General features: G+C 44.9%; 4 protein-coding genes across 11 annotated transcripts; 3 read left to right on the top strand and 1 right to left on the bottom strand.

Annotated features, from left to right (window-relative positions):
- Window positions 1–2,224: 2,224 nt before the first annotated feature.
- nedd9 (neural precursor cell expressed, developmentally down-regulated 9) lies at window positions 2,225–23,622 on the top strand. Of its 3 annotated transcripts, none has more exons than XM_053492599.1 (8): window positions 2,225–2,315; window positions 2,446–2,575; window positions 13,881–14,267; window positions 19,055–19,153; window positions 19,253–19,387; window positions 20,878–21,906; window positions 22,189–22,278; window positions 22,656–23,622. In XM_053492599.1, the coding sequence occupies exons 3-8, from the start codon at window positions 13,887–13,889 to the stop codon at window positions 23,202–23,204; spliced, it is 2,283 nt and encodes a 760-aa protein (XP_053348574.1). In that variant the 5' UTR covers window positions 2,225–2,315; window positions 2,446–2,575; window positions 13,881–13,886; the 3' UTR covers window positions 23,205–23,622. The 3 variants fall into 3 exon arrangements, with proteins under 3 accessions (XP_053348574.1, XP_053348575.1, XP_053348573.1); XM_053492600.1 differs by having other exon boundaries at window positions 2,241–2,315; window positions 2,463–2,575; XM_053492598.1 differs by lacking the exons at window positions 2,225–2,315; window positions 2,446–2,575 and adding an exon at window positions 4,640–4,830.
- Window positions 23,623–29,324: 5,702 nt separating this feature from the next.
- Window positions 29,325–42,595, bottom strand: dync1li1 (dynein, cytoplasmic 1, light intermediate chain 1). Of its 5 annotated transcripts, XM_053491855.1 has the most exons (14): window positions 42,493–42,595; window positions 41,956–42,029; window positions 41,325–41,441; window positions 39,671–39,901; window positions 38,916–39,076; window positions 38,634–38,727; window positions 38,391–38,526; window positions 38,187–38,298; window positions 38,035–38,094; window positions 37,204–37,248; window positions 36,986–37,106; window positions 36,255–36,383; window positions 35,090–35,108; window positions 30,398–30,551 (listed from the first exon to the last, which is right to left on the bottom strand). In XM_053491855.1, exons 1-13 carry the CDS (start codon window positions 42,570–42,572, stop codon window positions 35,101–35,103), a joined length of 1,368 nt encoding a protein of 455 aa, XP_053347830.1. In that variant the 5' UTR covers window positions 42,573–42,595; the 3' UTR covers window positions 30,398–30,551; window positions 35,090–35,100. The 5 variants fall into 5 exon arrangements, with proteins under 5 accessions (XP_053347828.1, XP_053347829.1, XP_053347830.1 ...); XM_053491853.1 differs by lacking the exon at window positions 35,090–35,108 and having other exon boundaries at window positions 29,325–30,551; XM_053491854.1 differs by lacking the exon at window positions 35,090–35,108 and having other exon boundaries at window positions 29,325–30,551; window positions 37,016–37,106.
- A 1,247-nt stretch (window positions 42,596–43,842) lies between these two features.
- cpne4b (copine IVb) lies at window positions 43,843–99,058 on the top strand. 2 transcript variants are annotated; one of them, XM_053491849.1, is made up of 17 exons: window positions 43,843–43,922; window positions 49,028–49,092; window positions 50,646–50,822; window positions 52,472–52,651; window positions 54,186–54,257; window positions 54,381–54,455; window positions 54,716–54,799; window positions 54,925–55,014; window positions 74,562–74,660; window positions 82,129–82,215; window positions 82,432–82,491; window positions 82,896–83,029; window positions 83,229–83,283; window positions 85,177–85,228; window positions 87,360–87,493; window positions 87,871–88,107; window positions 98,901–99,058. In XM_053491849.1, the coding sequence occupies exons 3-17, from the start codon at window positions 50,652–50,654 to the stop codon at window positions 99,030–99,032; spliced, it is 1,662 nt and encodes a 553-aa protein (XP_053347824.1). In that variant the 5' UTR covers window positions 43,843–43,922; window positions 49,028–49,092; window positions 50,646–50,651; the 3' UTR covers window positions 99,033–99,058. The 2 variants fall into 2 exon arrangements, with proteins under 2 accessions (XP_053347824.1, XP_053347825.1); XM_053491850.1 differs by lacking the exon at window positions 49,028–49,092 and having other exon boundaries at window positions 43,868–43,922.
- Window positions 99,059–105,118: 6,060 nt separating this feature from the next.
- Window positions 105,119–112,099, top strand: mrpl3 (mitochondrial ribosomal protein L3). The gene is made up of 10 exons (XM_053491490.1): window positions 105,119–105,313; window positions 106,312–106,490; window positions 106,581–106,672; window positions 106,807–106,905; window positions 107,865–107,964; window positions 108,581–108,641; window positions 109,378–109,489; window positions 109,571–109,648; window positions 111,638–111,715; window positions 111,811–112,099. The coding sequence occupies exons 1-10, from the start codon at window positions 105,213–105,215 to the stop codon at window positions 111,952–111,954; spliced, it is 1,044 nt and encodes a 347-aa protein (XP_053347465.1). The 5' UTR covers window positions 105,119–105,212; the 3' UTR covers window positions 111,955–112,099.
- The last annotated feature ends 2,831 nt before the right edge of the window (window positions 112,100–114,930 follow it).

The raw sequence follows: 114,930 nt of genomic DNA, 5'->3' as shown, positions 1-114,930 counted from the left end.
TCACCTGTGAGAAGATCAGATCCCTCTCCTGTATGTGTAGAGCAGTTTTCAGATTCTGAGTCGTTCTGTGTTTTTATGAGCAGAAGCCATTCCTGGTCTCCTGAAACCCTGAACTGCATTGTGGAGCAACCACACATTCTCTGGCAAAAGAAAGGGTTGTTATGGAAGCAGCGGGGAGACAGTGTGCGCCGAACAACGATTGTAGGGTTTTTTTTTTTTTTCATTATTATTTTTACTACATGGTTACTCTGACTCGGCTTTTACACAGACATGTTCTTCTGATTCTCACATGATAAGTATGATGGTCCTGAGCCTGGGTTCCTGTCTGTGTAAAGGTTTAGATGATCTCCGTGTGGGTTTTCTCTGTACTTCCGCCTTGCACCATGGAGTCTCTCTTTTTCTCTCTTGTTGACCAGGATAAAGTGATCAGAGAAATGAAAGATTACACAAGCAGATGATTGTAGTTACTCACTGGTCTTGGAGGAGGAGCTCAAACCTTGGGAACGGGACGCAGAAGTAATTAGATGCATTTGATTGTTTTGAAGCTGAAAGTTACGCGTAGAGCGAGAGTAATTAGTGTGTTAAAAAACACACCCCCTGGGTCACAGTAGGCTTTTTAACGAACGCAGTGAGTGTGTCCCAGCCGTGCCTGGAGCCATGGTGAAGGCTTGTTTTCTTTTTGTCTCCACTCAGAAGGCATCAGTGTGTTCCTGAAACAAAGACAATCAGAGGCCTTGTGAGAGCATGTGTAAGAGCCAGGCGGAGATTAGGCGGTGTCAAGGCCTTTCCACTGATTTCTGTGCTGCTGTGTGACTCTGAGCAAAAGAACGTTCTTGCAGAGAACCGCTGACAGAGAAAAAGGAAATCAGTACACAGACTGTCATTATTTCATTATAAGTCACAGCTGAACAAGAATGAACTTAGGGTTAATACTCATCTGTGTCATGAGTGCAGCATTAGATCTCTAATCAACCAGTCTGAGGTGCTGGTGGCAGGAGCAAAGCTCACTGAGATAACATGAGGAAGAACTTCGAGAGGAACCAGACTCGACCCAAACACCTGATAGTGAGCGTCTCACTCTCGTACATGAGAATCATAAAAACAGTAACATCTTTATCACATGCAGGTCACTTATACAGCAAACATTACACTATATTGCATTTTAAACTTCCTATATATGACATGTACACGTACTTTTATGGACAAAAGTATGTGCACCCCTCAACATCACACCCATACAGTATATCACTGTTGAACGCCTCATTCCAGACTCTTCTCCCTGTGTGTTTGCTGTTATGATGAGCTCAACTCTTCTCTTCTGTGAAGGCTGTGTTTGTGTGTGTGTGTGTGTGTATGTGTGTGTGTGTGTGTGTGTGTGTGTGTGTGTGTGTATGTGTGTGTGTATTCACACACTCTACGGTAAACATTACTGAGCTCAGACGCTGATGTCGTGATGTCGAGGCTCCAGTTCATCCAGTTTGTTCCAGAGCCGATGGTTCAGTGGGGCTGAGTTCAGTCAGGGCTCTGTGCAGAACACTCGAGTCCTTACACTCCAACACACTCTTAACACACCTAGTCTTCATGGAGCTGACTTTGTGGGCGTTGTCATGCTGGATAAGGCTTCGGGTAGTTCCTCTTAGTTCCAGTGAAGGGGAACTGTATATTCTGAGACATTCTGAAGAAGCTCATATGGGTGTGATGGTCAGGGTGTCATGCAGTTATTTTTGTTCATGTAGTGTGTATACTGTATCTTAAGATGATGTTTTAGGGAGGGCTGTGTTTGTCGCTTTAGGAACCATGGAAACACACACAAACCCACACCCATACACTGAAGGAGTGAAGAGGTCAGAGGGTTAGTCCTTGTTGGCATGATTAGAAAATAACAGTGGAAGATACAATGGAAGATACAGTATACTGACGTACTGTAGTGGCATAAAACAGACCATCGTCCGTTTATAACGTGTTCATTTAAATGTACTGTAAAGTATGAAGTGTTTGGAGATCAGTATGTACAGTAGTAATGATGAAGGCAAATGTGATAAATTCTTTTTATTATGTAGAGAAGTTGCGCCTGAGTATTCTCTAATGGTATAGAAATACACAGATACATTCACACCTTGGTGTAGTGCAGATATTCTGCCTTCCTGCTTCTCACATGCCTGGGTGGTTCCTCACAGTTGAAGACACTGCTGTTTCCGTCCCTCATTCTCATTTTCATCTGCAGCAGCACCGTAGATCAGACCTGCAGGACTACCAGGACATCACAGAAGATTTAATGAATTATTAACAATGGATTTGTGAGCGTATTCATCCAGGTGAGTTTGCTTTTATCATAAACATTTAAGTAAACACGATTATGGCATTAATTAAACATAAACACCATTAACATACATACTTTTATAGGTATGATAAGTCATAAAGCGTTATGTTGTGATCTTACACCAGGCTACCCATCTTGCCAGATCTTCCCCATCTGCATCCTGTGTGAGTCAGAGGTTGCGGCGTTGTCGTTCCTCTGAGCTGACACCCCCACCGAGGCGACTAATATCTACAGCCGTAAAAAAAAACCTAGAAGGTAAATAATTTCAATCATATGAAAAATTTATGTTATGAAATTAACTTTCTAGAGAAGCATTTAATAATTGGTTTCATGAAGATGTTCAACCTTGTATAAGAAAACAACTCTTGTTACCTTTAGCTCTGTGTAAAGGCTGATATTATAAGATCAGTTCAGTCCTGAGCTTGGTTACTGTCTGTGGAGTGTGCATGGGTTCTCCAGTTTCCTCCCATCACACAGAACTATATGTGGACAATAAATGCCCCTAACCAATGCCCCTAGATGTTGATGAGTGTGTCGATGTGTGTGTTCATGGTGACCTCCAAGAGCTACCTTACATGTAGTAGCCTCATGAACCTAAGATGATTATTTATTCAAATCAGTTTAATTCAATTTTATTTATATAGCACTTTTAAAAGTGGTCATTGTCAAAATGAAAAGAAAACTATTGAAATGTATAAGTGAGAAAAATGAACTAAAACTAAACTAGTGACTGTGTTAATGTTGTCTACTGGACTTTTTACATGCGTGTACATACACACGCAGTTACTCACACATTATGTTAATGAACAGAGGAGCCTGAATGTACTACCAAACTCACCCCTGCTACATACTGTACAAAACTCTGACGACACACAGACCACACACAGAGGGTCTTCCTGACAGCACTTAACAGGGTGTTCTGCGTGTTCATGTGGACAAAGATATTTTTAAAACATTGGTCGTGTGGACAGAATTGTTTTTAAAAAATGAAGAAGAAAAATCATCGTTTGTAAAAATACCCAGCCACGTGTGGACATTCAGTTTATTACCAGGATGATTCAGACAGGTACAGAGGGCAGAGGAGGTCTGGATCACTGAGAGATTAGAAGCAGCGTGTGTAGCTCCAGACCATTATGAAGCAGAATCCGTTCATTCTATTAGCAGCACTAGATGAGAGTGTGCATTTAGACGTACTGGAGTATGAGATTATGGGATGAATTATGTGTATGCCAGATTAAAGAGAGCTAAATATAAAAACACTCTGCCCCCTTTTGTAGACATTGATATTCTGGGAACTACCAGAATTTTTTTGTCAGAAAGAGTTCTGTGATCTTAAGCGAGGCAGATTGTAATATATCAGAAGACTGGCTAGATACGTAGGACCTAAACCATTTAAAGCCTTGTACGTAAGTAATACTAGTTTGTAATTAATTCTAAACTGAGCCAATGCAGGGATGATAATATTGGGGCTATATAATTGTATTTTCTGGATCTAGTGGGAACCCTGGCGGCTGCATTTTGGACTAACTGAAGCTTGTTTATTGGGAATGCAGGACAACCACCTAGTAATAAATTACAATAGTCCAGTCTGGAGGTTAGCTATCTTTTCTGCATCAGATACGGATAAGATGCTCCTAAGCTTGGCAATATTTTTAAGGTGGAAAAAGGCTGTTTTTGTGATATAAGAAATATGATTTTCTAGGAAAAAAAATGTCATCTCTGTCTAATATTACGCCCAGGCCTTTCACTTTTCATTAGCTGGTAGTAATAGTACATCCTTCTAAAGCTGAAGTGTGAGAGCTTTTATTTAAATGCCACACTGATGGTCACCTCGGCAGAGAGCTGGTACATGGCGGTGCTGATGGACCGGTCCCAGGCCAGGAGAACATGGCAGTAACTGTATGAAGACTGAAGTGTGTATTATAGATAAGTGCATGAGACACATGGCAGCAGTGGTGTGGTGTGATTTCACACGCGTGAGCCTCATGCCAGACATTACTTCCCGCCATACCATTCATACTCAGTGGGTGTGAAGTCACTCTAAGCCTGTGAGTAAAGTCTGGTCTGCTTATTTATCCCTTTAACTCCAGAACTGTTGCGTTTAATCGTCATGGAAATTAGCTGACACGCCGCGCGCACATTCGCTCGCTTACGTCATGGCGCTCGGGTCAACCGGAGGGCGTGGTTTTATCCTACCCTGACCAATGCAGTGAGCGAGATTCAAATGAGTTCCGGAACCCGACCAATCGAATGCGCGGAATGTAAATGAGCGGAGCGGGTCGCAGCGTTCTTACCGTCAGTACTCAGAGAGCGCGCGGGGGGAGCGGACACATCAAAGCGACTGAGAGTTACATTGTAGCGTTACTGAGGACTACAGCAGCAGAACAATGAGTGTGTAGCGCTACAGCGGAGGGCATACACGTCTATACACCTTTATACACTTATATACTGGATATATTCATCCTCCGAGTGTCGAGATCAGGACCAGAGGAGACACCATGAAGTACAAAGTAAGTGTGAAGTGTGTGTTATTACTCTACCAGCAGAGCTCACTGTACTGGGGCAGATACACTGGGGCAGATACACTGGGGCAGATTACCGGCTGTACAGATACACTGGGTGTGAACGGATACACTGGGGCAGATTACTGGCTGTCCTGGGGCAGATACAATGGGGCAGATTATATACAGGATTACTGGCTGTCCTGGGGCAGATACACTGGGCAGAAGTGGGATTACTGCTTGTACTGGGGCATATACACTAGGGAAGATTACTGGCTGGACTGGGGCAGATACAATGGGGCAGATTATATACAGGATTACTGCTTGTACTGGGGCATATACACTAGGGAAGATTACTGGCTGGACTGGGACAGATTGCTGTCTGTATTGGGGCAGATGCAGGATCACTGGTGGTACTGGGGGACATACACTGGGGCACATGTGGGATTACTGGCTGTACTAATGATGTAATCAGAAGTCAAGTCAATTTTATTTGTGTAACGCTTTTAACAGCGGTCATTGTCACAACCGCTGAGAGAGAATCAAAAGAAAATGATGAAAGTTTGTATGAAATGTGAATGCGTGTGAATCAGAATGATCAGACCGTCCCTGATGAACAAGCCGAGGTCGATGGTGCTGAGGGAAAAACTTCATGAGATGGTAATAGGAAGAAACCTTGAGAGGAACCAGACACAACAGGGAACCCATTCTCATCTGGGTGATAACGGATAGCAGGGATTGATCTGCACTCATACTGTGTGTTAGGAGCATAACAGGAGATGTGTTTAAGTTAATATGGAGTCCAGTTTGTTATTGGAGTCTCAGGTAGACTGTAGGAAACTCCAGTCCTGAACTATCGAGCGACTGAAGTCACGAGTCCTCAGAGAAGAGCTGTCTCCATCGGCCGAGGACAGGACCGTCTTCATGGTAAAGTGAAACTGTCCCCAGTTACCACATGCATCCCAGACAGACCACACGGGGCATCACTGTGACAAGGTCACCAGGACAAGTCAGACAGGTCCTGAGGACAGAGAGGGACTGGATCACTGGCATCAGAAGATCGCAATTAGTCGCTCGTAGTAGAAAGAAGAGAAGAGAAGAGGTGACGTGAGAGACGTGGCAGATGCAGTGATTTCTGTGTTTCTGAAGCCCACAAGTCCTCTGCTCTCCCTCTATTAGGAGGATTTGTGAAAGTTCATTCTCATTATTATGTGTTGGTGTCTTAAGTGTACATGCTATAAATGCCCCAGCTGTGTAGACTGTGCTCTGTAATCAGACTCTCAGGCTCACTGTGTTTCAGCAGGCTGGAAGTAATGTGAGCTCTCTTTCAGCTCCTCTCCTGTTCCTCAGAGCTTCTGTACCACACAGGTCTATTTATCTCCACTTTCGCTTCCTTTCTGAGCCTGCATGTTCACACTGGTTGTGTGAAAGATGAGCAGCAGCACAATAGCGCTGTTTTGTGGATGTAAAAGCCCCTGTAAGCCCACCTCAGGCTCCACAGGTTGATTTTATTCATGATCTCATCACTAACCTGCTGCTACAAGTCTGTTCCTGCTGCGTCTAGACATCATCATCACCATCATCTAGTGTAAAGTCCCACAGGGGAGTGTGTATGGAGTACAGTTAAGCTAGTGCACAACAGGAGTATCTGTATTATTATTATTAATATTTGTTATTAATACTGTATGAAGCCCACACACTAATGTCACTTCCATCTGAAGTCTAAAACATGGACACACCACTGTCTGGAAGTGAGGAATGTGGCTCTAGATCTTCATGCTAGTAAGGGGGGGGGGGGGGGGTCATTCAGACCTTGGCCTCAAAGTGTAGTGTTCTCAGCATTTACATTTTCTACGGAGTGTATGGGAAGCTTCACTTCCTACTATGGTGCTGGTCCTGAGCCGCTAGTGAATGGAATGCTTTTGTCTGCTTCACACTATCTGGGGAATGCGGGGCGAGTGGCAGGGATGAAGAGCTGATTGTTTGGTTTCCGCTCCTGTTCAACGCTACGTCTCTCCTCACTCGCTCTCGCTCTGTCCGTCTTTGAGATTTGTTATTGGATGCATGTGCTTCAGCTCAGACTCTGTGTCATCAGACCATAAAAGGAAAGTGAACGCTCTCATAGCACTGTGCAAAAAAACACAACGTTACCTCGCTTTTTATTTACACAGTATGTTATTCCTTAGACTCGACTGCCCTTAAAGGCTGCTGCTTTAGTGGTGACTCCAGCCCTGGATGTTACTCAAAATTCTAGGGAACTATTAACCCACATGCATGTTACATTTGGGTTTTTTTTCGTTTTTTTTTTTTTCATTAAAAAATTAATTTGTTTACTCTCCTTCATCAGCAGTTTTATCCCGGTCAAGGTTGTAGATAGAGTTAAATTTTATTTGATGTAGAAATTTGACTTTTGTTTTTAGATAGTTTTCCTCATTCCTGATTCAGTAGGAAGCCACAGGTTAATGATACAGAAAGCTGAAGCTACGATGCCTAATAGGAGGAAACGGTTGTACTGGCTTCGCTTCAGGTCACCACACACCACCGCACTCTGAAGCTGTGAATGACTTCCGGCTCCATCACTTCTGCCCTTATAAAGTTCGGGAGTGCCTGAGTGAGGGCATGTGCTTGTCCTGCACAATACAGAGGAACACATCATTGAAGATTCCCCGCCTGGGCTGGATCTGAACAGTGGAATGTGAGGAATGGTGCAGTGACATGGGACTTAGACACGCTGGGCATCGCGCACGCCAGACCTCTAGCACTTGCTTTCTCCAGACTGTATTTCTTATTGAGTCTCACACTAGTGTATGCTCATGAGGTCTTATGCAGCACTAATGTAACGAATCACGTAAAAAAAAAAAAAAAATTAATATTAACTCGCTAACTCTGCACTCTCAAAGAAACCAGACCAACTTAATAAATGTATAACCAAGTATCAAATTAGCAAAACTTTCCTAGTTACTTAAATCAGATTAGATTAGACTTTGTTTATTCCAGTGTACTGAACCTATAGTAATGAAATAAAGTTTAATAGTACAATATAGTGTTTATACAACACTTAGTTCTGACCGACTGATCTAATTGGATGAGAGACGTTATTCCCCGAGTGCTGATAATAGACAATAACAGCACTGTAATGTGTAACTCTGTGTATGAGTGGGTGTGTCCCAGGTGTTGTCCAGTGGTTAATGACACTAACTGTGTGTCTCAGTGTGGGTGAGTGTAGGTCTGTACGGTCCGCAGTACTGAGGAGAGAGCAGCTGTCTGACAAAACCCACATTCACACCCAGTCACAGAAGCACTTTCAGTAAGAACACACATCTGATAACGTTATGTCGTCTTAAACAACACGCCGTCTCTGCACTAATCACTTCTAAGTCGTTCTGAATCGTCTCTGAACCGTCCGTGTCGTTCTGTTCACGGCTAACGCTTAGCTACAAAGCTAACTAGCTGCTTACACAAGGCTGAATCCCAAATCCCTCTCTAACCCCTCATCAAGGGCACTACTTGGTGTGTGGAACAAGGGAGTGTACACCCTACATAGTGCACTAGGTTTGCATTTAACACTATTGGGGATTCGACCCCAGAACCTGGAAGTTAACGGAGCTGATATTGTAATGTGTAATAAGTGTAAATATATAATGTAAATCTGGTGAGTTTCTCAGGTCTGTCCAACACCTCCACTTTCACCCTGTTAATTACAACTGTCACCCGCTAACTGTCGGTCATCAGCTCCGTCTGTTAGGTAATTCTGCCAGGCATGGAAGGATACGTGTGGGCGGAGCAAAACAACTGGTAAGATAAAGGAAAAAAATCATAATCTGTTTGTGGGACTGCTGTATAAAAGCAACATCACACTTGTTCGCATTGTGAATATCAGTGAATATCAGCACGGCTGTGATGTGGTTGTGGACCCGATGTTATCTTCTAACTCCATTACCAGGTGACTGAATGTGTGTGCTCATGGCTGAATCCAGGGACTTTTATCAGAAAATAGTAATAATAATAATAATGCATTTTATTTATATAGGCGGCTTTCTGGTCACCCAGGGTTGCCTTCCAAACACACATGAGGCCATCCAGAGGTTTACTTCATAATCGCTGGTTCATACTCGCTTCACACCCGGTACACGCGGAGGCCCTCACACTGTCGTACAGCCAGCCCAGAGTGTGTACGGACGCGGTACTGTGTGCTGCAACGTGACACAAGTTTTCCTTTCAGCAGAAGAAGGAAAGGAGGCCCCAGCATTTAGAGACACACACACACACACACACACACACACACACAGAATCACTCCCCCTCTGTTCCAGCCACTCACACCACCTCATTTCAGACTTGCATAACCGTGGCAGAAATAGCTTCCCGACCACAGCGAGGAGCGATTAGGTGAACCAGAGTTCTGAGATTCTTTTCCTCCTCCTTTGTCCCTCTCTCTCATTCTCTCTCTCTCTCGCTCTCTCTCTCTCTCTCTCTCTCTCTCTCTCTCTCTCTCACTCGCTCAGGACTCAGGTTGCATGCCTTGCTCTAAGCAGAGAGAGGTAAAGGAGGAAAATATTGTTCTGAATGCAGAGGCTTCAGGGCCACAGCGGGTGGGTGGGGTTTATGGAGAAAAAGAATTAAAGGGATAGTTTGGCTTTGGTAAACTCTTTGCCTAAATTAAAACCGAGCTGTGAGAACATTACCATCGGCCTCGCACCCGGAGCACGAGTACCATGTACTGTATGTAATGGGGTCAAATCACACAACCCACGTCCTGTGTTAGAGTGCATTCCAGAGACTCGAACAGAGCTCCTGCAGTCTCACTGAGACCTGTCCCGAGGCCATGCGGGGTTTTGGGGACCCTGTTACAGTGACGTGTTGAATCCTGTGAGCTCCTTTAGAGATCAGACTGGATGTGTGTGTGTGTGTGTGTGTGTGTGTGTGTGTGTGTGTTCTGGGTTCTGACCTCTAAAAGAAGAGTATTACCTCATTGTGAGTGAGGGGGGGTATAGTGAGATCAACAGCTATTCAAAGAGCAGGTTTCAACCAGTTATCTCACACACGCACACGCACACGCACACACACACACACATTTATGAGTAGTTCAACTATTTGAAATGTGTTACTGTGTGTGCTACTGTGTGTGTGTGTGTGTGTGTGTGCTACTGTGTGTGTGTGTGTGTGCTACTGTGTGTGTGTGTGTGTGCTACTGTGTGTGTGTGTGTTACTGTGTGTGTGTGTGTGCTATGTGTGTGTGCTATGTGTGTGTGCTACTGTGTGTGTGTGTGTGTGCTACTGTGTGCGTGTGTGCTACTGTGTGTGTGTGTGCTACTGTGTCTGTGTGTGTCTGTGTGTGTGTGTGTGTGTGTGTGTGTGTGTCTGCTACTGTGTGTGTGTGTGTGTGTGTGTGTGTGCTACTGTGTGTGTGTGTGTGTGTGTGTGTGTGCTACTGTGTGTGTGTGTGTGTGTGTGTGTGTGTGTGTGTGTGTGTCTGCTACTGTGTGTGATACCCAGTGAAGCGTGGAGATGCTGCTGTTATCTCAGTCCTGCTGCTTCAGTAAGATCTCTGAAAACTGTTGTGTAAATGTGTGTGTGTCATGATCATACACACTGTATAACCTCAGTGTATTATATTTGTGGTGTGATCATCTGTGTGCGTGTGTGTGTGTGTGTGTGTGTGTGTGTTTGTGTGTGTTTTTGTGTCAGGTGTAAGCACTGAGGCTGAGAGCGCTCCTCTGTGTCAGGGCGAGTGTAGCACACGGTTTCCGCTCGCTGCTCTGCCCTGTATCCGTGAGAGGGGCAGGTGTGTGAGTCAGTTGCCCCGTGGGGTAGTTTTCCATCGGGGTCAGGAAGCAGCTGCATGCAGGGATGATGATGAGTCTGACTTTCATCTGCTCGAGTCAGTGTGTGTGTCACATGTTTCACTCTCTCCACTCAGGTCTCTGAAACAGTGTGTGTGTGTGTGTGTGTGTGTGTGTGTGTGTGTGTGTGTGTGTGTGTGTGTGTGTGTGTGAGTTTGTATCTCACAGGCTTTAGCTGATGATATTCTATTGAACTGAGCAACGACTGATCGTTTACATCACGTGATTAATTACATCACACAGATCTAAACACACTGCACAAACAACATCTGGCTAACACACCACATGAGATAAACACATGGTCAGTCTGCTGAACAGCTGGCGCTGTGTGTGTGTGTGTGTGTGTGTGTGTGTGTGTGTGTGTTTGATAGAGAGAGCAGTGTGCTGATCAGAAGAAGAGAAGGCTTGGGCTTTAATCAGATGTTCTTCTGTAGCTCTTAGAGGAGCCATGCCATTGCTGAGTGTGTGTGTGTGTGTGTGTGTGTGTGTGTGTGTGTGTGTGAGAGTGTGCCTCTGACGCCTTTTCTTCACAACTTCAACTCTAACCCTCATCTTTCTCACCAGATGAGTGTTCAGGAAATCAACGCTTGTCCTGCTGGTCATGCGACTGGCGTGATCGTTCTGAAACTCGGCGGTCGAGGTGTCGGAGCTCAGCTTATCTGTTCGAGCTCCGAGTGCTGTGGTCTCGGCCTGCGGCTCGCCACACTCGCTGCACCTTGCACAAACTCAGGCTGGGTGCAGGGGATTTCACACACCATCAGGATGTTGACGATAAGCGTGTGTGGGCGGTCACCTGTTCGCACAGCAGAGGAACTGGGTGGAGTCACCACGCAGGCATAAGTTAAACACCCAGGCTGGTGTGTGTGTGGTGCCGCTGCACCATGAATGAACATCAGGAGCTCTCGCTTCCCCGCGTCTTAATGCTCACCGCGTAAGAGTTCATACAGGAAGTGTGAAGAAATGAAGCACAAAAGCACCGCGGTGTGTCAACATGGCCTGAGCCTCGTCTCTACCTGTAACATGTCCCGAGTCTCACCCACCTGTGTAACATGTCCCGAGTCTCACCCACCTGTGTAACATGTCCCGAGTCTCGCCCGCCTGTGTAACATGTCCCGAGTCTCGCCCGCCTGTGTAACATGTCCCGAGTCTCGCCCGCCTGTGTAACATGTCCCGAGTCTCGCCCGCCTGTGTAACATGTCCCGAGTCTCGCCCGCCTGTGTAACATGTCCCGAGTCTCGCCCGCCTGTGTAACATGTCCCGAGTCTCGCCCGCCTGTGTAACATGTCCCGAGTCTCGCCCGCCTGTGTAACATGTCCCGAGTCTCGCCCGCCTGTGTAACATGTCCCGAGTCTCGCCCGCCTGTGTAACATGTCCCGAGTCTCGCCCGCCTGTGTAACATGTCCCGAGTCTCGCCCGCCTGTGTAACATGTCCCGAGTCTCGCCCGCCTGTGTAACATGTCCCGAGTCTCGCCCGCCTGTGTAACATGTCCCGAGTCTCGCCCGCCTGTGTAACATGGACTGAGCCTTACCCGCCTCTGTCTCCCCCGTGCAGCAAGTGCGGAAGTGCAGACCTCAGCTGTGTTGAAACGAAGCTCAGCGTGATTGCAGGCCGAGCTCAGAAGCTTGCAAAAGATAGACTTCTTTATTTAGAATTAGACGAGTCATAAATTTCCTAAAAGCAAGACAGAGAAAGAGAACTTGAGAATTAAACACAGCTGCACGTCTATGCACATGCATGGCTTTCACACATCTGTACACATGTTAAACCTCCAAACTGACACCGGTACTCATGAAGTGATGCATGTGGCTGAGCGCACAGGGCTGGTGTGATGAAGGCGGAGTCACAGAAGAGATCTCGGTGTAGAGCGAGGGAGTGGAGCGTCCCGTCACCCTCAGTAACACCCCAGTAACAGAAAGCTATCTGTAATCAGCAGCAGGGTCTCCAGGCCAGGCTAAAACCGAACATGTGTGTTTCATGACACACACACACACACACATACTGATAAGCAAACAGAATGTGCTGTTCAAGGCATGCTTCAGATCCTGTGCTCACACACACACACACCTGCTCCAGGTCAAGTTCATGCAGGTTTCTATGCAGGTACTTAATGATGCTGCAGTAATGTCTTAAGATTACATACACACTGCAGACTCTTCTCTTACACTTCCCAGTGTGTTAGGAAGGAAGTTTGGGTGTCTGCCATGCCACGCCCCTGGGGGAACAGAAGGCTCCAGCAGTGGCAGCATGGCGGTGCTAGGTTTTGAACCCCAGACTCAGAACTTTAACCCCTGGGCCACCTCAGGTCACCCCAGGCCACCCCTGTCCCTTAGAGCGGGACATACACATTTAATCACATGCGTATGCGGGAATGTAGCAGCGACACACAGCTGATGAACAATGAAGTATGTGTGTGTTCAGTTTTAAAATAGAGTGTTCATGTAGTGTCCTTGGTCATTCCTATTCACACTCAGCCAGCTTAACTTGGGTTTTAGGGTCAAAGTTCAGCTTCTATTCATATCAGAATCGTAAAGTAGAAGAGCGCGGGCTAGGTCTAGGTTTATCTCGCGGTGTTAGACACACACACATTAACGCTCCTGCTGGTTGGTGTTGGTGTTGACCTCAGGGTCATGCTAAAACTCACACGTCTCTGAAAAAGAGGTTATTATGCAAAGCCATTGTGTGCAACCACAGCGACAGTCATGACACAATAGGCACGAGGTGGAGAGGCCTGGGCAGCGAGGTTCACGTGGGAACCGCTTCACTCCCTGTCTGAGAGGTTCAGTCCATCGGGAACAGAGACTATAGAGGGAATTTAGAGAGTTAGTTTTTTCTTGAGTGTTGTGTGTGGGGGGTGGGGTAAATATGTAAGTAGGGTAAATGACGAGGAGGTAACATGGGCAGCTTAGTGGCAGGATTAGTTAGGGCAGAAAATGTTGTTGTTGTGACGGCCCTGAGAGCGCTGTTTCGTCAGCAGCGAGATGTTATTGTCATGGTGTTTTTGCGGTGATCCAGTTCAGCCCGTTAACTGATCGTTATGTGTCCTGTTTTAAAATGAAGCTTAAAGCCCAGGTTCCAGCAGGTTCAGCATGCGACTCCCAATGCTGTGGGGAAGTTGATGAGACGGGAGGCGTGTTACTCTACCTCTTACTAAACAGACGAGACATTTATTCTAGTACAAATTGTACACTAATCCCATTCTGTTCCTTTCGCCCCGCAGAACCAGATGGCGAAGGCGCTGTATGATAACATGCCCGAGTCACCGGAGGAGCTGGCCTTCCGGAAAGGTGACATCCTGACCGTGATCGAGCAAAACACCGGGGGGCTGGAGGGCTGGTGGCTCTGCTCTCTGCATGGGCGCCAGGGCATCGCCCCAGGGAACCGCCTCAAGCTCCTCATTACGCCGCCGTTCGAGGGCACTGCAGCATCCACACCCTCACCCTCACCAAGCCTGTCCCAGCAGCAGCAGGGGCCTCGGACCCCCCAGGGCATGTACCCGCCCTCCCAGGGCTGCCAAGGGCAGGGCATCTACCAGGTCCCACCCTGCCAGGATGTGTACCAGGTCCCACAAAGGAGCGCACTGGCAGTTGACAAAATGCCAGGCAAGGTAAGAAGGATCTGAGTAAAGTAGTAAAGACAGTAGAGAGCATAATCAAACAAAAGCAGAATCAAACAATATGAGATAACTTGCACTCTGGTTGTCCCAACCTTCAGAAGGATTAGGCGAGTTCAAGGCAAAAAAAACAAACAAACTGTGTTTTACTGCGGAGACGCCGCTATATTTATGCCGGTCCTAATTAAAATGGGATTGAAACACACTCTGGCCGAAGCTGCTGTAGGACTCAGATAGTGGGGAGAGCCTGGGTGTGTCCCGCCCTGCCACAGGCCCACGCATGTTATGTTTAGCTCTCTTATTCCCGTCTCAGCACAATCTGTCTGCGCAGAAAACCACAAAAAGCCCAACAAATAGAAGCGTGTGTGTGTGTGTGTGTGTGTGTGTGTGTGTGGGAAGGGCCTGTGATGACCTCGCTGGAGTTAAAGTTTCAGTGGGACATCAGGACATTCTCTCTCTCGTTTTCTGAACAGTTTGTTAGATAATATACAGGAACACATCTCTGGAGCAGAGACGGACTGTTATTATTATGTTATTAGCGCACACCTTCACTTGACCAGCAGGGGGCTCTCATCTCCTCCCTAACCATCATCATCTCTACACTGGAGCATTCACACACAAAGCGTCCTCACACAGCCCAGAACACAATGCCTGAAGCCTGTGATTGTGCCTTGTTGGCACATCTGCTGCAGATGTTAGGAGGCTGGAGAGTAATTGGTCTGCGGAGTGGGCGGCGTCTCTGGCTCTAAATTCGGCTCCGCTCTGTAGTTACGTATTACGGCAGAAGCAGCACCTTTGTTCTGGTGGAGTTGGACAGAATGACACGAAACTCGTAAATGAAATTGTAGTGCTCGTGGGTTTTACTAAAACTTTGTAGAGCGTGTCTGAATGTCAGAGGTCCAGCGTGTTGTTTTTTGGTTCTGTTTTTTACTAGATGTGTTCTGAAGCACAGATTGCTATTTTTGCTGGATGCGGTGTTCAGGCAGCCGTTAAAGGGCAGCACGTATTTGCTGTTTTCCACTCGGCCTGCAGTTTACCAGCTGCTGCACACATGATGTCAGAGGGTGTGCCACCAGCTATAAGCCAGCTGTTTGTCAGTTCATCTAAAGGTGTTACGGAGGTGTGGGTTTGTGAAAGGTGCAGCTGAAATTAGGATTTCATAGAGATCGTCTCTCGTCCTGCTCGGAGATTAGCGCCAGTGGCGTAATAACTTGCCCTCGGCCACTAAAGCCTCCTGCAGATCCGTGTAGGGTTTTTCATCAACCTGTTGCATTCTGCTGTGATTAAACAAGGACCTCACACACTCCTGCATCCGCACTGCCTCCAACTCCAGACTCCAGACATGGGCTCCTCTAGAAGTGTTAGCCTAATCCGCTAAAGCTTAAACACTAAGCTCTCATCTGATGAGAAAAGTGCATTTTGGGGATCTCTCTCTCTCTCTCTCTCTCTCTCTCTCTCTCTCTCTCTCTCTCTCTCTCTTTTTCTCTAAAATCTCATCTGAAATTAATCTTTGCCAAACTAAATGTCACATCACCTTTTACACTTCCTGCCTTGACAACCATCACATACTCATGCACCTGAGCTTTATAATCATGAATGTACAGAAGAGGCGCTGTGCCCGGATCAGACTGGTTCTCCTGATCTGGTTAAAACAGCCTTGTTCATGATGACTAGAGCTGCGTCCTGAACGCTCACCGTCTTCCTCTGTGTGTCTTACACGCCACACACTGCTGAGCACAGCTACTCTAACGTTTCCTGTCTCGCTTAGAGGCAGCGCAGTCGCACCCAGATGTCCGGGGCAAAAGGGTAGACTTCCTATTCTTCAATATCTCACTGTCATTCTACTGTACGTGCACGCTACACACTCACTAACAGTTGGTGATCTAATGTCTGTGCTTCTCTGCGAGTCTTCTGGATTTCTTAGCTATGAATCATGGGTCAGAGGCACATGTGCTGAGCTCTGCCTGGGTCTCAGAGTATACACTCATACACTGCGTTATCTTAAAGACGCCTTGAGCGGAAAGATAAAGCTTACTGTGTAATAAAGCGCAGGTACTGAGTGACCACACCTTTCTGAGGAAAGTCACGTCTCCTGTCTCACGTGTCCAGGTTATAAACTGCAGTGAACCGGACCGTGCAGCACCGTAACTGGAATCACACACAATCACATCAGGACTGGAGAATAAGATGCACTTTAAAAGTACTTTACATTCATAAAAACTCAGCAATGACTCAAATGGGGTAAAAGGGTAAGAAGGGAGAGAGAGAGAGAGATGTTGGTGTGTAAGCTTTAGCGAACAAAGAATTCAAATCAAATGAGACAGCAGGGAAGGGGAGCGGGAGGGGGGAACGGGTGCGGGAGGGGGGGAACGGGCGCGGGAGGGGGGGAACGGGCGCGGGAGGGGGGGAACGGGCGCAGGAGGGGGGGAACGGGAGGGGTGAATGAGAAAGTAATTCATTCTTTTTAAAAAAGGGAACTGAACAGATAAAGAGTTTAATTTAAGTATTCCCCCACCCCAACACTTCCCTGTTCACACAGAGCTTTATGTCAGCAAGTGCTGTGTTCATGGAACAGGAAATGAGTTGTGTGTTTGGTTCCTGTGGTGCATGCAGCATGAAGACACACTCTGAGTTTATGGCTGAGGAATCCGAGGTCTCTGAAGATTCATCACTTAATTGCCTGCAGTAATGGGACTGGGGTATTAATAGAGCTGATCTGCCCCGACTGTTCTTTAAATAGAGCAGGGACGGGGATGGGGCCGGACCAACACGTCACACTGATGGCAACTGAAGCACAACAAGTGTGTGTGTTTGTGTGTGTGTGTGTAGCCAGTAATGACACAACATTTTCTTCATGCCTATGAGTGTGTAATGGTGTAGTTGTGGACAGATGTCGAACCCTCAAATTAAAACAAGACGTTTGAAGGTAGACCTGCTGGATCCGACCTCGGCCTCGGCGTGTACGTGAGCGTCGCCTTTATTCCCTCGGCCATGAGGTCAGTCCCTCATTCCCACAGGCAGGATAATAGCACAGTAATAAATGATGGTTTTATAGCTTCATATTCAGCTGATTGTGAGTGAAAGCGTGAGGGAAGTAAAGACAGATGACGAGTTTTATAGCGATCACGCTGCTCTTATCCTCAGGCATGTGTGTACTGAACTCTAGAGTAGAGTGAACAAGGACGCACCACTTCCTGTCTCAGCTCACTGGCTAAAAAGCACACACAGCCATAGTCATAGTTACAGTGTGTGTGTGTCTCCCGCTGGTTATGAGTGTGTGTGGCTGGGGTGAGAGTGGGGGTGAGAGTGATTTTTCTCACATTGTCCCAGTTTGATGTTATACTGGTATCCTGGTATATTCCACTGTTTTTATAGTTCCATGAATGGGAGCAAAAGTCGAGGCCGCCCTCTCAGACGCTGTGAGTTCACGTCTGCGTAATCGTCTCGGAGTAACAGTCAGTCTGGTCAATATTTACACTCCTGGATGATTAGCAGGTCCGAGTGACAAAGAGGTGCTAAGAGAGGGTAAACAGTGGAGCACTTCAACATGAGGGAAGGATTAGGGTGTGTGTGTGTGTGTGTGTGTGTGTGTGTGTGTGTGTGTGTGTGTGTGTGTGTGTGTGTGTGTGTGTGTGTAAGACATACAGCACAGTGAAACAGCAGAGCTGAGAATGACAGTGTGTTGCATTTTCACTCTGGAGGTGAAAGCAGTCCTTTGGTGTGTGCAGGGAGTTTGTCTCGTCCTGCTCGTCTCTTGTCTCGTCCTGCTCGTCTCTTGTCTCGTTCTGCTCCAGCTGCCAAACTAAAGGTGATTTAAGAGAAAAGAGTGTAAGGACAAGGTGCGAGACCACCGCGCTCCGCTCTGACCTCACCATTCCTCACCCATGATCAATCAGTAGGAATGCTATTGATGTGCGATGTGCACCTAAACACACACACACACACACACACACACACACAGTTAGAGAAAGTGTGTGACCATCATGGTTATTAGTACCATCTGGATGCTGTCTGCTCTGTGTGTGTGGTAGAGAGAGAGAGAGAGAGAGAGAGAGAGAAATGCACATCTGTGTGTCACTGTGTCATGGCTGTGGAAGTGTGTATTGTTCCTCCTTGTTTATGAGACTGCTACGGTTCCTCCGGCTCCTCTTCCCTCACACTCACACGTGGCTCAGATTCTTGAGTCCTTCAGATGAACTCAGCGTGGCGCTCTGTGTCACGCGGTGTGTTAGCGGAGAGACGTGGAGAGAGAGGATTCCGCGCATTCCTCCGTCTGTCTGATTGGCCGAGCGGTCAGATCCGAGTGCAGGGAGGAAACTGTGACATTCATCATCTCATAAATCGAGTTTACACTCCTCCTTTCAGGAAGAAGGGATAGAATTCCTATTCTCTCTACAACACATACATTTACATACAGAGGAACTTTACAGTAAAGTACACACTTCCATCACCCGAGCACCGTTCTCCTTGAATCTGTTTGAGTGATTTAATTGAATTTAGAAATAAACACTTGGACTTATTAAGTATATTAAACACAGTGAGTTTGAACTTTTTCCGCAGTTAAGGCATTTACATTGAGCTTAACCCTGTTTTTTTGCTAACATCACACTCGGTCTGCAGCTGGAGCTCTCTGCTTGTGTTCTTATTTCTAAGCTGAGGTGCTGGGCGGAGCAAAGGGGCGTGAGAAAAGCTGTTCATTCGCTTCACTGTCGTTAGTGATGTAAATCGACTGGCAGAATGTTAACCAAGCTGACGTTTTCTCTTCTCCGTGTGTTGCAAAGGTGACGACCCCAAAACGAGTTGGACAGACGTACACTTATAGCCCTGCACCCAGCAGCTCCCAAGACCTGTACGATGTGCCTCCCATCCGGTCTCAGGGGGTAGGTGTCTTTTAGATCTCTCACTAATGTCCTGTGTCTCATGAGCCCCCACTCTGAGTCTGGATCAGTCTGTATCATGGGTTTATCTTGTCTTTACAGGTGTATGACATTCCAGCTGCGAAAAAGAAAGGGAAGCATGGGAGTCCTCGAACCCAGGGTCTTTATGACGTTCCTCCGACTCAGGACACGAGGAGTCACGGAGTGTATGATGTCCCACCGCCACCATCACAAGGGGTATGGTGTACTTATGTGAACCCTGCACTCAGTAATGGATGTTGTTTTGGTTAAACTCTACGCAGTAGAAACGTCTGACTGGGCCACAGTACCCGATCTCAGCAGTGTGTTTTCTTCGTTCTCTATTTCTGTAACGAGAGCAATCTTTATCTTAAATTACAGAGCCAACAGTAGGAGAAAATAAATAATGCACATTTTATTAGTTTCCCTCGGTGGTTAAATGAAAGCCTCGGCTGCCGGCGGTGATGCTGTCACTCCCAGTGTGTGACAGCGAGAGACGCTCTACAGAGTGCAGTGCGTCCCTGTGCTATGAGTTTGTGTGCAATAAATTCAAATCTGCTGGAAACCTGTTATTTGCAGCCCCACGAATTAAGGGTTCTTGAAGACTGGAGTCGTTCTACAAAGCAGGTCTTAAGCCTGGCAGGAACGGCTTAGAGCCTTCATTCTGTTATTTCCTGATCTATGTCCTCATTGAATGGACATTTCACATAAATGTAAAAGGGAAAACCCAAACAAACACGTTTTGCTCTGGTGCAGCTCTGCTCAGCCCAGCGCACTTCCAACAACTCTCATTCGTTAAACAACCACAGATGTCTCACTGCACTTGCCCATATCCCTGTATCCACTCACCCCTACTTTCTGATTACAGCCAGCTAGCCAAACGCCCCCTTGCTAACCCTCTCCTCATTCCTGCCTATATGTACAGCACCGGGTGCCTTGTCCCCTCCACCAACGTCCTCAACCCTTTTGTCCAGTGTATCCGCAAAACAAAAGAGAGAGAGAGAGAGATTTCAAGAGAATGGAATAGTAGCCCTTGACCTAAGGCCAGGCCTTACGTCTATGATCTCCGGGGGTCCGACTTGTGTCAGAGAGAGGAATAGGAGGATATGGAAGGGATGCTTGTCCCTGAATACACCACAAGGTGATTCTCCACCCCTTCGATTTCCTCCTCCAACTTCACCTGCAACACAATGGCCACAACCTCCACAGTGTTTAGCCTGAGCACTTTTTAGCACTTTTATCACCAACTCAAACATAAATAAGAAAGCACTGCTGTGGTGCACGGGCCCACACTTTCTTTCCTGAGGTGCTCACTGGAGTCCCCATTCACCATTCAGCACACTCTTTCTTCTCAACTTCTTCTTCCATTCACAAACTGCACTCATCCACGCCTCTTATCTCATACAGGGCTTTTAATAACCAAAAAGTTTCCATATCTGTTTTGTGAGAAAGCAAAAATAGAAAAAGAAGTAGATAATCAACTTTTATCAAATAACTTTAGATACCAAGACGATGTTGTCTGATGTAAGGTGTTGTGAGATGTTGTGAGATGTTGTGAGGTGTTGTGAGGTGTTGTGAGGTGTTGTGAGGTGTTGTGAGGTGTTATGAGGTGTTGTGAGATTTGAGGTGTTGTAAGGTATTGTGTCTCTGGATTCTCTCTTGTTGTTCGTGCATTAATGGTGGACTTCATTTTGTTCCCATTCCCGCAGGTTTATTCTGTACCACCTTGTAAAAGCAACACCGATCAAGACGAGGGCAATTATGACTTTCCCCAGCCTCACAAAAAGAAGCCAGAGGGTGTATACGACGTTCCACCAATGTCCCTGTCCAAATCCTGCCAGTCCAACTATGACTTCCCCCCAGGTACCTGCAGCGGTTCCGTCTATGACATCCCTGCAAGCCAGCTTAACTCCGGAGCGTCCCAAGATTTATACGACGTCCCACGTGGGATTCAGCAGCAAACACAGTCCAGGGAACGCGATCGCAACAAGTGTGTCTACGATGTCCCGCCGCCCGACTCTCGTCTGCTGCCCGATGTGACAGAAGGCATGAACCGCTTATCGTTCTCTAGCACTGGGAGTAGCATGTCCACTTCTTCGTCTTCAGCAGGCTCTCCAGCAGAAGGACGTCTCCTGCTGGACCTCGATTCTGCCTTACAGAAGCTCAGTCACTTGCAGCAGGGCCTGGAGTCAGCCCTGAACTCGCTTCAGACTCTGGCATCCACGTCCAACTGGAGAACTTATAGTTTCATGGAGCGCTATGCTGATGAAGTCCGCTGCACTATGGAACGAGTTCGCGGCTCTCTTGCTGAATTCCTTGCTTTTGGTAAAGGTGCTGCAGCGAACGCGACCACGCTGTCGGACCCAGCACTGCACTCCAAACTTAGGAAGCAGTTGCAGAGACTGGAGGACTCACAGCAGATCCTGCAGCAGATCCTGGAAAATACCAGCTGGGCACTCGCGACTGGCAAGCAGCAGGGTAAAGGTGACGAACTGGACCGCTTTGTTATGGTGGCACACACTCTTCCTGATGATGCCAAGCAGTTGGTGTCCACAGTAGGGGGCAATGCAGAGCTACTGTTCCGCAGGGCACCAATAGAGGGTGTAGTTCACCCTTTTACCTGCAACACGATAGAAGAGGAGAGCTACAGCTGCCAGACTAAACCGTTCCCCGTGGTTCAAGAGAGTGAACTGTGTGTGAAAAGCTGGATGGAGGATTATGATTACGTCCATTTGCAGGTGAGAAAACAAACACATGCACTTCTGGGAAGCTTTGCATCCACTGCAGCTCTCTCTAACTGTCTGCCTAAACATATCACGTAATGTAGGAGTCATGATTAACAAGCACTTTATAATTTAGTGTTCCAGTTTCATGCACTCAGTCCTTGTACATTAGTAGCTTTTAAATTACAGGTAGACTCATGGCTACAGTCCAAATTGTCCCAATTGTTTAGGGTACAAAAGCTCTCTGCCTGCATGGAAACTGTACATTGTTATTAAACACGACCTCTTTTTTCACAGGGCAAAGAAGAATTTGAGCGTCAGCAGAAGGAGCTCTTAGAAAAGGAGAACATTATGAACCAGAGCAAGGTCAAACTGGGACAGGAACAGGTACGCTCCAGATCACGCAAGTCATTGAGGTAGAACAGGAGCTGTGACTGTAAAGTCCAATCTAAAGTTCAGCCATTTATTGATTTGTTTATTAGTTTGTAAGCATGAGGATGAAGACATCACAGCTGCAGGTTAATAAAAATGTGATTAATATATATTACCTGCTACATAAATCTTTTAAAGAGTGTTTATTAGTATTACAATGTCTTGTGAGCTGCTGTTGTAGACCTTATGGCCATGTATCGAGCCAGAACTTTTAACGCATCAGCAGGAAGATCAGTGTAAAGCTTTTTTAAATGACTAAAGCCCCTTTAACTTATTATCATATTCAATCCTCTTTTTCTCTCTCTCTCTCTCTCTCTCTCTCTCTCACACAGATGAATCAGTTTAAGCAGCTGGAGCAGGAGGTGATCAAACCTGTAGACAACGACATCACACGCTGGATATCGCACCAACACTCGACCGGCTCGTCCTCCCCGTCGTCCTCCTCCACTTGCTCCGCCGGAAGCGGCGCTCAGGTGTGTGGACGCGACCGACAGCTTCTGGCTTTCTACGGAGAGCAGTGTGAGCAGCACTTTGTGACTCTCCTGAATGCCGTGGACGCGTTCTTCAGCTGTGTGGCGGCCGGCCAGCCCCCGCGGATCTTTGTAGCTCATGCCAAGTTCGTCATCCTCAGCGCTCATAAGCTTGTGTTTATCGGAGACACTCTGTCGCGGCAGGCCATAGCGCCTGAAGTGGCCAACAGGGTGATGGACTCGAGCAACGTTCTGTGCGAGCTGCTAAAGACAGTGGTGGGCGCTACCAAGGTGGCGGCGCTGCATTACCCCAACACGCCAGCGGTGCAGGAGATGGTGGACCGAGTCACGGACCTCTCGCATCACGCACAGCAGTTTAAAGTGCAGCTCGTACACATGGCGACGTTGTGATCCGTCCTGTTTGTGTGTGTGTGTGTGTGTTGTAACACAGACTGGTGTTGTATAATTTAGTATTGTGTATTGTATGTCTTACGCACAGTGACGACCGCTGGCTTTGTACATAACGGTTCCAGTATCCTGTGTAAATATTCAGCTCTATTTTGTTTAGATTGTTTTATATAAGAAGAACAGTATAAGTATATATATATATATATATATATATATATATATATATATATATGAGTATAAAGCTGCTTTCTAAAGCTGTAATAATAACTCAGTTTGCTTTATTTTTTTAATGAGCACCTTATACATTTGCTCTTATGACCGGTAGATTAAAGCTCGCAGCTGCTACTGGAAAAGAAATCCTTCACAGTTGATGAAACTTGCTGCATTTTGTTTAAGTGTGAAAGTAAAGGCTCGTTTATCAGATTATGCTTCTTTTTATTGTTTTATAGTAATATGACGTGTACAGTACAGCCATTTATTCATGTGACTTCAGTCAGAGCAAATACTTTAACAGGTTGAACCCGTGTAACCCCTGTAACCCCGAGCAGGGGCAGATTTACCTCCTCACTCCTGTAACTACAGCGCCTGCATGTCTGAATATTTGTAGTTCTAAGAGAATAATATGTTTAATAATTAATAACTAAAAAACACAAGAGACGAGGCTTTTGTGGGTGAAGAAGGCTGAGGCCGGTCTGTGTGTGGACGTCATCACGCTTGCTCCGCAACTTCACAACGATACAAAAGACTTTATATTTGTGCTAATTGTTATTTTAATAAATAACTGTGATAAAAAATGGAAAAACACTGAGACATGCTAGTCTCCCTCTCTCTCTCTCACACACACACACACACTAACACACAGACATGGCTGCAGATCTCCAAACCGGTGTGTTCCACTCCTCTATTTCCTGTCAGTCATTAAAGGGTTTTGGAGGTCTATCAAACTGTTTTAGGTTCCCAGGACACAACGAGCGACAGATGCTCATGAGGAAGAAACGAGCTGATGGTAGACATGAGTTTGGATTATTAGGAAGCAAGAACCAAGCTGTGTTTTGAGGCTAGACATTATAGACTATGTGGATGAGAGCCAGCAGGACACACTGGGCAGGAGGTGGGTTCATCTGGGGTCCTTGTGGCTCCTCATCACACCAGGGCTGCAAAAATCCAATAAAACCATTTTCTCAGGCAAAACAGAAGGAATCCAGGACGAACTGTGGACCAGCCGCATGTGACACTGAGTCTTAAGAATAAATGACTAACCGTTACAACACTGTACAGAGCGCTCATGCAACACCTGGTGAACGCGCTCACTGTCTCAGTCTCAATCTGTGTATCTCAGTATGAAGAGGTGTGATGACGAATGCTTTACAGTCAAATAAAGAACAGAAACACGGCTGCAGACGCAGGCTTGAGGTCTGCACGCACTTCTCTGACACAGACTAGTGCACTGCAAACTGAGAGCTTCCTGTGTGAGATTCTTTATAGCACAAACACACTTGACAGCAAAGTGCTGACATGAGCGATGCAGATTACAACCAAAGACGCTTTAATATGACCTAGAAAGAGTTTCGACATGTAAGCCCAACACCTGATACACTGCAGGTCTACGAGGAAAGCTACAGAAGTGTCTCAGGAACGTCTCAGTTACTAAACAGCCCTGATGGCCAGGCGACTCAAACCTTCCCTTTTCCCTGCCACAGATTTATCACCGACCCTGTATACAGGTTACAGAATGGAAGGAGAGCCTCCTGAGCAACTGTTAGGTCAGCATACCTCTCCACCTTAATAACAGATAAACATAATGCCTGGCCTCACTGGAGCAAAGATAAGTAGGAATAAGGAACAGGCACACCATCAGCAATGTAACAGTGATGGAAAAATTTTAGGGGAAAAGGTGAACTTTGAATTAACTGCAAAGATAAGTATCTAACTGATCTTTCCATCACACACCTCCACACCTACAGAGCAGGTAACAGCGGAGAGTGAGGACCGCCCACTCGATGGTTTGATTATCTTTTTCTGTTGTGCTGTACCGGCTGGTATCATCGTGCTCCTCATCTCCATCACGTGTTTCAAGCTGCCCCAACCCTCGGTTCAACAAATAAATAAAGGAAAGATAAATATCAAGTGAGTATTAAGTAATTTGCTGCTTTAATCAGAGAAAAGCCTGATCACATGGCCCCATTCACTCGACCAGATCTGGTGCCTGATTTTCAGCGAGATCGGTCTCAAGACGCAAGCCTATAATAGTAGCCAAGAACTGCTTTACCTCCTTTTTGCCAATGTTGTAATAAACTTGCCCATAACTCCAGAGGAAGGCCAGATACTTACATATTCTAGCCGTGAGCCATGCCCATCTTAAAGATCTTAGGACAGCTCTGCTATAAATTATGAAATGATCTACCCAGGCAGCATCGTGTGCATTATAGGGATGAAGGGCTTTTCCAATGAGCAAAATGGCAGTGAGCCCTGATCAGCCTGAACACAAGGGTGATGCACTCATTTAAACCAAATGCATTGAAAAAGCTTTTTTTCCAGGACATGGCGAATCTGCTCATATCTCTTTGTGAGAGTTGGTGTTGGCCGCCATTTCCAACTCCAACCTCCTGAAAATTACCATCACCAGAGGCACAGAACCCTTCTCCGTCCACAGTTTTAGAAGATTAGGAGAAGGGCATCGGCCCATCTGTTTGCTTAACCTTGGAGTTGTGACCTCAAAGGGTCCCCGAGACTTCAGGTGAAATTTGACACTTAACGTGAGCGTATTAGGGCAGTGGAGAGTTGTTGAGTAGACATTAAGGTAGATTCCATTTACCGAGTGCTCCTGTCCTTCAGCCGGGACTGGTGCTCCTGTGCCTGGGGCAGATTCTCCTGTTATTTAACCCCAGGTGTGTTCTTTTGCTCCAGTCCCTCCGCCCAGTTTTCCCTGGTGATGTTTAGGACACATGCGGAGCTCAGTAACTCGGATGGGGAGAACGGGAATGCTGGTCTGTGACCTGGTGAACCAGCATCAGGAGGAATTTATTAAGAGAGTTTTAAGCATGAAATATGAATAAAACATTAGATTAAGCAGATTATATAACCTGTAATATTCCACTGTAACATCATCCTGTTTGATCTTTACCTAGTTTGACACACTGCTCATCGCTCCGCCCAAGGGTTTAAAAGATGAGAGCCGGGTGGGCGTGGCCAGTGTGAACATCCTAACTGTCTTCATGGCCAGGTATTAATGGTGGCTTTTACGCAGAATTCTTCAACTTAGGAGCCTAAGTCATAACTGGGACAACAGCGCCACCACTAGGCCACCATCACTGCCTTAGTTTTAACTCCTGACAAAGTGGGAACGTGCTGTAGTGTTCAAACTGAGGGGTTCAGCTGGGTTTAGCAGCTTTACTTCATTATCAAGTGCTAAAGGATCAGGTTTATTCTGTGTTGTGATTCTCAGTGTTTTTATAATGGAATTAAACAAGACTCACTGATTATATTATATTTATTCCTGTTCATGTGCTGGAAATAATTTAACTGAATCAATTACAGTAATGTAGCCAGAATGTAACTTTACAGTTTTTATTGTTGATCAGTTCTGCCTTTAAAATTTCATTCTTTCTTATAAAGACGTTTTTGTATTTGGCAGACGGGTTTTATCCACAGTGACTTACATTTTATTTCATTACACACCTGAGCAGTCGAGGGCCTGCCACCTGACGGTTAGGGGCCTCACTCAGGGGCCCAACAGGGACAACCTGGTGGTGCTGGGGTTTGAACCTGAGACCTTCTGATCAGCAGTCCAGCACCTTAACCACTGAACTATCCCCTGTAACACACAAAGCTTTCAAACTAAAGACCTGGGACCTGGGATGTACAGTGAGAGGAAATTAATATTAATAAGTAACTTAACACATAATGCCTTTTAGCATAATTTGCATAAGCAGATATATGTTTAAAAATGAGTACAGGGATTGGTGTGTACATGATTTAATTAAACCAGCTTCATTATCTATTTCAGTCTAAGATAAAAGTCATTTTTGGGGTGGAAATAATGTACTGTTTAATAAGGGTTTAGTATACTGTTCTTTAGGATTCCTGACCAAATGAAGATCAACCAGTAAAAATCAGTAAATTAAATATCATATTATTACACTCTAAATCTAATGAGGTCTAATTGATCATGCTGATCACTTCAATCAATCAGAGCTTTGCTCAGAGACCTTAGACTCAAAGTTATTATTACATAAAGCTTTTTTATGACACTGTTTCCTCTCTCTCAGGCCTGGAGTATATCTCGGGGTATCGGAGGGCAAGGCGAGGTACATCGTGGGTCACAGTGCCGATTCATCACAGGGCAAAGTTTGCATTCTATTTCATTTTACATTTTTACAGTATGAACAAATAAACAGTGGTCTATCATGCATTCTATCATGTATTCTATCTGCTATCCAGTAGATTCAGTGACACTCGCTTCTCCAACACTCACTTTGAGGACCGGACCGTGTCCTTCCTAGGTTTCCCTCTTCATGCCCTTAACACATTCTCAAGTTGCATTTCAGGCTGATTTCCTGGCTGCCTTCATTAAATGACACAGGAAGTCCCTGTCTCTGTTCTCAATAAAACTAACAGCAACCTGAAAGCTGCAAAAAATAAAAAAAATAAATAAATAAATGAATGAATACATACATACATTTCTTTGCTTCAATATTTGCTAAATAAAGTCACATGACGTTTTGCAAATGAAATGATTTTTTTGAGCCTTCAATTGCCTGTGTGTTTAACGATAAGGTCTCCATGGCAGTAAATACTAACTAATTATCTAAAGCTAAACTATTACAAAATGTCTAAATCCCTAAAGCTTTTACAAACATGTGCAATAATGAATCTGAAGTCTTTAAAAAACAAGGTATAACAATATTGATCCGTCCATCCAACTGCACAGACGTGCATTAGTAGAGACGACAGGGACAGTGTTTAAGGAATCACTGCACCAAACTGTTTTAGCTAAACTTCTTAACAGCGTGTGATCCAAGAGCTCCAACAGTTGTGGTAGAAGATTCCTCCAATGGTCAACCAGTTAATCATTTAGTCAATCTACTCTAGAGTATCCACAATCTGCTTAGCTCTTGTCCTCCTCGTTCCTCAGATGATCTCCAGAGTTCAGCTTTGGAATCTGTAAAATGTTTTTCCAAAACCCAGTTGGTCCTTTGGATCAGGATCCCGCAGTAATCATTTCTGTCTCTGCAAACATCTGAGGTCATGATGCCCTCAGTGAAGACGAGCCACAAAAACACCATCAGACCCTTCCGAGATTCACTGGATTGACCAAACAGCTTCTGAAGAACCATTCATCTTTCTTTGCAGATTTCTTTAACTTATAATGAATTAGTCCTGGTTCGAGGAGATAGTACTTCAGCTGTGTCTGCTAAACCTCACTCATGTATAACACGGGTCCAGTGCAAACATTTTTAATGCACATTTATACCTGGACGATTACTGTGATTTATTTTTGAAATCTTTGCTGATCTGGTAAACAAAGTGGTGATTTTTTTGTTGTTGTTGTAATTCCAAGATTCTTTATAGTTAGAACTTCACTGCTTTTACAAAAAAAGTTACTGTGTGAATTTAAATAAACAAACACTTAAGAGTCTTTAACTGTATAATTTAATGTGATTAACGCGTTTCAGCTGCAACATTTCTTGAACTCTAAGTGATGCTGTGAGGAGCTGTGAGGAACACACACACACACACACGTAAGAGAAGTCAAGGCCTGTGTTCTCACTGTGTTCCAGAAGAGTTAAATTATTGTCCTGCATCAAGCAAAGAGAACAGCTAAGGGGATTTTGACCAGGTGGGGTAGAGTCAAGTCCCTTCACTGTCACTCAGCTCCCCTAGTGGTGGAGTTCATCACTACTACAGAGTACCTGTGAGGAAAATAATCTGAATAATTACACTTATCTGGCCATTCATGCGCAACCAATTGTTTTTGTTTTGTTTTGTTTTTTTTAGACTTGAATTTTATATTTTTTATGCTAAGGTCTATCTCCCCCCTGTGATCTCCCAAAGCTATTACACCAGGCAGAATTAAACATTATACACACAGTATGTATTAAATAAACAGTAAATGCAAACTACATTTATAAATAAAGAGGCATCAACTGATCATTCCCAATAAATACAACTTTAATAGAATGCTTACAGACCTGCTCCAGAGAAATGTGACTACACCTTGTGAAATTACAGGACCTGTTTATTGTCAATGTATTTACCCCCACCACCCACCCGGGAGTCGGACATGACTGACTGTACATTCGAACAGGGTACGGGTGACTTCTGATCTCGCAAGCCCCGCCTCCTCTGCCTCTCCTCATGCCCTCGGGGTGACTCCAGTAACCTACTCTAGCTACAGACACCTCCACCTGTCTTACAACTAGACTACTGACCACCTCTTTCTTAACACACACACACACACACACACACACACTCAGGCAGGCGTAAGCTCCAGGGCTAGTGCGCGGACGCATGCGTGCAGGGGCTGTAGTGCATCTGCGGGGTTTGGGGGAAACCATGTGTAAACAGCCGTCATGTGAAGTGCAGCTCTGTGCAGTCAGTTTATTAAAGAGGAACTCTGTAGTGCTGAGAGGTTTTATTGTCTGCGTGTGTGTGTGTGTGTGTGTGTGTGTGTGTGTAGTGTGCACGTGAAGAGTCCAGAAGGACCCTGCAGCATGATGTCACAGAGCCGACGCTTCCCTAGCGATTCATTCTCTGAACTATCAATCTGTTTGTTTCTTAGAACTCAAAATACATTAAACAAGACAGGACACCTACACGAGACGACTTCCTGCGCAAAGGAAAAACAAAAAGAGAGAAAAATAAATAAATAAGCACCCTATCTGACATTCATAACCACACAGACATCCCGCAAGCTCTCCTCCACCACCATAGCTGCTGCCTTTCACCCTCTCCATGACCTCTCTGTTTGTATGTGTGTGTGTGTGTGTGTGTGTGATTAGAAACAGAAACAGTGTGGCATTGGGCTCTACATGCAACTGAGTCACCGGCCTCGCTGGAAACACAACACTCCTCAATCAGGAAGAGGAGGAGAGATGGATGAGGCAGAGGTCATAGGTCAAAGAGATAGATAGAGAGAGAGAGAGAGAGAGAGAGAGAGCTTCAGGAAGAGCAGGTGGAACGTGGAGGGAGGGGAGGGGGGGGCGTGACACCAAGTTGTCTCGTTTTGTTCTCAGGATTCGTCGTTTTCAGCAGCGGGCGTGGTCATGCTGGAGGCGGAGTGATCCGGGTCCGACTTGCTAGAAATTCGGTCAAGCTCCGCCTGCACGTCGGTCAAACCCAATTTCGAACCTGAAACACACAGCGTTCAAACACACACCATCAGGGGACAGGATTCTAACACACACACCCTAATTTTTCACCTAAAGGACTTGTTTTTATTATTTTTACATATTTCTGAGTATTATTATCACTGCTGCTCACACGGACATAGAGAGTATACACACACACACACACACACACGTACACACACGCACGCACACACACACATGCACACACACACGCACGCACGCACGCAGACACTGCACACACACACACACACACACACACACACACACACACACACACACACACACACACTGCACTGCAGGGGTAAGTGTATCTACCCCAGGGTGATATGTGACATCTTCAGACTAAATAATTAAAGCTATAATGTGGAAAGTGATGGAATCTGATCTACAATAAGAGCTGAACAAATGTAAATAAACAGGAAAGTGAAGTGTGTGAAATGGGAGGAGTGTGTGAACTAAGAGGGTCGAGAGCGTGCACTGACTTCAGCTCATTCGTGCAAAGGACAAACATGCAAACGGTAAGAAGTACACACACGGGAAACTGAGCAGCCGAGGCCGGTTGGGTGTGTGTGTGTGTGTGTGTGTGTGTGTGTGTGTGTGTGTGTGTGTGTGTGAACAATCAGGTGACCATATCACAGCCTGTGTTTCACACTGATGCTCAGACCCCAGGAGCGCTCATGCTGCACACTCGTGTCACACTGAGAGAAACGGTTTATTTTCAGACTTTCACTCTTCCTAGTTAAGCAGTGATCATTTTTCAAATCTAATCTTTGGTTCTGAGGGATGCACATACTTTTAAACGTTTCTTTTTATAAAGCAATGGGTCCCACTATAAACGTTTACTACTTTTAGTGGTCACATACACTGAACACAAAAAGGGTGCTCTTCTTATGGAAGATCAAAAGGTCTTGTTGACGTACGGGTTCATCAATCTCATCTCATCTATACCGCTTTATCAGGTCGTGGGGGGCGGAGCCTATCCCAGGAGACGCGGGGAACAAGGCGGGGAACCTGGACAGGTTGCCAATCCATCGAAGTGTTCAGTGCAGGGACCATCGGGCCTCGCTTACAAGCGCCCCGGGTGAGGCTGCGACTAATGACTATTAGGGATTACAAATCACACAATTACTCATTAGCTCTTATTTTATAAATCAGCTTTTAAATTTAACTTGAGGTTGTTTTGTGGATGTGGTAATTATGAAGATAATAAGATGTTATTATAAAATGTCTTTTAACAAACTTTCCTGATAAAACCAAATCTAAAACCTAAAAACGTAAAGCCAGCGGATGGTAATTAAATTGAAATGTATAAAAAAACTGAGGTTTAGGCCTGTAGTGAAGAGTGACACACACACCTGAGCAGAATATGGCTAATTAGTGTGTGTGTGTGTGTGTGTGTGTGTCTGTGTGCGCGTGTTGCTGTGAGCTAGAACAAAAAAGTGTAGGGCACAACAGCAAAAGAGAGAAAGAGAAAGTGTGTGCAGAACACAAAAAGCCAGCAACAAAGTGTGTGTGTGTTTGTGTGAGTGTGTGTGTTGCTTCATATAGTGTGTCACAGGCGTTATTAAACCTAATCGGAAGAAGTGATGAAAACATTTATAGAGTGATAAACGAGGTTCAGGGGTTCAACAGCTGGAGGATTAGGAACTGAACATCTGTCTAAAGCCAAATCACAAGACGATAAGGTTCTGTAAAGAGTCTGAAAATAAATCATCAATACTTTACTGTAAAGAACGTGAGGGAGAGAAAGCCGTGCTGGTGTCACACTGCAGGGCATCGAGCAGGACACACCTGGGGGCGGGGCACTCTGGGACAGCTGGGTCAGGTGGGGGTCAGGTGGGGGAACACTTGTATTTCTATACTTGTAGTGGTACGGTTCACTTTATACACATAAATGTAGAGTTTTATCTGAAGGACACACCCACAAAAGTTAAATGGATGTCCTTCACGCAGAGACTGTCTGCACTGATGTTTAGTCTGAAACGTGGATGTGGAACTGGAGCCCTCACTGTGTGTGTGTCTGCATGAGTACAGTAACACAAGTGTGTGGACAGGTTCATGCATGAGTGTATTCTCAGGCAAGGTCTGTATGCACATGAGATCTGCATGAACACACACCTTAACGTGGCCAACATCCCCTGGCTAACACACACACACACACACACACACACACACACACACACACACACACACACACACAATGAAAGACAATGTTAAACTGGTTACCAACATGGGTTAGTGAGAAAAGATTTCTCACACTCACACACACATCAGAGAGAGAGAGAGCGAGAGAGACAGTGATGTCATGGTGTGTTAAGTGCAGTGCAGTGTTTCCCACACATGGTGTATACTGTAACAGGACGCCGAGTATACCTGTCCTAAAAATCTGTCCGGGAGAACGACGGCACCCGCGATCGATTAACTACTAGCGGACAGTTCGCTCTCACGTCAGCGGAATAAACAGGTACAGGAGCGGTAGCGGGAGAGCTGGGCTCAAAAACTAATATTAATAAGATAAAACAGGGAAGAGAAAGTGTCCTCAAACAGCGTCATACTGGAGTGTATGTGAGTGTGTGTGTTAGTGAGCAGTGTGTTAGCCTTTATGTGTGTGTGTGTGTGTGTGTGTGTGTGTGTGTGTGTGTGTGTGTGTGTGAGTCAGTGAGCAGTGTGTTAGCTACAGTATGTGTGTGTGTGTGTATGTCAGTAAGCAGTGTGTTAGCCCTTGTGTGTGTGTGTGTGTGTGTGTGTGTGTGTGTGTGTGTGTGTGTGTTAGCTTCAGTTTGTCAGCTGTTACACAGAACAGTATTAAGGAGTTTGATTAATTCAAAGCAAAAACACAACCGTCATTCAGTCAGTGTTACTGCGGCGTGTGTGTGGTGTGGTGTTACTGCAGTGTGTGTGGTGTGGTGTTACTGCGGCGTGTGTGTGGTGTTACTGCGGCGTGTGTGTGGTGTGGTGTTACTGCAGTGTGTGTGGTGTGGTGTTACTGCGGCGTGTGTGTGGTGTTACTGCGGCGTGTGTGTGGTGTTACTGCGGCGTGTGTGTGGTGTTACTGCGGCGTGTGTGTGGTGTTACTGTGGCGTGTGTGTGGTGTTACTGCGGCGTGTGTGTGGTGTGGTGTTACTGCGGCGTGTGTGTGGTGTGGTGTTACTGCGGCGTGTGTGGTGTTACTGCGGCGTGTGTGTGGTGTTACTGCGGCGTGTGTGTGGTGTGGTGTTACTGCGGCGTGTGTGTGGTGTGGTGTTACTGCGGCGTGTGTGTGGTGTGGTGTTACTGCGGCGTGTGTGTGGTGTGGTGTTACTGCGGCGTGTGTGGTGTTACTGAGGCGTGTGTGTGGTGTTACTGCGGCGTGTGTGTGGTGTTACTGCGGCGTGTGTGTGGTGTTACTGCGGCGTGTGTGTGGTGTTACTGCGGCGTGTGTGTGGTGTTACTGCGGCGTGTGTGTGGTGTGGTGTTACTGCGGCGTGTGTGTGGTGTTACTGCGGCGTGTGTGTGGTGTTACTGCGGCGTGTGTGTGGTGTTACTGCGGCGTGTGTGTGGTGTTACTGCGGCGTGTGTGTGGTGTTACTGCGGCGTGTGTGTGGTGTTACTGCGGCGTGTGTGTGGTGTTACTGCGGCGTGTGTGTGGTGTTACTGCGGCGTGTGTGTGGTGTTACTGCGGCGTGTGTGTGGTGTTACTGTGGCGTGTGTGGTGTTACTGCGGCGTGTGTGGTGTTACTGCGGCGTGTGTGTGGTGTTACTGCGGCGTGTGTGTGGTGTTACTGCGGCGTGTGTGTGGTGTTACTGCGGCGTGTGTGTGGTGTTACTGCGGCGTGTGTGTGGTGTTACTGTGGCGTGTGTGGTGTTACTGTGGCGTGTGTGGTGTTACTGCGGCGTGTGTGTGGTGTTACTGCGGCGTGTGTGTGGTGTTACTGCGGCGTGTGTGTGGTGTTACTGCGGCGTGTGTGTGGTGTTACTGCGGCGTGTGTGTGGTGTTACTGCGGCGTGTGTGTGGTGTGGTGTGGTGTTACTGCGGCGTGTGTGTGGTGTTACTGTGGCGTGTGTGTGGTGTTACTGCGGCGTGTGTGTGGTGTTACTGCGGCGTGTGTGTGGTGTTACTGTGGCGTGTGTGGTGTTACTGTGGCGTGTGTGGTGTTACTGTGGCGTGTGTGGTGTTACTGCGGCGTGTGTGTGGTGTTACTGCGGCGTGTGTGTGGTGTTACTGCGGCGTGTGTGTGGTGTGGTGTTACTGCGGCGTGTGTGTGGTGTTACTGTGGCGTGTGTGTGGTGTTACTGCGGCGTGTGTGTGGTGTTACTGCGGCGTGTGTGTGGTGTTACTGCGGCGTGTGTGTGGTGTTACTGCGGCGTGTGTGTGGTGTTACTGCGGCGTGTGTGTGGTGTTACTGCGGCGTGTGTGTGGTGTTACTGCGGCGTGTGTGTGGTGTTACTGCGGTGTATGTGGTGTGTTGTTTGGACACAGGGGTTAGATGTTTCAGGTTAAACTGGTTAAGCTTTTTTCTTGATCTCAGAAACATGCTTTAGAGTTTGTTTTCTTTTTACCGTTGCTGATGTCAGAAGTCTGGGACGGGAGATGGGACGAGGAACACGAGAGGAACACGAGAGGGAGAGGAGAAGGTGAAAACACAATCATGGATGAACAACAGAGGGCAATAAACAATAAAGTAACATAAGAGCAAACTGAAAGCTGCACACAGGTGGGGTGGGGTGAGGGCGTGGCAGTCAGGTTACACCTGTCAGACCTCAGTCAGGCCAAGAACTTCAGCCAAAAATGATGAAACATCAACACGCTGTGCTTCTCTGCCCAGAACTACTTCAAGAAAACCTCAATACTCAGAAATCCACTGTGGAGAAGTTCTAGACTATTGTTTTAAACTTTCCAGGAGGTCTAGAGGGACCATTTTCACAAACATGTCTGTGACAGCAACTGTGAGCTGGGAATAACCGCAGGTGGGAGAGTTTATATTAGATTCCTTTTCTCTGTCTTCTCCTCCACTTACATTCATCTCAGGAAACTGATATGTTGTAAAAAAATTATCTAAGTCAATGAGGGATGCCAATGTGATTAATAACTAATCGATTAATAACCATTAACACTGAAATTGATTAAAGATGCATCAAACAGTATGATTTGTTTTGCACCATATTTTTCTGTAGCTCATAAGCCTATTAACCTGTACACCACAAGAGGGCGCACGTGCACTGCAGATGATGTGAAGTATTGGCTGCTGTATTTTTAACGGCCTCATTTCTGAACTATGTGCTTTTGAGCGGTGTGTGTTACAGCGCGGTTGTGTGTTACAGCGCGGGTGTGTGTTACAGCGCGGGTGTGTGAGCGCGGGTGTGTTTCTCATAACAAGCTGAACGTTCGAGCTTAAACTTTAGTACAGAATGATTTGTTGGGATCTTGCAGCTGTCTGTACAAAAGAAGCTCCATAATTTGATCATTTCATCATTTTTGGAAAATGTCTTGTCAATATAAATAAATTCTACCTAATTTAAAATTTTATAATTTAATAAAAACAAAATAATAAAACTATGAACAATTTTAGCTAAGAATCTTTATAAGAAAAAATGTATAAACATTTTATAAACACATGACTCAAACCTCAAACATTTAGTGTGATGTGTGTGTAGTGAAGGTGCTCGTGTTTGTGTGTGTGTGTGTGTGTGTGTGTGTGTGAGATCACAGGTGTGTGTCTCCTACCTGACTTGCGCACTGTTCCAGGTGTGTTGCTGCCCCCCCCTGTGGGCTGGCCCGGCCCTGGAGAACCCGCCTTCTTTGTCAGGAGGCTGTTGAAAAAATTGGCAAGCACGCCCTCGCTGGTCTGACCTCCTGTCACACACAGAACATCAGCTAAATCAGCACACACACACACACACCACACACACACCACACACACACCACACACACACCACACACACACCACACACACACACACCACACACACACCACACACACACCACACACACACCACACACACACCACACACCACACACACACCACACACACACCACACACACACCACACACACACCACACACACACACACACACACACACCACACACACACACACACACACTTTTACAGAGCAGAAACACTGAGCAGAAAGAGGACAGGGAGAAGGTTTAAATATAAAGGGGAGAGCTTCCTAATCAGCCGAACCCCAGGAACGCCTCCTGGTTTCCTCTCTGGACGACCCTGGGGTCTCCAGGCTCAAACTGAGGGGTGTTTAAAGGTTCGGAAAAAGATTTTAAAAACAATAGGAGCGGTGTGAGTCTCGGGAGCGTGGCCCAGACCGCGTGACGGTTAGGAAGCAGAGCGGGTGAGTGTGAGTGCAGGCGTGAGGAAAGTGCGAGGCCACGGGGAGAGAAAAGAAAAGAGAGAAAGACAGGACTAGAGAACATGCGTCCTGAAGGCGCGGCTCTCATACACACCTTTCATGTTGGGATCAATCTTCTTGGTACCTGATTGCATGGGCATGACGTTAGCCACGTTAGCGGCTGCCGAGCGATTGGTCGTCCTCGGGGAGCCGGTGGGAGCTCTGTTTGAGGTGTCCTAACACACACACACACACACACACACACATTATTGTCAGGCTAAAACACACACACACAGAATCAGGTACGCACACAACTGCAGGGGGCGCACTCACCACGGGCCTTCCTGCGGTTGCTGCAGGCTGTTTCGATATCAGAGTCTGCCGCACAGATCGGAGAAGTAGAAGAAGAAGAGGAGGAGATCAGCTCCAACGCATTGTTATAACTCAAATTCTTCTTCTTATTATTATTATTATTATTAACTCTTATACAGTTACATCCCGACAAACACAACGTTTCATCCGCCGCTGCTCTGAACCGAGACAAAATGAACCTTGTTTGTTTTCCTCACAAGGTCAGACACCCACGACTGGCTAGCGTCCCCATGATTGATGTGAGAGCACCACAATGGCACCCACCCCTCCCCCAGAAAGAGCTCAGCCAATCAGCACTCTCTAGGCTCCTCCCCACTGCTGGAGGTCACCACAGCATCACTTGAGATTCGAACCTGCTTTTGTTACTGTGTTGAAGGAGCAGGACGGGTGTTGGGTAGCGTAGGTATTAAGGTAGTATTAAGTCTGGAGCGGTACAGACTAGTTCACTCGTTAACTGGGTTACTACGGAAACACATGAGTACACAAACATGTAGCTGTCTGGGAAAGCGTCTGAAGGTTTCACGTCCACTGTACAGATTTATTAGACTAGAGTCTTAGTAGTGTTCTTCTCTCCACATGTCTTGTTATTTTGGATACATTTTTAGTTAGATCTATTAAATGGTTCGTCTAAGTACTCTTGTCTAGTCACTTTCAGTGATGATGATGATGCACCATGACCTCATCACAGACATTTCTGATCAGGAGCAGGTAACTCTCTACGATCTGGAACACACTTAGCCAGTGAGGATTCAGGTTTGTTCTCTGAGACGTGGTGCGTCACCGCGCCGTTACCTGCAGCTTCACCAGGAACACCTGATCATCTTCGGCCTGAACTTCCTTCTCATGTACAAACTGTAATACAGAGAAGGATGAAGGGCTGAACGTATCTAGAAAACACACCTACAGTAATACACACACACACCAGCATGCGCGAGGTGTCTTACCTTTCTAACCGGAGGCTTCACTATTACATCTTCAAAGTTGTCTTCTGCTTTGACGCTCTGGAGGTTTTCATGCAGGATGGAGATCTTTTTCTCGTTGTCCCACCCAGAGGGACTGAAAAACAACACAACACACACCGCGCTTATAGCCGCACGCTCTAACCTGCGCCCGAGGGTGCGTGATTCACATGTGATGGAGGAACTTACATAAAGACTGAATCCTTCTCCACCACCTGGGCGGGGAAGTGAAAGGGGAAGCCGTATAACCTGTGGATGAGGTATTTATATATTAAATCTATGTTCTTATTCTCCTTGATGGACGTGTAGAGCAGCGCTGCGCCGTCTGTGTGAGCCCCAGTCAAGGGGCAGAACACACCAGGGTGTGTGTGTGTGTGTGTGTGTGTGTGTGTAAAAACTGTATGATTTAGAGAGCTCCACTCTAAAGGATACACTGCAGGCAGAAACGCCGGATGTGTGACTGGATGAAGTCAAAGTGCTCGTCTCTATAATCGTGTTCCTTCTCCAAAGTGCTGATCGCATCACACTGAGCGGAGGGGGGGAGTGAGAGAGTGAGATAGAGTGAGATAGGGGGTGGGGAGAGAAAAAGAGTAAGAGAGTGAGAGAGACCCATAACTGTGTGTGACTCCACTCAGCTGCCTTTCACTTGTCCCAGTTTGGCGTTACTGGTTTCTATAAAATAGGCTTGTGCCAGGTGTGTGAGACGTGTCCTACCTTCGTACACACCACCACTAGGGGAATGCCCAGGTTGTGTGTGAGTGTGTTCTCGCCCAGGGGAAGCACTACGCTCTCCTCTTCAGATTCTGCGCTTCTCCTCTGAGACGCTCCCTCCACGCTGCTCCCCGGCTCCACGTACTCCTGGAACTGCTTAACCACTGCATCATACACACACACACGCCATGCATCAGGTCCAATTGCTTAACCAACACTTCCTTAAACACAGCTTTGACCAAAAGTATTGGAACAGCATTTGCTTCCATAAACATACTCGAGTTTAAGATCAAAGTATGCAAATGAGCAACAGATCAGAACTTCAGCTTTTATTTCCTCATATTTAAATCTCTGTGTGTAACTGAACTCAATGTTTCAATGGTGGTTCAAACGGTTAAGGCTCTGTGTAACTGATCTAAAGGTTGGAGGTTCGAGCCCCAGCACCACAAGCCTGCCTCTTCTTGAGGCGTTGAGCACGGCCCTTACCCATCTGCTCTAGGGGGCGCTGTACTCTGGCTGACGCTGCCTTCTGACCCCGTGCTCTGACCTCAGCCTCTTAATAGGGCCACGGGAAAAAAACATTTCACTGAGCTGTGAGGTCCATCTGACAAACAACTGAACCTTAACCTGTTTCTCCAACTGATCAAAAATATTGGGACACACTGGGGTTCTGCTGTGAAGACTGGTCTTAATTTTAGTTTTAACACCAGAAGCAGAGAGATGTTTGTGGGAGAAAAACAAGCTACACACACACGTACATCCGAGTTCGAGCTCTCTCATGGTCTCAGGAGGAACTCTCAGTTTGTCCAGGTAGTCCCTTAGCACGCTGGTCCACTTGTGCAGCGAGTCGAGAGCCAGCCAGGGCCGGGACAGGTCCACCACCAGCAGCGCCAGGGAGTCGGCCAGGTTCTCCACACACATCGCAAACTTCTGCAGACCTTTATGATACAGATCTCCATCCAGCACCCAGGCGTTACACCGGGTGTGGTCTACAGCGAGAACAACAAACACAGGAGATCAATATTAACAAAAGAAAGGTTCAGTCTGTACACTGATCAGAACTCTTTCAGTGACATCTTTATGTTTCATACACTGAAGGAGCAGAAACATGATTTTGTCGCAGCATCACACAAAACTGTCTGGACAGAATTTACTGAATCTCCTGCAGTCCTCAGATCTCTGCCTGAAGTTTAATCTGCACCATCAGTGAGATCTAAATGTTAAGTAAAAGTGATGTTATAAACAGTTATGTGTGGGATTTAATAATCTACTAATGCGCTACTGTATTAATGTAAACAAACACCTGCACCAATAGATATTAATTAGAAAAGATAAAGTAAATATTTTTACTGGGATTAGTTCATATTTTCACTTTGGCTGAAATAACAGCGCTGAAGTGGTATAAGTGAATTTTAACACGCTGGAGTCGTTTTAAGACAAAACTTCATCTTTATCCCATCTACTTTTTCCATTTCTCATCTGTGATTCACTCTCTGATTACCGAACAGGGAGTGTATTTGTCTGACCACCAAAGAAGGACAACTTAGTGTAAAACAAGGTGTAAGATACTCAACCTTACAGAATGTGATTTCTGTGTAGTAATAAGTTAGACAGAGAGTTCTGCTGTACAGAAAGACAGACAGACATGTACATGGGCTTCAACCTCAAATAATAATAATAATAATAATAATATCATTGATTACATTAAAGATCAGCAGATTATTATTAGATTAAACATTTTAACTGTTTCTAGAAACTCTTTAATCATTGAATATAAACGAGCTTACCCACTCTTTATGCTAACTTCTTTATATGTCTTTTAATTATAAATGTGTAACGTGATGTAATAAAGAGGAGCTTTAGAACCATAAACCCATAAAGTGAGAGTTCTTCTGTTGCTTCCAGATTTGCTTTTCATAAGTTTACTGCAGCTGGCCTTATGGCACACATCTGTTTTGATGACCTGTGTGTGTGCGTGTGTGTGTGTGTGTGTGTGTGTGTGTGTGTGTGTGTGTGTGCGTGTGTCTCAGGTGTGTCAGATACTGAAAGTACAAAGAGTCAACCATATAAAGCAGGAGTGACTACAGCCTGATCTTCATGACCCGCATTCACGATCAGAGGTGGTCACATACACACACACACAGACACATACATGTGTGTGTGTATGTGTAGGCAGTGGTTGCGGTGTTGGACTGATCAGACGGTTCAAACCCCTTGAGTGAGGCCCTTTAACTCTCGACTGATCAGGTGTATAATGAAATAAAAATGTCCGTCGCTCTGGATAAGGGAGTGCCAAATGCTGTAAATGTAAGTGTGTGTGTGTGTGTGTGTGTACGCTCTAGACTGTTTACTCAGACCCACCAAGTACAGAGACAGAGTAGAACACACACACGTCACACTGAGAGTTCTCACCGTCTACATCCTCATCATGAACGTTAAAGTAGAGATACTCCAAACCACGACCCTTCATGTACTCCTCCACACCCTGCAGTTTGGCCACCAGCGTGGTCTTTCCAGACGCCACCTCACCTACACACACACACACACACAGATAAACAAACACAAACCACTGACCCCAACACACACACACAGTCAGATAAACACACACTGAAGTTGTGTGGATCCTGCATGGTATAGGTGTAGGTTAGGTGTGAGGTTCACGAGGAGGTACAGGAGAGCTAGCTTAGTGACATCACACCTGAGGAGGTGAAGAGGAGGTTGTGAGGGTGATCAGATGTGAGGGATGAGGATCTGAGGATGATGTAATGTGGTTATGACAATGATGGGATGAACTGATGATGAAGTGATGATGATGCTATGATGTGATGAAGATGTTTTGATGAGGATTTAAAGAGATTGTGAGTGATTATGATGTGATGGGGATTTAAGGATGATGTCAGGATGTTATGATCATGATGAAGATGTTATGATGATGACGATGATGATGATGGTGATGATGAAGATTATGATGACGATGGTGTGTAGGCTGCAGGACCCCTGGGCCAGACAGTAACAGAGAGACGGCTGATGCTCACACACTCACCCAGAACCAGCACGTTCTTCCCCGAGGGCAGTTTGGAGCGCGATCGTGTCGACACTTCACTCAGTATGGAGGACCTGCTCAGAGAAACGGACCGGGGGGGGGGGCGGATCAGTGCGGCATTCATCCTCTCTCATCCTCTCATCTCTCTTTCTGTTTCTCCATCATCCTCTCTCCCTCTCTCTTCCTTTCTCTCCCCCTTTCTCTTCCACTCTCTCCCTCTCTCTCCATCATTCTCTCTCCCTCTCTCTCCATCATTCTCTCTCCCTCTCTCTCTCCATCATTTTCTCTCTCCCCCTCTCTCTCTTTCTCTCTTCCACTCTCTCTCTCCATCATTCTCTCTCCATCATTCTCTCTCCCCCTCTCTCTCTTTCTCTCCCTCTCTATCCCTCTGTCTCCTGCTAGTTAGCCGTTAGCTATCTCTCCCCCTCACACACACACACACACACACCTCTCACACACACACCTCTCTCAAACACACACACACACACACACACTTGACACAAGGCGGGTGTGTGTTATATGAGCAGAGAGACTCACCACAGGTTCTGGCCGTCCTCCTCCTCCGGGTTCTGGTTCTGTGCCGCCGTTAGCACTGTGTTCCTCCCTACAGCCGCCATCTTCACCGACACAAAGAGCCCGGATGTACTCGTTGCGCCTAGCGCGGTTTCTTTTCCCAACTGCATTCTGGCTAAACCCGCCTCATGCGCTAGGAATGGCTGTTTCACCAGAGGACCGCGCGGTGGCGCGGGAAACAAGCGCTAATGGCCAATCACAACACAGGAGACCATGTAAGAACAGCCAATCACAGCGTAGGAGGCTGGATTAGTCAAAATACGGGTGGTAAAGGAATGACAGAGAGTCAGAGTGGAAGTTCTGGGCGTGGAGCTGCATACACACACAGACCTGTCAAAGCAAAACATCCACACAGACACAGACACACACACACACCCATCAAACACATGACTATAGGTCTATCTCATTCAGACAATGAGAATATTGAAACTAAATAAAGAAAGAAAATAAAGAGCTGTAGATGAGAATGCATGATAAACCGGCAGGACTGAGGGCATGGATATTACTGTGTGTGTCTATATATATATATATATATATATATATATATATATATATATATACTGTGTACTATATATTACTGTGTGTGTCTATATATATATTCTGTGTACTATATATTACTGTGTGTATATATATACTGAGTACTGTATATTACTGTATATATATACTGAGTTCTGTATATTACTGTATATATATATATACACTGAGTACTGTATATTACTGTATATATACTGAGTTCTGTATATTACTGTATATATATATATATATATATATATATATATACATACTGAGTACTGTATATATACTGAGTTATATATATATATATATATATATATATATATATATATATATATATACTGAGTACTGTATATTACTGTGTATATATTTATTTATATTACTGTGTATATTACTGTGTGTGTGTGTGTGTGTGTATATATATATATATATATATATATATATATATATATATATATATATACTGTATCTATAGGACCATGTGATTGTATGTATATAATATAGATATAGATATAGAGATTTCTTTGAAGAAAGATCCACAGATACTATATAGTATATTTATTATAAAAGAGCCGTCTTTCTACCTCTGTTTAAATCTTTTGTTCATCAATATATATCAAGGTCTTTTGTCCTGTAATTCAATGCTGCGACCGCTAGGGGCCAGTATTTCTCCGCGCTCATAAATTGGAGCAACTGCGTTTATCTTCTGTGTGTGTGTGTGTGTGTGTGTTACTGCCAGCCTGCTGTCCTGATCAGCTCATTCTGATGGAGCGCTCCTTCACGCCTCCGAGCGGAACATGAACACACACACACACAGCAGCTCAGCTCCAAACTACTTTTCTGCGCTCGGTTCGGATTATTATTGGCACCCTGACAGTGTGGTGAGTTTATTCTCTCTGTTCCCTATAAAATGTAAAGCATAAGATCTGAGGTGGAAATCTCTCAAGAAGTACAAAAGGTGTTTATTATTATTATTATTATTATTATTATTATTATTATGTTATAGGGTAATTGAGTAGATACGTGTATCTCATTAAATAGTAATAAATAGTTGTAAAGCGGCACTGAATAACTTTGATTCCTATTTGATTCCTGATTGCTCTGCTCTCTGGGTTATTAAACATCTCCAGGTGTTTCTTGCTGTTATTTCATCCTTTTATTTCATTAAATAATGCTCAGGATCAGTTTTCATGCATGTAAGCAATTACTCCATATGAAATTGATCTCCTGTGTATTTATTAATATTTTATCTGCCGTGAAATCACTGTTAGTTAAATTATTGGCACCCTGTGTAAGTGATAAAAGTGCGCTGAGTCCGTAGCCTCTAACGCGGCTCTGGTGGGACCTCCTCTCCTCCTCTATGCAGAAGATTTCCAGTCTCTTTATCTTCTCATGTTCATGCGTGTGGAGTCTCCCTCTCAGCTCGGACCCACGGGTCAGCCCCAGAGCCCGGCGTGCTGTGCTGCTGTTATCACTGTGCTGATGTAACACTGTTCTTGAGAATATTATTTGATATATATTTGTGGAGTTTGCTCTGATGGTGTTTATTCTGGGCTCTTCTGACCACAACACGTGTTTGTGGTTCACTTGACGCTGGTAAAGTTCAGGCGCTGGAACTTGCTTCTTTTACCTTTACAACAGCTTGAGTGGGATACGTTTTACATGATTCAATGTATGTCTTGATTTGTTGTGCAGTTTGTATTAAAAGCTGTTTTTCCTGAGATGATGATGGAGGATTGCTAGTGTTTCTCACATCCTCACAGTCAGGAAACACAATGAGGTTAAAATCACCAGAGTGTAGACTGAGAGCAGGTGGAATGTCTGAGGATGGGAGTGTGTGTTAGAGTGTACGTGCTGTTACCTACGAGGGTCTTTTTGAGTCTGGTCCATCTCTCCAGCTGAACTTTTAGTGTAAGTGGGGTTTTGCTCATTCTTTTGCTGTGGGTTACGCTATCAGATTCTGGTGTTTAATGTTATAGTTACACTGCATGGATACGCCTGTACACCTTTACACTCCTCATAATATACAATGCTGCCTTTACACTCTGTACTGTACTGTATGGACACGCATACACTCTGTCCTGTATCCCACATCCCTAACTTCTTCACCACTGCACAATCATGTCCTATTTATAATCTTATTAGTAATACCTCCTGCCCCTGCTGTACATCACACACTCACACCTCCATGGTGTTAGAATTTAAATTAGATGTTTATTGTAAATACGACATTTACGCACTTCTGCTTAGATCCCAACTTTATGCACATGTACTGTATACAATGACAAGTTGAATCTAATCTAATCTAATCTAATACTCTAAACCATGGTAAGCAGTGCTAGTTATTACACAGTAACAGGCTACGTTAAAATAATGTTACAGTAAATAAACTAAACCGGTTTAAAAAACACTATTCAGCAAGTCAAGGGTAATTGATGGCATTTGTTAATATATACATATATACAGTGAGGTCAATAAGTATTTTATCACCCTGTAATTTTGCAAGTTCTCTTATATAGAAAACATGGAGGGTCTACAATTTTCAGCATAAGTGCATTTCCACTGTGAGAGACAGAATCTAAAAAGAAAAATCCGGAAATCACATTGTATGATTTTTGACCAATTTATTTGTAAAGTACTGAGTCAAATAAGTATTTGATCACTTGCTTATCAGCCAGATTTCTGACCCTGACCTGTTATTTTGCTTTTAAATAGTCCTTACGGAGCCACTCCTTGGTTTTCCTGGCTGTGTGCTTTGGGTCATTGTCATGGAGTGAAGACCCAGCCACGACCCATCTTTAATGCTCTGACTGAGGGAAGGAGGTTTTTGCCCAATAGGTCACAATACATGGCCCCGTTCATCCTCTCCTTAACACAGTGCAGTCGTCCTGTCCCCTGTGCGAAAAAACACCCCCAGAGCATGATGCTTCCAGCCCCATGCCTCACTGTAGGTATGGTATTATTGAGATGATACTCATCATTCTTCTTCCTCCAAACACGGCCAATGGTGTTAAGACCAAAAAGTTTTACTTTGCAAGATTTTAAACCATGACGTCTTGGAAATTATGGTCCCAGCTCTCTTCACGGGAATTGACCAGCTCCTCCCGTGTAGTTCTGGGCTGATTCTTCACCATTCTTAGCATCATTGATACCCCATGTATCTACTTAGACTTTGGCTGATTGTGGGGTACACAGGTGTCTTTATGACAGCTAACAACCTCAAACAGGTGCTGCTAATTTAGAATCATGAGCAGAGTCTAGCTGGACTATTTAAAAGCAAAATAACAGGTCTTTAAGGGTCAGAAATCTGTCTGATAAGCAAGTGATCAAATACTTATTTGACACAGTAATTCACAAATAAATTGTTAAAAAATCATACAGTGTGATTTCCGGATTTTTCCTTTTAAATTCTGTCTCTCACAGTGGAAATGCACCTATGCTGAAAATTGTAGACCCTCCATGATTTCTAAGTAAGAGAACTTGCAAAATCACAGGGTGATCAAAACATTATTGATCTCACTGTATATAAAACAAATGACATCAATCACACTATATATGCATACAGCATCCTGCATCTAACCTTTGACCTGGTAGTAAAAATGGTGAGTAAAAGGTGAGTTTTTTTGCAAATCAACTCTAGTTTAAGCCATCAGCTATCTTTATCTCTTTATATCTAATTTTCAATCAGCTAAATGTATCCATAATCATAATCCATAAACGTTATTCCTTATTCCCAGCCTCCCGAGCAGTGTGTACATCTGTGTAGAGGAACACACGCATCGTCTATATTTTGCACTCTATGTGTCTACATCGTCTATATTTTGCACTCTCGCTAAAAAATCATTAATCACGAGTCTAACTGTAGAGAGAGCACGCCCTCATGGCATTCAGGGGCCACGCCTTCTGCCAGCGCTATCGTCTCAGAGCCATCAGGATTCAGGTTAACGGCATCTGAAACACAGATCTGCTGATAAAGGTGTGAAATTCTCCCTGTTTCTGAGCAGAAGGCGAGAAAACCAGATGTGTGTGTGTGAGAGAGAGAGAGAGAGAGAGAGAGAGACGCATGAACGTGTATGTGAGAATCTGTGTGTTATAAATGATAAAGGATCACCAGTGGCACACAGTAATGGCACTCAATCTGGGTATAATCAAAAACTCCAGGCTTCCGGCTCTTTCTCGAGCGACATGAATAATTGAGGGTTTGCTGTAGTGCAGTATTCAGGTCGGGTCGAGGAGCGCTGTGGAGGTACCGGTGGGACTCGCTGCTCTTCCTCTACACACTGCATCTTCAGCACCAGGGAGAGAGAGACAGGCATGCCTCTCAGCGTATTGATGATCAGACACTCCACTGTAGATTAGATTATGTTCCCTCTATAGGCTCCGTCACCCTGCGCGTCCTTTTCCAATCATTCTGGAAATGTTTAATGTAAAGCAAAGCACACAGCGCTGCATTGTGTATTCCTCAGAACAAGGCAATGCAGCAGAGCCGTGTGCACGAACCACAGAGTCAAGCACAAGCACTCTTATTTAGATAGCTTTTTAAGGGAAAGTAAAAAAAAAGAAATAAACAAAACTGACTCAGTCGGCTCTGAGATGTTTATCGAGGCTAGCTAATGACAGCTAACCTTAATTTACAAACTTATATTAGTATGCTAGTAACCCATTAAACACACCCGCGTGCATGCTAACTCACACAAAGTGTAAATAAGGACACTTTTCAGAAAGTACAGAGTGTAGATCTCAGGACGAAGTGGTGAGAGGTTGGTCCTCATGCACGGTGGTGCTGGAGCTTATTCAGGTGTTTTAAGTCTGTATTGGGATTACAGGTAACCTCAGGTAACCTCAGGTGTGCAGTATATCTACAGTATGATACCCAGAGTATCCATGTAGTGTAACAGTAACATCTAGCACCGGAGCCTGATCGTGTAACCCACAGCTCCAGACTGAGCCGCATCCTTCAGGAAATATTCCAGTCCAACCAGTGGAGAGAGACAGAACAAACTCTTAAAAGCTTTTTAACTTTATTGTGCAAACCTTAATAGAGATATAATTAACAATGTATCACACTTATTTTTGGCCATCAGTCTACACACAATAATCCCGGATGACAAATACAAGCTCTACACTCCTGAGTTTGTGCAGTTCTCTCCCTCTTCCTGGCGGATCCTCTGAAGCTCGATCAATTTGGATGTGGAGCGTCTGTGAGCTGAACCTCCAGCTCTCTCCACAGATGTTCTCTGGGCCGCGCAGGGACATTCAGAGACTTGTCCTGGAGACACTGCTGTCTGGGTTTGGCTGTACGCTTCAGGTCGTTGTCATGGTGACCGATGAACCTTCACCCCAGTCTGAGGTCATGTGATGCCGTAGGTGGTGTTAGCCAGTCGATGAGCAGAACCTGGTTTTCTTCAGCTTTTGGAGTTCTATTTCTTTCTCATCACACCAGAGAATCTTCTTCCTCATGCTCTCAGGGTCTCATCAGTGCCTCTAGCACAGGCCTCATTCCCAGGAGTATTCCCTCTTCACTCAGACTCTCTACCTCTAAAGGCCTGATTGATGGAGTGTTTTGGAGTTGATTGTCTTTTCATCAGGTTCCCTCCTCTCTGTGGAGGACTTCTGGAGTGGATTTAGGGTTCATGGTGCACATTCTCTAAATCGTTGCCTAATCAGGTGAATTGGCCACAGGTGAACTCCTGTCACGTTCTAGAATCATCTCAGTATAATCAAAGCCACAAGGAAACACTTCAAGATATAATGATATATAATAATATATTAAATCCATTTGAAATCCAGTATAATCTGTTCAATGTATGCAAGAAGTCAGGGGGGTGTAAATACTTTTTTATCCTACTGTACAAACAGAATGTAGAAATAAAAAAAATAGAAATGTTAAATTTCAAGAGGTCTTTATTTTATCATCTCCTGCCAGCTGTGTGATGTGAACAGTCACATAAAGTTTTAATGATCTTCTGTGTGCCGTCTTTATCAGCTCTGAACTCTCCGGAGATCTACAGCTTGTCCGGCGTCTCCTCAATTACCTTTAACCGTGACAAGGTAATCACACGTTATCAAAATTGTTTGTTGTTCCACTGTGGTGTTATGATTTAAGAATTAGACATGTCTGAGATGTTGTGTAATTTCTGTTTCACATTGTGTGTCTCTGTGTTACTTCAGTATAAGTGCTTGCTGTGTACACTGTCTGTCTGTCTGTCTGTCTGTCCTGAGGTCACGATATAATCAGTCATTCCAGATGCTTTATGAAAGTCATTATATAGTCGTTAATGCTCCACTGATCTGATTGAACGAGTGGTGTTCTGAGAGCACTGATATTAACTATAACAGCACTGTCGTGTCACCGTGTGCCTCACTCCTCTCTCATCTCTCTCACTGACAGTACAATATTCACAATAATTCATTACACTCAAACAATTTCTTACACCTGTACTACCGGCTTTTAGTCTGGAGTTTACCATGGCAACACACCGTAGATACTTTAGGAAATATTCTTTATTGTTGGAAGAAAAAAAAATAAACAAAATGTTTAGTCAGACTAAATCTAAGATGTGAGTTACTTAATATTATTTTATAGAAATGTAAAAAAACCTACCTCACATTTGGGCTGATGTTATGAAAACCATTGCAGCTCTGATTACCTGTGATTACCTGTCATTAACTGATATTGATATTACCTGTGATTACCTGAGATTACATGTGATTATCTGACATTAACTGAGATTACCCAGGATTAGCTAGAATTAGCCATTACTACCTGAGATTACTTGTGATTATTTCTGATTACCTGAGATTATCTGTCATTGGCTGTGATTACTGGCATTATCATATATTATGTGATATTACTTGAGATTATCTGTGATTACCTGACATTACCTCAGATTATCTGTATTTACCAGTGGTTACTGATATTATCTGACATTGACCTGACATTGGTGATTACCTGACATTACCCCATATTATCTGATATTACCTGTTACTACCTGAGATTACATGTGATTATATGAAGTTAACTGAGATTACCCAGGATTAGCTAGGATTAGCCACGACTACCTGAGATTAACTGTGATTATGTTGGATTACAAGTAATACGAGATCATGCCTGAGACCATCTGTAATTAGCTGTGATTAATGGATGTACCCAAGATTACCTGTGATTACTGGATGTACCCAAGATTACCCGTGATTACCTGACATTACCTGATATGTGTAAATGTGATTAGCTATGACAAACTGACATTGCTGCAGATTACCTGAGATTATCTGACATTGCTTGTGATTATTTCTGATTACCTGAGAATATCTGTGATTGGCTGTGATTACTGCCATTATCATATATTATGTGACATTACCTGCGATTATCTGTAATTACCCGACGTTACCTGTGATTACCTGTGATTACTTGATGTTGCCGAACATCACCCGCCTGCGGCTTCATTCCCACAGCCCTGTGAATATTCACGGCAGCAGCACTCTGACTTACAGTGTGATAAAACTTCGATGTTGATTATGCTGTGAGCGTCTGCGCTGTAACCTGCAGTACTCTGTGTACACCTGCGCACTCATGCTTCATGTTTGGTTCTCCACAATCACAGATCAGAATGAGTAACATCTACGAGTCAGCAGCCACCACGCTGGGCCTCTTTAACAGCCCATGCCTGACCAAGGTGGAGCTGCGCGTGGCCTGTAAGGGTATCTCAGACAGAGACGCGCTGTCCAAACCTGACCCCTGCGTGGTGTTAAAGATGCAGTCCCATGGCCAGTGGTTCGAGGTGGGTTCTGACCGTATAAACTACACCAGCTCTGTCTCATCTCTGTCTGTCATTTCTGTCTTTCTTTACTGTTTATTCTCTTCTCCTTTTTCTTCTTTTTCCTCTCCATCTTTATAATTAAGTACTAATACCAACCAAAGATCTCTCCTGTATACCCCCCCCCCCCCCCCCGTCTTTCTACCATATCCTCTGATATCTTGTTACACATGATGAACAATAAAGCTGATACCAGACCAACATAATCGAGGTATTTTGAAACCTGGCCCGGATGTGTTGTGAAGCTAAATAATGCGATGCAGAGGTCAGTCTGATGTACGGAGCCAGCTGTGAATAAGCTGGAGGTCAAAATCAGTGAGCGGATAGTTAACGAGCACGATGACAAAAGCAAGGTCCTGTAAATGTGCTGTGAGACACTCTGAGATAGGGGACTGGATTCACAAAAACCCTGACTGTGTCCTGAACTTTATCGGTTTGTTGGACAAGCATGAGTTAGGATTAGTTTCATGTGAACAGTACGTTCCCACTGGTGATGAATTTGGGGGGCAGTGCGGCAGGGGATGAGTTACTGCTCTGTGAAACCGGGTTTATACAGGATTACCCCGGTGGAGTTGCTGAATTTGCAAAAGGTGAACCAACTTCATTGGATTTTAAGCCGCCATATGCAGCTTTTCACCTCTGATGAATTATGGGTTTCTAGAAATATCAGGGGGTTTGTAGGTAAGTGTAGCACACACAGATACACACCCCCAGGATCCTCGCTGTGTGTAAGTCACGTCTCTGGAAGGCTAGCGTGCATCAGGGTTAGCGCTCACTGCCTCGATCACTCAGGTTCCTTCAGAAATGTTTGGGAGTGTGAGTGACTCTATTTGGAGAAGAATGCTGAATCTATATTCATAAACCATAAATCATCAACCTCAATATCAGTAAATACCAAATTAGCATTAAGTACCTAATAAGTAGGGGAATCAGCAGTTACAAAATGTTTTACTTTAAAGCTAAATATACTGTAAATCTATCTAGGTCATATTAGATTTCATGCTCTTTTTGCAGGGTCCTGCATTGCATTGGGAGCTGATTCGGATCACGAGTAACTTTTACATCACACCTAACTGCACAGCCGGCTCATGTGGTGTTGTCGCACACGTCTCGGCCCATGCGACCGCTCACCGCCTCTCTCTCTGTCTCTCTCTCTGTCTCTCTGTCTCTCTCTCTAATCATTTACAGTGTACGCGCTGCTGCTTCACCTCCACAGGAACTGGTCTTTATAATGAAGGCTTGTGCTATAGTAATTTTTTCATTTTGCTCCAGCAGTGATGGAACGATTCACAAATATGCAGTTTATTGTTCTTCATAACGTACAGTACATAGATACACACGCGTGTGTTGTTGTGGAGAAGCCTTTTTATGCTCAAAATATTAATGTGATTTACAAACGCAAAAGCAAAAATTGAATCCAAGCTGAACAGAAAAGTATGAATGTAGCCTTTTTTTTTATAAAAAGTTTTTGTTATTGTTCTTCCTATATCTTTTTTACTTGTCTATAATGTACACATTTAGTTTTTTATCCTCGGCCGAGGCGTAGCTGCATGGCTGCTTGGCTCGCGGGAGACGTGAGCGCGCTCTGACTGCATGTGCCGTCTGAGTTTTAGGTGGATCGCACCGAGGTGATCCGCAGCAGTATCAGCCCTGTGTTCTCCAAGGTCTTTACAGTAGACTACTACTTTGAGGAGGTGCAGCGTCTGCGCTTTGAGCTCCATGACATCAGCAGCAACCATAATGGACTCAAGGAGGCGGATTTTCTGGGAGCCATGGAGTGTACACTTGGACAGGTGTGTTCTCTCATTAGCACAGGAAACTACAACGAAAAAGGATGAGTGTGTGTAGAGGGACAGGAAATGCACCAAATGGCACTTCAGGATGTTAAATAACAGTTAAAGTAGAAGGCAACTTACGGCAAAAAAACTTGTAGCTCAAGGTCAGGCCAAGGTGGAGGGGAGCAGGTTGGGAAAACAAGAAATGGATCAAAAATGAATAGACAAAAGGCTTGGTAATGACTGGCGTAAACAACCCAGTGTGTATAATGCACAGTGAGTGAGTGTGTATAGTTGAGGAGATCAGTATTTGGGTGAACGTGAGTCTGTAATGGCTGTGAGTTCTGCTGCTCGGTGCTATGGAACTTGGAATTTGAAGCTGGTTCCCCTGTAGACATGAAAGGTTGGGGGGAGGGGTGACGTCTGTGATGCAACTGGGCTTGACAAGGTGTGAGATGTGGAAGGATGAGGTCTGTACGGCTGTGGCGTGGCAGTTCTAGCTTGTAAGTGACCTTACTGATTATGCTGCAGTGTTATAAAAGGACACATGAGTGATGTGCCAGGTTTCTGCAGCCCTTGGTGATGCGCAGGTGTCTAGTGGAGAGCCACACCCGATCTCGCCATGATATCTGTGCACAAGCGTCTTGGTGTTTTGGCATCATTGGAACTGGTTCACATCGATGTTCACGAGTCTACAGTACATTGAACAAGCAGGGTGCCCATGGCAGGACATCACAAAGGGAGCTGCTGCTTACTAAGTAGAACATCACTGCACGCTTGAAGTTTATGATAGAGCACAATGACACGCCACAGTGGTATTCGCAAAATGTTTTGTGCACTGATGACACTGAGATCGAACTATTTGAAAAGAACACGCAGCACTAATAAAGGGCACTGCACATCATCATGAAAACATAATCCCAACCATAAAGTATGGTGGAGGAAACATCATGATTTGGGCCTTCTTTGCTGCATCAGGGCGTGGTCAGCTTGCAGTCATAGAGGGGAAGATGAATTCCCAAGCTTGCCACTGGTGGCACTGGTGCAGCTGGCACGAAGGCTCAGAGCTCCACCTTCTGGATGGTAAGCTGTTCAATCGGCTCTTGTTCTCGGTAATGCTTAGCAGCAATCAAACTCACCTGCTGCATCCCTGATTGGGTGGAAGTAAATCTGTCAGGAAGGCAGGGACTGGTGCGAATACGATTTTTATTTTAAGTAGTAAAACAAGACAAATAGGATTAAGGTCAATGTGCAGGCAATTTCAAAGAATAAAGAAAGAACAGGAAATCAGAGAGATAAAGAGTAATTTGAAGGCTTGATAGTGACTGGCATAAACAACAAACAGTGTGTAATTTGCAATGTGGAGAGTGTAATTAAATACTGCGAAGTTCAGACGCCGGTGATCAGCACTACTGTCTGTGAACAATGTGTTCATATTTGGTTACACCCCAATTCTGTTCCATTTTAACAATCATTAAAATATCACTTTTAATTGATTTTCCACTTAAGATTCAAAATGTAAAACTAACTTTTATCTGGTTTATGTAAACAGATTGTGTCTCAGAGAAAACTCTCCAAAGCATTGCTGAAACAGGGCAACACAGCAGGCAAGTCTTCTATAACGGTAAGTAAACAAAGACTCACACACACACACACACACACACACACACACACACTTGCGCACACACACACACGCACACAATGACTGCAACTGTCACAATGTAATTGCACTTTGATGGTCTCGCAGGTGACAGCAGAGGAATTATCTGGGAATGATGATTATGTGGAACTTGCCTTTAGTGCCAAGAAGCTGGATGACAAGGTACGAATACTAAAGACATTTATAACACATGCATTATTTATGAACAAAGAATTTAGCATTAATGGTTTAGTAGTTAAATTGTGTCAAAGTCACTCAGGAGAATTAAACTCAATCTGTAATGAACACAGACATATTCAATAGAGAGAGACATGAAACCACTCAAACTGTCCTCCACATCCACATCCGTCTGAGTAGCTTCATCTCTGCTTTATCTCAAGTACACTTGTCCAGTTTCTCCAGTTCACATGTTTCTGTCTCAGGATTTTTTTAGCAAATCGGATCCGTTCCTAGAAATCTTCAGAGTCAACAACGATGGAACCGGATCCCTCGTGCACAGAACCGAGGTATGCTGAACACCCCCCCCCCCCCCCCCCCCCCACACACACACACACAGAGACAAACACACACACACTATACAGTGCAAAACTAAACACCAGGTTTGTGGTCAACTTTGCCTTTGTCTTTACAGACCATCATGAATAATCTAAACCCCGTGTGGAAATCGTTCAAAGTGTCTCTAAACACTCTGTGCAGTGGAGATCACGAGCGAGAGCTGAAGGTAGGACGCTGTCTCACATCCTCCGTCTGTGTTATTCAGTCGTCTCGCTGCTCTGGAGGAATTGGATACGACTAAATCCAAAAAATCTTCTGTAAATGTCCATCATTTTTACACCCTTAGCATGAGTCCCGGTTTGACTTGAACCCACCCCATGTTTACATTCTGAATGTTGCATTTTGATTCTGCTTTTATTCCAAATAGTAGTGGAATATGTTGGTCTGTGTAATCACTCCACAAGAGTAAAGTCTCCCTGGTTTTTGATAGAAAAAAATATTTTTAACCTTTAATGTTAAATCATACATTTTTTTGTTGATAATAAATATAAAAATAATTTATTAAAAACCATCAGAAACTGTCACATCAGCTTCACAGCTAACTTGTGAACCAGACTACATTTCCCATAATGCACAGATCAAATGATTAAATGAATGCCGGGGTGTGGAAAAAATCCCAACTGTGTTTAAATCATGAACCTCTTAATAATAACAAACACACTCGTACAAGGGTATTTCAGATCTCCATGTATATTCCACCTCACATGCTGAATAACACTCCATGATATACTGTATATGAGTGCATGAGTAGTTACAGATGGACTCATGTTGACTGATTCCACTTTATCTCACCTGAGGCTTTTGATAAACGCCATTGAGTCCAGCTGTACAGAGCAATTTCCTGCTTTTACTCTGATGTTTTATCTCTGAAGAGTAACGCCACGCCTCATGGCCGTTATATAAGTGACAGGGTCACGCCAGCGTGTCACGCAGCTTCAGCAGTCACATGTTCCAGGGAGACACAGCTGATATCGCGTGGCTTCTTGCGGGGTCCTCAGGGTCGGATCAGAGCAGAACGCCCGTGGCAGTTTCTCACAACAGCAATCTCCTCAGTTCCGCTGCAGGATGTGAGCCGACATCTCTCATAGCCTGCTAATTAGTTAGCATCACTTACTGCGGTGGCTAGCTGACAGTTAGCTGAGTGGAAACGACACACCGTAACAACAAAGAACTGATGCTAGAACACTTCTCTCATCTGTCTGTTCACATAGGTGTGTGCGTTTGTGCGGGTCAGAGCTCTAGCAAATTAGGATTAATACATATTTTAGGAAAAGATTTAGGCTTTGTTATAAAAATTATATAAAGAAAATGCTTTACCAGTTGTTTGCAATTACATAGTGTTATCAAATGTTTAAAAGTTAATATTTAGTTTTCAATTTACACACATCTGTTTTTAATAGTAATTTGGCATGCTGTGTGTATCATGCCCATGTCTGTAACTCGACAACTCCCATGATCCTCAGCCTACAACCTCATCCCATCATCTCCAAGGCGTGGTCGATTGGAGAAATTCTAGAACTGTAATATGTAGATGTATGTAGATCTGAGAACAGGACTTGGGTCAATCGAATAAACGCCAATTCTAAAACTGTTCTCAGAACTATTTCCATTTGCTCATATACAAAATGCAGTTCTAGAATTTGCTAGTGAGGCATGATGGTGCCTAACACCCTCCCGGCAGTGTGTGGGTTTCTGCAAGAGTGAAATTCCGTGTCCATGTATTGTCCTTTTATTGTAAGGAATGTGGAGTTAATAGGCCTTACACATGTTAGCCTTTCTCAGAGGACCTACAGAGAGCCACTGACATGGCAGGTATGGTCCATCGGCACCACCAGATTAGTAATGGAGAATACAGGGAAAGGGGTACACTGACAGTACAAAACCACTGGAGGTCTGTATGCTCAGTTTCACATTGAAACAGATCTGAACAGACCAAAACATCACGCTCTGCCTGTGGAAGAGTGGAGCCTCCTTGTTCTCCTCTTCTATGCATCTGGGATGATCTACCAAGGTGCTGCCTACAATAATGGAGTGGACAAATCAACTGTGAGTGATGTAAAGGACTGTCTGTGTCAGTCACAGTTGCCACGCTGGTCAGTCAGTTTGTTTTATTTTTCGAGCGATGTTTAGGTTCCCTGAACACTAAATGTGAACATTTTTCTGTTTGGATAACATGCCCAAGATTTGTGGGGTTATCGACTGCGCTCATGTGCACATACAAGAACCTCATGATAGGGCGTGAGACTACACCAACCAAAAGGGGAGGCACAGCATCAGCAGCCGACTTGTAGGCAACGCTGACCTCATCACTACAGACCGCATGGCAAAAAACATCCACGATGCACATATCCCCTCATTACAGAGAGTTCCAAACCAGCTGACTGGGCCAAACAAAACACATTTGAGCAGGCACGATCCAACACTGCTTACCACAAAACAAGATGTGCAATTGAGCACTCATGTGGTGTTCTAAAGAGGCAGTTTGCACACCTTAACTACTTGTTAGTCAACCCACTGGGAGTGTGCAGTATAATACTATCTCCTGCATTGTCACATCACTACCAGGTGCAGTGTACCTCTCTGTCATGACTGTAGTTATAATTTTGTTTCAAAACAAGAATGTCTTGGGGAGTTGAGCATAGTCTCAGTCAAAGGTCCCTGGTTGATATTCACATTTGTCCTGGGTGCATGTGGGCGGTGGTGCGCAGTGGCAGTCTGCTTACACTTAGCCCAAGTGCACTTAGTCATACAGATCTCAGCTTTGTTCATTTTGATTTTCCAGTAATATCCACTTTTAGGATTCCCCAGGGGGAAAGTGGATGATGGAAATCCAGAAAACAGTTAAAGGCTACTGGATTTCGGCTTTGAAAAATAGTGCTAGCGCCCTGTGAATTTGGGAGATCAAAGATAAAGTCTAAAGATCTGTGTGCAAAAGAATGGGCATTATTCTAGTGAATTACGCAGGGCATGGATGAAGGTGTTTGGTTTGTACACACACTGTGCATTCCTCAACCTACACATCAACATCCCTTTTTGTAGTTTACCATCAGAACTTAGTCTGCCCTAAGCTCACGGTCCATGAGAACTAGAGGCAGTAGGTATCTACATGCTGAGCCCTCAATAGTCAAGCTGTCCTGATTTTCACAAAGCAGAACCATGCCCGAGTGGGAGTCCTGGGAGGATGTATGCAGCCCTGTGACAAAGCCTCAGTGATATGCTCCTCTATCAGCTTGATTTGTGAACAGAGAGTAGGACTTTCCCTCTGTGGGAAGTTGCACCAGCTAGTCGGTTTTTGGTACACTCCCAGGGTTTGGACACTCTAAACTCTCTGTACACAGAAGATGGACACAGGGTAAGTTTTCTGAAGTGTATGTTGCCTTAGGGTGGGAGACTCTGACGACTTTGGTGTTAGAGGAAGGTGATAATGGTGGAGTGATGAGGTTAGTGCACGGCCTTCCAGGTCAGTGAGATCTGAGCAGATTTATGATGTCTATAGCCCAGGTGAGTGAACTGACTGAGAAACAGCACAGCATCCCAGCTTTTCAAAACTCTTGGTCAAGAGATAGAGGGAAGCTCGATTCAAATTAATTTCTAAATTTACCTGGTGAACTGCTGTGTTTCTTAAGTCAGACTTGTAAGATGGGGCGTTCTGTAATTGTGCCCCCCGCTGGGCACTGAATCAGGAGACACGTGCAACAGAGTTTTTTAACAGAAATTTTTATTAAAACAGAATTAAAAAAAAAAAAAATGTTGTCCAGGGTCATGATCCAAAAAATTATATCAAATAAATAATCAAAGTTAAAAATAAAAGTAATCAAAGTTAGAAATAATGATTTCTGCTTTAAATAATAATTTTGTGCTACAAACTTTAATAAAGCTTTTATCAAAGACTCATTTATTTGCAGCAGTTGCAGCCGAGCAACCTTTGGATTGCAATCTGCAGAAATTGGACATTTAGCTTCTTGAAGTTCCTCCCACATGTTTGATAGATTTGATAGGTTCGACTTTTGTCATACTGTTGGTTCTGGCTGCTCTGAGTGAACAGCACTGAAGTTGGATCCAATGAGGTTCTGTCATTCGACAGATCATCTCTCCAGTGTGCTTTTAATCTTTCCATTTATTGGCCAGATTTGACTTTATTCTTTTACTTTTGTCTAGAAGACCAGGGGTAGCTCAGTGTTTAGGGCATTAGACCACTGTTCAGAAGGTCCCTGGTTCAAACTCCATGGTCACGAGTTACCACTGTTGGGCTCTTGACTAAGGCGCTTAACCCTCTGCTGCTCAGATGTATAATGAGATAAAAATGTAAGTTGTTCTGGATAAGGGCATCTGCCAAATGCCTAAATGTAAAACCAGTGTTCCAGAGTTAGTTCCTGATTGTTAAAGAGGAGACTGGTGTTTTTCTTCAGGTTCTTTTTAATAAAGTTGCTTTATGAGGACCTATAAGACAAAGATCTCTAAGTCAGGTGTAGGAAAATGCAGGTCTGTGATACAGCAACATCTGCACTACCCAACCTCTGGACTGGAGTGGTCTCTCTCCGACTCTAGGGTCTCAAAAAAGACCTCAGGGGAGGAAAATTCAGACTGTTATTTATGCGTACACCACATAGCAGTTCAGAGGGTTCAGCATTCTTAAAGAAGCAGATACAGTAGCTGAGGATCGACCCGGGGCTTGTGAAGCTGTAAGCAATGGTACCTGCTGTTGAACTGTGCTGCCGTCAACCTAGACATCAATTCAGGTCAATTCAATTCAATTTTATTAGTACAGCGCTTTTAACAATTGTCATTGCCGCAAAGCAGCTTTACACAATCAAAAGAATTATTTAAGTTTGTATGGAATGTGAATGTGTATGAATCAGAATGATCAGTTTGTCCCTGGTGAACAAGCCACAGGTGACAGTGGGAAGGAAAAACTCCCTGAGATGGTAATAGGAAGAAACCTTAAGAGGAATCAGACTCAACAGGGAACCCATCCTCATCTGGGTGAAACAGAAAGCAGAAATTAATCTGCATTTATACTGTGTGTAGGGTGGGAGGCAGTTCAGCTATAACAGTTGATTTTAATTGATGTTAATATGGAGTCCAGGTAGTTATTGGAGACTCCATTGGAGATTTGTAGGAAATTCCAGACGAGATCTTCAACCAGAAGCGGGGCACCAGGATGGGTCAGACAGGTCCGGAGGGCAGAGGGAGTCTGGATCACTGGCAGCTCAGGAACGACATGTGTAGCTCGACAGAGAGAGGAAAGGAAGAGAGGGGGAGAGAACAGAAGAGGGGAGAGCAGAAGAGGAAAGATAACAGTTAAGTCTGGTCACAGTCAAATAATGTATAATGTGAATGTATATTTAGTGTAGAGTTCAAGCAGAGACTCTGGCAGGACTAACTATAACAGAATAACTAAAAGGGAGAGCCAGAGGGAAACACAGACATGAGGGGTAACTGGAATGTAAAGCAACCAATCACCTCACCGTCAACAAACCTGAGTGATCAATGAGAGTGAGGAAGACAGCATCTAAACATACCAGTTCAGATCTGCTCCTTTACCTAAGGCTAATCTTTTCACAAAACTTCTTGATTAAATAAATAGGTTTTTAGCCTAGACTTAAACACTGAGACTGTGTCTGAGTCCCGAACATTATTTGGAAGACTATTCCATAACTTCGGGGTAAGAAAAAGCTCTGCCCCCAGCTGTAGTTTTCATAATACGCGGTACTGACAAGCAGCCTGCATCCTTTGATCGAAGTAGGCGTGGCGGATCGTAAGACACTAGCGGTTCACTCAGATACTGCAGAGCGAGACCATTTAATGCTTTATATGTCAAGAGTAGTATTTTAAAATCTTTTTTAAAACAGGGTGTCACGACACGTCAAGCCACAGCCCCGTCATGATCACCTGAGAACTTCCATTCCATTTCTCCAACCACCTCTTATCTCTTACCGCCTCACTCTCCGCTCTCCACACACCTGTTCACTATCAGTCATCACCCATCATACCTATTTAAACCATGCCATGACACCACCTTGTCGCCAGATTATTGTGTGCCTTCCATAGCCCAATTCTCCAGCGTTTATTTCATGCCTTGACTCTTTGCTACCGACCACGCTTTGTTTGTTCCCGACCTCGCCATTGTCTCATGTTTTGGATTCCACGCTCACAGACTTTTGTTATCGACCTTTGGATTTTCTATAACGACTACGAATTTGGATCACGGACTTTCTCTTGTCTCTCTGGCTCTGAACCTCGCTCGCCTTCGACCACGAAAAAGCTTAGCACGACCAGCCACCAACCTGTGCGGCGTCTCCATCCGCTCGCCGGTTCTCCACGTCTCTGCAACACTGCGCGAATCGCGCTGCACACCAAGTTTCCTCACCGGCTCTTTGCACTTCCGCATTCCTGCACAGGACACACCAGACGCTCTCGCCGACTCGCGGCGCTTTCGCATTCCTCACAGGTCCACGCTGCACACAGAGCGCTCACGCGCGCTTCCGCATTCCAGCGAGACTCTGCTCACGACACAGCACAGAACTTAACCGGCACTCGGCCGGCTCAGTCTGCTACACAAGCACTACCACTAATCACAGGTCTAACTCTGCGCTTGGATCCATCACGCCCTCTAGCGCCCCGTGACAGAATAATCTGGCCAAAAAGGAATGGATCCAGCAGAGGCTGCCCGCCTGAGGGGGGCATTAGAGAGCCAAGGAACTCTCTTGGGGACACATCAGCAGGAAATCATACAGATCTCTAATACGCTTCAAACTATCACCGAAACCTTGCAAGCTCTTTCTGCTCAAATTCAGAATCAGCCACCTCCTACACCCACTCAGCCACCCCCACCCCCGGTGGTCTCTCCTGTCCATGAGCCACGCCTCCCTGCTCCGCCTACTTATGACGGGAATCCAGCCACATGTCGCTCTTTTCTGTCCCAATGCTCTCTCGTTCTGGAACTGCAAGCCACATCGTTTCCCACAGAGCGCTCTAAAGTCGCCTACATCATCACCCTCCTCTCTGGAAAGGCGAGAGAGTGGGGAACGGCACTGTGGGATGCTCAAATTCCGTGTTGCTTTACTTACAGAACTTTTACTGAGGAAATGAGGAGGGTTTTTGATCGTTCCTTCACAGGACATCAGGCGGCGAACCAAATACTTCAGTTACGCCAGGGAGCACGTTCTGTCTCCGACTATGCCATTGATTTCCGGACTTTGGCTCCCTCTTGTGACTGGGACGAAAAAGCCCTTTTTGACTGCTTCCTCCATGGGCTTTCAGATTCAGTTAAAGACGAGCTCGCGGCTCGTGAACTCCCCTCGGATCTGCAGGGACTCATTGATCTAGCAACACGCATTGACGCCCGCAAGCGGGTTCGCCGATCTGAGCGGCAGCCCTGTCACACACCATGCACCCCTGCACCGGCCTTGATCACCCCCGAGGCACCCCCCGAACCCATGCAGATAGGCCGCGCCCGCATTTCACCCAAGGAACGCCAGCGCCGCCGAGACGACGGCGCCTGCTTCTATTGCGGCCAGACCGGTCACGCTGTACGATCCTGCCCACTAAAAGGTCAGGCCCCCCCGTAATTCTGGGGATGCAGGAGGGGCCAGCTTCCCGTTTGTCCCCGGACCAGCGATCATGTTTTTCAGTGACCTTGACTCATGGTGACCGATCCTATGCCACTTATGCTCTAGTGGACTCCGGGGCGGACCAGAACTTAATTTCCTCCTCCATTGTCTCCGAGTTTCGAATTCCTCTCTCACCCCTACACCAACCTTTCACTGTCCAGGCCCTTGATGGTAGTAGTCTAACTCCCATTACTCATTGCACTGTCCCCATTACCCTACAGTTCTCAGGCAATCACATTGAAACCATTAAATTTCTAATCATTCAGAACGCTCATGCACCCATTGTGCTGGGGCTCCCTTGGCTAAGGTTACATAACCCCCACATTGATTGGATAAGAAGGAGCATCCTTGATTGGAGTCCTACCTGTCTCTCCTCATGTTTACACTCCGCTTTCACGGGCCGGACCACGCCTTCGTCACGAGAGGAGATCCCTGATTTAACTAAGGTCCCGTCTGAGTACCACAACCTGCGACAAGTATTCAGCAAATCACGGGCCGTATCCTTACCACCTCACCGCCCCTACGACTGTGCGATTGACCTCCTTCCCGGCACCGCCCCACCCAAGGGGCGACTCTACTCCCTTTCTCGGCCAGAAAGAGAGGCCATGGAACATTACATTAATGAATCGCTTACAGCAGGGATTATCCGCCCATCATCCTCACCGGCGGGGGCGGGGTTCTTCTTCGTTGAAAAGAAGGACAAGTCCCTCAGGCCCTGTATCGATTATAGAGGTTTAAATGAGGTCACGATAAAGAACCGCTACCCTCTCCCACTGATGTCATCCGCGTTCGAACTCCTCCAGGATGCCCGTGTCTTCACCAAACTAGATTTACGGAACGCCTATCACCTTGTCAGGATACGGGAAGGCGATGAGTGGAAGACTGCCTTCAACACACCCACGGGGCATTACGAATATCTTGTTGTTCCATTTGGTTTGACCAATGCACCAGCAGTGTTCCAGGCCCTCATTAATGACGTTCTTAGGGATTTCCTCAACGTTTTTGTCTTTGCATATCTGGATGATATCCTCATTTTTTCACGCTCTACAAAGGAACACAAATGTCACGTACGCCAGGTCCTGCAACGGCTGTTAGAAAATAAGCTGTACGTCAAAGCAGAGAAATGTGAGTTCCATTGTACCTCCACCTCCTTTCTGGGTTACTCCATCTCCCCGGCAGGCATCCAGATGGACCCCACCAAAGTCAAGGCGGTCACCGACTGGCCATCACCATCCTCAAGACGCGAACTCCAACGTTTCTTGGGGTTCGCTAACTTTTATCGTCGCTTCATTCGAAGCTATAGCTCAGTGGCGACCCCACTTACTGCACTCACCTCATCAAAAACTCCGTTCCGATGGAACTCACTGGCCGATAAGGCCTTCAAGGAACTTAAGCGGCGCTTCACCACGGCCCCAGTTCTCATTTTTCCAGACCCTTCCCTCCAGTTTGTTGTGGAGGTAGACGCATCCGAGACAGGCGTAGGGGCTGTCCTGTCACAGAGAGCTTTGGAGGATAACAAGCTTCATCCCTGCTGCTTTTTCTCCCGCCGCCTTACACCACCTGAACGGAACTATGGCATTGGGGATCGTGAGCTTTTGGCGGTCAAACTGGCCCTCGAGGAGTGGAGACATTGGTTGGAGGGAGCAAAACACCCCTTCCTTGTCTGGACCGACCATCGGAACCTTGAATATTTAAAGACGGCGAAGAGACTGAATTCACGCCAGGCGCGATGGTCGCTGTTCTTCTCCCGCTTCCAGTTTACGTTGTCGTATCGCCCGGGTTCCAAGAACGTCAAGCCCGATGCCCTCTCCCGACAGTTTTCCACTCCCCAGGACATGACTATGCCGGAGACAATCCTTCCCCCTCATTGCCTCGTGGCAGCGACCCGACTTGAGGTGGAGCACCTCGTCCAACATACCCTTGAACGAGAACCAGGCCCAAGCACTGTTCCCCCCAACAAACTCTTTGTTCCCACTTCTGTGCGCCCCCAGGTCTTGGACTGGGCCCATAGTTCCAGATTGGCGTGCCACCCCGGGGTGACACGCACCCTCTTCCTCCTACACCAACGCTTCTGGTGGCCCACCATCAAGGAAGACGTCAAGAGCTTTGTGGCGTCCTGTGACAGCTGTTCCAGGAATAAGAGTTCTAACCGACCCCCCGAGGGTCTACTTAGACCTCTCCCCATTCCCCACCGTCCCTGGTCCCACATATCCATTGATTTTGTCACAGGACTACCACCATCACAGAATAACACCTGCATCCTAACTATCGTGGATCGTTTTTCTAAGGCAGCTCATTTTATTCCACTACCCAAGCTTCCGTCCGCCAAGGAAACGGCTGAACTCCTGGTTAACCACGTCTTTCGACTCCACGGACTCCCCATTGACATTGTCTCTGACAGGGGTCCCCAGTTCTCCGCCCGGTTCTGGAAGGCTTTTTGCAACCTCATTGGTGCCACCCCCAGTCTCTCATCCGGTTTTCACCCCCAAACTAATGGCCAAACAGAACGAATGAACCAGGAACTAGAGAAATCACTAAGGTGCATGTCCTCCCGGGACCCATCCTCCTGGAGCCGCTTCCTCCCCTGGGTGGAGTATGCCCACAACACACTCCCTACTTCTTCCACAGGCATGTCCCCTTTCCACTGCTGTCTGGGTTATCAACCACCCCTCTTTCCGGCCCAAGAAGAGGAGGTAGCTGTCCCATCAGCACTAACATTCGTCCGTCGCTGCAAAAGGACATGGCAACGTGCCCGCAACCAGCTGCTACGCACTGTAAGCATGTTCCAGCGTCAGGCTAACCGTCACAGGTCGTCAGCGCCCCGGTATCGCATCGGTCAAAGGGTCATGCTGTCCACACGTGATCTTCCCCTTAAGACCACTTCAAGAAAGCTCTCTCCAAGGTTTGTCGGCCCCTTCACAATCAACCGCATCATTAACCCATGCTCTGTCCGACTCTCTCTACCCCTCTCCATGCGTCGAATTAACCCCACCTTCCATGTGTCCCAGATTCGCCGCCTGGTCCCTTGCCCGCTATCCACACCCCCCCAGCCTCCCCCACCCCCCCGACTAATTGATGGGGACGAAGCCTTTACGGTCCGCAGGCTTCTCAAGTCTCGCCGCCGCGGACGTGGCCTCCAGTACTTGGTAGACTGGGAGGGTTACGGCCCCGAGGAGAGAAGCTGGGTACCCGCTAGATTCATTCTAGATCGTTCTCTAATCACCAATTTCCACAGACTACACCCCGAGGCACCCGCAAGAACGCCTGGAGGCGTTCATAGGGGGGAGGGTACTGTCACGACACGTCAAGCCACAGCCCCGTCATGATCACCTGAGAACTTCCATTCCATTTCTCCAACCACCTCTTATCTCTTACCGCCTCACTCTCCGCTCTCCACACACCTGTTCACTATCAGTCATCACCCATCATACCTATTTAAACCATGCCATGACACCACCTTGTCGCCAGATTATTGTGTGCCTTCCATAGCCCAATTCTCCAGCGTTTATTTCATGCCTTGACTCTTTGCTACCGACCACGCTTTGTTTGTTCCCGACCTCGCCATTGTCTCATGTTTTGGATTCCACGCTCACAGACTTTTGTTATCGACCTTTGGATTTTCTATAACGACTACGAATTTGGATCACGGACTTTCTCTTGTCTCTCTGGCTCTGAACCTCGCTCGCCTTCGACCACGAAAAAGCTTAGCACGACCAGCCACCAACCTGTGCGGCGTCTCCATCCGCTCGCCGGTTCTCCACGTCTCTGCAACACTGCGCGAATCGCGCTGCACACCAAGTTTCCTCACCGGCTCTTTGCACTTCCGCATTCCTGCACAGGACACACCAGACGCTCTCGCCGACTCGCGGCGCTTTCGCATTCCTCACAGGTCCACGCTGCACACAGAGCGCTCACGCGCGCTTCCGCATTCCAGCGAGACTCTGCTCACGACACAGCACAGAACTTAACCGGCACTCGGCCGGCTCAGTCTGCTACACAAGCACTACCACTAATCACAGGTCTAACTCTGCGCTTGGATCCATCACGCCCTCTAGCGCCCCGTGACACAGGGAGCCAATGGAGTGAAGATAAGATAGCGGTGATGTGCTCGTATCTACATCGGCTTGATTAGACGAATTTGTCTTATTATATTGACTTAAATGATTTATATTATATAGGAATTTGTATACAGGACCGGTAAAAAGTTTGGACACACCAGTTCAACGTTGTTTTGTTTAGTGATTTATTTTCAAAATTTTAACAGTCTACTTTTTAAAATTAACAGTACTGGAGATTTTAAAACTAAGAAATACCACAGGAAAGCAAGACCAAAACTTGCCTCTGCTGTAGTGTTAATTTCGTCAACAATAATGACGGAAAATATTAATTGAGGACCTTTTTCCCTGTGAATAAGATGAGACAATGATGAGACGATGACGAGTCGTTTCTAACAGTCGTTGAACAGTGACAGTGACGAAATCAGCATACAATATTTTTGATGAAAAAAGATGAGACTAAAATGTGATTAAAAAAAACTAATAGTGATAAAGTAATAAAACATCTGTCTTTATTTTCGGCAACATGTAATTTTCTGTCCACTGCGATGTTCATTCATTACGGCATGAGCTGCGGTGTTTCCCAGGTCACGGCGCGGCAGCGTATCAGGAGGAGTTTTTGCACACAGTTACGGGATGTTACAAGCTCAGTCATCTTTAACTCTTCATCATCAGGAGACGATATTTGGACTAAAAGTAGACTAAAATGTCCTGACTTTAGTCGATAAACATAGGATGAGATTGACTAAATACAATAATAACTAACATTTATCCCGGGACTAAGACTAAAATTAAAAATAGCTGACAGAATTAACACTGCTGCAGAGGAGTAGTTCATTTAGAGTCACCAACTTCAGAAATCACCAATTAACAACCAGCACCTCAGATTAGAGCCGTTATGAAGCTTTACAGAGCAGAAGTAACAGATACACATCTCAATATCGACTGGTGAATCTCCAGGGGAGATTATTACAGAGTTATGCGCCTTGAGAAGAAATAAACTTCAGGAAAGACCATGGAGTTAGAAGGGGTGTGCAAACTTTTGACTGGTAGTGTACAAATATACGTCAGTGCTCTAAATTCAGTTTTTATATTTTCTAGTTAAGAATCTAACAGCTTTTAAATTTCCAAGTGTTGTTTGCTTGTTTTAAGACGATGGAGAGCCGAATAGAACCAGACCTGATTATGCATTCAGTGATTCAGTGTTACTGTAATTCTCGCTCTCTTGGCAGGACGAGTGTCATGTTCTAACACTCAGATTACTAAACCTAAGCCAAACCTTAAACTAGTTAATTCTAAGCCCTGAGAGATCCAGGGCTACTCTCACTGAATCACAGTCTGTTCATTAACTGCTTTTCACTCTGGAGCTGACGAGGGTTAAGTTGATGTAAAAATTCGCATATTATTTATTTACACGCATCAGATCCGATTCAGAGCCCAGGCCTGTTAAATGCACATCACTCACAGGCCGTGTAAATCATCCTCAGGCCTGGGGTTCGAGTGCCTGATTGCCATGGTGTGCTCGGGAGCGCGCTGACGAGCGACTCGAGTGCCTATTGACTCACTGAGTCAGCGAGCTGATTGACCCAGAATGCTTTTGCGCGGTCTCCTGAGTACCAACACCGTGATCGAGTGCAAGTGCCAACCAGGTGTTTTTAAGGGAGTCAGTCATAAATAAAGATGAGCATTCGGCTTTAATATGTATGAGCTGTTGACGCAGCATGTTCTGAAAGCTGTGAGGTCACCTCAGTGTTGACACTGATTTCATTTCAAGATGTGATGTGATCTCTGTGTTCAAGTTTTAATTAAAACACTGTTCGAGTGGTTCAGCTGGGAAGCCTGTCATACAGGGATTACACGTTTGGATCCTGATGAAGCTGCGAGTAAAATCGCTCATGCCCTGCGCTCTGTTCTGTTCAGTTTAATTCACTTTTATCTTTATAATGCTGTTAACAATGCGGCTTTATGGAAATTTCTAATAAAAGGGTTATATTTATTGAATTACATTTTTATCCTGACTGAGAAAGCCGGAGGAAACGGTCCTGACATGACATCAGGAAGGAACTGTGAAAGGAACTGTATTTAAAAAGGAACCTGTCCTCGTCTCATCCTTATAAGAAGTCAAAAAGTGCAACTGTGAAACCAGAACATTTATTATAAAGTTTTATTTTATTATTGAAGTTATGACCTGTTTACTGTGTGGCCCTCAGGAAAATCTTCACAAAAGGCTTGACTACAGGAATAAATACTCAGTCTAGACTCAACGCGGAGACTCTTAGCTTCAATGCTCAGGGTGGGACAGAAGTGTCTTTCTTGTCTGTCACAGTCAGTACGTTTACATGATGGTATGTTAGTCCGGCTAAAACATGACTTTTAAAATAGATAACGCGTTTGGGAGTCGAGCTGCTTATGCACGTTATGCATCAATCAATTCAAAGCAGTTTAACAGAATCAAATTTATGGAAATATGCATGAAATGTGAGAGAAGAGAATTAAAGCAGACAGTCGACACTCTCTGAGGAGCTGAAATAGATAATATCGCCTCCTATACAGTGAGTCCCCTATATACAAACATTCGAGTTATGAACTTGCGTTCACGCATGATCAGTTGTGGAAGTTAGATCACGTGTCCAGGGTACGTTGTGCGGAATGTCCGGAAGCGAGCGTAAAAGCAGCGGTGATAAAGCTGGTACTGCTGAGAAGTGCAGAACAATAACCATGGAGATGAAAGTGAAAATAATTGAAAGAGAAAATGATAGGAATTATTCAACTATTGGCACAATACTAAAGAACACTGTACTGTAATATACTGTGTACAGCCAGGTGTCTTAGTGTCCTAGTATCTACACTATGTTTGTGGGACATGGGCTCCCGGGACAGAACTCATTCATATATAGGGGACTAACTGCAGGAGTCAGGCATACTTCTGTCAAGCTTTTATTGTCACTGACTTGACCTTAGGAGCTAGAAACGTAAATTAACAGCATAAATTAACAAATCTAACTAGCTAACTGAGAAACCAAATTAGCTGATTGGCTAAGACAAGACAGATTGACATTTTTAAATGAACAGAAAAATCTAAGTTCTATACAAAAGAGACAACATAACATGCACATGCAAATGTAAAAACAAGAGCGACAGAGGGACAACATGACACGTTTCAGTACTTCATGGTGATGAGGTAATGAGATAATGAGTCGAGGTAGTGGGAGGAGAAACAGTAAACATTCCTTGTAAGTAGCTGCTAAGATAAAATATAGTTTTGTGCAAATAACAAGTAATAAATATGGTGCAAAAGAACAGATACAGGTTGGTGTAAACAAGAGTTAGATGGTTGTTGATCAGTGTGTTTGCGTGTGCGATGTTTATCAGGTCAGTCTCAGTCAGTAAAGTTAGTAAATTAATGCCCATGTATATGCCTGCATACTGGGACAGGGACAGCAGTCCAGTTAAATCGAGCTCTAACCACATCTTCACTGTGCATGTACACATCACCAATCTACGACACTGGACTTGTGTGAAAGAGACAATTAGGTTAAACCAAATTAAGAAGAAAATCTCATTGTGATTCACTTGTGATATCGCTGTACTGGTTGGACTGGTGCTGGATTACAGAGGTGTAATAATGAGCCACCTTCTAGTGTCAGATGTTAAACGTTGATTCTGCAGCTGAGACTTTCAGTATTCAAGTTCACGTTCTTCAGTAGAGCCGTAGCTGTAGTCCAGCAACCGGTATGTCTGCAACAACATCAGGGAGGGATGTTCCACCTCAGGCTCTGTGGCATCCAGAACCACCTCGAGCTGAGTGACAGGGCGGGGCTGGGGGTGACTGACAGGTAAAAACACTGACCTGGGCATGCACGTTACTGACAGTTGAGGGTGTGACCTCAGATAACCTGTGTCAAAGTGATGTAAATTACAAAGTCTGCATCATGCACATGAGTAAATGTCCAGGCTACGTTTATTACTCCTGTTCCACATCCCAAGGCCTTGTGTTCAATTTCATTGTGTCTAGTGATCACGTTGTTAAACTGGAGAAGTTTGTTGCTGGTTACACACTTATGAATTTATTGAGTTTGATACAGACTCGCACCGCTAAACTCGCTCTCATTCATATTTGTAAGATTTTTCGCCAAGTGTTAATTTATCCGCTGGGAGCGAATCAGACATAAAAAGATAATGGATCTCTGGCCTGGGAAGAATGGAGCTTTTACTCGGCTGAAAAGTCAACCACAGCATCTTTGTATTAATATTTTACATGGCCTTCAAATTTTGATTACCCCCTACTAATGTCTCTGCATTAATGATTCATAAACAGTGAGACTACACAGTGCAGTCTTCCTGCATGACACACACACACACACACACACACACACACACACACACACACAGGAGATACCCAGTGATTAGTTCTTAGATCTGTACTTCTTGATAGGCTCTATGTTAATGTTTATTAATTTATTGAAATAATTTCATTCTGCGTTGCTGATATCAGCTCGCACATCGAACCGTCTCGCGTTGGCATGTTGTGAGAGGTGGCTGCATATTAACAGGCTGTTTTTCCTCTCGCTTGCTCGGTGAGCTGAGTGCATGTGCGTGTAAGTGTGTGTGTGTGTGTGTGTGTGTGTATGCGTGGGTAACACTGATCAGCCTTAACATTTAAACCACATGCCTGATATTGTGTAGGTTTCTCTGGTGCTGCCTGAACACCTCTGAGCATTCGCTGTCTGGACTCTCCATGCCTCTGAGGGTGCTTTTACATTACGGGTCCAGGCACAGACCCCGGTACGCTTCACTTGACCGTTCTGTAGGTTTTTGAACGAATTGTGCGAGAGTCCATTTAAAAAGGAAACTCCTTCACTTGGGGTAACGACTCGCTCCCTACCCGGAGTAGACAATCCATCGGTTTCCTGCTGAAAATCATGGCCACACATTTCGAGGTGTTGATCCTCATCCTTGCCCTTTCACACTCAGCTGCAAACCGATCCAGCAAGCGCTGCAGGTCACAGACTGATGATGACATCAGGACCACATCATCTGCAAAAAGCAGCGATGCAATCCTTAGCCCACCAAATTGGATACCCACTCATCCACGGCTGCGCCTTGATAGCCTGTCCATGAAAATCACAAACAGGATTGGTGACATGGCAAAGCCCTGGTGGAGGCCAACACCTACTGGAAACAATTCTGATTTACTGCCAAGAATCCGAACACAGCTTTCACTTTGGGTGTAAAGGAATTGGATGGGCCTGGAAAGTGACCCCTTTACCCTATACTCCCAAAGTACCTCCCACAGAAAATCCAGAGGGACCCGATCATATGCCTTCTCCATATCCAGAAAAAAAACATGTAGACTGAATAGGCATATTCTCAAGCCCCCTCCAGCACCTTAAAGTACACTTACCCAGTGAGGCTGAGTAGTGTAATGCCCTGTAGTTGTTGGCACACACCCTCTTTTTAAAAAGGGGAACCACTATCCCAGTTTGCCACTTCTTAGGCTCTGTCTCAGACTTCCACGTAGTGTTAAAGAGGAGTGTCAACTAAGACAGCCCCTCAACACACAGAGACTTCAGCACTTCCGGACAGATCTCATCAATTCAGATCTCATCAAGATCTCATCAATTCTCTTCGCCACCGTGTACTTGTTTGACTACCACAGTGACCTTGCCCAGCAAGATCAAAGCCAACCTGCTGTCCTTCAAGCCCGCCGGTACCTTCCTTTTTCAGTTTGACAGCTTCCCTAACCACAGGTGTCCACCATGCTGTTCGAGGGTAACCGCCCCTTGAGGCATTTAGAACCTTATGACCACAGCTTACAGCTGCAACTTTAGCAATAGAAACTTTGAACAGTGACCATTCTAAATTTCAATGTCCCTAGGGATGCTGGAAAAGCTCAGCTGGAGGTGGGAGTTGAAGGCCTCTTGGACAGGGGCCTCCCCTAGACGTTCCCAAGTCACCCACACTACACGTTTGGGCTTACCAGGTCTACAAGTAGTGATACTACAATATAAATTTGACCCAAGATTTTATTCCCTTATTCATTTAGTTGTGAATTTTATTTTATTTATATATTATTATTTTTTTATATATATGTTTTAATCTGTAGTGTATGCTTCGTGTTCGTATGGTTGTCTAGAAAATAATATAGAAAAAAAATTTTGAGACACACCCAGGCTCACACCTTCAGCACAGCGCTACACGCTGATAACTGAAATAACTGAAATAACCGCAAAATTGCAAATTTGCTATTATTTCAGCTTTATTTACATAGTGCTGTTGACAGTGAACATTGTCACCAAGCTAGTTTACAAAATAAAATAAAAAAATAAAAAAATCAAAGTGTGAAGGAATAGCTTTAAATTATGAAGATCAGATTGTTTATGTAAATACGGTCAGCATTTTCGTCAAATAAGATTAAAATATATAAATTATAATGAAAACATCATAGTTCTCAATAACTAAACACTACACCTTACTTACTAAACCCTGTTCACTACACCCCACTCACTACAGCCTATTTACTAAACCCCATTCACTACACCCTACTCATTATACCCTATTCACTACACCCTATTAACCAAACCCTACTCACTACACCCTATTCACTACACCCTACTTACCACACCCCACTCACTACAGCCTATTTACTAAACCCCATTCACTACACCCTACTCATTATACCCTATTCACTACACCCTATTAACCAAACCCTACTCACTACACCCTATTCACTACACCCTACTTACCACACCCCACTCACTACAGCCTATTTACTAAACCCCATTCACTACACCCTACTCATTATACCCTATTCACTACACCCTATTCACCAAACCATACTCACTACACCCTATTCACTACACCCTACTCACTACACCCCAGTCACTACAGCCTATTTACTAAACCCCATTGACTACACCCTACTCACTACACCCTATTCACCAAACTTTACTCACTACACCCCATTCACTACACCTTACTACACCCTATTCACTACACCCTATTCACTACACCCAACTCACTACACCCCATTTACTACACCTTACTAGACCCTATTCACTACACCCTATTCACTACACCCTACTCACCACACCCCACTCACTACAGCCTATTTACTGAACACCATTCACTACACCCTACTCACTACACCCTATTCACTACACCCTATTCACCAAACCATACTCACTACACCCTATTCACTACACCCTACTCACTACACCCCAGTCACTACAGCCTATTTACTAAACCCCATTCACTACACCCTATTCACTACACCCTATTCACCAAACCCTACTCACTACAGCCTATTCACTACACCCTACTCACTACACCCCACTCACTACAGCCTATTTACTACACCCTATTCACTAAACCCTATTTACCAAACCCTACTCACGACACCCTATTCACTACACCCTACTCACTACACCCCACTCACTACAGCCTATTTACTAAACTCCATTCACTACACCCTACTCACTACACCCTACTCACTACACCTTACTACGCTCTAGTCACTACACCCTACTCACTAAACCCTGTTCACTACACCTTATTTGCTAAACCCTATTCACTAAACCCTACGTACCACACCCTACTCACTACATCCTATTCATCAAACCCTACTCACTACACCCTATTTACTAAACCCTATTTACTACACCCTATTCACTACACCTTACTACACCCTATTCACCAAACCCTACTCACTACACCTTATTCACTAAACCCTACGCACTACACCTTACTACACTCTATTTACTGTACTCTATTTACTGTACCCTATTCACTACACCCTACGCACTACACCTTACTACAATCTATCTACTATACCCTATATACAACACCCTACTAAGAAAAAACTAAATTAATAATTAAATTACTTAAGTTGTGTTTCCACATTGCGTCACCTATACATACTCTATACACCACACTCTATATACTCTGTACGGTATAGCATTTTAAAGCTGCGCTGATCTCCCCCAGATTATCACCTGCATTATCAAAGTAGGGTTTGGCTTTTTATCTCCTCTTCTCTTCTTTAGTGTACAGTTTGGGACTGGGACTCAAACGGTAAGCACGACTTTATTGGAGAATTTCAGACGACTTTCAAAGAGTTGAAGACAGCTATGGATGGAAAACAGGTTAGTGGTACTGGACAGGTAGGGTAACACACATGCACACACACACATCAATTTCTGACTTTGTTCTTTAAGGGTTGTGTTGAGAAGTAGCTTTCGTGTTTCTGCAAGTGTGTGTGTGTGTGTGTGTGTGTGTGTTACCACAGCTGAAAAAATTATGATACTGTAGTGCATGAATGTATAGCTTTTCACCGGTGTTGCCTTTCATGAAAGAGAGAAAGAGAAAGAGAGAGAGAGAGAGAGCTCCTGTGGAAGACTCTTGTTACTCTCTGGGGGTGATGAAGCAGATTCTTCTCTCATTTGAACCAAACGAGTGCACAGACATGCAATAACTTACGTTCAATGTAAAATCCAGCCATTATTATATCAAATATGTGACTGGTTTTGGGTGATGTGATGCCCCTGTGACACTCAGATGAAGCAGGAAGAATTTTATTCTAATAATCATATCACTTTCTGCTGTGTTAGTTATTTACATTTCATTTATTCATATCTGTGATGCTCTGGAAATATTTGTCTTATTAATTAATTAGTGGAACTTAATATTGACTGTATGTTGATTACTTTTTTATCGAAGCAGCCTCATCTGAGCTACTCACTGAGCTCTCTAGCCACAAATCCCCAGCCACACAGACACACACAGACACACACACAGACACACACAGACACACACACACACACACACACACACACACACACACACAGTATACACAGCCTTCCTAGAAGAGTGAAGGGCATATTATAACAGCAAACAGGAGGAATAAATAGGTGTCACGGCCAACCTGGGGTGCACATACTTTTGATCATATGAGGCTACAATGGGAACAGACTCACACACTGGTCAGGTAGAGACCAGAGGATGACTGTGCTGTCTGAGTGATATCTACTCAGCTACACACACACACACACACACACACACACACACACAATGTGATGAGGATTGGGACTAAACAGCTGTGTGTCCATGAGAAAACGAATGGTTATGACTATAACCTCTGTTCCCTGAAGGAGAGGAACGAGGTACAACACATATAGTATGGGATATCACGCCCTCTCGTGTCCTGGCTGAAGCCACCTTTATTCACGCCGTAAAGGCAGGCAAACCTGTGGTGACGTAGGTGTAGCCCCGCCTACACCTATAAACCATCGTCGCCACGGTTAACCCTCAGTTCGATAGCCGCTCTTCGCCGAGCGTAACTATGAGGCGGGGCAGCAATGTGTTGTACCTCGTTCCTCTCCTTCAGGGAACAGAGGTTATAGTCATAACCATTCGTTCCCTTTCAGTCGATTCACTCGGTACAACACATATAGTATGGGACATATATTCACGCCCCGCCGAGTATCTATCAAAGTTAGTCACAAGAACCCTGATAGCTACTCTACTGCATCATGGACCCCGCAGAGAGGACACAATGAGCCACCGAGGGGGCCGTTATATCAAGTCGGTAGAACCGGACAAAAGTGTGTGGTGAGGACCAACTGGCTGCCGCGCAAATCTCACCCACAGACATTCCTTTGAACAGAGCCCATGATGTTGCCATAGCTCTCGTTGAATGTGCTTTCACACCCAAAGGGAATGGGACACTCTTGCTACTATAAGCTAGTGTAATAGCCTCCACAATCCAATGGGAAAGCCGCTGTTTAGACAGCGCTTTACCCTTTACTGGACTGGCAAAGCAGATAAACAGTTGATCACATAAGCGCATATCTACTGTACGGTCCATGTACACCCGTAGTGCACGTACGGGGCACGAATTATGCAATTTTCTCTGCTCATCAGAAGCAAAAGGAGGAGGAAAAAAGCTATAAAGGTCAAAGACCATAGAGCTATAATCAGTGGAGACGACCTTCGGTACATAGGCCGCGTTCGGCCGTAGAGTAACCTTTAACCCATTAGCAGCAAACTGCGTACAGGATGGATGCACGGACAAAGCGTGGAGATCGCCCACTCGTTTAGCAGACGCTAAAGCAAGAAGAAGTGCCGTCTTATATGAAAGAATTTTCATATCTATAGACTCAACTGGCTCAAAAGGAGGACCACAGAGGGCCTTAAGCACTAACAATAAATCCCAAGACGGAACACTGGACCTCGTAGTGGGTCGCAGACGTCGCACTCCCTTTAAAAATCGTACTGCCAGCGGATGAGCCCCTGGTGACACTCCGTCAAAACCAACATGACAGGCTGATATAGCCGCCAAGTACACTTTAATAGTAGAGAAGGAAAGGCCTTTCTCTAATAGTTCTTGTAGAAAAGACAAAATCTCCACCATGGAGCACTGAAATGGAAGAACATTATGTTCTTGACACCATTGCTCAAATGCTCGCCACTTGTAAGCATATAAACCTCTAGTAGACGAGGCCCGAGCACTTTGGATTGTCTCAATCACATTCGGGGGAAGCCCTTTTGCTAACAAATTGGACCTTTCAACAGGTAAGCGTGCAAGTTCCACAGCTCGGGACGCGGGTGCACTACCTCTCCCCCTGCCTGAGACAGAAGGTCCCTGAGGAGAGGAAGTTTCCATGGTTCTGCTGCTAGCAGGCTGACTATCTCTGCGTACCACAACTTCGCCGGCCAATGAGGTGCCACCAGGATTAGTGACAGGCCCTGCTGACGTACCCTCTCTGTGACAGGCAGAATCAGTTCTACCGGAGGGAAAGCATACAATAGAGCTGGGGGCCATGAGTGTGCCAGCGCATCGATCCCCAGTGGGGCATTGCGATCTGTTATGGAGAAGAATAGTGGGCAGTGAGCATTTTCTTTGGATGCAAAAAGATCCACTGCTGCCCTGCCGAAGCGCTCCCAGATCTGAGCTACCACCCATGGGTGTAATCTCCATTCCCTCACAAGCGGGCCCCCTCTGGATAGAAGGTCCGCCCCCAAATTCAGGTGCCCTGGAATGTGAGTGGCCCTGAGTGACAGAAGATGAACACTGGACCATAGCAATAGAGAATGAGATAGTTTCAGCAGGGGAAGTGAACGAGTCCCCCCTTGTCTGTTTATATACGACACCACTGTTGTATTGTCTGTCCTGATCAGAACATGATGGCCTGTTAGAGCCAGACGAAAATGTCTCAGGGCTAAGAACACTGCTAACAGCTCCAAATAGTTGATGTGAAGCCTGCGTTGTTCCTGTGACCACGCCCCCCTGACCGCGGAGCCGTCGCACAGAGCGCCCCAGCCGCTGAGGGAGGCATCTGTTGACACCACTTTGCGAAACGATACCCTGCCTATCGGAGAGCCCTGATGTAATAGCCTGGGTTCCCTCCAGGGCAGAAGGGCTGACATGCATGACGGTGTCACCGTCAGCCTCCTGTTGAGGTGGCGCGCCGCACATAGGCGGTGAGAGCGCACCCAGCGCTGAAACGCACGCATGTTCAACAGCCCGAGAGGCACCACAGTGATCATAGACGCCATCATTCCCATTAGTTGTAAAAACACTCGGAAACGAAGTTTGTGTTGCAACTGAAACAGAGCAAGGCAGCGCTGAAACGCGGCTATTCTGTGCTCTGAGAGACGTGCTCGGCTGGTAACGGAGCATATCTCCAGACCCAGGAATGAACACTGTTGACTCGGAGTCAGTGAGCTTTTCTGCATATTTACTGAGAACCCTAAAGTCTGAATTTGAGACAGAACTAGTGCTGTCTGTTTCTCTGCCTGCTCGCTTGAGCTCGCTATTAGTGCCCAGTCGTCTAAATAGGCTAATATGCGAATGCCTTTTTCCCGAAGAGGAAACAGCGCCGCCTTGGCGCACTTCGTGAACGTTCGGGGAGCTAGTGACAGGCCGAACGGCAGCACTAGGTACTCGTAGGCCACGCCCTCGAATGCAAACCTCAGAAACTTTCTGTGGCGCGGAAAGATCGCTATATGAAAATAAGCATCTGTGAGATCGATCGTAGTGAACCAATCTCCCGGGCCTATTGCATTTAGCAGTTGCCTCAGGGTAAGCATTTTGAACTTGTACGTTCTTAGAAACGTGTTCAATATTCTCAGATCCAAAATAGGACGCAGTCCTCCCCCCCTCTTCGGAACGACAAAATACCGGCTGTACCAACCTGAGTTCGCTTCCGAAGGAGGCACCACTTGAATCGCCCTTTTGCTCAGAAGAGAATTTATCTCTTCCCGAAGCACCACTGCGGCGGTGTCCGACACCTCGGTGTTGATTATGGAAGAGAAGCGCGGTGGCTTTATGCGAAACTGTAGTCGGTATCCCATAGCGACTGTGTTTTGCACCCATGTCGAGACTGCGCATGCGCGCCATTCGAGAACGTGGGACGCCAACCGGCCCGCATTGATTTCTGAAAGGGGTCTGCTGCCCCCTGGCGTTCCGCCAGAGTGCAGCCTCATCGATGGCACTGGGCTGTTTTGTTTTGCAACATTGTAAACAGGAAAACTCTTTATTGGTTTTAATAATGTAACATTCACATGGTTTACAAAATGCACCATTTTTGGGGCAATCACACTGTAAACATCGAGGGTACTTGCTGTAAGTCCCTGAGAACTTTTTAACACGCCCCAACTGGGGTTCATAACTCGAACATAAACACTTGTGCGTGAGGGCGGGGGATTGTGCTTGGGAGACTGTGTTAGGGAAGTGCAGCGCCGTTTGGGACTGATTTCCTGAACATAACGTAGCGGCCTCTTGGGCGGCATTGAGAGAGGAGAAACAGTGTCTCCCTGCTGCCAGAGCTCCTCTCTCTTTAAAATCTGAGCTAGGAGGAGTGAGGATTCTTCCTCCTAGTCGCTGAATCCTTTCGGACGCCTGGTGGGGGGCCCATACCCCAGGCCAACTGCCGTGGGTTTTGCCTGGGAGGCTGTTGCTTCACCGGTCGAGAGCTCGAGCTAGCTGCCGGCGGTGGTCTCTTATGAGGTGGTCGCGGAGTGGTCATACTTCGAGCCTGTTTGGGCTTCACCTCTCGTCGCGGAATGATGTCTCGCAACGCTTCGGCCTGTTTCTTTCTGAAGTCAAACTTTGCCTGAATGGCATCGAGTGACTGGCCGAACAAACCCTCAGCAGACAGCGGTTCGTCCAAGTAGACAGCCCTGTCTCTATCTGGAATGTCAGAGAGCGTGAGCCATAAATGCCTCTGTGCTACCACTGCGCTCGCCATCCCTCTCCCGAGGGAAAGAGCCGCACAACGAGACATACGCAAAATGTAGTCTGTCGCTGTCCTGACCTCGTTAAGCAGCGCACAGAACGGGCTTTCCTGAGGCACCAGTGAGCCGAGCTCTGCCAAACACATTGCCTGATTTGTTTGAAGCAGCGTAGCGGAGTTGAGCGCACGAGCAGTGCCCGCTTGAGCGCGGTAAATCTTCTCCAGCTGGGCAGAGGAGAATCTACAATGTTTAGACGGAAGGAGAGTAGGGCCAGACACTCCATGATTATGCGAGGGTGCCAAATAAGCAGCCAAAGATGGCTCCATTGGCGGTGGGCTAACTAGTCCTGCCTTCTCAGCTCCGTCTAATTCCAAATATTGTCCGTAACCGGGCACTGATACACGGGTCGACAGCGGCTTGCTCCATGGCGACGTTAACTCGCCGACAAAGTCGGGAAACATGGGCAAGCAGTTCTTAACTGTTGTCGGTTCAGGAGGAAGAAAAAATCCCGCGAACCTTGACGGTTTCTGAGCCGGCTGCGGGGAGGGCCACTCCACCTCCAGCTACGCAGTAGCAGCGGAGCTCTGAGCAGGCGGCAAAATTTCATGCTCGTCCTCCGACAAGCCCTGTATCTCTAGGCCGATGTCGAGCACGTCATCGTCCTCGAAAGCATGCTGCTCGGTGCCTGGCTGCTGGCCAGCGCTGTAGGAGAGCCCACGGTCCTCCGACCCCTCGAGATACTCCATCTGGTCCGCCCAGCTAAGTGCGGGGACTTCTGACGGAAATTCCTCGTCAGCAGACACAGGCGAAGCTGGGACTGCTGATTCGGAAAGGAGGGGGTCCTGCTGAGCGACTGTATTTCTCCCCAGGGTCCTTTCCACGAACGTGACCCGTCTTTCCAGCGTTGAACGCCGGAGCTGGCGACAAAGCGCACATGACTCTGGCTCAGCTAGAGCTCTCCTAGCATGGAGAATCCCCAGACAGACGGGGCACGCTTCGTGCTGGTCCTTCTCATGCAAGGAGAAACCGCACTCCTGAGGACAGGGGCGAACAGCGGACCTCTTCTTAGCTACATTAGCTTCCATGCTCATACTAGCTAGCGCTGTTAGCACAGCTAAACAGAAGCCAACTAACTGAGATGTCGCTAATGTTCTGACTGACAGAGAACTTAAAAGTCAGCGCCCCGCGGGTAGACGACTCACCAAAATGAGGCTGTTGTCGCTAACGCCAACAAGAGCAGTTAAGCTGATTTTAAGCGCAGTCTTGTAACGTAAAACATAGAGTTTACTAGCAGCACCTAGAAAACTCTACAGAAAAGGTGTTCACAGCGAGGTGAAGAGCGTAAGAACTGAGGGTCAACCGTGGCGACGATGGTTTATAGGTGTAGGCGGGGCTACACCTACGTCACCACAGGTTTGCCTGCCTTTACGGCGTGAATAAAGGTGGCTTCAGCCAGGACACGAGAGGGCGTGATATCCCATACTATATGTGTTGTACCGAGTGAATCGACTGAAAGGGAACCACTCACTGCAACATCTGCACGGCCAGAAATCAGCATCCTGACTGTAAGAGATCGCATGATGGCAGTTGTGTCCACACACACTCACTCTCTCTCTCACACACACACACACACACACACACACATCCACACACATACACTCATCCACACACACACACACACACACACACACACTCATCCACAAACACTCACTCATCCACACACACTCATCCACGCACACACACACACTTATCCAAACACACACACACACACACACACTTATCCAAACACTCATCCACACACACACACACTCATTCACACACACTCATCCACACACACTCACTCATCCACACAGACACACACACACACACACACACACACACACACACACTCATTCACAAACACTCACTCATCCACACACACTCATCCACGCACACACACACACACACACACACACACACACACACACACACACACTTATCCAAACACACACACACACACACACACACACACACACACACACACACACACAAACACACACACTTATCCAAACACTCATCCACACACACATGCACACTCATCCACACACACACACACACACACACACACTCATGGTGCTGTCTAACGTGTGAATGGTCCCACAAAGAAGAGGAGCGAGTGCTCGAGGTTGGATGGAGAACGGGTCCCTGCCTGCATGGTGGTCTCTGATTGGTCAGAAAGTTTACAATCCAGAAACAAACGGATGTCTTTAGATGTCTTTTAGTCCTAAGCACTGTCTTATTTTACACAGTACCAGGATGTAAAGTCTAAACTCACACACCAGTCTAATGAGACACGACTGTGTTGGTTCTTATCTTTGTGTTGTTCCTCACCTGCAGCTTCAGTGGGAATGCATCAACCCCAAGTACCAAGTGAAAAAGAAGAATTACAGGAACTCTGGTGTGGTGATGCTGACTCAGTGTAAGGTGAAGAAGCTGTGTGTGTGTGTATGTGTGTGTGTGTGTGTGTGTGTGTGTGTGTGTGTGTGTGTGTGTGTTTATCATGTCCTTTGTCGCACGGACACACTGGCTATACTTGCTCATGGGGAAACTGTATAGAAACCCGAATACTTAGGGAACATTCCTCCCGTGTCTCCGGAGATCGCTGTATTTTTCTGTAACTCTTACTTTGTTTGCTTGCAGGTGATAAAGATGCACTCCTTCCTGGATTACATAATGGGAGGATGTCAGATCCAGTTTACAGTAAGTGACTCGAGGCTCTCAGATCTCAGAAACGTTCAGATCCTAATCAACTTCATCCAGCAGCAGCACGAAAAAATACTAATCAATGAGTTCAACACAAAACAACTGTAAACTCCTCAGTTAAAGAATTCAGATTAATAATAAAAGTGTGTGTTGAGGTGTAGTTCCTGGTGGCCATGTTTGTAGATTATGATGCATTCTGTGATTTATAGTTCAGTGTTGATTCACACTTTTATGTGACATAATGGTCGTTTATTTGTATAAAAACAGTTTATTATTAAGATAAATACTCTAGCTAAACAGTAAGCTTTTGCGTTGAACACACAGACACCCGTCCAGTACATCCAGTCCAGATGTGGAAGCTGCTGTGCCGCGGGGTTTTCATTGCCTGTACTTGTCTGTAGGTGGCGATTGATTTTACCGCGTCAAACGGCGACCCGCGTAACAGCTGTTCCCTTCACTACATCCACCCGTACCAGCCCAATGAGTACCTCAAGGCCCTGGTGGCTGTGGGGGAGATCTGTCAGGATTACGACAGGTAACTCTGCTTATAACACACACACACGCACACACACACACACCCACACACACACACACACACACACTCAAGTGTATCACTCAAGCACTAAGCCAATTATACTCGACCCTTACCAATGTCACACATCCGCACATTTCTCACACCGTATCTTATTAATCTCGCTATCTTCAGCCTTTAATCCTCCCTCCTGTAATTCCAGTGATAAAATGTTTCCAGCATTCGGCTTCGGAGCACAGATCCCACCTGACTTCAAGGTAAGCCGTCTCCTCCTCCACCCGCAGACCAGTCACACAGCCCTGTCTCAAAATAGTGTAAAATGTGTAAAAACCTATAATTCCTTGCCACTTGTAAGCCAAAATAACGCTTAATAATCTCAGACAGAAAGCTACAGGGTCAGGCAGAAGACGTCCACACAGGACAAAGTCATGAGACATGACAGAGTCAATGAAAGACCTGGTTTAGACTCACTCTGTCTCAAATCTGCACAACAAATATTGGATGAGGACTTCATAATAGGGGTTGTGTAAATGATACGTAGCCATGACAACCAGTTAGTGACTCTGGTGGATGTGGGAGTTTGCAGTGCATCAGCTGGACATTTTGAGGATCATTTATTAGACTGTCCACTGGCTCGACAGCAGCACAGATCACTCTCAGGAACTGAATAAACACATTCTGCATATGTGATGTACATAGTGTGTGTGTGTGTGTGTGTGTGTGTGTGTGTTTAATTCTTGTCTCTGTCTTGCAAATTATATGTCCGCCCATGTGCCCATGTGTATTTCTGTTAAACACTGAATAAGCACTTGTTTTTTAATGGTTAAAAATCATGCATATGTTCTGCCAATAAGTCTAAGTCTGGCTCTGTGGCCGGTTTAATCAAATCCATGGGACTGGGTTATGACCAGTTATTAAATATCGAAAGAATAAACTGAACCCTTAACTTTACGGAGTTAACGGAGGAGGAGGAAGCGCAACTAAGAAATGGGATCACTGAGAACGCAGGGTAAAAAAAATCAACAGTTAAAATAGAGCTGATTTTATTTAATAGTGAAAGTAAGAGCATTTACACACAAACACACACTATGATATGAGGATTGGGACTAAACAGCTGTGTGTCCATAAGAAAACCACTTGTTAGTGAGACTCATCAGAAACAAAAACATTTAAATTTGCTAGGAAGCAGAAAGACTGTGTCTCGATGGCGTGTCTTGGGTTTATGTGGCATAAATACAGGAGGCAGAGTAGACGATTCAAGATGTTTATTTTAATGAAAATCAACACAAAAAACTTCAATGAACTTCTTCTAGAGCACTTTACTTGTAGAAACACACAAATCATTACCAAACAACCATAACAAATGCTACACGCCAAACAGAACTAAAACAGGTTGTTTATAAGGTTCCGCTAATCAGTCTCCTCGGTTCAGGTGCATGCTCTCTTCACCTGCCCGAGGTGCCTTATGGGAAATGAAGTTCACATTCATTAAACTACAACTTAAACAAACGTAGTCCTTGGGCGTTAGGCGCCCTCTAGAGGTTAACCCTTACAGACTGGACTTTAGAGTGATAAAAAAGGTCATGTGACCTGATGAGTTAAGACTGACCCTATTCCAGAGTGATGGGCGTGTCAAGGTAAGAAGGGAAGGACATGAAGCGATGCTCCCATCATGCATAGTGTCCACTGTACAAGCCTCTGGAGACAGTGTTATGATCTGGGGTTGATCAGTTACTCAGGTATAGACTCAGTAACGTTATGGGGCAATAAAATGAAGACAGCTGACCACCTGAAAGTACTGATTCACCAGAGAATCACATCTATGGAGATTAAATTCCCTGATGACACACGAGATATTCTAGGTCTCAGATCATTAGTCCCTTAGTCCCTGACCTTAACCGTGGTGAGAGTCTCAGGGACGTGCTGGAAGACTTTACGGAGTGGTTCAGAGAGTTGTAATGTTCTCTGCATGGAGGATTGGGGGTTTACAGTCTTAGCTCTAGATTTGATCAATAACAGATCAACACGATGTACACTGAGTCTCTGTAAGTCCAGTGAAAATGTTCCTCAGAGGTGATGTTATTTCTACTTATATTTCTTCTTTTTTGAATTACATTGAGTCATTTATGCAATTTTTTTTTCCTTTTCAGGTCTCTCATGATTTTGCTGTAAACTTTGATGAGGACAACCCGGAGTGTGCTGGTAAGTGCGTGTGTGTGTGTGTGTGTGTGTGTGTGTGTGTGTGTGAAAGCCTCCTGAGTCGAATGCTAGTTGATGTAAGATGTTAGGATTCCACACTAATCTCTAAGTGTGAAGTGAACATGTCACACACTGGTGTAGCTGCTCGGTATCACACACCCAGTGATATAGAGATCTGATTTCTCTCAGACATTTGAACGCCTTGTTTGTACCATTTTACCCGCTCCTAACTTGTTTTATCACCGTGGGTGATAAAACACGCTCACTGTTGATGCTAAGCAGATAATAATCAGACACCTCTCTCCTTCTTCTCCTCCACTCGTTCTGCTCTCAGCCTACATGTAGACCAGACGAGCTTACAGGTAGCTTACAGGTACACGATACACTCCTGATCTCTCCTCTCTCACTCTGTGTGGTTTTATTACAGCCTTTTGTCAGAACACCGTGGAACTCCATGCCACCCGCTGGCACCCATTAGCTGGTTGGCGCTACACTGCTCTGTGTGTTATTGCTCAGTAACTCACCTAGGTGCCATGACAAAGGCCCTCCTGAGTTTCTCTATTGTATATCTGTCATACCCAATGATTTCACATGCTCGAGCTAAATGTAAAATTCCACACAGAAGACATGCGCTGAAGATCATCTCAGTTATTGAAATAAAGAGGTTTTGTAAAGGTCGCATGACTCACGCGGGGACTCGGCACAGCCTGTGGCATGAAAAGTTTCGTCTGAAAGACAGTTAAGATCATTAAAAGATTTTAATTAAAAAAAATTACAGACACTAAAACATAAAAGGGCATGAAACTGTATTTAGCAAACATGTTTCTTTTTTATCTGATAAAAATATAAATGTGTACGCATATTTACAAAAAAACAAGCATAGATCGGGCGATAAGAAACATTAAATATTATAAAACATGCTGTTATATGATCCTAACTGAAAATTATTTTTTTTTACCCAGAGGTGAGAGACTTTTTAGCACTGATACCATGTTTAGCACCAATACGGGTCCAACAGCTCCTGTATATATCATTTTAAGTTTTACTTTTTAAATAGAGTTGTACATTACTAAACCCGGCTCTTTATTTTCCTTATTTATTAAATTATTTGCTTATTCAGCTCTTATTTTACACATGTTGCACTTATAAGAGCCCTGACGCAGGGCTTTAGAGGGGGAAGTTGTGAGAGTGCTTATGATACGCACGGGAAGACCTTTCCGTTTGGAGATAGCGTGGGATTATTAATTAATGAACTCAAAAAGAAACGAAAGAAAACTGAAAACACACAATAAACAGAGCTCCGCCATCTGTGCGAGAATGTACGGGCCTCTGGAAAACAAAAATAAAACTTACATCCTCTCGGGACGTTCACCCTTACAGAGGATTTATGAGAGAGAATTCTTTGTGCTTTGCAGAACTTAGACTAAGAGTGCACACTGAACTGAGACGTGCCGCTCTCTCGCTCTCTCTCTCTCTCTCTCTCTCATTAATTACTTTGTTTGTTTTTTATAACTTTATTCCTTAGTAAACTAAATGAAGGTGACCTTAGTGGTTAGCACTGTCCCCTTGCACCTCCACGGTCCGGGTTTGGTTCCCGCCCAGGTTTAATGCATGGAGTTTGCATGTTCTTCTGGTGCTTGGTGGGATTCCTCCTGGTACTCTGGTTTCTCGCACAGTTGACATGCAAATTAGACTAATTGGCATTCCCAAATTGCCTTTAGTGTGTGTGTGTGTGTGTGTACCCTACAATGGATTGTCAAAGTCCAAATCCCAAAGTCTCCTGAGATAGGCTCTGCCCCCCGCGACCCTATATATAGGATAAAGCAGTTTACACAACAGCAATAAGCAAAACAATTATTGAAACCTGTATTTTCTGTTTATTCACTTATTTCGAAGATCTTAAATGATTAAGTCCGACTATTTATCAGGCTATCAAAGAGACTAGGCACATTACTCAGGAGAACTCTGTGAGTAGGCGTGTCTCTGTGAACCCGCTCACAGACCTTTGGACCCTGTGTCATGAGCGTGTCAGAAACAAGCTGATCTTGGCATACGTAATAAATCTCATCATCTACAGAAGGTTATCCCCAGATCATAGAAGCACAGTTACACCTGTAAGAGACATTTTTTTCAGGTATTCAAGGTGTCGTGGAAGCCTATCAGAACTGTCTGCCTAAGATCCAGCTCTATGGTCCCACTAACATCGCACCGATCATCCAGAAAGTAGCCAACTCTGCTTCTGAGGAGATGCACACCAAGGAGGCCATGGTGTGTAGCTATCTGTTCTCATGGTTTCACTTTATCATTTTATCTAGAGAGCATTAGAGTTGAAATAAGACAATTATAATGACCAATTTAGTCTTAGTTCAATATTACTGTAAACCATATAGGAATCAAAAACCATTTTAACCACTGCTCAATCTCAGAGGATGTAATCAGACTAATTAATCTAATCAGAGTGATATTATCATGGGTACCTCTCTGTCTACATTGCAGTTGTGTTTCTGTGTACTTGTCTTCATCAGTTTGAGAGGTTTCCTTTCCCTCCGTTGTCTACTGAACTGTTGTTCTTAAATTTCTGGATAAAAACCAGTGAGCATAAAAAAGTACTGACTGCGATCCACTTCCTCTTTTTCTCTCACTAGGAATATTTCATTCTGCTGATCCTGACAGATGGTGTTATAACGGACATGGCTGACACGCGGGAGGCCATCGTCCACGCCTCCCACCTCCCCATGTCCGTTATCATCGTAGGCATAGGCAACGCCGACTTCAGTGACATGCAGATGCTAGATGGTGATGATGGCATCCTGCGCTCGCCTAAAGGAGAACCTGTCCTCAGAGACATTGTCCAGTTCGTCCCCTTCCGGAACTTCAAACATGTGAGTATAGGCACTGCAAATTCCTTTCTGAGAAATAATGAAAAAGGTTAAAGTGTGTTTATTAAACAAATATATTTGCATCAATTTTAATAATGGTGCACAGGAAAAAAATGGAAAAAAGAGGGGACAGGGCAGTAATAAATAACCTGAAAAGAATTATTATGTGATATAAATACTACTAATAGTAAGTATTAAATAAGTACAGTAATTCCACAACATATGAATGAGTTCCATTCCAAAAGTAAGTCCAGTTTATGCGTAAGTTTAACAAACATTGTGTAGGTACCAGGAACTAACACAATTGGCTATACACAGTATTAAACTAACATGGTCCATGATCTTGTCCTTGTTCATTAGAATTGTGCCAATGGTTGAACACTCACTCACTCATCTTCTATACCGCTTTATCCTATATTTAGGGTCGTGGGGGCGGAGCCTATCCCAGGAGACTTAGGGCACGAGGCAGGGTACACCCTGGACAGGGTGCCAATCCATCCCAGGGCACACACACATACTCACACCCACACACTACGGGCAATTTGGGAACGCCAATTAGCCTAACCTACAGATCTTTGGACTGTGGGAGGAAACCAGAGTACCCGGAGGAAACCACCAAGCACGGGGAAAACATGCAAACTCCATGCACACAGAGGTGGGAATCGAGCCTGGCCGGGAATCAAACCCAGACCCTGGAAGTGCAAGGCAACAGTGCTAACCACTATACTACCATGCCAGTGGCTTCATCGCTGCTGCTTTTATGCTTGCATCCAGGCATCCTGGGATGCACGCTGCATGCATGTGACAATACCCACATATGTGATCTAACTTCCGCGATAAAACATGCAAATGGTTGTTTATATCTTTGAAAGTTTGTAACTCAAATGATCATATGCAGAGAACTTTTTTAAGTAATAATAAGTTTTCATAAAAAATAAATAATTGTTTAAGCTTTCGCCTCAGCACAGGTATATTATGTACAGTATCTGTGCAGCTAAGAATGCTAATAAGCTAACACTTGAAGTGACCGCAAGCAAAAAAAATTTATTAATAAGAATTAACATGAACGCAAAGACACTCCCAATTGTTTCTGCAGCAGCAGGTCAGTGTGTTTATTAAGTTTAAATTGGCTCTCATGCATGGTTCAGGCTAAAGCCAGCATTAGTAGCATCCATGCAAGCACACACACACACACACACACAGATAAGGAGAAACAGGGCTAGTAAAGGCCACTAAACCCCAAACGCATGCCTTCCAGGTCAAGTAAACTATAAAGCAGGTAAATTACACCTGTGAAATGCTGAGAATTAACTAGTGTAATGGGTTTGACACACGGAGTGAAAACACAAGAACCAGGTTTCACAAGCATAAACAGTGTTAAACATATGCATTCTTAAGTGAGTTATGCTCTGTAGCAGAACAGTGGCTTTGGTGGCGCCTAGGTGAGTGACACAGGTCCACGGTTTATAGCTCATTAAAAGCAGAGTCCTTTGGGTCCCAGTGAGCCGGACCGAGCAGGTAAGATAAAGACGTACAGAGCAAGTGGCACGAGGCAGGCAGAGGCAGTGAAGCGCACACGAGAGCGCAAGGCAGGAAGCCTTCTTCATGGCATAACGTGATTGTATTGTGTGGAAACTTGCAGTAAGAGGAACCAACAAATTCAAGGCTTAGTGTTCTTAGCTTTTGCCAGCTATTGTAAAGGAGCAATGGTCTGTTAGCAATGTAAAGTGCCACCCTTCTAGGTAGTAACCAAACTCATCTATTGCCCAATTAATGGCAAGAGCCTTCCTCTCTACTGTCGCATAATTTCATTCTGCGGACAAGTTTCCTACTCATGTAAAAGTTTAGATGTTTTTCACCATCAAACGCCTGAGACAAGTCCGTGTGGACCAGAAATGGGCAAATGAAATCAGGCTTCCGGAGGACGGGGAAACTGGTGAGGTTATTTGAATGCTGCATCTTCTTTGTGCATCCAGCACACCTTTTCCACAAGGCAATAATAATTAGCAAGCCCCAAAAAGGCATGTACCAGTTTTTTTGTTGTGGGTTGTGGGTAGGACTCGACTGTCTCCATCTTATTCTCCTGCGGCTTTAGCAGGGTGCGTTCAGGTACTGACCTCAGTCAGCCACAAGTGACACTTTTGGGAGTCCGCCTTCCACAACTTGAGATCCTGACAGGACAGGATCGCTGCCCGGAAATTTGTACGGTTGCACGGGCAGATCATACGTGCACTTTTGCTCCATCTACGCTTTTTGCATGTGCTGTTTGACAATGGGGAAAACTTTATTAATGTTTTGCTGTAATTCCTTAATATATTCAATGCATGACCGGTATGGTTGAAGACTGCTCCTCCCAGGCTTTTTTCGCCACTTCCAGCCGTCAGCTTGGCCACTGGCCGAAGAGGAGTTCAAAAGGCAAGTTTAGGCATTTGGCAGACGCTCTTATCCAGAGCGACTTACAAAAAGTGCTTTAAAGTTAACATCATTGGATACATACTTACACTGGGTTAACAACTAAGTGCCATTAGTCCAACACAACTGGGGGTGGGGGACGGACTAATTCAAGTACTGGAGAAACAGATGCGTCTTGAGTCGTCATTTAAAGATAGTCAAAGTCTCAGCTGTGCGGACATCTAGAGGAAGTTCATTCCACCACCTAGGTGCCAGAACAAAAAAGAGCCTGGATGAATGCCGCCCTCGATCCCTGAAAGATGGTGGAAGGGGCGAGCAGTGCTGGAGGATCGGAGGGAACGTGGTGCAGTGCGTGGTGTGGTTAGAACAGAGAGGTAAGTGGGTGCTGGGCCATTTTTAGCTTTGTAGGCAAGCATCAGCGTTTTGAATTTAATGCGGGCAGCTATAGGAAGCCAGTGCAGGGAGCGGAGGAGTGGTGTGGTGTGGGAGAACTTGGGAAGGTTAAAAACGAGATGTGCTGCTGCATTCTGGATCAGTTCCAAAGGACGAATCGTGGACAGAGGCAGGCCTGCCAGGAGTGAGTTGCAGTAGTCCAGTCTTGAAATAACAAGGGACTGAACAAGCACCTGAGTAGCCTGTGAAGAAAGAAATGGGCGAATTCTTCTGATATTGTAAAGAAGAAATCTACAAGAGCGAGTAAGGTTAGCGATGTGTGGGGTGTGTGAGTCACAAGGGATAAACAACAGTTCTGTTTTACTGAGATTGAGCTTTAGCTGATGAGCAGCCATCCAGGATGAGATGTCTGCCAAACATGCTGAGATCCAGGTGGAAACCTGAGTGTCAGAGGGAGGAAAGGAGAGAGTAAGTTGGGTGTCATCTGCATAACAATGGTATGAAAACCCATGCAATGATATGACCTTACCAAGAGACCGTGTATAGAGGGAGAACAGAAGAGAACCAAGTACTGAGCTCTGCGGGACACCAGTAGAGCGTCTACGTGGGGCAGATGTAGATCCCCTCCATGTTACCTCATATGACCTATCTTCTAGGTAAGAAGAAAACCATTGCCACGCTGTTCCACAAATTCCAAGGCTTGTAAGAATAGATAATAGAATCTTGTGGTTCACCGTGTCAAATGCAGCTGACAGGTCCAGGAGGATGAGGACAGATGATAGTTTAGCAGATCTAGCAGCATGGAGCTTCTCAGTGACTGACAGAAGGGCAGTCTCTGTAGAATGTGCCACTTTGAATCCAGATTGGTTGGGATCATTAAGGTTGTTCTGTGAGAGATAAAGAGACATTTGGTTATAAACAGTCCTTTCAAGAATTTTGGAAATAAAAGAGAGAAGTGATACCGGGCGATAATTGTTAACTTCTGATGGGTCCAGGCAGGGTTTCTTGAGGATGGGACTAACCCTTGCCTTCCTAAAAGCAGCAGGAACATGACCAGATGATATGGAATGGTTGATGATGGTTGTGGTGAAGGGAAGAAGGTCTTGTGAGATGGCCTGAAGCATTGCGGAAGGGATTGGGTCTAATGAACAGGTGGTGGGGTTAGGTGACGAGATGATCTGCTGAACCTCATCAGATGACAGGTTGGAGAATTCTGCTAAGGGAGGGAAGAGAAGGTCCGGAGGTTCTGCCGTAGGAGTTTGGTTGGGAGCGAAGGACTGGCGGATTGCTGCAATCTTCCCATCGTAGAATGTGGCAAAATCGTCAGCAGTCAGAGAGGAAGGGGCAGGAGGAGTCGGTGGGTTGAGTAGTGAGGAGAAAATGTTGTGGAGTTTGCCAGAATCATGTGCAGCGGCTTCCAGCTTTTCTCTGATTTTCGAGAGAGCAGTAGAATTGCATGAATCAGAGAGGGGCACCTCCAGAGCCGAACAGTGGTGTCTGGTGTCACAGAAGCCAAAGCCTGCAGACCTTGTGCACTCTAGGAGTGCTTGCTGTTGAATGGTAATTTTAAGAAGCTGTCCCAGATATTCATTGGTGGGACCATTATGGGCTCATTTTTCTGTTCCATGTGCCTGCGTTCTCCACCAGTTAAAAATACAGGTAACCGTGTAAGCAAAGAAAGGTGTTGGCATGGCCTTTTTATAGGTCACTGGTGACGGGAGAATGACCACTGTTTATTGTGCTCCAGGTCATGTGCCCGGGATGACTGGTTTGAGCGAGAATTAATGTGTGAGCAATGGCTGAAAGCCCGCCATCACACTACCTAGCTTTGGTTTAATTAGTATAACATAAATTAGACCATAGCCATGCTACTCACTATTAATAGCTTGTAAATTAATTATATAATCAGTGATTTAGGACTGCAGACATCTTTGATAAAATAGTTTTTAAAAAATTAGTGGAATGGCACTGTTACCTTGCACCTCAACGGTCTGGGTTCGATTCACCTCTCGGGGTCTGTGTGCATGGCGTTTGCATCATCTCCCCATGCTTGATGGGTTTTTCACGGGTGCTCCGGTTTCCTCCCACAGTCCAAAGAAATACAGATTATGCTAATTGGCGTTCTCAACTTGCATGTAATTTATGAAAGTGTGTGTGTGTATCTGCATGTGTTTGCCCTGTGATGGATTGGCGCCCTGTCCAGGGTCTATCCCATGTCTCCGCTTCCACTATCGGGTAGCAAATAACTGTTATAAAGTATAAATGAATGAATGAATGGGTCAGTTTTCAATTCCAAATCAGTTCCAACTTTTGAAATTACTCCTTTTTTTGACTAATTATTTACAAATGTTAAAGGCTCTAAAATGGTAATTGTTTTATTTTATTTAGTTTTTGCAAAAAATACAGTCTGCTTTATCTTACTCGCTCTCATAGCGTTTTCCTGTACAGGGAGGCCTGGAGCCTATCCTAGGGAATTTGAAGCACACCACTTTCCTGGGTTTTTTCATCTCACCCCATTGACCCGCAGAAGCTAGAGGTTGTGCCTCTAGCTTCATTGGCCCCTACCCAAGACCCTTAAACAACTTCAACGGTTTCTCGGGTTTGCGAACTTCTATCGTCGCTTTATCCGGGACTACAGTACCGTTGCTGCGCCCCCTAACCGCCCTGACCCATCCCTCATCTCTCCCTTTCCACCTCAACCCTTCTGCCATCTCGCCTTTCAGAGCCCTTGCCACCGTTTTACTACCGCTCCCATTCTTCTTCATCCTGACGTCAGTAAACCATTCGTTGTGGAGGTGGATGCTTCAGATGTGGGCGCTGGAGCTGTTCTCTCCCAACAAGGTCCAGATCACAAACTACACCCATGTAGTTTCTTTTCCAAAAAATTTGACCCATTCAGCAGCGATACAGGTTAGGGGACCACGAGCTGCTGGCCATAAAGTGGGCTTTGGAGGAATAGCGTCACTGGCTCCAGAGAGACATTCACCATCTGTACAGACCATCAAAACTTTATCACCATCAGGAACCTGAAGCAGCTGAATCCCCTACAGGCGCAGTGGGCGTTGTTTTTTAAGAATTATAATTTCCATCTCTCATACCGCCCAGGATCCAAAAACACCAAAGCTGATGCTCTCTCTCGGCAACTCAAGCTGGATTCCTCCCGGGTGGAGCCCGCGCCTGTTTTTCCTTCTTCCAAGATCATCACACCACTCCAACTAGACTTGGAAACAAGGGTCCGCCAGGCGCAGACCACAGAAACCGAACTGGCAGGTGTGCTGCCTAGGCGACTCTACGTACCCGACACCATGAGATCCGAGGTTCTCCAGTGGGGCCACTCCTCCCCCCTCTCAGGACATCCAGGCACAAGACGCACCCTTCAGTTCTTCCAGCGAGACTTCTGGTGGCCATCTATAGCTAGGGACGTCAAAGAGTTCGTCCAGGCGTGTCCAGTGTGCGCCAGGGCCAAAGACACTAACCAACCCACGCTGGAAGACCTTCAACCCCTTCCAGTTCCCCGTCGACCCTGGACGCATATTGCGGTCGACTTTGTTGTGGGCCTGCTGGTGTCCGAAAGAAAAGATACCATCATGACCATCGTCGATCGGTTCTCTAAGGCCGTGCACCTGGTAGCCCTCACCGGACTCCCATCAGCCAAACGTACAGCCGAGCTGATATTAAATTCAAATTCAAATTTTATTTGTCACATACACAGTCATACACACAGTACGAAATGTAGTGAAATGCTTATACGACTGCCAGTGACCCTAAAAGAGAATTAAAGCTTATAATAAGAAATAAATATGAATAAAAGAAATAAGATAGAAAAATTAAATAGAAAAAATTAAATTAAACTAGGAAAAATAGAACTAAAAATAAAAATAGAAATATGCTGTACATGAAAAATAGAAATATACTGTACAAATTGAAATATACTGTACTGTACAAGAGCATTTAAGGAATTGAGAAATTTTTGTAAGAAAGATGGTGTGCAAATATGCATAGAACAAAGTGACTTTGTGCAAAGGTTATTAAAGTGTCTTTGTGCACTGGTCCAAGATGTAAACATAACCATGTAATGTAGATGTAAAGGTAGGTGTGCAAAGTTATTTAAGTGTCTTTGTGCAATGGTCCAGGATGTAAATGTAAACATGTAGTGTAGATATGCAGGTAGGTGTGCGTGGAATTGTCCATAGTGTCCATGGACGTAAAAAGATTGATTGATTGATCAATTGTGAAAAGATTGTGTTAGTTCTGCATAGTGGTGTGGTTGAGAGACCTTATCGCCTGCGGGAAGAAGCTCCTCCTCAGGCTCCCTGTGTTGGCCTTCAGGGAGCGGAATCGCGTCCCAGACCGCAACAGAGTAAACAGTCCGTTGTTGGGGTGGCTGAGGATCTTCCTGGCCTTGGTCAAGCACCGCTTGCTGTAGATCGAGTGCAGATCAGGGAGCTCGGTGCGGATGATGGGCTCAGCTGATCGCACTACCCTCTGTAGAGCTCGTCTGTCCTGCATGGTGCTGTTCCCAAACCAGGTCGTGATGTTTCCCGTCAGGATGCTCTCTATGGTGCAGGAGTAGAAATTCCTGAGCACCTTGGAGGGCAGTCTAAAGTCTCTCAAGCATCTGAGATGGTAGAGACGCTGCCGGGCCTTTTTCACCACGGTGTTGATGTGACAGGACCATGACAGGTCCTGCGTGATGTGAACACCGAGGTATCTGAAGCTGTCCACTCTCTCCACTGGGCTCCTGTTGATGACGGGGGTCTGGTAGTTCCTCACCTGCTTTGTACTGAAGTCCACTATCAGCTCCTTTGTCTTGCTGACGTTCAGGAGGAGATTGTTTCTCTGGCACCAGTTCTCCAGATTTCCAACCTCCTCCAGGTAGGCCGTCTCATCGTTGTTGGTGATCAGGCCCACCACGACAGTGTCGTCAGCAAACTTGATGACGGTGATGGAGTTGGTAGTGGCCACGCAGTCATAGGTGTACAGAGAGTACAGCAGGGGGCTCAGAACACAACCCTGGGGGGCTCCAGTGCTAAGAGTGAGGGAGGCTGAGATATGTCCGCCCATCTTTACTGCCTGTGGTCTGCCAGTCAGAAAATTGGAGATCCACTGACACATGGATGAGCTGAGTCCCAGGTGCTCCAGCTTGGTGGTAAGTGTGGAGGGAATTATGGTATTAAATACAGAGCTGTAGTCGATGAAGAGCATTTTCACATAATTCCCCCTCCGAGTGTCCAGGTGAGTGAGAGATGTATGGAGGAGATGACAGATTGCATCGTCCGTGGAATGGTTTGGACGATAAGCGAACTGTAGTGGGTCCAGTGTGTCTGGTAGTGAAGAAATGATGAAGTCTCTGACCAGGCGCTCAAAGCACTTCATCACTACTGAGGTGAGGGAAGCAGGAGGTTTCTTTGGGACAGGAACAATGATGGACTCTTTGAAGCATGTGGGGATCACCGACTGAGATAAAGAGATGTTGAATATCTCAGTGAACACAGGTGCTAGCTGGTCAGCGCAGGCTCTGAGAATACGGCCTGTGATGCCGTCTGGTCCTGCTGCTTTCCTGGTGTTCACTCTCTTGAAGGCTCTCCTCACGTCGTGCTCGGTGATGATGAACGCGCTGGCAGTGACTTCCTTGTTTGCAGCCGTTTGCGCCGCTAGCATTAGCATCGCTAGCGTCTTTAGCTGCAGCCTCGAAGCGAGCGTAGAAAGTGTTTAGCTCGTCTGCCAGAGACACGTCTGCGTTCATCATACCGGTTGTTGGTGTTTTATAATCCGTAATTGTCCTTAATCCCTGCCACAGGCTCCTAGAGTCACTCTGTTGGAGTTGTGACTCTAGTTTTCTCTTTCACCGCCTTCCGGACGCTGTATGACGCAGCCTTGTATGGTTCCCCCGACGCGAGTCCCGTGTTGTAGGCAGCGGTGCGAGATCTCAAAGCGTCGCGAATGGTTTTATCCACCCACGGCTTCTGGTTGGGAAACGTTCGAATAGTCTTTTTTTCCACGGTATCATCCGCTAGTTTCAGCTAGTTTCCGCTAGCGCGCGACCTCCCTCTAAACCGGAACTTCCTGTTTCAGCCTTTGTTTGTATTTTGGCATGAGGAAGATGTCGGCGTGGTCGGATTTACCAAACGGTGGACAAGATTGTGCCTTGTAACCCTCCTTGACAGTTGTATAACAATGATCCAGTGTCCTTTTGCCCCTGGTGGGGCAGGTGATGTGCTAATAAAAGTTCGGCGCTGCGCATTTGAGGTTGGCACTGTTAAAGTCCCAGAGCATGTCGTCCGACTGCATTGCTTCCCCAAGGACATCGTCTCGGACAGAGGGCCCCAGTTTACTGCCAAATTCTGGAAGGCTTTCTGCCGTCTGATCGATTCCACCTGCAGTCTATCATCGGGATACCACCCACAGACTACCGGTCAGACAGAGCAGGCCAACCAACAACTGGAGCGCTATCACCTTTCGGATAAACCCAGTCACCTACTGGCTCCAGCTGCCTGCGGTGCTTCAGATCCATCCAGTATTTCACATCTCCCAACTGAAACCCTTCACTACCTCTCCCATGGTTCCACCCCTGCATCATCGACGGTGGTCCCGCCTACACTGTGCGTCAGGTCCTCGAGTCGCGCTCTCGGAGCATAGGCACCCAGTACCTGGTTGATTGGGAAGGCTTCGGCCCTGAAACACGGTCTTGGATTCCGGCCCGAACCAGGAAGTATAAGAGGAGTAAACAAACCACGACTTATCGCTCAGTCATTAAGTTTGCCCATGTCGGTCCACCCTGTTCGTCTACCAATTCGTGAGTACTTACTTTCTTTGGTTTTGCTTTCTGATTTGAGTGTGTTATAGGACGCGGGTTAAATTTGTGTTTTTTTTCCTTGCTCCCCTTCCGAGTCCTTAGACCAAGTCGCGTGTTTATCCTGCCTACTCGCTGGCTTCCACGTTTGGGTTTACCAACCACGCTAAAAAGGGCTAACCGCTAAAGCTAAGTATTCTGGTCACTTCAGGTTATTGTTCATTGACAGTCATAACACAAGACAGAAATCACCTACACACTTTACACAGCGTTTCAGGGATTATTAAATATTTTATATAACTACAGCAGCTTGAAACAAATCAGACAATAAACATTAGTGCTGTTCAGCTAAGTCTAATTAAAAATCACGATGCCCGAGAATCTAATCAAATCGACGGTCTGGCTCTGGCTCATTGCTCGAACTGGGTGTGTGTGTAAACTGATTTATAAGCGTGTGTTTCCCCTAAGAGTAATAATCATAATTATTATACGATTATAATCAAACGAGCCACTTAAACAATCAGACGCAGACATGTGACAAACGCTGCTGAGTTTTCCTCTGTCCCTGGAGGACAGTGCTGCTTTCTGGTGTATCAGAGTGCTGTGGTGTGTTTATCTGTGTTTAATTGAATGTGGCATGTCATTAAAAGCAGAACCACCACACCATGGCACTTTCTGGATGCAAACCTACTTAGGCAGACAGTGTGCGTCCTCGGTTTGTCCGAGCCCATTTATCAGCGAGCGCGTGTGCTGAATAATCCCTGCTCTCGACTCCTCCACTTCCTCTTGTGGTTCTCTACTTAGTGGTGTGAGTTCTTGTCGGTGGGACTTTTTTTCTAACTTTAAAATCCCGAAGCAGCAGGATTTTGTGTTTGTGTTTGTGTGTGTGTGTGTGTGTAGTGGTGTACAGGCCTGGAGGGTTCAGGTCAACTCACACATATCAAACAATTTATTAATACTGCAGAACTCCTAATTGTATGTGTGCGTGTATGTGTGTGTGTGTGTGTGCCTGTGCCTGCACACATACTTCGCAATGCACGCACCTTTATTTTTAGCCTGTTCCTGCCGCATATCGCGTCTCAATCTACCTGTTCTGCAGACAGAGCGAAATGAGAGCGCCACCTACCCCATTTCACCTTCTTGAGAACAATGTCGAGTGTGAGGTTTCAGTTCTTCACTGCTCTCGTCACTTCCACAGGCGTCTCCTGCAGCGCTGGCTAAAAGCGTGCTGGCCGAGGTGCCCAATCAGGTGGTGGATTACTACAACAGCAAAGGCATCAAGCCCAAGTGTCTGTCGGACTACGAGTCTTCCAGAGCCTTCAGTCCCTAAATACACACACACACACCACACACACACACACACACACACACACAGACACAGCATACTATTATTATTATTATTATTATTATTATTATTATTATTAATAACATAAAAAATGTTTAGAAATGTATTATTTATTAAACGGTTATAATTGTGTCTTTTTTTACTGTCTTTGAATTTTTTTTTGTATTTATATCTAAATGAAGCTACATGGAATATAATTAATACATGCTTATGAATTTCCTTTTCATTGTACAAAATGTGTATATTATTATTATTATTACTATAATTAATATAAAAATGTTTAAATGTGTTCTGTATAAAACTGTTATAATTGTTGTATCTATATTTATTAAAGTTTTTGAATTTATTTATTTTCTGTATTTATATCTAACTTGCGTCAGAAGCTACATAGAATATAATTACCACGTGCTCATGAGGTTTTTTATATATTTTGTATATTATTATTATTAATATTATAGCCAATTTCTTATGTGTTCACATATTTGTTTATTTATTTGTACATTTATTTATTTACGTATTTATTCAGGTATTTCCGTGATTATTTACTGTACAGTTATTTACTTCACCTAAACTAAAACCCTAGAGACATCCTGGTCAGGATTAACCCTGTTCCTACTTTAGATCATCTGGATTTGAAGGCATTCACAGAGAACCTGATGATCCCTCCTCGCTCTCGCCCTTGCAGGAAGTCACGCTGGTGTCACTTCCTGTTACACAGTGGCAGCGTTATGATTTTAGGTCTACAGTTAAAATGTCTTAATGCATGCATTTCCTTAACGACACGGTGTACAGTATGTAGAAATTAACACCTGATGAATATTTACACACAGACTGATGTTCTAGACACGTTTCCTTCTTTTCTACAGGATTGGTCCACTTTTTTCTTTTCAGACGTTTCATACATTTTTTATCTGAACATTCCTTCAGAGAATCAGTGTGTGTGTATGTGTGTGTGTGTGTGTGTGTGTTTGTTAATGCAATAGATTACTTCCTCATCTTCCTTGTTCTGTATGCATGTAATAACTGCGTGTGTATGAGTGTATATAGGTATGTGTGTGTGTGTGTGTGTGTGTGTGTGTGTGTGTGTGTGTGTGTGTGTGTGTACAGTACTTACTACAAATGCTACACTGTATATTGCATGTTGACAATAAAAGAATTGAGAAAAGATAAAACAAGCATCTATGTTTTTGTCACTGCCTCTGATAGTGTGTGTGTGCGTGTGTGTTGATGCAATAGATTACTTCCTCCAGTTTATGATTATAAATTGTGTTACATTTTGTTAAACACCTTCTGAAGTGATTGCTAGCAGCCCCCTCACACACACACACACACAAACATAAACACACACATAAACACACAACAGGTTTACAGCTTTTAAAATCGCAAAAATATATCTGTATTTTTTTATTTTAGATGCGTTTGTAGTTTTTTATGAAATGTAACTATTTAGACTCGAGGCATTTCATCCTGAGGATTATAATCACTGTGTGTGTGTGTGTGTGTGCGTGTGTGGTTGGGGGTATGAGTCAGGAAAGGCTTTTGAACTTCATGTATGTGTTTATACATTAATCCCCCGTCCTGATCCTTTCAATTACTTTCACATTCATATATAATTAAGCACTCGGATCATAAAGCTGACACACACGGAATCCTCAGAGAGAGAGAGAGAGAGAGAGGACACAACATTAGGTACGGGTCCTACTCCTGCCCCATCTGGGTGTCTTTGATGGATTGGCTTCTTTTTATGCACAGATTACACTTTTAAGTGGCTCAGTGAAGGACGATACGCGCAGCAGATCTCCAGCTTCTGTCTGTGGAACTGAAACACAAAAAACAAATCAGCTTTGGGCTTTAAAACCTGGGAAGAATAAATCATGGGCTCAACCACACAGTTGATTATTTTGCTCGTATTAAGAGTTTAGATCGGTCTGTACAGTAGCTCAGTATTTATATTGTCTACATGTTTCTTACTTTTCGTGACGTAAATTCCACTGTGATCATTTCTAAACTGAATATTATAAATAAGCTTGTGTGTAATATTAAGTGTAGCTCTGCAGTGCTGTAACAGATGTCACTGTGCAGGAGGAGAGATCACACACTCATCTGGCACCTCTAACAACACTGATGGTGCATTTCTGGTCAACTCATCATCCAGCTCATTATTTATCACCAGAAAGGGATTACTGAAGGACATTTCTCTCTCTCTCTCTCCCTCTCTCTCTCTCTGTCTCCCTCTCTCCCTCTCTCTCTCTCTCTCCCCCCTCTCTTTCTCTCTCTCTCCCTCTCTCTCTCTCTCTCTCTCTCTCTCTCTCTTTCATTAGTCCACCATTAAACCCCACACAATTACACACACACACACACACACACACACACACACACACACACGTATATAGTAGTGATAACTGATTTTTTTTTTTCAATGACAAAATAAAGAATATTAGGCAAAAAAAATCAGAACCTCAGTGTAAAAGGCAAATAATTCGATAGCTAACAAATGTACGTAGATGACAACCATGTCAAATCAGAGATAAGAGTTGGTTAGAGTTGATTAAAGTTACTCCTCACCCTAAAATTCAATTCTTTTTAATTTTATGTAAATAGCACTTTTAACAATGGTCATTGTCGCAAAGCAGCTTTACAGAATCAGAAAACTGAAATTATTTCAATAAGCATGGCATGATTGTACTTGGCATTATTAGGATACAAAATAGCATTATCTATGTGTTGGCACATAGGTCAACATGGCACCTGGCACTATCAGGGTTCCCTGGGGTACTCTTGGCTAACACAGGATGATTCTAACAAAAAAAAAAAAACACATTCCAGCCCCTGGCATGGATCAACTCTCCATAGGGCTCCATTTGGAGCTTTCAAGTGCCCCTTGCTGCTGCAACTACTGCGCGCTGGGATTTTGGCTCTGTGAATGTCCAGCCAGATGGTGAGCTGCACTGCTTGGAGATGAGTAAACCCAGTTAAATAAAGTTAGGGAATGCATGAAGGACAATAGACACGGGATGCAAATTAACTTCCGTCTGCTTAATCCTGACAAAACAGAAGTACTAGTACTAGGACCACATGCAGCTAGAAGTACCTTTATGATGACACAGTAACCTTTCTGCAGCAATAAAAGCCCTTGGTTTTGATTATTAATTCCTGTCTCCCATTTGAAGCTTGGCTACTTTGATCAAAGTGTTTAGGCTATTTGTTGATACCTCGTACAATCAGCACTACAGCAGGCAGAGCTTTGTCTTACAAAGCCCCAAAGTTATGAAAGAGCCAAGAGGGAGGCAAGAAATGAAGGAATGGTCACACACAGGAACAAAAGTTCAAGACTTACTCAGTAATAGAGAGAGAGAGAGAGAGAGAGAGAGAGAGCGATTGCATGGTGTCAGTTCAGAAGTTTGTGTCCATTTCTAAATGTGATATAACACTACTGTGTGTATGAAGACATTCTGTAATACCAAACTTTAACTCCAGTTTGATCCACTGCTTTGAAATTCTCTCATATTTACCTCACTGTAGAGAGACTGATTTAATTGGATCAGCATGTCTGAAAAAAACATAGTAATAAAAAATATCTACAAAAATAGTAACCTACTGAAGCTGCTGTTAGCTGATACGATGCTAATAGTGTCCCAACTTTAATTGATCTTTTAGGGAACTCTATCTGTTTTATTTTGTTTTGTCAATGCTGCTCTTCGTCTACATTTCCGTTCCTGGCATATGAGTGCTCACAAGTCCAAATTCAGAGCCCATGTTCGTAGGCTAACAGGATCTTTAAATATTATACACTTTATTCCGCTCCACTGAATCCAGTTATACACAATTAACTATAGATGTTTAAGACACCTCCGTTAAACAAAAGATCTTTTACAATAGAACCTCATGACCTCTGGTATAATTTTAGCTCAGTATGAGCCTCTAAAGTACATATATTATCATAAATTAGTTTTTACCAGAGTCACAAGGACATGGCAAAGCATATCTGCTCATTTAGGGGTTTATAAGCTGCAGAGTTAAAATTCCTCTGTGTGTGTGTGTGTGTGTGTGTGTCTGTGTGTGTGTGTGTGTGTGCGTGCATGCTAGGGGTACAGTGCTGCGAAAAAGTCTTTGCCACTCCTGATTTTCTCTATTGTTGTCAGATTCTTACATGTCATATAGGACACCATGATGAAAGACAAAGCATAGGTTTTAAATGATCATTTAATTTTTTGAATGGAATGTTACGCAACACATACAGTATATCAGACACATGAAAAAGTAACTGCCTCCTTGCAACAGCTGCAAACAAGCAGAGTACCTGGAGCTCAGTCTGTCATGTCACGCTGTGGAGAAAATACGGCTCAATAATTTTCAGAGCATTGTTTTAATTCAATCATGTGAGATGGTTTTAAGGATAAATCATCCCCTTAGGCATCTTCAGTCAAGCCAAAACATCTCCAAGGGTTTGAGATCAGGACTCTTTAACTTTCTAAAACCCAAATTTTGTTTCTTCTGAGCTGTTCAGAGCTGGATTTGATCATTGTCTTGCTGCTTGACCAACTTCTGTTTGTGCTTCAGATCACAGGCTGATGCTTGAACATTCTCCTTTAGGATTTTCTGCTAAAGAGCAGAATTTATGGTTCCATCAGTTATGCAGTAAAACATTCCCACACCATCACACCACCACCACCACGTTTCACTGTTAGTGTGATGTCCTTATAGTGGAATGCTGTGTTAGCTTTACATCTTTTAAAACTTTCCAAACTGATGCTTCCTCAGTCCACAGAACATTCTCCCAAACTGCTCAGGAGTCAATAAGGTATTCTCTTGCGTATGTGGTGAGTCTTTATGTACCTCCTGCACCCCAGTGGTAGATACCAGTTTAAAGACGAATATACCAGAGTAAATACAGAAGAATGCCCAACAAGATGTACACAACAGGCGGTTCTCAAAAACAGGAAGATCAGATGTGCCACCTATCTGAGTCAACACAGCTTAGTGAGAACGTTCCAGAATCAGCCATGCAAGCTCAAGCCATGACATTATACATGATTTAAACAGGATCGCATGGTCCTTTAGCCTATCCCAGGAGACTGAGGGCATGGGGTGGAGTGCCAATCTATCGCAGGGCACACACACACATTATTTATGGAAACGTTATTTAGCCTAATCTGCATGTCTTTGGACTGTGGGGGAAACCGGAGACACCAAGCACGGGGAGAACATGCAAACCTCACACACAGGTCCGAGATGGGAATTGAACTTGGACTCTAGAGGTGCGAGGCCACAGTGCTAACAATCATGACCAATTTGTTCTTTTTAAACGAGACTTTAACATGACTCAGATGAACGAGTATCTTAGAGAGTGATCTGTTCATGTTCTACTGGGCGCACAGACACAAATCACGGCAAAACCTCGTATGTACAGGAAACAGAACTGAGTCGATACCTTTGAGTCTTTAGGTCGAATTGTTCGTTCTTTTGTCACGTGACTCCCATAGACGCTATGTGGTGCAATAGATTTAAAAGAACGAACGATTCAGGCCAGAAGATATAAGAGGTGAGCTACTCATTCTTTATTATAATATGTCCTTGGTTGCATTGTAATATTTTCATGATAGGAACTATAGACTAAATTAGTGTATGTAGACCTATCGGAGGAACTTTTATTGAAAATGCAACATTTTGTTTTATTTTTGGTCAAAAGAACGAAATGAACCGAATGACTCCAAATAAGATTCGTTCATTTTGATGAACGAGATTCAAAGAACCAAGTCACTAATATATATATATATATATATATATATATATATACACACACACACACACAATACATCACACATGGTCAAATGTCCGTGAGTGAAATGAATCGATACATTCATTGAAATTTAGTTCGCGCCAGTGTATATATCAACCTTCCTCATAGTGTTATTTAATGCTGATATTTAATATCGTGAATTAATAATTAATCATTAATAATGTTTACGGCTTCAACGGTTTTAAAAAAGCGGAACTATAAACCTGTGAGCGGAACTACAAACCTGTGAGCAGCTCCACCGGAAGCTTTAATGCGTTGCACCGGAAGTTGAAGTTGTGACATTTCAGGACAGTCATGGGAATGGTGTGTGTGTGATGTGTGGGGAGTTACAGTTGTGTTAAACAGTGTGTGTGATCAGGATAAAGATGTCCGTGTGGAGATGGAGACTCCTCAGACTCGGGGACGCGCTGCTCAACACGGCGGCTGCGGTTTCACCCCGAACCGGAGCAGGAGCAGCACCGGCAGGGTGAGGGCTCTGTGCACAGCTACAGGCTAACAGGCTAACAGGCTAGGTGTGACTTGGACTGAATGCCTCTGTCTCACTGTACTGGGGGCACTTATTTATGAGCGGTATAGAGTAGCACACACTCGTTGTGTGATTTATACAGTTTATATATCTAATGTAATGTGTTTTAAAGTTTATCCTCAGTAATTAAGTGTTTTATAGTAATGAGATCATGAGCTGATAGATCGTAGAATTTATGGTTCCGTCAATTTTGGCGAGTCGTCCAGGTCCTGAAGCTGTAAAGCCACAGATCATCATGCTACCACCACCATGTCTGACTGTTCATATGATGATCTTTTATAAAACACTGTGTTAGTTTTACAACAGATGTAATGGGACACACATCATCCAAAATGTTTTGGCGATTGTATGATGAGCCTTTGTGTTCTTTTTGACCAGCAGTGTTTTTCACCTTGGAACTCATTGACGCCATTTTTGTCCCCCAGTCTCTTACTTATTGTTGAATCATGAACACTGAGGCGATTGAGGCCCGCAGGTCTGGGTAATGTTCTGGGTTCTTTTATGAGCTCTTTGATGAGGTGTCGTTGTTGTCTTGGAGTAATTTTGTTCGGCCACTCACTCCTGGCGAGGTCCAGCAGTGTTGCAGGTTTTCTCCATGTGTGTATAATGTCTCTCACTGTGGTTCACTGGAGTCCCAAAGCCTTAGACTAAGACTGTACATGTCAATCACTTTGTTTCTTATCTGTTCGATAATTTCTTTAGATCATGTTGCTTTTTTTTATTTAAGTGATTTCTTGATTCAGCAGGTGTGGCAGTAATCAGGTCTGGGTGTGGCAAATGACATTTAACTCAGCTTTTTAAAAATCACAGTTAATTTGCAATTTAACAAGGAGGCAATTACTTTCTTACATAGCCAAGTAGCATAAATACTAAATGTCACTATCTGTATAACCTCCTACCCATAATCACACCCTGTTGTACCACGGTGTGCCTGGCAGTGGCACTTTTCTTCAGGGTGTGAGGACGGTGAAGACGTCCACATGGTGGGATGAACATCTGACTGAGGACGGGGCGGAGTTCCTGAGGAGGGAGGTGGGGGAGGAGTACCGAGAGCTCACCGCGGCTAATCTCAGCCCTCTGAAGGACGACCCCTGGCCCCGCCCCGCGTGGGAGGACCGTGAGTCTTACTCTTCTTTTTCACTCTGTGTGTGTGTGTGTGTGTGTGTGTGTGTGAACTGGCAGTGAGAGTCTGTGTGTGTGTTTACAGAGAGCCGCAGGGTCGGGCTGGTGGCCGTGAAGCTGGGGATGATGCCGGTGTGGACCAGGTCAGGAGAGCGCCATGTAGTGACCATGCTGCAGGTAAGCTCTGCCTCCTCACACACTGATACCTCACTGACCCGCCCTCCACACGGTAGCCTTCTAAACATCTGGAGCTGCTTCAGTTATACAGTGTGTGGTTTATATAAACACCTGTGTGTGTGCGTGTGTGTCAGGTGCAGGACTGCCATGTGATTAAACACATACCTAAAGATCTGTATGATGGCAGGTCGGCTGCTCTGGTCATCGGCGGGAAAAACGTCTCTCCCTTTCATGTGAGTTACCTTTTCTCATACACACAGACACACACACTTACATTATGGCCCTTATCCACACACACACACACACACATATATATACACACACACACACACACACCCCCCACACACACAAACTTATCCAAAGTGACTTTTATCTCATTATACATCTGAGCAGTTAAGGGTTAAAGGTCGTGCTCAGGGGCCCAACAGGGACAACTTGGAAGTCGTGGGGTTTGAACCTGGTACCTTCTGAACTGTTGTCTGATGCCTTAACCACTGAGCGACCCCTGACCCTACCCATGTCACACACCTGAATGTGCATGTACAGGAAAGAGTACTCCCGTCCCCCTCCCCCCCCCCCCCCCCCCCAACTTTTAACCCTTCTACACCCCTACCAGCTCTAACTCATCTTCATTCTTCACATCCTTCACTTCAGTGTGAGATTCTGTAACAGACATTGGACTACGGTTTGGAAGATCCCAGGTTCAAACCCTACAACCACCAAGTTGCCACTGTTGGGCCCTTGAGCAAGGCCCTTAACCCTCAACTGCTCAGATGTGTAATGAGATAAAAATGTAAGTCGCTCTGGATAAGAGCGTCTGCCAAATGGCGAAATGTAAATGTGTGTGTCTGTGTTGAGAAGTAAAGGAGACCGTTACGTTTGCAGTTATTTTGTGTCCTTTTAAACGTAAAACTGCTTCACCACCTGCCTTCACTCTGCACTTACTCCTCACACTCCTGTCTCTCTCTCTCTTCTGTCTCTCTCTCTCTGTCCCTGTTAGTCCTGATGGATGGCCTTCTGAGGGAGAGTAAATATGAGAGAGTGAGAGAGAGATTGTCTTTATCATGTTCCAGTTAATTAATGAGGAAATACATTACTGAGCAGTTCTAAGAGCAGACTGTGTGTGTGTGTGTGTGTGTGTGTGTGTGTGTGTGTGTGTGTGTAAACTTAACACGTCTCTCTCCTCACTCAGAGATCAGAGAAGTACCTGGAGACGTTCCAGAACGCTGGAGTTCCCCCTAAACAAAAACTCGCCACATTCAGAGTCACAGAAAACGCCATCATCAAACCAGGTACTGTCACGCAGTATCTGGGCGGGCGCACGTGTGTGTGTGTGTGTGTGTGTGTGTGTGTGGGCGGCGCGTGTGTGTGTGCCTGTGTGTGAGAGAGTATTTTCCAGTCTGATACTCGTCAGTTACTTTGTATCTCCTCTGTTGTTACATTTTTTTAGATCATGATGCTTTCTCAGATTGTTTCTCGTTCTTCACGGTCAGACGCGGGTGTATTTAATTGATGTCAGAAGGTCTGTCAGTAACCAGGTCTGGGCGTGGCAAGTGACATTTAACTCAGCTTTCCAAATAATGTGGCTAATCACAGTTCTTTCATGATGTAGCAGGGGGAGGGGCAATTAGTTTTTCACATAGGGCCAGGTACAGTTAACACACTGAGACACCGAGACACACCAAACCAACACAGTTGTTTGTGAGTTGTTGGAATCTTACCCACATGCCCTTACCTGCCCTTACACTCCCAGCCCACATTAGGAGACAGTGTGTGACACTCAGGGGGGACCTGAGCATTACTGTAACCGTCTCCTCCACTCCTGATCTGTGTCTAAATGTATGACAGGTCGTGCCTCTGCTGTCCCTCGGTGATGTTAATCATCATGATTGTCCTCTGTTTGTTCAGGAACTCCTCTGTACGCTGCACACTTCCGTCCAGGACAGTACGTGGACGTCACAGCCAAGACGTAAGAGTTTTATTATTATTATTATTATTATTAACAACCTGTAGTTACTGTAGTTCCCCACACTGTGGCTTCTGGACTCCTGGACGTGGCTCCTGGACTTTATCAGGTGTCACGTTACAGATCAGACGTGCTGTAGGTTTACTCCCCTTCACAGAGCATGCATCACGCTTAATCTACACCTTAAGCCCCGCCTACTGGGGAGCACAGGGAGAGAGCAAACTACACACACACACACACACTTATTATAAAGTGTGTGTCTATAGTGTTTATTCTTTAGCAAAGTGCCCCACTCACACACACACACAGACATTACCCCATTCCACTCCAGTAGAACTCCAGCTGGTTTTAGACTGGGGGATGTGATCTGAGAGACTGGTGGTGTGGCTGTTGCTGGTCTGAGTGTTTAGACACAGCTGATCAGCAGCTTTTTAGAGTTTACACAAAGGTGTGGAAAGAGCACAACACACTCTGTGAACAGCAGGTCTGCAGGTGGAAACACCTCCATGACCAGTGACATCCAGACTGGTTACAACCCAGTAACAATCACAACCCAGTCACAAGTACTGGGGTCCCTTCGCCCTGCTCTCTCTTTCTCTCTCTCTTTCTTTCTCTGCTCTCTCTCTCTCTCTTTCTCTTTGAGGTGCGGTGTTCCCATTAAAGTGACCAACCGGTGTGTATTCATGCTGCTTTGTGTGTGTGTGTGTGTGTGTGTGTGTGTGTGTGTACACTCGGACAGGATTGGGAAGGGGTTCCAGGGTGTGATGAAGCGCTGGGGTTTCAGTGGCCAACCTGCTACTCACGGCCAAACCAAAACACACAGGAGACCTGGTGCTCTGGGACCAGGAGGGGTGAGTGTGTGTGTGAGTGAGTGAGTAATATCAAGTCTTTGGTCTCCTGGTTGGGTAAACTGTCCTCTCGTGTCCTCACAGGATCCTGCTAAAGTCTTCAAAGGGAAGAAGATGCCCGGCAGGATGGGAAACATTTACGACACAGCGTTTGGCCTGAAGGTACACACACACACACACACACACACACACACACACACACACACACACACAGATGCACAGACAGACGGGCGGACACACACACAGATGCACAGACAGACGGGCGGACGCGCACAGACACACACTATATATATATATATATATATATATATATATATATATATATATATATGGGTCAATGACGTGACGCCCTCTTTTTCTGTCCGGGTTAATTTTATTTTGCAGCAAAAACTAAAAAATACATAAAAATTTCTCATCTACTTGTTATACCTTCTTTACCTACTAAACCACTCTAAATTCTCCAAATTTTTAAGTTTTTCATTATTTTTCTGCTATCCGAAGTGCCAAAACACCATATGGGGCGACCGTCCGGCCTTGACTTTAGTTAGGACAACTGGTTTAAAAACACTTTAAATCAACTTAAATATATCTCTTTTCCTAGTTGGCATAATTTCAAACATGTTTTACACTCATTGACAAAACTATAAAGCATTTGCTCATATATTTCTATCATGATATACAAACGAATGTTGTCCGAATTATGTTGATTCTATCCATTTCATCCGGGGCGACCATCAACAAACCACAATTTTGGGACCTTAAAAAACATTTCAAGGATGGGATACTGCATCAGCCAGACACAAGTGAAGACCCCCTGGAAACAACTGTATAGTAAATCAGTCACTCTCATATAGTAAGAAAAAGCTGTTTTTTAACGGCTGTGATGTCGTAGTCACTTTTGGTCATCATGTGGGGCGACCACCCCAAAACTGTGAATGATCTTTTTCCACAAATCTATATTTTGATGATAAATTTGATAGTGCTTTGTCACTAGAAAAAGCTAGTTTGGTTTCTGAGGCTAACCGTTAGCCTGTTATACTTGAGTGAACTTGAAAACATCATATGGGGCGACCGAGTATCATGTGGGGCGACCACTGCTAAATGTGTTAAATGATAGATATATCCTATATGTCCTATATTTGTAGTTTTCATATTCTATACATCAATTATATACATAGAGTTAATTGTTTAAGTATAATTATTTGTATATATTTTTATTTTCTAAATTCAGCCATTTTCCATTCCTTTTATAGGGATAAACATTTATTTTAACTGGATAATGAAGGAGACTCTGATATTATAGAATAAACTTGTGAAATAATGGTTTTCATAAAATGAAAGGGCACTAAAGTTTATCTTTCTTCATCAGTTTATCTACTTACTGATATGAGTTCAACTAGTCTTAATGATACATAAAAATGTGAATTCTGAGATATATTACGGTTGCCCCAGATGACTTTTTTTTAAGGCTTTTTTTTTTTTAAAAGTCTTATCCGTCAATGACCCATATATATATATATATATATATATATATATATATATTACACAGTGGCTTGCAAAAGTATTTGCCCCCCTTGAACTTTTCCACATTTTGTCACATTACAGCCACATGAATGAATGAATTTTATTGAAATTCCACATGAAATTCCAGAAGTGGAATGAAAATCATACATGATTCCAAACATTTTTTTACAAATAAATAACTGAAAAGTGGGGTGTGCATAATTATTCCCGCACCGTTTGTCGTAGACCCATGAGTGAGGTATGATTTACGTTCCACTTCTCAAGTCTACACCACTTTGTATTGGTCTTTCACGTGGATTTTGTGTTGGGCTGTAATGTGACAAAATGTGGAAAAGTCCAAGGGGGCTGAATACTTTTGCAAGCCACTATATAATACACACACACACACACACACACACACACACACACGGTGATTGAGTGAATGATCTAAACTAGGTCATTACAAGGTCAAGTATTTGAAAGCAGTTTGCGTCTCTGTCATGTGATTATTATTATTATTTCTGTTAGTATTCGTGGTCTTTTGTTTTCAGGTGTGAGCGCACACGTCCTGTATTACACTTCCTGCCTCATCACCACTAGTGTGTGTGTGTGTGTGTGTGTGTGTGTGTGTGTTTCTCTCTTTCTCAGGTTTGGAGAGTAAACACCAAAAAGAACATCATGTATGTGAACGGCTCTGTACCTGGCCACCGGAACTGCATGGTGAAGGTAAAGACTCTCTCTCTCGCACACTCTCGCACACACTCTCGCACACACACACACACGTACATCATTCCTCTTTTTTTTTGCTGGTGTGTTCTCAGGTGAGAGACACGGTTCTTCCTCGACACCAGGAGAAGAACAGGAACCCTCCGTTCCCCACGTACTTCAGAGACGGAGACGAGGAGCTCCCAGACGACCTGTACGCAGACGACATGTTCCAGTTCGGGGAGGCTCTCCCTGAGTGAGACCCCACCCCCCCACACACTGTATGTGTACTGAGAGTTTTGCTGAAGGACTGAGATGATTAACACACACCTCTGTGCAGCGCTCTGACCCGACACACCCTGCTGTTTGTAAATCTTATCATTAAAATCCTGTTTTTCATACAAAGTGTGTTTTAATTCTCAGAGTGTATAATGATGTGACTGAGACCAATGAGGAGTGTACGCAGCACACATGATGAGAGTGGAAGTGTGTCGGGTTTTGAGTTAGTGAGTGTGTAAGGAGTGTCGCTGAGAGGACCAACGTTAGCATATTAGCATAGCAGCCCAGCTAGGACGCCAGAGAACATTGATCTGTGTGTCTCATTTTTACGCTCCCAGGCTGATTATGTCTGAGACCTGTGTGAGTCGTGTCAGGAGCGACTCTGCACTGTGTGGTCTGTAAACCTGTCTGTGGTCTGTTTAACACTTATTTAGAGCACACACACACACACATCTGACATTTACAATGGTGTTGACATTCAGGCTCTCACAAGGGATCTTATCCGCATCTCTCCTGAGTTCACCTTCAGAGAGCTGCATTCACCACAAGCTGAAATGCTCTATTGTGTGTCTATAGTCTCCCTGAAGAAGAAAGGGGGAGGGGGGGATGGGGTGCTGGTGTGATGCTCAGAAGGTGTTTAGAAGGATCTCACTCATGTTGGGCCCATGAGTGAGATCCTTCACCCTACTTTACAGCCCAACCCTGTATGAAACTAAAATTCTAATTTTACTCGTCACATACACAGTCATACACAATATGTTATGAAGTGAAATGCTTATACGACTGCTGTTGACATTGATATTACAAAAGTTTTAGTGCGAATAAAATAATAAAAAAAAACTTTTAAATTTACATAATATACAAGCCATAAGATAATGAAAAATAAAAATGAAAAATAGAATAAAATAGAAATACCAAAAAGAAATGAAAGAATATATAATAAAAATTTAAAAATGTATATAGTAAAATGAAATATACTTGAAATGTGCAGTGCAGTGTAGAACCGTGTCCAGTTATTGGCAAGATCAAATAAAAGGTTTGCAGTTCAAGTTCATAGTGTGCAAAAATGTGCAAATGTTCCATGTGTGAACGTATGTATGTGTCCTAATACAAAGTTTGAGTCCTCAGGTGTGCAAGCGTGTGAGTGTTAGATCCTACGTGGTGTTATTGAGAGCATATCGCCTGCGGGAAGAAGCTCCATCTCACTTTTCGTGTTGGTCTTCAGGAAGCGGAATGCTTTTTGTTGGTGGCATTGAAACAGCCCCAGCCAAGGGCAAAACCCTCAGTCAGACAGAAGGGGGCAGAGTGGAGCGGGGTTTATTTTTACTTTTATTCCCCAAAGATTAGACGGGAATTAAAAATAAAAACCCTGCAGCAGTGTCCCAGTACTTATTCAGGATTCTATTTTAGTAAAAATACAGCAGGGTTTGTTTCTGAACATCATAACATCACAGAACATCTCACTGTATGAAAAGAGCTGTATCTGGACAAACACGGTATGGAAAATCCCTACTAAACTTTACAATGGCCAGATGTATGAGGCAGAGTGCTTGGAAACATACCTCATGTATGTGGATGTATATAGGAATCGGTGAAACTTTCTAGGAATCCTCACAGCTAGCAGTGAGAGGTGATGGCTGTGAGGTGTAAAGGCCTTTTGTATGGTATTGACTAGCGGGAAGAGGTGCTGTCCTTCTTATCATAGCCGTGTGGGGGGGATTAGCCATGGTGTGCTTTTGTCTTTTCAGCTTGAGGGTTTGAAGGAGAAGCAAGCTGCACACACTGCTCTTCTCAAAGAGGTTATCCAGCGTCTTGATGCATTTAAACGCAAGTTTGATGAGAGAAAATTATTGTCTAAATTATACCTTGCCAAGTTAGCCTAAGCATTTGACAACACATCTACTTTTTGTTACTTGCATTGTTGTAGGTGTTTAAATCATTAAAAAGTTTGTCACGTCCGAATTATACAATGTTTATTACAAATGTATGTATTAAAGCCTTTTTAATTCAACGTTACAGGAAGCTGTAAGGAGCCTCCATAAATCAGAAAACAACCCAAATAAATACGATCCACAAACTGGGTAAGAATGTTGTTTCTTGAATCTTGTTTCTGTACATGCTGTGTATGGGGTTTTACATAATCATTTTAAATGTAATTAATGATACTACTCTCTTTCCACACAGAATAAGTTTACTTCATGATCAGGCATTGATGACGTATCTGCTGGAGGAATTAAAGATGACTTTTGCAGATGCAGACCCTGAGTGTATGAAGGGTATAAAGGGTATCAGAAATTGTTATTGTGATTATTTTAATGTCCATCTACATACCTGCCCAATAACCAATCAAGTCACTAAGTTATGAGAGCTTGGGTCGGGCTAAATAAAAAGTAGTGTTTGGGTGTTGTCCCAGTAGATGTTAGGGTTTTGGAAGTGTTTTTTTAAAACAACCAATCAATGTTAAGATAAAAAAACAATATGGAAGAGCAGAGTTGGGAAAAGGTGTAAGATGCAAATGGAGCTGGAGGTGTAAATGTCTCCTGACAAAATCCTTGAGTGGATTATTTGCCATGGCAACAAATGGCAAATTGGTATCAATACAGAAGTATCCTAGCTTGGTGGAAGTTGATGTATACGCTCAGTGGTACTTGTAGATACTTCCGAAAATCAGAGGTGTATACGGGAGTTTCCTAGTACAGATACACCTCTTTTCATGCAGTGTCTGGTTTTGTATTTAAACTGGTACTATGGAGTAAATAATACTAATACAGCACCAGCAGAACTAACACTCGTTTTAGTCTAACGTGTAACAGCCGCAAACATTTACATTAAGGCATTTGGCAGACGCTCTTATCCAGAGCGACTTACATTTTTTAAAATCTTATTACACATCTGTGCAGTTGAGGGTTAAGGGCCTTGCTCAAGGGCCCAACAGTGTCAACTTGGTGGTTGTGGGG

This window comes from Clarias gariepinus, chromosome 3 (genome assembly GCF_024256425.1).
Source record: "Clarias gariepinus isolate MV-2021 ecotype Netherlands chromosome 3, CGAR_prim_01v2, whole genome shotgun sequence".
In the NCBI taxonomy this organism is placed as follows: domain Eukaryota; kingdom Metazoa; phylum Chordata; class Actinopteri; order Siluriformes; family Clariidae; genus Clarias; species Clarias gariepinus.
Note: the sequence above shows the minus strand (reverse complement) of the source record. Positions and strands in the feature narration are given on the sequence as shown.

Excerpts from the sequence above, each read along its gene's own strand:
- nedd9 (XM_053492598.1), top strand. Across the intron at positions 19,154-19,252 it reads CTCCCATCCGGTCTCAGGGG|GTGTATGACATTCCAGCTGC; the intron begins GTAGGTGTCTTT and ends TTGTCTTTACAG. Across the intron at positions 22,279-22,655 it reads TCAAACTGGGACAGGAACAG|ATGAATCAGTTTAAGCAGCT; the intron begins GTACGCTCCAGA and ends TCTCTCACACAG.
- mrpl3 (XM_053491490.1), top strand. The coding sequence starts at position 105,213 with ATGTCCGTGTGGAGATGGAGACTCCTCAGACTCGGGGACGCGCTGCTC. Across the intron at positions 106,673-106,806 it reads ATGTAGTGACCATGCTGCAG|GTGCAGGACTGCCATGTGAT; the intron begins GTAAGCTCTGCC and ends CGTGTGTGTCAG. Across the intron at positions 111,716-111,810 it reads ACCGGAACTGCATGGTGAAG|GTGAGAGACACGGTTCTTCC; the intron begins GTAAAGACTCTC and ends GTGTGTTCTCAG.
- cpne4b (XM_053491849.1), top strand. The coding sequence starts at position 50,652 with ATGAGTAACATCTACGAGTCAGCAGCCACCACGCTGGGCCTCTTTAAC. Across the intron at positions 54,258-54,380 it reads CAGGCAAGTCTTCTATAACG|GTGACAGCAGAGGAATTATC; the intron begins GTAAGTAAACAA and ends ATGGTCTCGCAG. Across the intron at positions 82,492-82,895 it reads GATGTCAGATCCAGTTTACA|GTGGCGATTGATTTTACCGC; the intron begins GTAAGTGACTCG and ends ACTTGTCTGTAG.
- dync1li1 (XM_053491851.1), bottom strand. The coding sequence starts at position 42,572 with ATGGCGGCTGTAGGGAGGAACACAGTGCTAACGGCGGCACAGAACCAG. Across the intron at positions 42,030-42,492 it reads GAGGACGGCCAGAACCTGTG|GTCCTCCATACTGAGTGAAG; the intron begins GTGAGTCTCTCT and ends TTCTCTGAGCAG. Across the intron at positions 37,107-37,203 it reads CAACCGCAGGAAGGCCCGTG|GACACCTCAAACAGAGCTCC; the intron begins GTGAGTGCGCCC and ends TGTGTGTGTTAG.